This window comes from Corapipo altera, unplaced genomic scaffold (genome assembly GCF_003945725.1).
Source record: "Corapipo altera isolate COAL_440 unplaced genomic scaffold, ASM394572v1 44, whole genome shotgun sequence".
Classification (NCBI taxonomy): domain Eukaryota; kingdom Metazoa; phylum Chordata; class Aves; order Passeriformes; family Pipridae; genus Corapipo; species Corapipo altera.
The window spans coordinates 17188639-17332817 of record NW_020884880.1 but is presented as its reverse complement, the minus strand read 5'-3'; the positions used below and the strand labels follow the sequence as shown (position 1 = coordinate 17332817).

General features: G+C 39.2%; 1 protein-coding gene and 1 long non-coding RNA gene across 4 annotated transcripts; both read left to right on the top strand.

The window, feature by feature from the left end:
• The first annotated feature begins 16698 nt into the window (after nt 1–16698).
• LOC113945223 lies at nt 16699–19008 on the top strand. Its single transcript, XR_003526995.1, has 3 exons — nt 16699–16775; nt 17898–17996; nt 18814–19008. It is a non-coding gene; the product is annotated as an uncharacterized LOC113945223 (long non-coding RNA).
• Nucleotides 19009–47459: 28451 nt separating this feature from the next.
• On the top strand, nt 47460–134682 carry THRB (thyroid hormone receptor beta). Of its 3 annotated transcripts, XM_027639197.1 has the most exons (8): nt 47460–47479; nt 81412–81476; nt 111913–112013; nt 115779–115926; nt 117349–117554; nt 120636–120782; nt 128063–128321; nt 129752–134682. In XM_027639197.1, the coding sequence occupies exons 2-8, from the start codon at nt 81470–81472 to the stop codon at nt 129991–129993; spliced, it is 1110 nt and encodes a 369-aa protein (XP_027494998.1). In that variant the 5' UTR covers nt 47460–47479; nt 81412–81469; the 3' UTR covers nt 129994–134682. The 3 variants fall into 3 exon arrangements, with proteins under 3 accessions (XP_027494998.1, XP_027494996.1, XP_027494997.1); XM_027639195.1 differs by lacking the exons at nt 47460–47479; nt 81412–81476 and adding an exon at nt 101546–101892; XM_027639196.1 differs by lacking the exons at nt 47460–47479; nt 81412–81476; nt 120636–120782 and adding an exon at nt 101546–101892.
• The last annotated feature ends 9497 nt before the right edge of the window (nt 134683–144179 follow it).

Below are 144179 nucleotides of genomic sequence, written 5' to 3'. Positions count from 1 at the left end.
AGAAATTACTCTTCTCTTTAAGCTTGCTTCCACTGACTTTCAAATGTCAGATTTCCATTTTATTTATTCTTTGGGTATTTATCATATCTTTCAAAATGTATGCAAGCTTAAGGAGATATTTCTTGCTCAAATCATGCAGTCTATGCCACAGTTCTCAGCTGCTTTGGGACAATTTACTGGGACACGTGCTATACTTAGGACTTAAATGAAGGCACGTGCCATACAGGTAGGAAAAAAGTAGGAGAAAGAAATGTAACAAAAAAAGATCCTAAAATCAAAGACAAACCAGTTTCCGACGGATTAGTGGGAATGGGGGAGACCTCCAGGCTTTAGGCTGCTAGCCCATTACCTGCGAGGTGAATGCCCTTCCCCCCGCCCCAGCACGTGGCCCTGCGACCCCGCAAGGAGCACACAGACCACCAGGGAGGGACGGACGAAAGAAAGAGGAAGTTTATTGTGGGGTAGGGGTTTATAAGGCTTTCAGGAGGGTCAAAAGGGGACCAATCACAAGTTCAGGGTCACATAGAAAAAACCATCAGGTGAAGGGTCAACAGCCAATAGAAAGGGGTTAACAAAGGCCAATGGGAAACATCTCAGGACACCTTCCCAGGACACCTTGTGTGGGAGCACAGGGGATGTTGGGAAGAAGATCAGTGACTCTGCAAAAAGGTAAAAGCCATTTTAAAACCTGTTTAAACCACCTTAAAAACTTCAGTTTCTGTAACATTTGAACTGCTCTCATTTTCTTCACTAATCCATCTCTGACAGGACTTCTTCCATCCTGCATATGGCAAATCCATTGCCACATCAGTTAATACTCTACAAACCAGTTCACCATATTTTTCCATCGTTAGAAGCATGTATTAAACCTCTGCTTTTATAGAATTTGCTTTAAGTTTGGGTGGAATTACCATGACAGCTGCACTCCTGTGTGCAGGTATGATGGTTGTCATCCACCATCCCAAGGACAACAGAGCACCACCAACTTAGTTATTAGAAGAAGCAGTGGGGGAAAAAAAATACATATTCTGAATGTGTCATGAGTTGGTGACAGCCTGCCTTTATTATGTTCTGGGATATGTTGGATTGGTACTGACACCCTGAAAAAGATAACATAACAAAGTGTGTCATGTTTTATTCCGAGAATCAATAATGAACTTCACTGGCTGGGGATATTATGCAGCAATACTTACTGCACATTTGTCCTTGAAGATACTAGTTTTTTTTTACTTCAACCATCCCATAGAAGAAAACTAGGGACAATTAAGACAACAGTAATCATTCTCATGTCAGTGGGGTAATTATAAGCAGAAAAATACGTGCTTTCCGATAAAAGGTTTGAAGGTCCAAAGTCTGATCTCTGCTGTAGTTTATGCTTACTCAGACATACAGACAATGATTAAAATCAGGTATCTGGTGTAAAACAATCTAAATCTAAGGATGATTGAATGGATGATGAAACCTTGTTTGGCTGTCTCAGCTTGTTTGCTCCCTGGGTTCCTGTTCAGTAAGCTGGAGGAAGAGACGAGAAAATTCCAGGGTGCTGTTTGTACCATCAATCTCAGAAGTAGTGACTTCCACTGATAACTGCAGTATATGGATAAACACATGTGGGTTGTATACTTCTGAGTTCGCAATACGTTGCATGTAAAGCCTGAAGATTCCCCTCAGATTTGACTATTAGTTAGGGGTTTTTTAAGTTTTGGGCAATAGTCAGAAAAGTGATGAACATCAGTAGTTCAAAAATACATATGAAGGCCTGTTTTCAACATCCTGATGCTTTTTGCAATTGAGTTTTTGGTCCTAGGCAAGGTTTTGAAGTCTAAGGTGAATGCAAGGTTTCTTGGTGGCTACAATGTGCATCGTTTTACTTTCAGTGGCACTGGGCCAGGCCCTACAGAGACGAAATCCTTAAATATGTTTCAGAGGAAGAAAATAATTGGGGTTAGGGCATATGATTATGTTATACACAGAGAGAATAGCTGCCCTTTTCTGGAATCTGCTTTAGTTTTCTTGAATTCAATAAACTCTTTCATTGCAACAATAAGCTTTTCCTTTTACTGGCATAAATAATGTATTTTTTAATAAAAAATAGAGAAATAAGTTTGAAGATTTTAAACAATTATGTTTGGTACAGTTTTTATTTTAAAAGTAAATTAATTTATCTTTGTCCTTTTTTAAGTCAGGGAGAATTGTGGCATTAACATTGATAATGTTAATACAATGTACTGTAATAGAACTTGAAGGTGTACTTGCCAAAGTGTATTTTAATCTTGTTAATTCTTCATTAAAACAGAGAATTGTAATGGAAATGCTGGCAAAACAGGACTGCAGACATTACTGTCTGTGGATTCATCATTTACTGGAGAAGATAATAGCTTCTGGACAGCTTATTTGTAGCATTTTCGGTAAAGCAGCTGTGAGTTTTTATTCTCTGGAGTGGTCTCAACAAGCATACAGCGGTAGCAGTGGTGATTTTTGTTTCCTCATTATTTCACCTCTGCACAGTTGGGCCAAGCTACCTGGCTAAAATTTAAGACTTCTTAGACCCAGAAGGAGGACTAGCTTCCAAAAAAATCATTGAAGTTCCTGATTTCTAGGGCAGCCAGTCATTAAGAGCAATAATAAATGGTGATGCTTTTTTGGGCATTTTCTTGAGGAGCAGGACAGATGTGAGATGGTGGCTCTGTGACTGGTCATGGTGATGGGGCAGCAGAGCACAGAGCACATTGCATTTGGCAGTCATACATAGGCATGTATGGCTGTGGGTGGGGCTATGTGTGTTTTTTTGGCAACAGTGGTTAATTTTTAATCTGTATGTATGCTTTATCTGGAACTATTTTATGAGTTTTCTGCCTTCTGGCTATGATCTTGTCTTTGCTGTCCAATCTAAACATTGGCTTTCTTCTACTCTTTTATCCTGCAGAGAGCATATACCCGCATCACGATTGTAATTAGCATTGTACTGGTAGTAAACATTCTCAGGATGCATCCCTAGGTCTCAGAGTTTAGGCTATGCACACAGGCCTGTCTGCTGCCTTGCAGCACTGCCCAATCCAAGGCATGCTTTACAGAGCTCCAGAAATGAGAATGCCTGTCACAGATTAGACTTTCGCTTGCTGCAGTCATGGCTTTTCACTCTACAGAGTGCATGGCACAACTTGCTAACTACTGCAAGTACTGGAACTGTGAAATCAAATGGCCTTGAGTCAAGACTGGTGTGGCAGGAAGAATTAAGTTACCTTTCTGTGCCAGCAGAGTTCATTGCATCTTGAGGAAGGGCTTTGCTGAGGGAGGTCAGTGAGATTTTCTCTGATTTTTTTTTCTTTCCCCCCCTCACATGCATTTTAATTCTTACTGGGAGCTGCTAAACAGCAGAACTGAAAGCCAAACTTACTGGTGTGTCTTTAAGAATGAATTTATGTCCTGGTCAGGATTGTTGGTCCCCCACCCCTTTCTTTTTCCTTCCTTGGCTCCAGGGGAATGAGAACTCTGTGGCTTTTTCAGGTCTGGGTGGCTTTTTGTCATCTTTTGTGAAAAAGGAAATTGTTGTTACTTTGCTCAGTCAGTCTCTTTGTGGACTGCTGAACATCAGAGGATTCTGCAGGGACTACAAAAGTAAACTGAAACAAATTCTGGGATGGTTGTGAATCTGTCTAGAGAACTGAATAGATTTTCGTCTTTTGGTAACTTTAAGTTCATTTTTTCTAAATGAAGATGTCTATGATGGGTGTCAGGAGCCTGAAAATAAGTCTTAATAGGATGAATAAGATTTTGTTGGATAAGAAGAAAATATTAAGAAGAAAAGTAGTGCTCTCGTCCCTGATCTGATATCTGCTCAAAAACGTAGGCAGAATATGTAGTTTAAATTTTCTCAAGTGCACCTGGATGTCTTTTCTCCTACTGCATACTGGATAAGTGCTGGATCATTTGGAAATAACTTGTTTTAGCTAATTGGGTGTATTCATTATAGGAATCAACCATGTATTTTAGTTAATGGCAAGATGTGTTTCTGTATCTTCAGTTTTGCAGTTTCCACATCTTCAGTTTTGCAGTTTCCACTAAACAGAAGAGGTGAAATAATGATGACTGAAACAAAAAGGAACATTTTTATGTGTAGAACTCCATGCAGTCAGGAATTTTCTAAATGTGGCAAAGGAGGAAATTTATTCTGCTGCCCGATCATTTTGGCAATATTGATTTTCTGTGGTCCGATGAGTCCGTGGTGAATCTTCTTTGAGAAAAATCATGAATAGCATCAATAGCAAAGTACATTGTAAAAACAATCTCTGTCAGTAGATTTTTTTAGTGTTAATTTTAGTATTTACAAGATTGGTTCATGAGAAGTTGTTCTGGAAAAGATGGAGCTTTCAGAAAGATTTGATTTTTTTTTTTTTACCTGAATTCAAAGGACAGTGGTAAATACCTTGTTGAATTTACACAGCCTGTTGTCACTGAGTGTGGACAGTTGTCTGCTTGGTTTAACTTAATGGTACTGATGTGCCTTTGAGGCAGTCTGCTAGAATCCTTCCAGAGTCTGTCCAGAGTTAACACATTTGGTGACTGGCAGCAAGTATAGATTTTACTGTAAAGAGGCATATGCTTAGAAAAATGACACATCTGAATATTGCAACAAAAATGTCCTTTTTTTTTTTTTTTTGGTAACGCTCTCCCCCTCCATCTAAGCAAGGAGGCATTAAGCATGAAGTACAAGCAATAAACAGGAAGTATCATATTTTTATTTGAAAGTGTAGAGCCTACACTTTCGAAAGAGTGAAACTCTTTGCGAAGGTGTCAGAGGCGGATAAACAGGAAACTGGACAAGTCTTCTGCAGGGACCATTGAACTCTTGGAACCTCACTTACCCACTGTGGTTTTGGGCACACTGGGGTGGGAGTTATCTCCACTTGGATAGAAGCCAGATCATCTGAAGACAGAAGCTTCCTGCTACCTGATGGAGAACAGTAGTGGGTCCTCAGGAGCAAATGTCTGCTGAGACCATCAAGCTAGAGAGGCAGCAGGGGCCCGTGAGAACCTATGATGGGAGGTGCTGATGGCCCTCATTATAGCTTGTCCTGTTATCAACAGCTAGATCAGATAAGGAAAACTTATGCAAATCATTTCTTGAAGCATGCTAGGGGTTTTTTCTTTATGGGAGTCACAAACCCTGCCAAAATAAGCTTTCATTCTTCTTTAAAAGTATGTAGGATACACTAAATATGCTTCAAAGCAGCTTGTGCTGTGTTTGTAGCATGGAAATACTGTACTTTAAAACCTGTGGATCTTGTCACAAGTCCAGGATGACTTTTAGTCTTCTTCAGACTTGCCTCTGTACCTGCTTTATGATTAAAACAGACTCTCCTGTAAGATACTCCTTTCCCTTCCCAGAAAGAACCATTCTGGTCCCATAAATTTTGTGCTGTGGACCACTGTAGTATTGTGACAGGTGAGTAATAAAGAATCAGAGATGTAATATGTCCTCAGTTGCACTCTGTCTCGCTTCAATGGGTGTTTTGCATGAGAAAAGTAAGAAGGATTTAGCCCGTGCTGTAATAAATCCCACTCAATCCTATTGAAACCCTGCGTAGCATCCAGTGATAAAATACCTACTGATTCTGCCCCTTGATTACAGCAAAATCTTTCTTAAATTACCTCTTGTGGGTTACCCACACCTGAAGCCTCATAGGTAAATGTGAATGAATCTGGTGCTGATGAACGTTTTTAATAGCTGATTATTAGAAGGAACTGTAGAAAATTAAACCCATGAGGGTTTTATATATTTTACTAAGTAATTAAATGACCTTATAGTTATTCTTTTCCCTTAAAGGTGCACATGTGCAGATACTCTGTTGTGGGAAATCAGACACTGTAAATGTCAGTCAGCTCTCATGAGCTGACTCATAAAAATGGGATCTCATGCCTTTTCTCAAAACGAGTCATTTATCTCATGATTTTCTGCACTCCAGGAATGTCTCTCTTTCAGCTTACCTGTTACATTTCTGTAATAGTCTCACTTGTTAGGTCTCTCATAAAATATCAGGTGACCATACTGTAAATTGAGGGAAGAGACACTTCTGGTATTCACTTAAGCTTCGCTTCCCTCAGATTGACAGATTCATTTCTAGAAGAATATTATTAACCCCTCTGTCCCCCATATCACAGTATTTTCATTGCAGAGCAAAGAATTCATCTCTTCAACCATTGTGTTGATCACATGCTTTGAGGGCAAGCTTCGAATTCGTCCTTGGCAAAGATGAACAAGGTCTCTCCTTGTTTTTCCTTCATCTGTAAATCTCTAACCATACTGACTGATGGCTAATGAAGTGTACAGAAAGTGCTAGAGGTTGAGATGCTTTGCCTGTGACTCAGCATGATTTTCTCTGCTTTACAACAAATACTGCTAATAATTGTCAGATTTTATTAGACTTGTCTTTTTGTTTTCTATTTCATGCTGTGTATTATGCTAATTTAGAAAATGAAATAAGAAAAGCTGTGATTTTGTTCTTGCATACATTAGTGGCAAAAATACCCATTTGCTTCAGAATTATCAGAATCCAATTCCCAATTATAACACTGATGCCTGCAAATAGTTCTCCCCAGTTGTAAAGGGCTGAACAAAACTCACGAGAAAATGAAAGGTTAATTAATATTTGGCAGGCCTCAACATTCATTGATTGTTCTGAGTCATGCCTGAACTTTTTCAGAATAGTCTTAAAGCTTTTTTTTGGTTTTTTTGATTTTGGTAAGTTGTTGACAAATGTGTCATACAGAGTGGCTTAGCTGAAGCAGGTGTTTAATGAAATGGCTTGATGCTTTCATTCTTCTAAACCACCACTGACCTTACGTGTTTGGGGGTTAGGCAAAAAATAGCTACTTCTAAAAAAACTTTCCAGACTGGGAAACTGTGAATGGGCATACTGCTATGTAAACCCATCTTATAATAGAAAATATGAAATGTCCAATAAAAATAATGGCAATACAAATGCTGGTCGTAAAATACATCTTGCAGTGAAAATAAACCTATCGAGTGTGCCTAATCAGCCTGCAGTTTGGGTGATGAATTGGTGAGATCAGTTGTTTGTATTGATATTCTCAAAGCATTTTAAATGTTTTTTTCAGCATAGTAAGATGACAAGTAAATAAAGGCCTCCACCCCAGAGTAGCTCTCCAAAATAATGGAGACTTATTCCAGTTACGTAAAAAGAACCCCATAGTTTTGGTGTTAATTGAAGTGAAACTAAAATAATAACTTAATAAAGTACTTCTTATCAAATGGATCTTTAATACAGATTTCTTTACTCTTTTCAGTGACTGAACAGAAAATGAAGCTCTAATAAGGTAAGATTTTTTTTTTTTTAATTTGACTTTAGTAAGATATTCGAGTTAATTTGAGGTAATTTTAACAAATATGCTCGGCATTTCAGAGTAGACCCTAGACATAGTGTGGGTCAGTATGTCAAAGCACAAATAGGAAAGGATGCAGTATTGAAGAATGAGTCTAACACTGAATTTTTTTTTGTTGTTGTTACTAAGCTACTCTTTGGTCTTTTAAACAAAATAAGATACTTGCATAGATTTGAAGACTTCTTTTTGCCTATAAGGAATTTACAGGTAATTATTTTTCAGCAGATGTTATAGTTTTCACTACTCAGTCGGTGAAAATCTTCACTTTTTTCGCAGTTTGAAAATGAAATTTTAGAGTATATGCTGTTAAAATAGATTTTTAGGTCATAGATTTTTGGGTTTTGAGATGTGATGGTAGGAGTTTATGAGTTACATAGTTAAATAAATAAAGGAGGGGTGAATTCTTCTAGCAGTGAATGTTTCCTGTTATATCTAATATAATTCAGGCTGCATGCTGGAAATGGATTCTGTATGCATCTAGTAGATGGCCAAAAGGCAGAAAAAGGTCTTTCAAAACATTACCAACTGCAAGGGATGTTAAAAAAATTGTGTTTATCTTTTCCTTTTGTCCACTGCTAGTGAAGATGCAAGTGAGGACATTCATGTAGTGTGTTTTCTAGAAAATGAAGCATCTATGTCAAATAACATAACTAGGCATACAATAGCAAGTTGTTCTGATAGGCAGCTGCAGAATGAACCTGTTTAGGGCATTACAGAAATATATAATTGCTTTTCAGTCACGGGTAATAGTTTCCATTTTAATAGCCATTCAGAGGTTACCAAGGAAGGGGAGTGTTGTTGCTTAGTGTTGTCCTTTCCTCCTGTATTTGCCTGTTTGGTTTTTTCATCGATGGTTAAAGTAAAAGTTTGCAGAGTTTTTAGCTGGATTTCGTGCATCTATTTTAAGTTAAATGCCTTCCAAATGGAAGTGTGTTTAAAAGGAATGTTTCTAAAACCTTGACATCTTAAACCAGTAGAAGTTGATACATCTACATAAACTGTGTTCCTGATTTGCAAAGGGATATCCTTGAAATAGGGAAGAGGGAAACTAAAAAAAAAGCAGTTAAGCTATGCAAAATGTAAACTGTTAGAAACCACAAGTGAGTAGAAATGTGAAATATTAATGGAGAAAACAGTAGTGTTGTGAAAAAGTAATGAGGTGTCATGACAAATGATGTTGTAAATAGCAGACTATCTAGCTTTGCAGTTCTTACTTTGTATTAGTACATGGAGAGTTTGCAAAGATGTGTGCATATATGATATATGTCCTAGACGGCCAGATGCTGCTCTTTGTACCAAATCAGTGTGAAAGACTGAAAACCTTTCTGGAATAAGGCTAAGGAAGCTAAGGAACTTTATAACGTGTTGAGAACCACATGGGTAGTACAGGGATTTAGCAAATGCCAGAAGAAATTCTAGTTCTAAGCAGTCTTTGTATACTGAGCTCATCAGCATCTGTGCTCCAGGGAGGACACAAGTCCTCCTTCTGTCTCCTTACCAGGATTCAGTCATACAAGAACTGGGCAAACATTGCAAAAATGAATTAAACTTGCTGTGTTTGTAGTTGATCGCCTAACACAAGAGTGTCTTATGTGGAGCCTCTGAATGCTGCAGTAATATAAATATCTAAGTAATATGCCCAAGTAATATGGCGTGATGGCAATAGTGGAAATTTACTTATTTTGTTTACTAGAATCACAACTGGAAGTATTTGAGGGTATACATTGGTCACTCCTGGATTTCTGCCTTGGCAGTGCCTAGAGAAGTACCAGGTAATTCTGTTAGCATAATTTTTGTGTGATTTGACATATGGGTAGTAGAAAACCACCCTCCATCAGCCAACTTTTTATTTATGAGTTAACTATAGTATTTAGTAACTACTGACCCTGTTTGAGCTAGAATTTATCAGTTAGGTTAAAAATGAAGCTATGCAGATCGCGGTGCTATTTATCTCAAATTTCCAGGTCTTAAAAGTGGGTGAGTGCTGTGAAAGCTGGAAAAGCGTGTTAAAGAAGATGCTTGGTGCCTTTCCTTTGCACTTGAATTGAATTTTCTCTTTCAGTCTCTGTAGTCAAACACTACATATACTACTCCTCTGCAGCTGCTGTATGTTGGATTCAGGAATCCCTGTTTTGATTTGCCAAGCAGGCAAACTATTTATCTCAGGTAAGAGAATTTTGAGATGTAATGTGGTTAGTATCTAAAAATATCAGTGTAGGGTGATAGAATAGGGCTCCAACAGACAAAAACATGGCAAGATAAGGAAGAAGAGTTCACACTGGAATTATGATACTGTGGGTGTAATTAACCACTGGAAAAGCTTAGAAAGGAATGCGGTAGATCACTTGGAGTAATTAAATCAAGATTATATCTCCTTCTGAAATATCTTCTAGTAGAGTTACAAGTTCTTGTGCTTTGTAAAGAAATTGCTGCGTGAGGTATTATGGGCAGTGCCAGGCAGGAAGTCAGACCAGATTATCATAAGAATTCCTTCAGGCCTTTTAAATCCACATCTCCACCAACAAAGACTCTTATGTGGTACAGGCAGCCACAGAATTTCTAAAATCAGAGCTGGAGCAGGTCACTCTTGTTTTGGCAGTGAAAGGTTGAAAAGTCTTTGAGCAGATTGTTGCAGAGACGCGGTGGTGGATACTCAGTGCTGCTGACCTTGCAGATTTTGTGTGCTCCAGTCATACAGACCAGTCCTGAGCCAGTTTCTGTTCTTATCTGGTCAGTCCACAGACACATCCTTCTGCATAATCTTCTGATATTTCACCTGATTTACTTAGTAGCTTGCTTTGTGTTGAGTTCAATGAAAAGTAATAATTTTTCTGTGATGCATATTGAATCCCTTCTGTGATACAAGTGTCCTGAATGAATTCGGATTTTTACTCAGTTATTCAGTGAGCATAATGCTGTCATCTTTAACATAGGATCTTCTGTAGCCAGTCTTAATATCCATATGAGTAGGAAGGGCAGGGTACATTTTTAACAGATTTTGTAGAATTCCTAATATAAAATAATCTGCTTTCCCCAAAACTGAAAAAGTAGTAACTTATATGTTTGCTCTGGGACCTGCATGGACTACTGAGAGAGAGTGGAGGATAGTAATTTTTCAGTTCTCTTCAGCTACAGCTTCAGCTGCATCCTTGTCTTACTGGGTAAGAGACAAAATCTTTTTAACAGAAAATAGATTAAAATGGTTGGTCAAAAAGTAATTTTATACCAGAAGAAACACAAAACACTGTGGTGAACCAAGGATAGCAGTTGGTCTTTCTTGCTACTTAGATAAGCTCATTAATTTCAGTGTTCAAAATTAATTAGGAGTTACTGTGCAAAATCTTGCAATGGAAAAATCCATCGACTTGAGCTCAGAATTATGTCACCCTACTGCACTTAGGTTGCATAGCTTCTCTTACAGGAATGTTCAGTGTAACTCCACAGCAGCATGACAGGGAGAACAGCTAAGAGTTGTGCTGGCTAAATGTGTGCATAAAAAATTATTCAGGAGAGTTTTGTGTAATTCTGGCTATGTAGAAAGACCTGCATAAAAGCTCTTCTGTAAAATTATCCAGGGTAATTCAAGGGTGAGCCCAGGCATATCAGAGGATTTTTTGTTCCAGAATACCTGATACCCAACCTGACAGCAGGTGGTGGGCACTTGGTACCGGACCATCCCTACTGCTCTCCCTCTTCGGACTGATGTGTACATATGGTTTACACAGGATGGTCTAACCCTGAATCGGAAAAATTATTAGACTAAAGCAATAGGAAAACTAAAGTAGAGAAAAGAAATACCCTTGTGTTTGATAACCCAAAGTAAGATAGTTAAGTAAGAGTGTGTCTCTCCACGTGAAGGTTCCATCTGCTTTCGCGGACATCTAAGAAAGAGTGAAAGGACAGGAAGGGCAAGATGTTGGAGAAAGAAAAAAGAGATTAATTATCCTTGCTAGTAGGTTAGGGTTTTGTGGCTGTGGTGAAGTAGAAAGGAGAGAAGACTTTGGTTAGTTAGGAATCAAACATGTTTGGCTGGTTACTAGGCACTAGTTGTGATATTTTAGTATGAAGTTTCTTATGCACCATGTCTCATGAAAATATATTACATACCCATGGTTTTCACAAATTCCTGATAGCCATAATACTGACTGTGGAGAGTATTTAAAAACAAACTTCAGTATGTCCTTTTTTCATATGTTTTTGCTACCACTGAGTCACTATCCATGGGTACTTCAGTTCTGAAAAGGAGTGGAGGAGGCTGTGCCACTAAAGAAAATTGCTGTCTCCATTAGTGTATTTACATAAGTGTATTTGAGACATCACATTGCTGCTATTTTCTTCTGTGTGAAAGTTCATGGCTAAGTCATTAATGTAAAGGAAAATAGTCTTTCCTACCGCAGAAGAAATGCCTCTACTGGACAGTGGTACACAAGCCTGCAGAATTGACTTTGGTTACGGCTGAGGGTTTCCTTGGCCTTTCCTTCTGTTCAGGCAATGCTGTAAAGGCATTCCAGATTACAGAAAGGAGGAGTTATGTTGAGGTCTGGGGAGTTCCTTTGGTGCATTTCCAGCACACTGGTAGTCCCAAATTCACTGTTTGTATTGAAGAACTGCACTTGCTTTAAAACCTCAGTTTGACTGCATTTGAAAGCTTTTCAATCTTGTTTCCTGCACTTCGTTTACTTATTAACTCCTCTGCAAGAATCCATGATTTTGCCTGGGTAACTTGCTGCTCTCTTCCAAGAAATAAATACACCATTTTTCAAATTTTTTAAATCCACATGCTGGCTTGGAGCCCAGTTTGGTGTAAAGAAGTACCCTGGTGCTTCTACTGTGCTCGCAATGTCTGCTTAGATGAGAGTCAAGCGTGCTGTGCTCACTGTTACATAACTCTGCAAAAAGTGTTGATTCAGGGAAATTCTGCTGCCGTGAGAGAATGGGAGCATCCGGAATGTTCTCTCCCGCTTAATGGAAATGTGGCTTTTGGTGACTAGTACATTTAAAAAATTGTGTGTATGGTCTTGTTGACAGAATCCAACTTGAACATCATAATGATGCTCAGGACAGCAGATCCTGCTGGTTTTTGCAGCCCTGGGAGGGCGGATGAGGCTCCGGTAGCAGCAAGCTGGTACAGCATATGTCTGGCTGCTACCAGAGGAGATTTACAGCCAGACGGTTTTTGGTTTTGAGTAACCTTTAGAAGAGTAAATTGGAAAAATTGCCAGGTTGGTCAAACAGATCAATTCCCATCAGCAGGAGAGGCAGCTGTTCATTTGACTACATCTCCTTCATTTGGCTATGTGGATTGTCCCACTGGATGAAGTGGGCTCCAGAGACTTGCCTGTGGAGAAGAGAGGCAGGTAGGACAACATGCGCTGAGTCAGAAATTCTGTTTGTCTTTTGGCATTACAGAAATAGCCTTGTCTTATGGATGTGGTGGAGGGGAGGTTGCTAGTCTAATTTTTCGACCTTTTCCATTTTTCACATATTTCAACCTCTATTTCAGCCCTGAAAGAATATTTCAGATCACTGTACCCTGCTACTGGCATTAGTCAAAGCCTCTCCCTGCCTCCACCCCACCCCCACTAATATATTACTGTGAAAATGTGGATAAGAAGGTAAATTAAAGGTTGGGAAAGTCAATGTTGGCTCAATATTATAAGTACTAATCTCTCTAAGCAATATGTATCCATTTTCTGTTTTCTTGCTCATTGTAAGGGATAAAAGCCTGTCTAGAAACTGTTAGAGATCTAGATGGTGTTAGCTAGATTTGCTTCTAGGTTGTTCTCTCAGAGCAAGCTTTGGTTCTGTTGTTTCAGTTTCCCCATCTATGCCTTTAATCCTGTTCTCTTTCTTTAATCACATCCTATATACACTTGTCCTTTGAGTCCTGTAGCTCTTCTTCACTCCAGGTTTAGGGTCTCAGTTTGCAGTGTTGTGCAGGAAACTCTGTAAGTGATTTAATTTTGTCAGCTGAGGTAAACAAACAGTAAAAACATACACCACGGCACAAAATGTTCTCTAATCAGTTATTTGACAAGCACAGTTTAATTATTTATCATAGCTTGTAAAAGTAATGAAGTCCTTGTAATATGAGATTTAACACTGTCCTATTAATTTTTCCCTGAGAGTTGGAAAAAGACTGCTGTATTTTTGTGTGCAAACTGAGAGCATGCAGGCTAATGAGATTTGACTGAGAATACGTAAAAGGGGCTGGAACCTTTCAGTGCTTCTTAATAGTTTCGCTAATAGGTAGTAAATCCAAGCATATCCCACAGTTAGATAAGATTCTGCCTATGTTGGCAAACCAGAAGGTGCCGTCTGATGCTTTGCCAAAGCAAAACAGAGTTTTCTTGGCCCAGCTTTCTTTTTTTTTTAATGTTTAGCTTAGTAAAAAGAAAAGCTGTAAGTAGCAGCCTTTCTCAAGACATATAATTCAAAATAGTTTTCTGTAGCATGATAGATTTCATGTTGCTACAAAATAAATATTTAATCAGTGCTAATATTTTTGGTTCCCTTAGGCAGGGAGAGAAGTTCTAACTTTTTACTCAAGTAAGTGCAATGCAATCTAGCAGAATGTTCAAAGTAAAATGCATGTATATCCTAGAGATTTTTTTAATGGACTATAGGTGCAGCCAGCCAGGACTGATGGCTGATTTTGTTTCTGACAGAAAACACTTCATTGCAAAGTTAAAAAGTCCCTCTCGCTGAAAAAGGAAAAGAACCCAAAAAGATAAATGTAAAACTAACTTCAAGCTAGCATCTGTGTTTGATCGACTTGAGCTGTATGGTGAACTAGATCAGTTACAATTACATTAAAAAAAAAAAAAAAGAAGAAGAAGAAGAAGAATTGCAGCCTGAAATGCTTTACTTTTCAGTCACAAAGCTGCCTCGACCATGCCAGCCCAACTCAATGACTGAAAGGAACAGTCTAGTGGCTCTAGAGTAGAGTCACACTTACTGGTTAGTTTCTAATTCGTTGATATTATGTGATCTACTGGGCTCTTCATTCAGGGGCTCACTTTGTAGTACAAAAGAACATTGTGAGCAGGGAATATTTCTTATCTGAGCTGCTCTGTCAAGCACAGTGGCAGAGTTTGGCCCTTAGAGGACAGAAACTCTCTTGTGGGCTTCCTATGAAAGCTGCAGCTCCCATGATCCTAATCAGACAGAAGGATGGGAGACAAGCACTTAAATTTTGTGCTCCTCCTGTGTTTGCAGAGGGAGCAAGGACTGAATGGAGTCCACCTTATTTTTCTTTCCGATGTGAACCGCTGACTGAGGCTTCTGCTGTTTTCCCTTTCTGCTCAAGAGACAGTAAGAGCTCTTCCCTGGTACTATGGTGGGCAGACCTGTATTTGTAATGGATCAGTCTTGAGACAATCATCATGCCTGCATTTAAGAAAACCTTTCAGGACACATCTGTTCATTAATGCTCTCTCTTTTGATCCATTAGAAACTTGTTCCCATCCTTCTAGCCACCAGCATCTTTCATTGTCCTTTCACAAATTAATTTATAAATCAGTCATCCCTTCTGTGATATAATTATCACAGAAAAGGCCCAGAAGTAAAGGTAAAATAATACAATTTCAGGAGGGAAATTGTATGTTCTGAAGTGAGACTTGAAGTGCATATGCACCTCACAGAAAGGCAGCAGGTTTCTATAAAGGTCATCCAGAAAACAAGGAAAATGTTCCCTGCCATGTCTGACTGTAACCAAGGAAAAGTAGTACTGAATTTTTGCTGGTACAGAAGGAGAATACTATTGAGCAATTATGACAAGTTTTGACATTTCTGACTTTCTTTATGTTAAGATGGTAACCATAGACACCATTAGTCTCACCTCCTGATTGGGGCTGATTCAGAGAGCTTTACTTTTCAGTTACAGGGTGGGTTTAATACGGGGTAGTAAAAAATTTAGTGTACAACCTCTTTAAAATACAATGACAGTATTAGCCCATCCACATGTTCACCAGCTCTGATTTTCTTGAGATATAGGGGGTTGTGCTTTTTCCAGTCCAAAATTCCATTTCTGAGAACTAACTGATTGGAAAATACTTAGATTTATAGGAAGAGCTCCAGCTTTGCTGGCAGCAAAAGCTAAGTGAAAATGACAGGGAGTGCTCACTTCTTTCAGCAAGTTCTGTCCTCAGTGGGAAAATGGCAGGCTGACCCTGGTGTATTCCTGTTCTGCATGGGTGGATTTGATGTTCTGTGTTTCCAAAAGTTGGTTATGGTTGCAGCTTTCACGTATGGGAAGAGACTGAGGTTAAACACAAGACTGCTGTAAAAATGTACTAGCATTCATATAATTATGTTTAAATTTTATTATTCTTTGCTTCCTTGAAATAAAATAATTAACAGAACATAAAATAATAACAGAAGAGAAAAAAGTCACTTCTTGTTCTTATAGGATCATAGAATCATAGAATGGCTTGTGTTGGAAGGGATCTTAAAGATCATCTAGTTCCAACCCCTTCCCCCATGGGCAAGGACATCTTTCACTAGACTAGGTTGCTCAAAACTCCATCCAACCTGGCCTTTAACACTCCCAGAGATGGGGCATCTCTGGGCAACCTGTTCCAGTGCCTCATCACCTTCACAACAAAGAATCTAAACCGGTTCCTAAGTCCTGGTTCTGACTGACACAGTATTGCAGCCATTGTATAAAACCATTTAGATCCTCTTAACTTTTTCTGCCTTCCTTAGATTGCCAGTGCAGTTTGCTCCAACTAATTCTTAAATGAAGTGGAAATTATACAAATAGGAGTTATTTGAAGCTGCAGAACGATTTTACACTCATGCTTATGCAATGAGCTAGAACTGCACAGCTGACCAAAAAACAGTCCTTAATTCACAATTCCAGCCTGTTTTTTTCACTTCAGTGGCTTTTTAAACTTCCCTCTAGTCTTTATGCATTTTATGTGGTTTAACTGAAATTCTGAGAAAATAAAGGAAAATGAACCATGGACATAGAGAAATGTACAAGGACAGATGAAGAGAGAGTTTTCCTGTAGGAATGGGGCATGGAGAAAGCAGTTCTGTAAAAATTGTTTGATCCAAATGCTTGGGATGGTAAAGTGACAGAGAGAAAAATTTGATTAATTGAGAAAGAATGCATGGCAGGAAAGATGCAATTTATTGGACTGAAAGAGTCTTCCTCGACAACAGCAAGTGGCATAATTTTCCAAAGAAAGTGTCTCTATTACTTAGGAATTGAAAACTTGATTGAATAAACACTAGAAAACACCACTATAGAATCTGTGCTTCTTTAGGTGAGCAATCTTCAAGCAGAAAGCCTTTTCTGCCTCCATATTCTGACTTGCTTGAGACAGCTCCATGAATCTGGTACAGGCTTGGGATAAAACCATAAGGTATGTTTTCTCTGCTCACTCTCTTTTTCCCCTCAATGTTATTATACTGCAGTTTGGCTCTGTCCACATAGTCTGGAGCAGACTGTGTTGTAACTTGCTTTAGTCGCCACTGAATTTAACAGCTTTTGGCTTTGTAAGTAATGCCTTAGGAGAACTCTTGCTCATCTGTTCCCTGAGCCAAAGGAAAACTCCTCCAGTAGCTTTCCCAGTGTTTTCTCTGGCTGGAACACATAGTTACCAATTGCTAGGTGAAGATACACTATCTTTAATCATATTTTATTTTTGTATTTTCAGTTTGTCCAGCTGATATATTCTAAGACATCCACTTTGACTAAAACAGTGAAAGAGCCCTTTCACAATGGATTTTTTTTTCTTTTTCCTGTACACCATGTAATTAAATTCTTCCACTGGTGGGAAAAATGCTTTTCCTTGATGTAAATGTGTGGCAAGTAGCTGAATACTAAACCAGTCAGTCACATTTCCCTGTTAACCATACTTCTTCCATATTTTTCATAACAAAAGGATTTATCTTAGGGATCTTGTTCAGAAATTTCTTTACGTGAGTTTCCTAGTCCTTTACGATTGGCTTTCAGGAAATTTGATCATATTCGCATTTAATCCATTGCTAGAAATGTGTCCACTGGGAAATTGTTAAATAGGATCTCAATAAACCTTTGGGTTATATTTTGCAAGTACAAATCACTAGGAGATATTTGCATATTTATTTGTTGAATTTCAACTTCCAGTTCAGGTTAGATGAGACATAAACAATTATACAGCACCTCTGGCAAAGGATTAGTCTTCAAAGCAAGTCAAAGCAACACTGGGAATTCAGAGGAAGATTTCTAAAGTTTTAGAAGGAACTGTGAAAGACTTGTTCTTTCTTTTAGCTCCATACAATTTATGTCAAATATGGATTTAATGTTGTAGACTTTTACTCTGATACCTCCTCTTGTTTGTTTTACTCTAAGTCATGTTTCTAAAAAATATTTATGGCAGCACTGGTCAGAGACAGGGACTGCACTTTTGCCTTTTTTTGTTAATGGAAAAAATTACTCTAATTTAAAGCCAGCTAAAATATTTTTGTTTTGTTTTGGTTTGTTTGTTTGTTTGTTTTGACAGGGTCTATGGGTCAGACTCTGTACCTTGTAACAGAGGCCACAGATAAATGTGATCTGCCAGAAAGATGTTAATAGGTTTTTTCCAAGATCGAGAGGCCAGGTATGTTCAGTGCCTTGGCAGAGGAAATGTTTCTTTGGATGTATTCTTGGCTTGCTTCATTTTAGGAGAATCTCTGTGGAAATTATAAGTGAAAATTAATGTAATTAATTATAATTAGTATAGTGTTTATAGTGGATAGATGTTCCAAAATCTTTAACAACAGTGAAGGAGATGTCATAGCTTTCAGGAATTGCAGATTTACAGCAGCAAGTAGATCACTTAGGCCAACCCTGAATACCTTTTGAACTCTGCATTTACTGTCTGTTTGCATCTTAGAAAATCCTCCCAGTTATTGACAATTAAAGTTGATGCCTTGTTGCTTGTTTACACGAAAGCAATTGCATGCTCTTTCTGTTTATGTCTCAGTGTGCCTTATTCATTTATCAGCATTGCTGGATTTTGAGTTCTGGAGATAAACCAAAGTATTGGGGGCACAAGGCTTTCCTGCTGTTCATTGCTTGTCCTTTCTTGCATGCCTGGGTATGCAGGAAAGCCTTGCACTGAAGGTGAGACCGATAAGCTCCCAAATCTCAAACAAAGTGCTATTTTTATTATATACTAAAAGACTTGAGATGACACTCTGCTTTGTACTCTGTACCTACATATCCACATGCACTTTGAAGCTCTGTCCTTATTATTTGTCCTATAAAATCGGTGTTGTTTAAAGGGAAAAAAAGAATAAAGTGCATTTTAGTTTGTGTGATTCAAGTCCTTAATATGATATCATGATTTGATGGGAATAATCAAGGGTTGGAGTCTGTACTTTGGTTTACAAAAAAAATCTCTGTTAAATCCTTGAACTGTATTTTCTTTTTAGTCACATGCTTCTGCAATCATCTCCAATTTTGAAGAAAACTCCAGTAATTATGTTCTGTATCTGAGATTCATGTAAACTTATATTTCCTATATCACAAGCATGAGGAGTCATCTGTTAGTACCTAGCCTCTTCTCAGAAAATTAAGATTACTCAAACTGGATTTATGATCTCTGACATGAAATTCCTCCCACTACTTCTTTCATTTTCTTCTACTTAGGTAGGCATCCACTTTTCTTTATATTGTAGTAAAGCTTCATGCTCAAGAATTCCTGCTCTACATTGTAATTACTCTTTCTCTTTTTCTTTTTTTCTTTTTTTTTTTTTTTTTTTGTTTGTTTGGTTTTTGGTTTTTTTTTCTGATGTTTGCAAGAACAATTTGCTATTTTCAGTGGATTAAACTTGCAGCTGAAGGAGATGAAGGAGTTCTTCTGTCTTTGATAATAACTAAAACTTTTCACCTAGGAGAGCTTAATTTAGGCTGGGCAGATAACATACCTTTCAAATGTGGCCAAAAATTTCAGAAGTCAGTGGCCAGAGGAAGCCAGCATTTAATGAAAATTTAGAGTCTGGATGCATTTTGTCTGGGCTGTTTATTTTTCCTTGAAGGCAGAGATGAGGAAGGATGTGCAGTGATGCAGCACTGAATGAAGGATAGCAGAGAAGACACCGAGACTGGATGTAGGAACAGAAGGAGATTTACTTTCTTCGATGTTACCTGATAGGATCTATTTTTATATAGAAATGTCACCTGACAGAAGTCAGGAGAGAGAATATTCAAGTAGTTTGGTTGCAGCTAAAGGCAGGGAGCTAAAGACACGAGGGAATAGAAGAGGCAGTTGAGGTGATCTGAATGCACAGCTGTATATAAAAATAGTAGTTGGAAGGGAGAGGTCTTTGAGGGAGCTGACCACAGATGCATGTGGTTATAATCATAGTGTAGAGGCTGGCACTAATTGGTAGTGGAGAAATCAAGTGAAAGACTGATCTCTTATGATGGAGAACTTGAGATGAAAAAGTGAGAAACAGATGACACCAGAGTGGCACCAGAAAAGAAGGAGGATAAGATGGAGATAAGTAAAGATTTTTGGCTGAGGAAGAAGAAGGATGTGATTACAGAACTAGAGACAGAAGGTATAAGATAGTTGGGCAGCATCAGGGGAAAAAGGAAAATAAGAAACCCAGAAACCATGAAGATCTGGGTTTCCTGGTGGTTTGAGGAAGATGCAGATGTGTGTGTTTGAAGACTCGTTTTCTTTAGGTGAAAAGACACATCTGTCAGCAGAGTTCATCTGGGGGGAGAGCAGTGTTTTATTTTCCATGACCAAAGAAACATTATGCAAACATAAAGCTAAAAGCAGTCCAGAAGAAGAAACTTGAGACAAAGATCTCAGCGTCCCTTTTGGAACAAAATGAAGATTATCATGTCCAGCCAGAGAAAAGTCTCCTAAAAGCTGTGGCTGGTGTGGTCTCTGAGAAGGAAGGTGAGAGAGTGACAAGCTAGTGAAGATGTACAAAGACTCAAGAAGAACTCAGGGTCACGCAGGCATGAAAAGGTCTTCATGCAATGGGCATATCTGAAATGGTGCCTAGAAGCACTCCCAGGCCCTAGAAATCAAATGTATCTACTGTTGACTGTCACTGGCCTAGTTTTGGTTTATACTTACAGGAACTCACCTGAACTATTCCCAGGTAGAGTTTGAAAGTTATCTTGGGATTGTTCCCAGTATGCAATTTGAAAGCAACCACCCTGTTTTGAAGGGGATAGACTTTACTAACATGGCACCTTTCTGTGCCAGTTGGCCTCAACATTCTTGGACGTGTTTATTTTGCTTGTAGAAATACAGCTGTAAATGGCTCAGTAGATGCAATCCCATGGAAACTTAGGGCATTGACAGTCTTTGGTGCAAGCTGTGACAGGCAGCGAATATGATTTCTTCTTAAAAATGTTGCTGAATTAAGATGTTGATGTACTCTCAAATATTGTTTTTATGTAGCATGTTGACATTATAGAAGAGTTGGTTATACAAAGTAAGTTTGTATGAAGCATGCATTTAGATAGTTCCATTTAAACGTAATACAAGCATAAGCAAACATAGGTCCGTAAATAACACTCCTTCCAACAGAAGACCAGGCTGTGAAATTAAGGAAATAAGGTTGTGAGGTTGGTAGGTAGTTAAGTTGGCTGGACTAAAAAGCCCAAACATTTAAAAGTACAGAAAATATTTTAAAAACTTCTTGAAACTTGTATCAAAATGAGGCAAATATCTAGACCTAAATGGATAAGATAAAGGTGGATCTCGAATGGAATAGATGTAACTTGAAGGTGATGGAGACATGGAAATTTTATGGCCAGTGTAGAAAGATGCACAAAATCAAATTTCATGTGTTGTTCTGAATTTTGAATTCAGGAACGATTTCCAACTGGAACAGGTACAGCAAGAAAAGCGTTTCTGAGAGCCTTTATCTTAGCAGAGCAGGCTAGTAAAGTAAAACCTGAGGCACAATAAGATAGTTCCTTAATAAATCCATAAGGGAAGGGACTGGTAGAGAGGAAAGCTAGGTAATTAAGCTAAACAGTGTTGACACTTGAGCAAAGTTAATAACGGATTTTAATTTTAGCCGAAAGCAGTCAGTTGACTCTGAAACTAAAGTTAGATCATCCAGGTTACTAGAAGCAGCATGCATCTTAGCTCACATTTTCTAAATGAGTTCATGAATGTGACCTGTTCATAACCAGATGCACTGTCGGTATTTTGTGAAGAACTTTAGAGATGAGCAAGAGGAGTTGCACTTTCCTTTTAGACGCCTTATATTCTGAAAAGCCAAATGCAACATTTTTGGAGAGGACTGTGCAGGGTATTTTGGCAGTTCTCCTCCAGCATATGATCAGTCTTTCAGCACTCATCGCACACTCATGGATCCTTTCCTCTTCAGTTATGGAATCATAGAATGGTTTGGAAGGGACCTTAAAGATCATCCAGTTCCAACCCCTCTGCCTTGGGCAGGGGCACCTTCCGCTGGACCAGGTTGCTCAGAGCCCCATCCAAGCTGACCTTGAACACTTCCAGGGGATGGGGCATTCACAGTCTCTCTGTGCAACCTGTTCCATTGTGTCACCACCCTCACAATAAAGAACTTCTTCCCAATCTAAACCTACCCTCTTACAGTTTGAAGACATCATCTCTTGTCCTGTCACTGCATGTTCTTGTAAAAAGTCCTTCTCCAACTCTCTTAGGCCCCCTTTAAGTACTGAAAGATGCTCTGAGGGGTCTCCGGAGTTCTCTCCAGTTCTGTCGTTTAGATTTGTTCTGTTGTGAGTTGATGTTGTATAGGTTCTCCATGGCCCTACCATCACAGATGCTGTGCTGGTTTCCTGATTCAGCTGTTAGGGAAATCAAGCCCACACAGGAAGTTCACCTGAAAGAGCTTATCTCCAGGCAACATTAAGTTGTGTCAGACTATGTCAAACTGTTGCATTAGTTTTTTCACGATGTGCCCTGTTGCTGGAGCGGGATTTCAGGAGAGCATTCAAAATGCATATCAGTGTAATATTGGGAAATGTTTTGTTTATGTGTGGCTGAACTTGAATATGAAGTGATAATTGTAACCCCAAATTGTGACAGAACTTAATTTTAATGTCTTTTTTATTTCTGTTGACCTTTACATGTTTCTATAAATACTGTGTCTTTGAATGAATTCCAGACTGATGAATGTGGAAGCCCGCCTGTCTGTGTATCAAAAGGAAAACTTTCAAATATAAATAGCCTTAAAAGTATAAATAGAAAAATCTTTTTACTGTATTTATCACTGACCACTTTCTCTTTTTTCCTTTCATTGCATCTCCTATTTTATTTTTAGTGATGCTTACTTAAAATAGTTTCCCTGCTTTCCTGTTGGCCATTAGATGGCCACTTTGGAATCCAAGTGATTTCTAAGCCAGATAGTAAAGAAAGTGTTCCTTATTTGAGCAGTGTGAGCCTGAAGTCTTGTCCGTCGAGACCTTCTTAACTGATACATCAGCTTTGTTTTTTTGGTTGATTTCAAATACATAGGCCTAAGTTGGTTTCAAAATCTGATTCCAGCATTGTTGAGGACCTCCTGTTCTTCCTACGTTGATGTTATTCTGTCCCCCTCCTAAATTTGTAGCTCTGTTTTAGCTAACTTACTAAAGTCAATGCTCTTCACAAATTGTCACTATGTTGGCAGACATAAGAATTTTTAATTGTGTTTTTTTTTAATTCCGCAATTTTTAGAATGTTCATGTGCTGGTGGTCACCTAAGCTGCACACAAAGTAATTGGGAACAGATATAAGTTTTGATGGCACTCAGGCCTTAGCTTGAATTCACTATTGAAACTGCAGCCTCCTATTCACTTTTAATTTGTGTTACATCCTTTTCCTCTTTTGTGTGTGTGTTAATAAGGATGTAATTTTAAAGTAGGGTTGAATGTAATGTAAGACACACTACTGTTTGTTAAGGTTTGCAGGCCACAGCTGTTTTCCAACACTACTTGTTTGAAGAGACTGCAAGTGCATCACATAGTTCTATTCTGAATTATCTCAAGAAAGGAAAATAAATCTCCACAAGGGCCAGCTGATTATCTGTATATTGCTTTAACCACTTCTGCCTCAAAATGGCAGGGCAAGATGAAGTAGTTACATGGGAACTTTACACACGAGTGATGCTTTCCAGACAGCAGCATGATCAGCCCAGTAGCTACGAATGAGGAGCTGCACAGAAGGATTCCAATAAAAGGGTTATATGGAGGGCATGGGGGATTGGAGCACAGTGGGATTGTGCCTGCTGCTTGTAGCTTTGCTGCTCGGTCTCATGACATAGGTACTGACAGCCAGCAGCAGCTCCTGATGACCTTGAGACCTTGAGACCAAGTGCAGGGTCATCCATATTCCTTTCTGGGGTGCTTTGAAGGTGCCATTGAGATGTAAGGTTCCTGTGGGAGCATCTGCTGTGCCCCATGGCTGCTTGAGCACTGGAACTGGCCAGTGTAGAAATGCAGTTGTTTTAAGGCAAATAAGATTACCAGTTGGTTCCTTTGTAACTCTGACTGCATGCTTTGGTCTCAGCCTTGCCTGCCGTGGGAAAGACAAGGAAGGAAGCAAGATAGGAAGTCTTATGGCAGAGCAGGGGGAAACAGGTGGACCGTTTTGTGTCCATGTGACAGGCTTCCTGGCACTTCTGTGACAACAGCAGTTCCCTCTTGTACTAAGGGAAACACTTTCTCCCATGTGATTTGCCCTAGTGGCCAGGAGGTGTGCCTGTGTGGGTGGGTGAGCCAGACCCAGGGTGCACCTCAGCCATGTCAAGGTCTTTGCTATCATTTCCTGTGGCATTAGTGGGGTCCCAGGAGCAGTGGATCTGGGAGCTTAAGTCAGTAGGGTGACACGTGACATTGCTGTCTCTGCCCAAGCTTGTGCTGCTGTAGTCCACTTGTACCTTGGACTTCTCGCAACTGTGGAGGAGCAAAGACAGGAGCAGAAGTGTGTTCTGCAGCCACCTTTGAGAGGTGCAGGAGGACTTGCTGTTCATCAGATAGGAAATCCCTGAAATGGCCAGCTACTACTCATGGACTAGAACTGTTTTCCTGTCCTTGTCAGGTGTGAATATTTTTCCTGCCAGTAGGCCATCATGAAAATTCTTTAGCTTTACATCCAAGGAGATCACTAATGCACCCAGGCAATGACAGGGGAAATGGTCTGTGTTTGTGTGGCTCTGAGACTTTGGGGAATCATAAATTCATTTAACCATCAGTCTTTATGCTTCAAGGCATGCCCCTATCTGCAAGCTTTTTGTCAGTTTTAAATGTGATTGGTGTAGTTTTATTTTTATGCAGTGCCTTGGGGTGCTTACAGAGAAGGGTTCTTACAATAGGTGTAACTTAATGTGCTGTTCAGACTTCTCATTAATCTGCGTGTCTTCACTCTTACCCAGAGGTAAAATACAAAAGATACAGAGGGAGGAGTTTGGAATAAAATGATAGAAAATGTGACTCTGAAATAAAGACATTTAGTACTGACAACTAAGACTAGCGGTGGAGGAAACAGAACAGGATGTTCAGAAAGTCCAGGCCCTTTGGCATGAGTTAAGGAGCTTGGAAAATAAGCAGGGCTACAGTGAATTTGTGAACAATGTTTGTCTTCCTAAACTGAATGCTGGAAAGCATCCATTTCACACTTTGCCTTTGCCAGCGCCCTGATATCTATTGTAGCGCTCATCTTCTGGCCTCTTTATTTCCAGAGAAAAGTTTGACTTTGTGTTTAGAACTTCTTTGTGCTTCCTGCTTTCTTGTGGCACTAGCTGGGTCGTGTTGTGGCTACAGGGCTAAACTTTGGAATCATAGTGTTTGGTCCTGCTGTACCGCCCTGTTTCTGATGTTTGTATTTTAACCACAGCGATGGGCTTTAAAGACTCCACTTCCACTTTGCTCCACCACTGCTTTGTCTGCAGGAGTAAATTAATCAGGGCCAGGACTTGTATCTTATGGTTGTCCGTATTGTTTAATTTCTAGCACATTCTATGACATGATTTTGGTCCGTGCCAACTAGTGCATTCCCAGATGACACCTGTGGCAGGATGGCGTGGGAGAGGGACTGTTCTCAGCAGGCATTATTGAAGAGGTAACAATGTTTTGTGGGGGAAGACAGTGTAGAGATGCGGATTTGAACTGGCTCTGCCTTTCCCCCCCGAGCCTCTGGATTCTGATGCATTTTATAGACTAGACTAGCCTCTCTCAGGCTTAACATTTGCAGAGGATACTGAAATACAAATGTTTACGTCCTCACTGCATCACTAGGTGCTGTTATGCACAACAATATCAAACCACCTCTTCCTCTTCCCTGTGGGCCATCTGCTCAAGTTTACAGCACCCCATAGTGCTAAGATGTTTTCTCTTTGAATAAGAGTCAGGTTAGGAGCACAACTCAAGTTTTATGTCAAGCTAGCATCACGACAAAACCAGTCCCTCTAAGCTTAAATGAGCTTTCCCAAGAGTGGTCTTCCATCATGCAGCTCATTTGCAAGCAGAGATACAGCAGTAGCTCACAAAGCCAGTGTCATCACAGGCCCACAAAAGCAAGTTAGATAAGTAATTACTGTTCTGGTATTTATATATTTACTTATCACACAGGGTCATGGTAATTGCACATACAGTTTTACATTTGCTTGCACACATAGATTTTTTTTTTTTTAACTTCAGTCTTCAGGCTTGCTTTGGAGCACTTTATGTGAAAATAGGTAGTGTTTACTTTCCTCCGTGGGACTTCTAGTTTGTGAAGCCATCTGCAGTTCTCTGTTGGAAAGGAACATTGAATTCCTGAGCACTGATGGTGCTTTGACTGAATATGTTCCAAAAATTGTTTGTACAAGGTGCACCTGTATATGCAATATTCTTTATAATCCTTGATTGCTGTCTTTCTGACATTTTTTCTCTTGTCTGAATTTTTAATTACAAATGGAGACATTACTAAAACCATAGTCTTCCTCACTCACTGTTGAAAGCATTTTTCATTTAGGTAGTACGTGGTGTACTGTTTGTAGGATGTACATCAATGGTAGCTGTGGGCTGCACAGACTTGTTCTGAAAATAATAGGATTGACTACTCAGTGAGCATGCATTTAGCATGCATTAGAATTCCTGAGCCCATTCTTGGTGCTGCTGGAGCAGCAAAGGAAGAAACCACTGCTGAGTCATATTCAAACCAGTATTGTTTTCTTCATCATGACACTCTGTGTCCAGCACTGTTATCATGGGGATTAGAAACACTGAGCAAAAAGGATTTTGTTATGGCAATGCTAGGTGAAATGATGTTTTTACAAGCTGGTGTGGTAGGCAGTTTTCTTTTGAGGCTAGTGAGGGACATGATGATAACAGTCACACAGAAATTGTTATGAAAAAGAAAGACCGAGAGAGGTGTAGAGTCTCCCATGTAAACTATGTTTACAGTTGTTGCCAGTCTATGCACTGCTCTCAGTATTTATTAGCTGAAGAGACTGAAAAGTCTGGAAGGGATTGTGCTGACTACAAGTTTTCGTAGCCTTTGGTGGTGCCAACTGCAAAAATAGGCAAATCCGGCTGCAGTGGAAGGGCGTGATGGGGCAGCTCCAGCCCAACTGCTACCCTGGAGGCGTTTTGGAGGCTTTGGCTGGAAGCCGTGAAATGCATCTCCCAAGGGAGGACTGCATTGCAAACAGACCTAGCCCTTCCCTATCGGTGAATTCCTTTGGCAGTAGGCTGGCATCAGAACACCTAAACACACTTATGGTAAAGCTGCAATGATATTTCCCCGCTGTGAGATGGGGGTGAGGTGTGCATTGTGTTTGTTAATTCATCTCACATATGACTCTTGCAAAAGGTCTCGTTATAGCAGCCACTCATTAGTGGTGGCATTGTGCATGGCTGAAGGCCAGGTGAAAACATGTTTCTCAATTTCTCACTGTTACATGGCTTAACCCAAACATTAACAGCTCCCCATTGACTTGAGTGGCTCTTGGTTGGATCAAGCCACTCTGATGTAGGAAACAGGACTGGAGAAGTAGCTCCTATTTTTCGTTGGAGTTTAGCTTCCTTAAAGAGCAGAAGTGGAACTGAAAGGTCCTCTGCACCCCAACCCAAAGAAAAACCTTTGAAATAGGATACTTGTTTACATGTATGAAGAGATTAGCATTAGAAGTAACTTAGAGGTAATAAAATAAGCCTTTATGAGTACTTCAGAGCGCTTTCTCTCTTCCCACAGAATTATGGTCTTTGGTCAACTTTGTGTAGGAAAAGTCTTCTGGGGAAGGTGTTAAAGCACAGGGAGAGAGCCTGCTGAATAAAGCGAGCTTTCTGCTGAAAATTAGGAGTTTAAAAAAAAAAATATTGATTTATATGTCATAGTTTTATACTTTCTTAAATTGAGTTCATCTTTTGCAGGGAATAATTAATCTTTCTTTTTCACTTTATTTACTTAATTTGCATAGGAAAGGGGAAAATGTTGGGATCACTCAGTAAATAAGTCTCAATTGCTTCAGGCAGAAATTGGACGTTAGCAAATGTAGGTAGACTGACACTAGCTCCCATGAACTGTAATGACACTTAGATTGTTGCTGAACTAAGTATGCAGGTCAATGAGTAGGTCTCTGCGTCCCATACTGGAGCTCTTACTGCTGTATGATTCACTGCTTTTAGGACCTGCATTAGTAAGATTAAAGTCAGTGCTGCTTTGCCTACCTAGATCCTTCCTACAGGGAATACAGGGGGAAAATACTTGTAAAATCCTGAGTGCACAGAAAACAGTGAGAGATCCACAGTTATTGCAGTGATTCTGAGGCTTTTCCATGTTTTCCTGTGGGACAAATTGCTGTGTTGTCTCATTTTCGTTACTGTTGTTCAGACATCAGTTACTCAGTTCCTACCCTTGCACAAGTGCCAAAAATCACAGATGTGGAAATCTTGGACAGTGATTTTTCACAGCATTCATGACAAAAAGGCAGTTGGCTTCAGAGATCAGAGGCATCTTTGAATATGAAAAAAGCTCTTTTAAGTCTATGCTTTTTTTGTAAAGGCAGTTGCTCATTCAGACCACAGTCTCAAGTGTGAGTACCCTCAGCTGGAACCCTCATCCGTCTGCTGCAGTGTGGTCTTGCTCCTGTTTAGAGTCAATGGGGTTGTTTGCGCCACTGCAGCTCATTACCCAGGCTTTTCATCAGCTGCTGAACATTATTTGTTTTCTGGAGTTTACTCCCTTAACAATATGGTAGCCATCAGTAGAAAAACAACTAAAATAAGAAATGTTGGACTTGTTTTCTCTTTTAGGTATTATATGATTCTATAACAAAAAAAGGTATAGATAATTTATATTTATTCAAACAAGTAATTTGCAACAGCTGGTAAGGAAGGGGAACAGCCATGAGCAGAAAATAAAATTTACAGCACAATTCCGTGTATGTCGGGGAATCATTCCCATGCAACCCAGTAATGGCGCAGAGATTTCAGGGATTATGTTCAGATTAAATGTCAACAAGAGCTGAGCCTTGGCAGTATGCCAGGAAGGTCATATGAGGAAAGTCCCAAACTTTTGCACTCACATAAAAATGTGTTCTGCTTAATAACCATAATATGCTGCAAATTTTAAGACAACTAATGACTTAGGTTAAGAAATCTCATCACAACTTGATTTTTTAAAATTTATTTTTTAATTCAGATTCAGGACTTTTCACTACTTCTTGGTATTTAAGACTATGTCAGCAATTTTATTTGGAGTTCTGCTTCTACTGTATGTATTTTTTTCTTGGTAGAATGACATTAAGAAACTTTAGTCTAAAGCTTCTACAAGTTTTAAAATTTCAAAATTTTCAAGTTACACATAAACGGAACAATAGCCTGCTAATACTTCCAAAAGTATTATTATTTCCCAGAAACATCTCTGTTATTTCTAAGATGAAGTCTAAGATGCTGTAATTCCATGACATTTACGGGAGAATACTTTATTATTGTGATGGAATGAGAAAATAGTTACAAATACATAGTTGGGAATTGCTCTTTCTTTTATTTATCTGTGGTTGATCTGTGCCATTCCAAATTACCTGTGGAACTACAAGGGAATATGCTGACAGTTTTGAATATGAAAAAAGCTCTTTTAAGTCTATGCTTTTTTTGTAAAGGCAGTTGCTCATTCAGACCACAGTCTCAAGTGTGAGTACCCTCAGCTGGAACCCTCATCCCTGTGAGTACCCTCAGCTGGAACCCTCATCCCTCTGCTGCAGTGTGTCAGCATTTTGGTTTAATTAAGTGTGTCTCATTTTGGTTTAATCTGATCTGTTTACAGTAGAATTGGTTTCACCTATGGAAGGGAATTCTTTCTCTAAGGGATATTTACACATGGAGTTGTAGGGCCTTAGCTATACTACTTGAAATAAACACTCTTTTAATCTACTTGCTGTCTCTGAAAAAAAGCTGAAACTATTTTAAAATTGATTTCTTAAATCCCTTAAGTACTTTCAAATGTGATCCTACTGCTGCGTGCGATTAAGGGTATATGATGATTTTTTTACATCTCATTTCATTTGCTGCCTAGCACTAACCCCTGCAGTGGTGTGAGCACACACCTTCCAGGTGCCCTTCATGGGTATCAGGTGTAACAGAGAGAATTTTCAGAAGAATTTTTTTGGTGCAACCAACCTGTTGAATCAAACACCAGCTGTTGGATTTGGTTTGCCAGTGAGCTACAATATAAAACAGGAGCAAAACCTGGAGTCATTAGCTAAAGCAGCTGCTGAGTATGTGAATTCAGGGCTCCACCTTTAATTTCTAATTATATATACATCCCATATTTGTATGTGTACTGTATGCATGTAAATATGTATTTGTACATACATGTATGCATGTGTTGTGTAAACATATGTGTGTATGTGCAAGCTCAAGTTTATTTTACCCTTCCTCCTTCTCTCTTTCTTCACCTTGCCTGCTGCAGTGAGGCAAAGGGAGGGGAGAAAACTCTTTTAGCTGACTGAGGCTAGCATTGCAAATGGAGGGGTCTACAAACTCATCTGCAGTTTATTAAGTGTAGAGATTGGGAGGTAACAATTAAAATTATCAGATTCTGGAAATGGTCACAGTGACAATGGTGGCATGAAAAATGGAACTGAAAAGTACCAGGAGATGTGTCTGACTGCAGCACCAGGATCCCAGGCTGGGGACCCAGACTCCAGAGGCAGAGGTGATGCCAAGTTTTGCGGAACAGATTCAGTGGGTTTGTTATTTTTGAAGGGTATGGCATGCAACCCTCAACATGTCAACGCTTCTTTAAAGTGCAGATGTAAGAAATTGCAGTTTACTATGAATAAACAAGGTAAATTCATTAATTGTTTTAATAAAGTTAAACACCTCACATTGTACCGATTTGTCCTCAATTATGAGCTTGATAGGATTTTTTCCATTACTTTTCTAGACCTTTATTTAAACTACAGTCAGTGGAATTTTACCATCCTACAGCCCCAAGACACATAGTAATAAATCAACACTTGTTTTCTTATTTGTTTGAAGCTAATGTGACAACAAATAGTCTGTTAGCATTCATTATTTCTTTGTACTAAAAATATGCAAATATTTCAGTTATTATCCTTTTATCTCTATAATATTCTAACAACATGATACAACATGTTTCTCTGATAAATTGAGTTACATAAAAGCAGCTTCACATCTACATAATGCTTTAACAAAACAGTACCTCTATTTCAAGTTAAAATGTGTGTTCAGCTTGGGAATATGCTCATAAAAAAGCTTAATTTGCCTTACTAAGAAACACTTATGTATTCTCTTAAGTTTCAATTCTTTATTTTTTTTTAATAATCATTTTATCACATTATGGACTCCTGCCTGCTTGGGCTGCCAAAAGTTTGGTAAGTTGAGTTTTGCAGTTAAATTGAGTTGGTTTCTTGTTTATAAAGAATGTAGATTGATTTACTTGCACCTTTCTTTTTGTCTTCTGTGAATATTTTCTGTAATGTTTATTTTCTAGTATTAATCCTTAGTGGCTTGACAATGACAGTTTTCCCACTAAAGGTGGAAGAACCATCAAAAGTGGCCTAACCCCCGCAGGTTTCATTCGGCTTTGTACCTGTGCTGTGCTGTGTCACCAGCATTTTCTTTAAGCAGGGTTGTTCTAAGGGACTGCAAGATCTTTTGGCTGGGTGTCCTTGAAGCACGGTGCAGCCTCACCTCGCGTGTGTCACTGCATCCCGGTGCCGTGCACACACAGGTGGGTGTTGCGGAGCCCGAGGTGGTGACAAGGATGGCGAAGGCAGGTGCGCTGCTGGGTACCTGTGTGCTGGGGTGGGTGGGTGCAGCTGACCTGTGTGTGTGCTGGCCACCCTGGCTGGTTTCCTCAGGGCATAGATCCGTGCGAGTTGATTATGGGGTACTTAGAGCTGCCTAAGGCTTCTTTGGTTGTATCTTGAATGATTTGAAGTGTTTTATCTTAATGTGAAAAGCAGAATATGCTAGGTAGGAGTAGGCGTTCTTCCCCTTTCCTAAAGAAGGGAAAGATAAATACGTAATGATAGGAGAATTAATTTCCTCAACTCCTGCTGTACTGTCTCCAGGCTTTTTATAAAACCACATAGCATTACTAAGCATCTATTTGCTGGGGGAGTGTGAAATAGCCAGGTGTGCTTTGTGTATAAGCGAGCGATTGTAGCCTGAAACATGGCTGCAGACACTTCATGAGTCAGATCATTCATGATTGCAATAACGAGATTATTCATAGTAGGCTCCTCGTTGTGACAATGGTCCTTTGTTTGAAGTCTGCCTTGTATATGGGCTATACTTCCGATTTGCAGATTCCTTCTCTGCCAGAAAACAGCATTGCAGCAGGGAACCAAGAGTGAGGGTCAGTGCTGCTAACTTCAGGATGTTACTCAGTGCTGGAAATAATTGGGAAGGTTCATAGTTGAGTTAAAAGCTTTAATCATGACTTTCATTGAGATGGTACTGCTTCCTATGGTTCCTGAGGTAGGTTATTTATTTGATTTTTAGTCTGTTGTCTTTTGGTTTTGTGGGTTGTTTTTTTTTAAACTCTGTCTGCTGATTAAAACTGGGTAAATACTGCCAAGAGTGTTCTGTTGCTCATGGTCACGTAAGAGATGTTCTGTCTTTGCATATGCAGTCATTTTGTTTAAGAAAAGTAAGAAAAACACAGCATTTCTTTAGTGTTTGGAATCAAAATAATTTTAAAATGTATGAGTTTGGTTTTTTTTATTAAAACGATGCTTATTTCCATACAATAACTGTTTTGAAATCCCTATGGTACAAGGTGATCATCTCCTACAGCAAGGTGATTACACTCTGTAGTGGACCCATGACCAGTGTTTTAGGCTTCCTGCTATAATATGGATGGGATTTGTCTCCTTTACAACTGGGTGGTCCAGGCTGAAACCAAGGCATGTTGTGCTTCAGACCTTTCCCCCCAGGGGAGCATCCTTGTGTGATCTCCTTACTTGGTGCACAGAACAGTTGGGGTGCTTGTCCCTGATGAGGCAGGATGGGGAGCAGGTGTGGTACCAAGTCCTCCTCCTTTTGTGGAATTCCTCAAAACTTGCATGCGGGTCTGCTGGCTGTGCTGAGAGGAGGCAACCTCTGACACCACTGGAAAGATTGTGTCTGTACACCAGATGATGACTGTACACAATATTCATGCTTCCTTTTGAGAAAAGGGAGAGGCCATCCCAGTGCAGGGACAGCACCTCAGAGGGAACCACCAGAGCTGTTTCCTGCAGGAGTAGTTGAAAATAATTGTGTTTCCTATGCAGGGTGTCAGCCACTTTTAACAAAAAAAAGAGCAAACTCAGTTCTTGCAAAGCACATCTGAAACTAAAATACTGCTTTTGCATTTAATTCCTTGATGCCAACCTTTATTCTTGAAGCTCAGAGGTTTCCTGATGTTACCATTTGAAGCTGTACTGTTTCATAAAAGGTGAACAAGGCTAAAATAAGTCCAATGCAAGGAATATAAAGACTCTGTCCTCTACTTGGGCATGTGATTTTTAGCTTTTTCCCTCAATTAATTACTTACTATGTATTCTACAGGAGAAGATTGTTTAAGTTATGTATGTTAACTGTGAATCCAAATTTGAATTCCAGGTCATTTTGTTGCAAGTTAGCATAATATTTATATGCTCACTTTCAGATCTAAAAAAGCAGCAGTTAATTGTTTGACAGGAAGAATAAAGCATTTGACTATTCTGTATTGTGTGGGGTGTTATGACAGATTTCTTTTGGTTGCATAGCATTCAAATTATGCATCAGTAGGGTAAGGTTACACTGTTATCTGTTGGCACTTCTACAAGCAATGTCATTAGTTTAATAAAAATTTTCAGTGATCTGAAAGCCACTTTGTGATATATATGGTAATAATTATACACATGATTTTTTTATAGTGTTATACAGATCTAAATTTTCTGCATCCTATAGCAAGAAATAGACTACTATTACTCTTGAGATAGTTGCCAGGTAATTGAATATAAAAATTGAGTTTTTTACTGAAGTTTTTAGTGATCTCTGAAGGTATTTCGATTTTAGCCATTTCAGTTGCAGCTGACAAAAATGCTTTTGCTGTCATCTTGGATGTAATTGAATTGATTTTGCTGAAATGGAGATCAATTTTTTGAGACTGATCTATGTAAAAATGAGATTAAATGGGAACACAACTTAATAATATTTTTTCCCCTAAATGGTTAAAGAATCAGTGTTTAGTGATTTCCTTTTCTGTACACGTAGATCAGGGCTGTTTAAATTGCTGGTTTGGACAATGAGCGTATTTGAACTTGCTATGACTACATAAAGTTTCCCAGATGCTGTTGGAAATGTGGCACATCTTGCTGGTTTCTTCCAGTATATTGGAGAGTGGATTCACCATTCCTAGGTGTCAAGATTGTGCATGACTCTTGGATAGCCATGAAGATGTAGATCGAATGCACAACAAATAGCTGAACAGCCCTTAGTAAATTAACTGAGTAATGCAGATTACTGTAGTATTATCTTGTTATTTAATGCAAAACATTATTTTTTGAATGAAAAGAAAAAAAATAACTGTAGGAGTCTATTGTCAGTGAACTTTTGACAGTTTGATTAAAAAAAATCTGGTTTCTATGAAATTGTATAAATTTCTATGAAAATGTATAAAACCTTTGTTGTGATTAGAACTTAGTTACTTAGTTTAATAGGTATTCATGTAGTTTTTGCTATGTGAATAGGCTTGAGGAAGCCCTTAGGATCTTATATAGGTTATAAGCATTATGAATATCAGAAAATATGTTGGGAGTGAGGGATGCTGGGATGCTGACTTCTGACATTCTCCCTTATTTGTAAAAGTGCAAAATGAGCAGTAATTATATTGTAACTATAATGATATGTGTAAGGTGCAATGTTAGGATAGGAAAAGATATCCTTGGAGTATCAAGTTTCAATTTTCTTATTTCTTCTTATGTTTTGAGAAGTTCACAGATTTGCGTTTGAAGTTTAATAGCAAATATCAGATTTGAAACTCTTCAGCAGAACTACTCTAACACCATTACTGCATATACATAACAGAGCAAAAATCTTGACAAGAAAACCCTCCCATTTCCAGTTTCCACAAAAATCTTGAAAGGAACACTCACATGAAAATATTTTCTTAAAATTGTTTGACAGTGCTATTCAAAAATGAGATGTGTTGTACTCCTACTTGTTAGCTCAGTCACAACCAGATAATGATAATTCTTAGACCTGTGAATTCATTGCTAAATTTATTAATAATGGTACTATTTCATTCTTGTATTGTAGCTTTCTGAAGCGATCTATGTATTGCAAGGGCTTTGACTTTTACCTCTGTTATAAATAAAACTTAAGTGTTTATGCAAAAAGGAACTAGGGTGACAGTAAAGATACCAGTCACTTCTCACAAGAAAAGAATTCTTAGTCTTGCTCTTCACCTTGTGTAATAATGGCCAGACAACCAAAATATAGTAAATTTTCTTTAATCTTTTTGACATGGAGATTAGCAAATCATAAAATATTTTCTACTTTGGCTGGTGATCTCTTCACTAACAACTGGAGGCTTCTTAGGGCAGTTCAGTGATGCTTTCAATGCATTTCCTCTTGGATGAGCGCCAGAGGATTCCAATGTGGTCGTTTTGGCACACTTGATATGTTTTATAAAGCAGGTGTCTACATGTATGTAATAAATCCAGTTATGCTGATAAATCTGAGCAGATAATTTAAAAGTATGTGTTACAGTGAACAAGCTGGTAATTTACTGTGTCAATAAAACAAAATATAAGCAGCATTTCTGTAATGTATGTAATGTTCAGTAATTCTGCAATTTAATGGCTCCATTGTATGAGTCATTTTTAAGTTCCTGTTCAAGATATTCTTGATCCAGATGTCTATATATTTTCTTTTATTACTAGCTGTCTTGGACTTAAAATCTGCAAAACTGATTCTCTTCTTGCTTTACAGTGGTACCAGCCAGTCAGGGTAACCAGCAACAGTCCATGACAAAGGATATAAAATTAATGGGGAAATTACTGATGAAAATCATCAGTAGGTTTGCATTACCAAAGAGTCACTTTTCCTGTTGATGTTCCAGTATATTCTTTGAAATTAAGAAAGCTTTTTAATCCTACCTGTATCACTTACATCAGACTGTTGCTAGTTAGGTTGCTAAGATTCAGCAGTGTCTCAGATGTTCTGGAAGTCTTAGAAAAGCGGACTGGCCATTTTACTGTAATGAATTTCATTGTTAGCTTCGCGAGTTTTTGGGCTTTTTTTACACATTTCCTTACAAAGTTTTAAAGTCTCAGTCTTTATTTCAGATTAATGCTTTGTAGTATTGTCCTAATTATCAACATATTCATTTGGAATCCCATGACCTTCAGAGAAAGGTAGAGGATCTTCAGTGTTTTGTAAAGCTTGTAAAGAGCTGAAAAAAAATAAGCTCAAGTGCTATAACCTCTGTGATTACCATTACTGAATTGAAAAAAAGGAGGCATTGCAAGGAGACAGCTATATTGCATTTAGTAGTTAGGAAAAGTTCTTCTAAGACCCAAAAGATATGCTGTAGTTTGGTCTTTGTTCCTCAAGTGCATGAGGCATTTCAAGGCTTATCACCAGCTCTGGGAAGAATTAGCACCTGTGACCAAAGACTTCATGATGCAGACAGAACCACTACAGAAAGTCCTGGATTCTGCATTGATCTGGGATATGTGCTGAAGGTGAAGATCAGTTAGTCAGGGTCAGTAGATGAGTATCTATATTGTGCCTATATCTCTATAGTATATCTATTTTGTATCTGTATATTCAGGATCTATGTATGAGTTGATTATTTAAGAGGTGTAGCCTGCATAACATGTTAAATGATAATCCAATCCCTCATTCTTTTAAATGTTCTCTTTGGAAAAGTCCAACATACCTAAGAGGCAACCTGGATGAGAGTTGATAAATGGGATTTCCGCCTCTGTAGAGGGCATGAGCCCTGAGAATAGGTGTGATCCTGAGCAGACTTACCCTAAATGCCTTTGTTCGAGGAAGTCCATATATTGCTGCTGTTGCCTGTCTTCCTCCTGCTTAGGATACCCAGCTAGAGCTAAGAGTAGCTTTGGTGAATAAGCAACTTCTTCATTTTATTTTGAGACTGTTTTGATCATCAAGAGTATAGGAGCATAAATTCCCCTTGGGATCTGTCTGAGCTGCCAGATGAGACTGAGGGGGCTGTTCAGTGCATCGTCTGAAAAAGCAGATATATGAATCCTCTTAAAACTGGGAATACCATTTCAAGTAAAGCACTTCTTTTATGTGCCCTGATGCAACGATAGGCAGCTGATCTAGTTCTGTATTATATCTTTTCTGTATTATATCTTCTGTATATATATAATCTATTCTGTATTATATTTTAGCTGTGTATTGTGAGGAGTCTGCAGACTGAAATTCAAACTTCTAAGGACTGTTAGGATCTGTAGATAAAAGGCTCGATGCCCATGCAAAACACTATGAGAACATTTTGTGTGTTGTGCTTGGATTCAGCTGTAATGACATTTTGTGACCAAGAGGAGGAAGGAAGCGTGATTTACAGTATTGGGATTTGTGGTACTTTCCATTAGTTTTGACACTGAAACAGTATTAGAGCTATTTTATTGTGTACTGCAAATCTTCCCTACGTGAGAGTAGTAAGGAGAAAGCAAGAAAACTATAATATTGATGATCAGAGTGTTGTGTGATAATACATTCTAAATCAAATGTATAAATATACACCTAGCACAACAAAAAAAGGCATTGGGATATCTAAACTTCAGTGAAAAATAAAACTTTAATACCCTTTTTATGATACTTCATGTCCTTGATTTTCATATGTATAAGTTGAAAATAATTGCACCTAAATTGGTGAAATTACATTACAGCTCTATAAAAGATAGGAATTAACTCATGCTACATGTTTACTGGAGACTTGAAAAGTTCCAATAATGTTGGGGATGATAGTTCTAGAACAGTCCAGTTTAAAGCAAACACCGGCGTAGAGGTAATCTTTGTCTCATGGCTCTGTCCTTTCCACTTTGTAATGGAAAACAGTATATTTAGACAAGTATTTTTTTGTCATAGTTTTTATGTGTGTTTGCATGCACAGAATGTTTGATGCTTTTATATATTAAATATGTGCAAATCATATATTGTACAAGTTTGTATATATATTATTGGTTAGGGGTTTTTTTGTGAAATCTAAGGCACAAAAATATAAAACTACTGAAATATTTTTTCTTGCAGAATTAATGTTAAACTCTATGCTTACTAACAAGTCATCGAGTATAATAAATGAAACACTCATACAAACATTCTGCTTACCATTTCTATGCTCAGAAAGGTTTGATTTTTTATTGCTTCTCTCAGCTCAGCCATTATATAATGACCCAGCATTTCTGCTGCTGAACAAGATTGATTTGTTTTGGAAAACTGATGATACTAATTATTCTACCTAAGCTGTTTTCTTGTATCTCTGCCCAGTCCATGTATTGTTGATACCAGGGTACGGTTCCAAGCCTTAGGTGCCTGTGAACTGATTGCAGTAAATCTCACTGAATCGCAGAATCTGGTGTTGCAAGGGACCCACAAGGATCATTGAGTCCAACTCCTGGCCTTGCACAGGACCATCCCCACGAGTCACACCATGTGCCCGAGAGTATTGTCCAAACTCTTCTTGAACTCTGTCAGGCTTGGTGCTGTGACCACTTCCCTGGGGAGCCTGTTCCAGTGCGCAAACACTCTCTAGGTGAAAAACCTCTTTCTAATATTCAACCTAAAACATCCCCTGACACAACCTCAGGCCATTCCGTCAGATCCTGTCACCAGTCACCACAGAGAAGACATCAGTGTCTGCCCCTTCTCTTCCCCTCATGAGCCTCAGCACATGGGTGCAGTGTGCAGTGGATGTTATACTTGTAGTATCCTGGACCTTATTTGTATAATAATATTGGAAGTTTATGCCCTACAGATTGAATATGAGTGTAATGAATGAAGAATTGGATGGGAATTGAATTAGTTGTTCAAATACTAGCTTTAAACTGAAGCTGGATTGAAATTACCCTGTTTCTCATTTAGAACTTGAAGAGTTTTTAGACACCTAAACTAAACAGAAACAGGATCTAAACAGAAACAGAACAATCCTGTGCTTTTGGCAACATCCACTGCATATATTCTCCGTAGTAATATGACAAATGTAAAAATAGTTTATCACCATATATTAATGTCTTGTTCTTGAATGGATACAACCTCTAGGTTACACGGCATCTATAAAAACAGTGATGTGGACATCAAATATGACAGATTAAGGAACAAACAACACAGGTTTTATTGATGATATCTCCAGTATTTAGAAAGAATTGCACTCGGTTTTGTCAGTGTGAAATACATGCAGTGTTAGCAAGACCGTTCCTGCCAGCCCTGCCTTGTGATTTTTTTCAGTGATGATGCACACCATTTTGTCCCAGAAGGGAAAGAAGTTAATTAAGTCCTTTACAAATACGTGTGAAATACTCAATCAATAAAATCTTGTAAGAGTGCTGCTTAAGGTTATGGTGTTCATATGTCAGCCTCGGAAGAAAATTCCGATTACAATCCCCACGCGATGAGTGGTTTGTGTTATGTGCACAGTACAGGTATCATAATAGTTTTCCTTCTCTTGATATATTGGTAATTTACTGAATAGTGGCATGAGGTAGTGATTTCTTTTATGGCTGTCTAAGATCATGGTATAGTGTTAGTGCTTCATATTCTTCAGACTGAAATGGTTTGGATGCCTTCTGTGTTTTATTGAGATCTGGTGCTATATTTAAATGTATTTTACCTTACTAATTTATCAGCTTTTCATAACCGTACCTGAATTGTCTCAAATACCCTCCTATCCCAAATCATTCTGCCTGTTATAGTCCCTCGGACACCAGGTCCTCACAGCTGCCTGTCCTGTATGATTGTGCTTTTATTCTCTGATGAAAGGGTAATTAGAGAACAATGATTTAGCCTCTGTGTTGACATACACTTAAAACTTACTACAGTACTCTTTCATCTGCTGCCATTGTCTTATCCAAGTATTGTAAGTATCTCTTGTTTCTTTCCAGTTAACTTCCTAGCTCTCTCAGAGGTGAATTGCTGTGTCCATTAGCCATATAAAACATTGTTGTCTGGGGTGGGGGGGAAGAAGAGTTATTTCTTTTAGTCAGCCTAGTGTGGGAATTTGGAGAGACAGAATGTAATTAATTATCAAGCTTGAATTTTGGCCAAGGTTCTGTTAGACTGAGAGTTACAGTTTATGAATTTCTTTCATTCTTGTGATGATAGGAGGAGCAGGAGGAAGACAAGAGAGTCGGATTTTATGCAAACATAGGGAGTTTGGAGTCTTGCTGTGGCCATGTATTTCAGTTGTCACCATGTTAGGCTGAACTGCTTTATGTGGCTGTAGCAGGAGGATGGGGGGTAAAAATGATAGCGCAGCTTCAAATGAAATTGTTTGCAGGGGAAAAAATGGTTAATTATACATAAATCAAGCTCACTAAAACCAACCAGAGCATGAAAGAGCTACAGTGCATGCCCTCTGCCTTTCACATTCTCTTTCCGATTCACTTGGTGCTTTGTGTTGCTTTTCTGAGGCAATTCTTTTCTCTTTATGTGCACCAACACACATTTTGTCATAGTTTGTTGATGGTGACTTTTGGGCCAGATCTAGCGAGTTTCTAATAGGCAGTTTTGCAATTAGATCAAATATAAATCAAGAAGTTGCTGTATAAGTTATATTTTAATTCCTCTACTATGTCTAGAGTTAGTTTTGTAGGGAAGAAATAATCAGAGTTACAAGTGTTAAGACTGAGCTCACCCAAAATTGGAGGGGAGGACAACCTATGTATCCACCAAGGCCACTTTTCTACCACATTATTGGTAGCATAAGCCACATCAGCCAGTACTACTGGAGATAATTTTATACAATGGAGAAATGGGACCTGGAGAGTAGATCATCTGTCTTTGACAAATACATTTCTTGTGAAATTCCACTTGTGTTCCTTTTCATCACCAAAATTCTTCAAATGTTAACTAATAGTTTATACTACAATGATTGAAGAAAATTATTCAAGGTCCTAACTTTTCTGAATCTCTTGTTTTTTGTGTATTTTTCTTCTTAAATGCACAGTATGCAAAGTCCCAATATGTCTGTATTCTTAAATAATAAGAAAATAATAATTCACCAAAAATGAGATTTGTTTTTCTGCTATCTAAGGAAATGTTTGCATTCTGAAACGGTTGCAGCGCTTTGCTGTGTAATGGTTCCATCATCCTTGTAAAACAAAATGTACTTCATCCTGTTAAAATTAGAACTACTTAAGAGATGCTGCACTTATTATGAAATTGCAAATCTTCTTTCTCCTGGGAGAAGGTGATTTTCTTTGCTGAAGGAAAGTTAGCATTAATAAGCACATAATCCATGAAAATAGTGTTGTCATAAATGAGTATTGAAGTTTCTATCTGTGGGAATAAATAGTATTGTAGGGGGTAGGAAGAAAAGCAGTGTTCAAGTGCACAGTTATCATTGCTTTTCATCTTCTGCCTTTAAGACTAATTCATCACATAATCAACTAGTTATGAAAAGTGGAATTCACTGCTGAAATGAGAACAGCTGAACTGCATAGAAAGTGAGCTGATGACTGAAAAAAGAAAGAATCTGTATATTTCTAAGACTAATCTTTGGATACAACCTTGAACCCGCAGTCAAAGAAAATTTCTGCCTTACTTTGTTCCATTTCGACTCTGGACTGTGGTGTAGTTGCACGTGCAATGCCCTCTCTATATTGAGCAACAAACACAAGAAAGGTCAATGATTAACCAACACTTGGCTACTGATCAAAAATCACTGCAAAACATCAGAAATTCTCCTGTGCTGAGGCGGATTTCCCATCCCACTTTCTGCCTGCAGAGGACAGCAGTTCAGGACTGCCCTATCCTTGCCACTGCCTTCTAGCAGGGTGACCCTGAGGACTGGCATGTCACAGCTGTGGTGGAGCAAACACACCGGAGCTCGGTCTGAGCTATAGCTGCTCCAAAGGCAGACACGGGGATTTTGCCCCCACAGGCTCTCTGCTGCTAGTACGACTGGCTAATAGGTGCCTAAGGAGGTGTGCACCAGCCTACACAGTAGCTATAAACACACTGTTTGACCTTCCAGAGGGTTTTGTTTTAATGTTTTGTTCTCAGTCATGATTTGTACCTCCTGTGTCCTTTCCCCAGGACTGATAAAATGAAGTTGGATATAGCTGGATTTATAAGGAAACAGGAAAGATTTTCCAAGGCATGTTTCCTTAAAAGACTCAGTAAGAACTATCCAGCTGATTGCTGTTGGAGGCACTTCAAATCATATTTCTCATTTTTTTATATATGCATTTCTAATCATGGAAACAGGGCTGTATTTTTATATATGCTTTAAAAAGAGGGATCTTCTCCTGATAAAAAGGTTTATTTCTGACTGCAGTTATGGGTATGCTTAGTGTCTCAATAACAGTATACCTGCATGAAGTGGCCTAAATATTTAGGAGCAGCATGTTATAGTCAGTATCTGAGAACATTAGCTTGGCCTTGTACATTTCTGAGGTATCAAGGTATTATATCCTTTTAATTGCATTTTATTCTTACTTAAGTGCTGCACACACATAACACACAGAGTTTGCAAAGTCAGGCACTGTACCCCACCCGTGACCTTGTCTGGCAGGTTTTTTTCATTATAAACTCATTATCCAGGTCACTTCAGTCAGCTAAATCCTCTTCTTTTTAACCTCTTCTTCATGGGATTCTAGTTTCTTCTTCTGCGTAAGTGCTCTATATGGGCCAGATGTACCTCCTTTCTCCTCCTCTTTCCAGCAGGTTTTCCTTGACCTCCATCCTGGGCTGCAGGATGGGCAGCAGCAATGGCAGGGGAATGGCGCTTGTCACTGGTACCCGGCATTAAACCAAATAACCAGCACCTCTCACAAATTTGCAGAGGTTCAGAGTATTATGAGATTTGAACTGGTTTTAACTGGCCTGGCAAGAGCCACTTCCCTGACTAAAATGCACTCTCTGCCTTTTTAAAAGAAGAGAGATATTTGAATTCTTGAAGGAGGAGGTACCAAGTAATATTTTCTCACTTGTCTTTTTTTTTTTTCCTGGCTTTTATCTTGGGAATAATTAAACCATTTTGGCTAATGTAAAAAAAAATAGCCTGAAGCACACATCCAACGTGGAAAGTTTCAGCCCAAAAAATTAGTCTGACAAAATTATAAGCAAGTGAAAATCAGATTTTATGGGAAGTGTCGGATAATCCTTAGTAACAGTCTATGTCACTGTTCCCACCTGTGTGTAATGAATTTGCATGGACACTTTCTTTTCAACATGCATACAACTTGCACACACTCTCATCCAGTGTATTCTGCTGAAATGCATATCACTTAATTAAATAATCCACTTAATGTGCACAAGAATCAGTCTATCTAAATGTGACTGCAGCTAATCGCATGTGTTGTTAAACCTGTTAATTGCTTATCATCTGTTTGCATAGATTGCATTTTATAACAGCAAATGGAGGGCCAACTGCTCAGTTATCCTTTATAACTGTTTCTATTAGACATGTTTGAATAATTAGAAAATTTTTGCCCATGCTCAAAAATGTACAGTGAATTTATCATATAAAAGCTCAGTAATTGAAATGCTATTGTGACATAGAAAGCTGTCTAGCAATTAATGGTTCAGAAAAACAATAAGTTAGTGGAAAGCCTTCAGTCTTCATTCTTCTAATACATCCTTTTGTTTATTTCCATACCACGTTGTTTGCAGTGGGAGTCAAAGGAAGCCTTTGGCTGAATATTCTCTACCCCTAGCTAAGAGATTCTGCTCTGTTTTCAGTACATTTGCCTCACATAATCACTCACTGTTAATTTCAAAAAGCCTTTGATATTTCTGTGTGTGTGTGTCCTAAACAATAAGCTAATCCATTATGCAGCGTGATTTATTGCCTTCTGACTTTACACACAGCTTTTTCTTGTGGAAAACAGCTTATGAATCTGGGTGTTAACTGCAACTTGAGCACAGAGGACTTTCTTCCTGTGTACAGTACCTGCATTCCTAGGCAAGGTCAGTGATCTGGTCAAGTGAGGCTTGTTTGTTTGGATGGCCTCTCTTGCCCATATTCCTTATAATAATTTTTTTCCCTATATTGAGGTATGCTTCCCAAACCAACTCAGTCCCTGTGGAGAAGTCTTGGTATTTACTGTGACTATGGGTTGGCGATGCAGCGCATCCAGCCTTAGTACTCCTAGGACCAGACTGAAAATACCAGTGTGCTATGGAAAAGCAGGAGTAAACATGAACACCTTTCCTTCAGGTTGTTTGTTTTGATGGGTTCACGTTGTGCCATCAGAACAAGTCTGGTGTTGGGTATGCTGGGGCAGGAAGGCAGAACCTTCCCAGGGAGACACAAAAAAGGAAGGTGGTGTGCAGAGAGCATTGCCTTAAAGCTTATAATTTTCAGAGGAGCTGTCTGCAGGAATGCTGTAGGCGTGGAGGAATGGTGATCTGAGGAGGTTGCTCTGGCTGCACCCTGGGATGTATAACCATTTATGGGAAGAGTCTTCTCACAATGCTATAGGTAGAGCTGTATAAATTTGAATGGGCCAGCATTAAAAAGTTGGATTTGGGAATTTGAGTACAGGAATCTCTGCTGCTTAGTTCTCTGGTAGATTCAGTAGATACTTGGTGCTTAAGGGACACAGGAGGGAAAGGATTAAAAGAAAAAGAGTAAGCAAAACATTTTTGAAATTCAATGTATGTACACAGCACATATGATCAAAGCCTTCTAGAAACCTTCTGTGAGAGAAAGGATGTGCAGTTAAAATGGTAATTTGTTGTTCAGGCAAGTTCTTTTGGTAGAAGGAAGGTGGTTGACTGAATATCCAGGTGATCATGGTGAGAATGGCAGTGGTTACTTTTCTGGACCTGCTCACTGTCATAGCTTGGCCACTTTTTCCTCCTCTGTCAGTCTTTTCAAGATGGGCAGAGCCGAGGAGGATTTTGCTGCAGTATGATGGCACCATGCCTTGCAGTCAGTTCTGGTGTAAGGGGAAATAATAGAAAAAACAACAAGAAGGAGGCAATGGTGGGGCAGGGAGACAAGAAAAGAGTACAGTGGTAATGCCCTGTTCTGTGGGAATGAAGGATGATCATACATTAGAGAAAAACTGGCTCTCATATGCATAGGGATCTGTACCACACATGCTGATGTGCTGATCATGACCAGTGACCTCATCCATGTGCAGGCCTGGATATTGCAGTGATTAAGGTTTGCCTGCCAAGGACTGACTCTGGAGGAAAGTGAAGACTGGCTGTTTTTGGCAGAGAATCCCCACTCTTTGTGGAGTCACTTGGAATCTTGTGAAGGCCATGAATCTTACACTCTTTTCTTTGCAGGGCTTTAAAGGTGGATGGCAGATGAAATAAGTTCATCCACTGGTTATTTCATTCCTCAAATAAATCTGCTTTCTGTTTGTGCCAGCATGAGCTCACTGATTTGCATTCTTGTAATGTGCTCTTTCTCTTTTCTTTTATTTTTCCTGGACTATCTTACTGTAGAGTCCCCAAAATCCAATACCCCACTAAGTTTGTTGAGACACAGAGGAATGGTGATACCTGTTCCATTTGCAGGCTGATGGGAATGTCAGCACTCCCTTGGAAAGGGTTGTGACAGTCTGGATGAGTAACAGTCTAGGATGAAGCCTCTGTCGCTGCAGGTGCTCTTAGCTGGATGCAGAGTCATCAAGACATTTTAACTGAACTAGGACTTGGTCTGTAACTCTGTATTTCCAGGCAGGGAAAGGCATGCTAACAGGACCACTGTTTCCCAGCAGTGCTACTCAGCCCTTTCCAGGACATGCCAAGTCCTCGTTAACATCTTATGCCCACTCTTGACATAGTTCTAAGATGGCAGTGGTTGGTATTTCCACTTAGAGTGGCTGATTTTTAGGTTCCTTTCATATTCTGCATCTAGAAGTCCTGGCTACAGCATACTGTAAGTATATATGAAATTTTCCTGTGGTCCCCACAGCTCTGCAGTAAAGGTGGAACTGCAGAATCCCAAGAGGCAGAGCATTTTCCCATAAATTCTTTGCCCTGTCTGTTTTCAAATTAACTGAGGATGGATGAGGGGGAAGATGAAGAGAATGAATAGCATAATAAAGCTCCCCTGTTGCATGATTCCCAATTTTCAAAGGATGTTTGTAAAAATCGCTGTTGCTTCTCTTCAAGCTGCTGGGGGGCACAAGTCTTTAGTCAATTAAATTCTCATTTTTGGATTTTTTTTTTTAAGTAAGGCTTCTTAAATGTCTTTCTGCTGTTACGTGTGTCTGGTGTCATTTTACTAGCTAAAATAATTGGATAAGTTTTTTCTATTTTGGGTATACTAGATAAGCAAATAATAATGGGAAACATGAAAATATGGTTCATATTAGGAATTAAAAGTTGATGTAATCTGAAAGTGAGCCACATGAGTTTGAATTGTTTGACTAGTTTAGTTCATGCAACTGTGAAAGTAGTTGAAAGGAAACGTAAGTACATGTGACTTTCCAGATACAACATTTTGTTATTCTGGATAAAGCAGAATATCATCTAAAATTATGTATTTCTTTTTGTGATAATCCTTTCCAGTCTTAGGAGGGCAATCAAGATAAAATAAGATCTGTGAACTGCCATTTTCCTCATGAGCTGTAAAAAACTTACTCTGGTAATTTGTTCTTGAGTAGGTGAATGTGGCTGTTCTTATTGTAGTCCTAATTTTCATTTTGAATAGAGATATTAATCTGGAAAGCTGTATTTGATTTGTGTTTCAAAAAAACCCAAAAAACAAAAAACCAAAAAACAACCAGCTGGTGTAGTATCTATAGGTCAGGAATAATTTTATCTAAAGTTACTAGCTTCTTCAATAACAAGTCATCCCTTCTTCTCCATGTAGTTTATCCCACTACTTTTTTTATCCATTTCAACTCCACTGAGGGCTGGTATCCCGAGAAGACCTCCATTCATTGTGTTTTGTGTCTGACCTCCCAACAGTAGTACTTGTTTACCTAGAGAGATAATTGTTTTCTGGAGAGCATCCAGCTGATAACTTACTTTTTCATTAGAGCCCTTTTTCCTATTAGTTATCTCCTGTTAGTTGATCTGTGTCATTTGATAAAACTAATTAGGTAATAAAATACTATTTCTGAGCTCCTCCCTTTAATTTTGGCATGGTGAAATGTACTTCTTGGCTCCTTGCTCTTTCCACATAAAGACAGCCTTCAGTTGACAAACAACATTAATCCAAAAGAAAACAATCCAGTTCACGCATTCTCTCTTGATATATCCCTGTGCCAGAATAAAATAGTTCCTAGCAAATTATTTGTACCAAAGATAGTGACATAACCCTGGCTCTGTTTTAGAGTTTTGCAAATGTTTGCAGAGCTTCTCAAGAGGCCAGGCTAAAAATACTCAATGAAACCATTCAGAATTCTACTAAAAGCATTTTGTTTCCTAGGACTTTCCTCCCTTCTGAAAATGCCCCCCCACAGCTGCATGGCATTTATTAGAAGGTGATGCAGGTATAAGGTAGGAAATCACATTTTATATTTTATTTTAAAATGTAGGCTTGTTTTCAGGTTTCCTTTTTAGATTATGTACATTTTAAAAAAAAAAGGGATATCTCAATGGGAGGTAAGTTTATTATTAGCTTCAAGTTGAAGTATACTCATACAGTAAAAAAGAGGCTGATCAGATGTGTCACAGTGTGAAAGTTTGAGGTGTCATGATATACAGCATTTCAAAGACAAATAGCCAAGAATTGCCATTTCTGTATAGACAATGGCATCTGCTGCACCCTAATGAGGTAGAAATTGCCTGAAGACACTGGTGGATTTTTTTTCTTGATTGTTGCACCCCAGAACAAGGAAGGCTTCAAACTTTATGTTGAGAAGAGTATGTAATCTGCTCTGCTCAGATATGAGATCTGTAGAAACCTCTGTAGTCATTTTCTATTCAGACTAGAGAAAATCTATCAGAGCCAGTGAAATTAGACTAACAAAAGGATCTCATCAGTATCTCTCCTGTGTTTTACACTTAGGAAGGTCATCTCTCTTAAAAGAGTGGCTTCTGCCTGTTCATTGTTCAGTGTTAAATGCGACCAACACTTTGGTCAGGTCTGAAGAACTGCTTTGATATTAGTTGCATATTTACTGTGTGTTTTATTTGCTTCCATGTTAGAAATCTGCTATTGGGATGTTAATGTTGTGCTTGCAGAGATTTGGAATATACATCTTCAGCGATGCAAGAGCCCCAAAATAGCAGTGTGTGAAATTTTAAAATCAGTGGTATGATAAACTCGGATAGAACCAGAGTGTGTTTATAAGTGAGTCATGTGATAAATAAATGATGGAAGTGATAGTGAGAGGCAGTTACAGCAGTAAGAAGAGACTGTTTTAAAATGAAAGAAAAATTGAAGTTTGTACTTTCGATTGTCCTAATTAGATTCAGAAAAGGTTTTGACTTTGCTTTCTGCCCCTGAACTTTTTTTATCTTTTCTTGATGCACTTACAGCCAACTGTAAGTTGGGTATTCAGCTTAGATGCCCAAAATGGTTATTATCCTCTGGAGCTGCTGTTTTTTCTAACAGGAACGCTCCTGAGATATTGCAGTTTATAACCTATGATAATGTTAACTAAAATTTTTGGCTATTTTGACTATCATACCTTGTATCTCAGGCAGAGTTAATTCTGGATTTCTAGCATTAAACATAAAAGCTTTCCAAGCAAATGCCAGTTACCACTGCAAGGGAACTGAAAGCATGGACTAGCCTGCCATTGTGTCAAATCTGATAATTGCTTTTCACACATAAGCAGCTCTGGAAGTCCAAACTACCAAGCCTGTTTGTCCTGTGTGCTTTCCTTTAACGCACAGCTCCTTTTCACTTCGTATAGTTTCTTAGCCCTCGTGGCCAAAATTCAGTGCCACGAGAAACCCCTGTCAAAGCCTTGCATGAATTGTTCCAGTGCTGTGCTTAGTGGTGCATCAGTGAATTGTATCCTGCGTGGTATGATTTACAGCTTACTGTGAACAAATTCTCCAGGATTATAGATTTGCTAAGAGATAGTGTCGAGAGTCTCTATATTTATAGGCAGCTCTGTGGTGCCCATCAGCATGACACTCCTTTTCCCACAGGATCTTTTCCCTGTAATGCCTGCCCCTGTTATAAATGAAGATGTGGAGCAGTGCCAGAGGTGCTCTTGCCAGCAGGGTTATGGGCTCATTTTGGCCTAACCCGAGAACAAGAGCAACAGATAAGGAACAGAAGAGACTACAGCCTAGTTCTGAATGGAGTTGCTGTTGGTTTCTCTGTCTTGGCTCAATGTTTAGCTGTGGTCTCTGCACAGCTGTCAAGATCTGGTCCATGGGAAGGGAGAGAGTCTGCTTGGCTCATACTGCTGCAGTCCTGTCCTAGGCACTGCAAAAACAAATGTGGAGGTGCTGTTGAGCAGGAGCACTGCTCTGGGTGTCCTGGAAGGGCATAGCACTTCTACTGTTTTTTCGACTGGACAGGGCGAAAGAACTCCCCTGCCTGCTTCCTGTGTGTGCTGCCAACAAATGCTGCTTGTACAACTGACAAGAGAAGCAAACCTTTCCAACCCCATCCTCACATGTAAAGACAATGCACTTCAATATAACATGTCCTTTTCATTGCTTATTAAAACAAAGCCATTAACATATAGTGGATTAAACCATTAATATTCACATATTCAATCGTAGAGGGTCCACAAACCCTATCTATATATAGGATTAAGAGTACAGAGCTGTAGGTGTTACCAGTGAACAAGGAGCTAACAACCATGCAGCTTCTTCCAAATTCGTGAGAAATCCTTGACAGTTGCAGGATTTTTTCTGTAGTAGGGATTGCTGTTGTCACACCAGATTCTTTTCAGGTTTGACCACATTGTGCTTAGGTGAGACAATTATTGTTTTGTTGGATTTTTCTTTTGAATGAACACATCAGAGAAATGCCTGAACCCATCTGAAGATTTTAAGGGGAAAACTCCACCCTATTTCACTGCCATGCTAGTGTGAGCTTTGCTGACAATTTGGTAGGAGATGACAGTTTGTGCTTTTGTCTGGTGCTAAAAAAAAAATGTTTTCTGATGTATACCAAAGTTACATGGAATACATATAAGAGCTAAAATTGAGTATACCTCTTGCAAAGCAGAATTAAAATTGGAAGGAAAACACACTAAATTGTGGTGCAAGTGGGTTGTGGGACTGACTTTCTTCTGTGCAAAATTTAAGATAAAAGATAAAAAATGCTAAAAGCTAATAGCAGCTAGCACTGGTAAACAGTATTTGTCTTCAAAGAACCATAGGGATTTTCATGAATTTCAAAAGATCCGTAAGTGGAAGAGATGATTTGACTTGACTCGCAGATACTGCAGTCGAAGTTAAGAAGTTAAGTAGCTGTCTGTAGCAGAGCCATAATGAAATCTGACTCAAGAATTCCTGATTTTTCCCCATGTTGTCCAGTTGCTTGACTGTCAAGGCAGACTGACACAAAATTGTCAGGAAGGTCTCCAAGTTGTTCTTGATTTTTTGGGTTTTTTTTAGCAGTTAGATACTTTGGTTCTAACTGATTTGGTTGTAACAGTCAACGTTTGTACTGCAGATGCATAAAAGTGGTTTGGGCATGTCTGCTTCTGAATATATTTTATTTTTAGAAACTGCAGAATTTTCCCCTGTTCTTACCATTTCCTGTGGTTTTACTCTGGAGCATGATGGATGAAGAAGGCTATTTGTGTGATTAAGGTATGAGAATAGAAACTGTAGGTCCTGGGTTTACAGTTGCAAGTCAGATGTGATGGTCAGTCCCTTAAACATAGTAGCAACAAATGAACTTCTTCATCTATAAAAGAATATTTGTATTATTAGAAGTATGTGGGAGAGGTGAGGCTGCATTAAGATTTTAAAATCCCTGTGGGATCCATGTAGGAAAGTGTCCAAAAGTGTCTGTGGAAGTGATATTAAATCAGTGAGAGTGTAGAAACAGTACATTCACCTGTAGTAAGCAGTGAAAGAATTAAGCTAAACAGGAACAAGACGCACTGGAATAAGTGTTAACACATGGAGTTAATTGAGAACAATTAGGTCTGTGTGTAGACAAGATCTACATAGCCCGTTTGAACTGCATGGTATTATGTGAGTAAAGGGTGCAGGATTAGACCTTTTGTTTACAGATTTACCTAATGCTTTAAACTATTTGGATGAATGGTGTTACACAAATGTTAGTCATAATTATTATTTAATTATGACCACATGTTTACTTTGAACATAGTCCTATGCTTAATATGTAGGAAAGCCAGGATAATGTTGCAGCTTCAGCGTGTGAGCTACTGTTTGCCAAGCAGAGTTTTGCTAATGGCTTCTCCTTTCGTGGGATGAAAATGCCACCCTGGACGGTGAAATTGCACCAGTTGTGGTATGTAATGGGCAAATAACTTTCATAAAAATACCTTCAGCTAGAACATTTTGAAACATGCATCTGAGATAGAATGCTAACTTATTAAAATTAATGCTATTAAATGTGCCGCTTGTGTATCATTTCAAAATACCTGAGATGCCAGTATTTCATTTTGGTTCCATTGAGAGAGCAGAAAGCAAATTTCATGGTATGACTCATAAGATCAGGAGTGCTACAGAATTTCTATAATTCATATGTTGCTGCTTTAATTTGCATTTAAATGTTTGAACTGTTATAAAATTTTGGATTCTTTAAACTTTAATTTATTTTTTTCATTCCTAAGCAGAACAAAGTTCCTTCTTTAACTTTGTTTTGAGGTATTCCTTTGATCAGATCTTCCATTTCGTATACTGTAGAAATTTTAAGATAATTTTATGAGTGGCTACAGATAGAAGCAAGGAAGAGCTTTGTGGTTTGGTTTTTTTAATCTTTTAATTTTTGTTCTTTTTTTAAGGAACCTGATCAGAAATATAATTCTGAGGGGTGTATTGTATATCCTAGGTTGCAAAAGATGGGATACTTTCTATCCTATCCTTTTTACTAAGTTAATGGGGTTTTTTAAGTGACTGAAGATAATGGACAATATGAACCTTTTCTTCAGAATGCTTTTAGTGCTTTGAATGTAGATACCTCAGTTCTTCTGTGTGGCATTTTACAATGATTGTCGGTGCTACTGAGAGTGGAAAAAAGACCTCTCTTGAGCACAGGCTGTGCACATGGACTTCTGTGCGGGATCAACCTCATTAATTCAACAAATATTAGTCTTTCCTTTAACTCAATACAGGAATCTTCCGATTCCTGACTGAGTTACTGAATCCCATATAGTTATTGCAGATCATGTTTTTCTCGTTGTTTAAGGCACTTGATCTTCCCTGTGGGCCTCCCCTGACACGCCCCTTGGTCGAGGAGCTTGTGAACTCTGCTCACCAATATGTAGAAGAAAATCTCTGAGTCTTCTGGTGGCGTCAGGCTTAAGGTCACATGACACTTCCCACGTGCACCAAAAAAGCATGTATTTCCATACTTCAGTTTTCCTGAACACCTGTTTGCTTTGCTGAGACATGACTTTTCCAATACATTTAAAAAGAAAATTAAAATATTCAACCGTTCAGAATAAGTGTATGTTTTCTAAACCAAAAAGGGGCGACATGCTGATTCCTGCACAAGAGAAGAAATTTTTTAAAAGCCCTAGGTGTTCAAGATTTACTTAAACTTTCTTTCACGTGAATGCCATTCTGTTCTAAATGACTGCTTCTACTTGAAAAGAAAGTATTTTGGTGGAAGTAACTTAAATTTTATTTGAAATGATTTCTGAAAGGAAGTTTGGTTTTAAGAAACCATTTCATCCCTTCAATTTATTAATTTGGTGTAGAAATAAAGGTAAAAATAATTTGTGAATGCTGTTTCCTTGAGAGGGCTGGAGTTTTTGCATTCCTTTGCCTTCCCCTGTGTTTTTCCAGCCCTGCCATACGATTGAATGTTTGAATATTGTAGTGTCAACAGCTCCTTGTATTTTCACTTGATACGGTTGAGCAAAAGTTTTGACATTCAGCTGAAATGTTTGAGGAGCCATTACCAGCATAATTCTGCTTCTTAAGTAAATCTCATCTCAGTGCTTGAAATCTAAATGGATTAATATTTTTAATGTCTTGTTTACAATGCTGCCTATGAAAGCCTGTATTTGTCTACTTGCCAACCTTCCTTCTTGGCCAGGAACCGTTCTGGCGTGAATCTCAACACTGGGCTCCCATCCATTTTCCTTGAGTCTCTCTGGTTCCCTCCCTTTTCCTCAGGGGCTCTCTGGAAGATTTTCAGAAGGGCTTTAATTTCTTGAGCAAGTCAGCTTTTTTTGACTCCTAAATATTTCTGCCCCAGCCCTGAATTTCAGAGTTTGCCAGCCAACCACAGATGGCTTGCCTCGGTGGTGTTACAAAAAAACACATATTTTCTCAGGTTTTGATGAAAACAAACCTAAAAACAAACCAGTGTTGGCTTTGCAAGTGGGCAGAAAAAGATGGTTAAGAAAAAAGAATCATACTCTGTGTGTGTGTGTGTCTTGACAAGGTGCCCAGCAGTCATGATAGTGAGCTAGTAGGTAACTCCTAATGCAGATTGTAATCATTATAGCATACTATACCATTTATACATTTTACCAGAAGAGCCATACTATCTGGGATTACCCAAAAAATTAATAAAATTTTTAAAAACTCCATATTTGTCCAGTCTGGTGGCACTGGTTTAGGTATGATTGCTGAGGGTCTTCAGGGGTAGGCAGGCTCTTAGAGGAGAGTCTGGGGGCTTCATGAGTGTGACATAAGCCCAAATGTTAAAGCAGCAAGCAAGTTATTAGAAAGTAGAAGCCAGTGATGTATGATATCAAACTACATTACAGTAAAATTGTGCAACTTTAGGTATGGTGAGCCCTCTCTTCTGAGCAGGCCAGCAAATCCTCACTAGTGGTTATTTTGATATGTGATACCCTGATGCTAATCTAAGGAGTTAAATGCAAAACTGAAGAAACCCCAGCAACAGTAAGAGCCCTGAGCTGAGTGAGGAGCACTTGGCAGTGCTTGCTGCTTTCTTAGAAAAAGAGAGAGCACAAGTGACAGGGTGCAGGGTTCACACAGAGGGATGGATGGATCCGTGCATGGTCCACTGAATCGGGCACATGTGGAAGGAAGAGGTGGTGTCTCCGCATTGCAAGGCTGAGACTGGTAACCAAACAGCTCCCCCAAAGCAGCAATTTCTGCTTTGTCTGTCTTGAAATAGGGTGGGGGCTTGCTGCCCAGTCTGCTGTTAGAGAGGAGTGCAGCAGGGTGGCTGCCCTGGAGCGGAGCCTGGCTGGAGACACGTTTAGCCTGCCCACCCCTGCCCTTGGAAAAGCAGGAGCCACTGCAACCCCATCGTGGAGGAGCAGCCACGTTGCCCCCTGCCATCAGTACAGCAGTGGCCTGTCCTCTCCCAGAGGAGCTGGGCTCCAGCCTGCTGGGGAGGGCCCCCTGCCCTGGAGGTGAAGATGAAGCCACAGATGAGAGAAGAGAGCTGAACCCCTATGTACCTGCCCACGAGGGACTTCAGGTGGGGGAGAGCCATACCCCAGGAATGAGTGAGTGAGTGAGTAAATGCATGTTTGTGCATATAAGATTCTGATTTTCAAAGAGATTTTAATTTCTGGTTCTTAACATGCCATTTAGTTTTGAAAACATGGTATTACTCAAAATGAGATAGATTGATGAGACACAATAATCTTGACAATCTTTCATTACGGACATCTCAAGGTATATGAGCATTTTTAGTGTCTTATAGACTAGTGTGTCTGGTGCTAAAAAGTTATGAAGTATAAATAGGAGGGATAAGCAAAAGGGAAATTTGGATTTAATATGTGAAGTAGCCAAGTGTTTGGCTGCCCTTTATTGTTTATTGATCATTTTCTCTGTTATTCAGAAATCATTTGGAGTTGAGGATTCTCAGAGGACACAAATCTCCTTGTCTTTCTCAGACACCAGGATTGCAAGATGAATATACAAACATGAGTGTGTGAGTCAGGAAACATGTCAGCAGAGGTGGCTGTGTGAGCAAGGCTGTAGGTAAACAGAAATAAAGTTAATTGGCAGTTTTCTTGTATAGCATGGGCAGCTGAAGTCCTTTTCGCTGGAAGAAATTTTCTTTTCCCATTATCCTTCAGCATTCTCTTGGAGAGATTGTCTCAAGGGAAGTGAGTGAGTCAGAAAATATGCCAAGTTCATGTCATGGCTGTTTCGGCATTTCTTTCTCTTGCTGGCCTCCAGGAGCTTTATTGGCAAGTGTTTTTAAAGGAAATATTGGCACAGGAAGGCCTTATTGTTTATGTCATGAAAGTCTCTTGGCGTCTTCTGCCTTGTTATTTTCTCCCTTAAATGGGGAAATTAGGAGTGGGGGGGACTGAGAAAGGAAAAGAAGAGAGAAGCAGAGAATTGCTACCAAAACTGTTCCCCTACATCAGGATGTATCTTGGTGAGTTCTCTCTTTTCTTTTTTTCTCCATTGCTGCTTTGCAGGCTTTGTTTCAGCCAGTGGATGTGTTTCTAAATGTATGTTTCCTCCTTATGCTTTTCAAGTTGTGGCACTTAGAGAGCTTTTCAAAAGAGAGAAGCCAGCAGTTTTCTGGTGGGCTCTCCTCTGCCAGAACAAGGCAGGGAGAGGCAAACACAGAGCCTAGCCGGGGTCAGATCACTGCCACCTTCTCATATGCAGAGCAGGGCTCTGTGATGGGCTGTGAAGCACATTTCATTAAGTTGTTTTCAGTTCTGTGTAAGGTTTGCATACAGAATACAATGTGTTTTACAGAAAAAAAAAATAAAATTGGAAAGTTCTGTGGAGCAGATGCAGCGGGTACAGACAGGAACAATAGTGAAACGGTGCATGGTCAGAAATTCTGCTTGTTAAAAACTGAAGCAGAAAGCAAAAGAATTCCTTTAAATGTATACACATTCTTAAAAAAAACCCAAAAAAACAACAAACCAACATACACCCCAACCTCTCCCCTCCCCCCTCGCCTAAACTTACTCATATGCACTTAGGCAATTTTGGCATAACATAAAAGCACAAAAAAAAAGAGAATTATGTCCAGTGCAGCAATAAAAATTGCTGTAATCCATTACCCTCAAATTAGGTGAGAGTTGTGAAGTCTCTGAGGATGCTATTAAAGAATTAAATATTAACATTTCAAAGAGTGTTTCAGTATTTAATTTTTTTTTTATTTGCAAAGTAAAAAGTTACCTCTCCTTGTGGTCCTTCATGGCAGAAAGTCTGTTTCTAAACCAGGTTCATTTTTATCTGTGATATTTGCCTCTCTGATATTTGTGTATGCAGCTCAAAGATACAGAATAAAAAATTCTTTCAGGTTAATGTAGCAAAGGTATGCATTAATGTACAAAAAGAGCATAATCCTATTTCTTGTGAATTTCTTACCAGCAGCAAAAAAGAAAAAAAAATATTTTAAGGAAATGCCTGTTTTTGTGAGCCAAACAGAGAAAATGACATGTAAACCACTTGTCTTTGTACCCAGTTAAACTAAGGATTGCCTGTGGAATTCAATATCTATTTCAAGGCTGTGATGCAGTTTTTGTGATGTCTCTTCAAACACTAAGTATTTGTTGGTACATAATACGTCTTTTTATTGTGGTGTCTTACTTGCATTTTGGTGATGCTTTTTTGGAATGTTCTTTTTCAAAGGAAAGAGAGATGATTAATCTTGGCTCTTTAAGCCTATATTGTTTCTCTTTCTAACTCTTTCATGTTCTTTTGTTTTCTAACCTACCTATTTGCGGGGTCTATGCAAAATTCTGTAGTGCATAATAGTTCAATTTGTGGAAGCTTTTCCCTTCCCCCTCCACTTCCAATTCTGTACTTTGATTCACTCAGACCTTTCCTTCACTTTCTTTAAAAATGTATATACAATTGCAGAAGTTTAGTTAGTAAAAGTTTTCATGGAACATGCATTTCTAGACCTGAATATTCTTAGAGCTTGGTATGTTTTCATATTCGGGATCTTGTTCAGCCTGTTACAGGAAAAGTAACTGGCTGCCAGCATTAGAATCCAGGGAATGGGAACCTGGATTTTGCTTGAAAAACGTCTTTAGGAAAGGTGGATATGGCTCTTATATTCCTGCTTTAAAGTGTTTTTACCAGAATTGATCCCTAAGAATCATACTGTAAAATGATTATTATAAAACTAGGGAAAACACCTGTTCTAGTAGTACTAACATATTTGTTTATAATTTATTTGGATGAATATGAATCTGCAGCAATATAGTCACTTAACAGGATATCGTAGTTTGATATAGTATGTTGCAAGTGAACCATTTTCAGTGTGTTGCAGTTGTTATCGAGTAAGACATAAGCTTTTTCTGATTGTGTGTCTATACATATACCTGTATCTATGAATATATTCAAATAGTTATTTCAAAAGATAAGCACTGTAATACTTATGGGAATATCACCATGAATTTTTCTTCTTATGTTAGGAATCCTGCATTTCTCAGTTCAAGCAGATAGAAACCCTTCTGCTGTGTTCTTTGTGTCTCATGTCATAACATGAGAAAAAACAAACCATAAACCAGGGTGTGAATAACTGTACTTTGGCTTATGTCTGCTATCCATTTTACCAGACAGCCAAAATTCTTTAGACATGAAGCTCAATATTAAATCATCAGCCCATACCTACTGCTCCAGTGTCAGATACGGAGTGACAATATTGCTTTATAGCTGTGCAGGAGTACCATGTGAAAATATATTACAGCTCTGTTAACAGTGTCACAGTTTGAACCGGAAAATTTCAGCTTTCTGAATGAAAAGTTCAATTCAAAACCTCTTGGGTTAGGTAAGCCTGGGCTAGACCCAAGAGACAGTTCCCTGATGACCTTGTTTTCATCCTGGCAGACTGTTCCATAGTAAGGTGCCTGATGTTGCCCAAGCCAGTGGGTAGGACGTGCTCACTGACTACTGGGAGCTGGTGGCTCCGCACCCCTCAGCTGTGCCTGGATATCCCAGGGTCCCTCTTTGAACCTGTGTTTCACCTTCTCTGAGAGGCTGCAGGTCCAGGGCATGCATGACCCCTGTTCCCCAACCTGGGTTTTCTTTAAACTTTGGCTAATGAGATATCAGCAACAAATTTAACATCAGCAGGAAAGATTTTTTGACAGATGTGGAGAGAAACTGTGCACAAAACCACCAAACAGTGCACTGCACGCAGTTCCCTCCTTGCTGTGCTGTGCTTCTCTCCAGGCCGGGTTCCGCCACAGTGTCCTCCTGCTCCTCCTCTGGGTGTCTGGTTGCAGCCAAGGAGTTTTCCAGTCTTTCCAGCTCCCTGTTTGAGGGAGGCACTGCTGGCTTCTCTTCCCTGACATCTGGCTCCCACCTTGCCATGGCGCTTGCCAGAACTTGCATGTTTTCTGACCCTGTTGAGCTGAGTGAAAACCATCCAACAGGTAGAACAGGGCAGAGGGGGGGAAGGTGATGGTGGAGTGGTGAACAGCCACTCCAATAACCTTATTTTCTTAGGGAATTGCATTGGAGATGTCTTTCTTCTCTGTCCCCCAAAGCTTTGAAATGACCTCTGAGCTTTGAAGCCCTCAATTTGGGCTACTCCATTGTTATTAGGCTTGTTAGCTTTCTTTGCAGTGAACTCTAGGAATGCTTTCTCCTTTCTCCCACACCTCCATTCATTTTTATTGCATTGGAGAAAAAAGGAAATTAAAAAATGGATATGGGTAATAACAATCTTGTAAAAAAAATTCCATAATTCATAACTTTTCATTTTCTGACAGCCAAACTCTGACGTGTGCGTAGGGAGCTGATCGGGATGTGTGCTCTCAAACCACAGCTACAGTGTAGTGCTGCAGCATGAAATGAATGGGAACAGGGAGTCAATTATAATTTAGGATTGTGTTGTTCATCATGCAGGCTAAACAGCTTGGCTTAACAAGGAGAGGTCAAAATTTGCAAGTCTACCCAGTTCTCCAGGGCAGGCCGTGATTTGGGAAAAAAATGTGATCCAGCTATAATCTACTTGGATTTCTAATATTTTTTTGATAGGATTCTTTCCTAAAGGCTTATAAAGAATTAAAGCTGCTGTGCAATGAAAGGAAAACTCCTGTCATGAATTAATAGCAGGTTAAAAGTTAGAAAGCAACAAGAAGTAAATGATGAAGTTTTGCAATGGAGGGAAATCACCAAGGGAGTCCTGCAAAACATCAGTCCAAGCATCTGGGTGGTTCGACATATGGAATAAAGGGTTAAATGAGAAATAATAAAGTCTGCTGGAGGTGCTTGAATCAACGGAGAAGAGTTGTAGAAGGATCTGACAGTACTAACTGTGACCAAGTAATAAGACGGCAGAGGGAATTTGGTAACAGTAAATGTTAATATTTCTGAAAGGAGAAGAATTGCTGTCATAGTGGACTTATGGCCACTTAGGACAAAAGTGCTAGTGTTTAACAGATGCTTTTATAAAGATAACAACTGAATGTCCATCATATGTCAAAAACAAACTTTGAGAATTTTTAGGAAGGGAACAGGGAAAATTGCTGTATTCTCCATGTTTCACTCTACATAGGACTGCATCCAAGTAATGCAGTCTTTATTCTGACCTGTCAGATTTTCATGTCTGTATTCTTAAAACATATATAACAGCACAGTGTTTTCCATCCTTACATCCTTCTTTTTCTGACATGATCTAGAAACCCTGTAATAATGAAGAACAAATGAAGATAGGCTCTGAATATTATTCCTTTCTATTTTTCCAATATTAATTACCAGTGTTATAAAACTTTGAAGTTTTACAACATTGCATCCAGCAGTTTCTTAGTGGTGATTAAGAAAGAAAAACATGAAGAGCAAATCTGAAAAATAAAAGGAGTGAAGGCCTATCTATGTGAAATCCGAGGCTGGGAAAAAATTACAAATATAAGCAGCTTTATGCTGAACAGAAGCCCTCCTTAATAAATAAAGATAGTTCAGCTGAGGAAAGTTATGTGTACTTTGCTATAACATGCCTGTCTTCCATTATGTTCTATTCCAGAATGTGTTAGTCTCAAAGGACTTTTTGAATGTGTGTATTCAGATGTATGTGCATACAACTGCTATTCCTATCAAATCCTGTATTTATTCTGGAGAAATTTTGCCTAGCAAAACTTATGCCTGTTAGGTGTTAAGCACCAGTATCATGTCCATAAATATGCAAAATGAACAAGTTTGCTGTAGGTACTTTGTAGGTACAATAACTGTTACAAATTTTATATATATTTTAGTTGTTCTCTTCATTACAAACTTGCATGTGAAGTGTGGGACCCACACTACACATAATGATTTCTGCTTTTCCCTCCCCATCCATCTGAAGATCTCAGATATTTATAGAAGAAAAATATTCTAATCATGCATTCATGAAAGTCATTGGTCTTTGGATCATTTCGCTTATGGCTTTATATGATGTTAAAAGTTCCCAATTTCCAAAAAAAAAAAAAATTGCAAAATTCTTTGTCACCTACAAAAGGATAAGGATCATACTGGAGAGACCGCTCTTCAGCATTATATAGTTGCATTCAAATAGCTTAAAAGATTGCTATCATTGCTTCCCTGATTAAAAAAAAGATAGGTTATGCTTATGTTGTTCTAATGTTCATCTAATACATATATAGAAGTAGTAAATAATTTTAAAATTTACTCAAATTTAAATAGAAAAAGATTGAAGTTGATGAAAAGCAGAATAAACTGTGATTGATAATCAAATGTGTTTTTTCATGGAAACAGTAATGCAAAGATTGCTACTGTATAAATAGATTGTGCATAATGACAGAAAATGTTATTTCTACCTTACTTAGTTTCTCATTTTTCTCTCTGACATTTTGAATCCCGCATTAGTGTGTAGAACAGATTCAAAATATCAGAGGTAAACCAGAAAGCTAAACTTCATCTTCAGGATGTAGTTTCACTAACTTGATTGGGCATTACTCAGAACGTATCCATTTTTAACATATTGTAATTTGCATACTGACCTTTTCTGCACTGTGAATGAAAATTGGTGCTCTGATGTGTTGATTAATCCTGTAAAATACCATTTAAGACTTCATTTAAATATATTGTTTTGTGAAGAGTAATGACATCTAACCCCTTACAATAATAAAAATGTACATTACAACAATAAAAGTAAATCTAGATTGCTTCCAGATAGCTGAAAAAGATGGTCTTACAAAGCTAAGTCTTGTTTTCAGAAATGCTCACTGACATTCTCTGTCTGTCTTTGGTAGCTGTCACTAAAGTGCAGAACTGTTGAAAGTTTAACAATCTTATGCAGGATGGATGTAGACATTAGATCTGAAATGGGGGAATACATTTGCATGTGCGCATATGCTGAAGATATTAATTTGGAAAAATGTCAGCTAAAAACTTGAGACAGAGCAACTACTCCAGGTGAGCTACTGAAAGCAGACTTGGTTCAGAGAAAATAATCTTGAATAGTTAATGTGTAGATTGCCCTAAGTAACAACTGAAAAATAAGTACAGAAATATGTTGACCTTCTGAGGTCCCAGGTGGAGTACACACTCCAGTTTAGTATTGTAGGAGAGAGAGTTAGCAACAAGAGACAGTCTAACAGGAGTATCAAGAAATACCGAAGGTGTGGGAAGCTTGAGTTCTAAGTAAAGGTTTAGCAAAGCACAGCTGCTTAGTTTTGCAATAAGGTGAGTGGGAATACCATGATTATAGTTCTCATGAAATGCATAAGGGTTAGCTGCAAAGAAGCACCAGCATTGTTTGTGGATGTAGCAGGACACTGACAGTTGAATCTACGATAAGAGAACTCTGTATTGGGAAAAACACTCTAATGAAAGGAAGAGATGAGAAATTTAAGAGATTCCCTGGGGTTGGTGTGAAATTTGAAGATAGCACAAATGGGAGTGGGTTTACAAGAGATATACATCAACTGGCAAATCTCCCTTAGTCATAGAACTGGTGAGGTGTTCACTTTGTCTCATGTGAGACATGCTGTAGTAGTCCCAATAGGTAGCCTCTAGTATATCAGAATTTATATAAAACCCTATAATTTGAAACTCCTTTCCATTATTGCTGTCCTTTACTACTTCACCCTGCACTTCTCCAAATCCAGTCACAAATTACAGCAGTACCCACCCTGATAGCATGTCTGTATGGACAGATAAAGTAAATCCACTGCTGGACTGGAGCCAACTCCTACACTGAAAGAATAAACTTTAGACTTGTTGAAATGCTAAAAGCCCACTGTATGCTGCAATTAAGTTCTTAACACAAGGCTTAAGGATGTTTCATTTCTATACAGAAATTGGAAAAATAGATGGAGATTGTACTATTTCAGAGAAGTTTTTCGGTGTTTAACTTTCAGCTATGTGTCGTGGAAAAAGGAAGCAAACTTTCCATCCTTCACACCCCAGTGTTCATTCTGAAAGACATTTAATGCACAGCCTACTGTGGCACCTTCTTTAATTAGCACTTGCTGCTTTTCTTCTGAGGAGGAGAATTGTGATAGTGGCAGACTTCATGTCTTTTATTACCAGCAAGATGAGAAAGGCTCCTGTAACTTTTATAACTGAGACAGTCTGGTTGCCCGTGGTTCCTAATGAGCAGTGCATGACATGGTGCAGAGTATTGGCAAGATTAAGAAACCCAGATTTCCTTACCAGCACACTGACTTGTAATAACAGTATAGAGAAAGAGTGAGAGCATTTGCACATGGTCAGTAATATAGCATTATACTTATATGAAAATCCTTTGCTACCAGCCACAGGAATATGAAAAAACTACAGGTTTCTATTTGCAAATCAGAAGGCATGCAAGTGGTTGGGGATTGACCATTGTTAAAAGACCGAAGCCCTAAAGGGGGAATCTGCTGCTGACCTTATTTTGGGAAAGTATTCCCATGTGGGAAAACAGATCAGAATACACTCCCCTCCAAAAACTGTTCTCAGTTCTCTTGGCAACATCAAAGGATATTTCTTCTTTGTTGAAGTCCCTGACAGTACTTTTGCAACATCTTTAACAACCTCTCTTCATTTTAACAGGAAATTATTATCACATAAACCCTGAATGAAATAATAGTAATTCCAGTGTTTTCTAATCAATGGATTCCTGCTAAGTTTTCCTCTATATTGGTGAAATTGTTTTCTAAATGCTTTAGTTTGGAAAGCTAATGACACTTGCAATAGTTTCTGACTAAGAATTTGAAAAACCTGCTTTTCGTGTGAAGTTTCTGATTTGATGATACAGGCAGCTCTACGGAAGTGTAATCTTTTGGGTAATCTTGAAATGGTGAGGACGTAGAGAGACTCATTTGAGTTGAATCACATATTATAACCATTCAAGTCATACTTTGGCAACTGAAGTGGTTAAAAAACACCCACTGATTTCTTATATTTCTTGACTCTTAAGGAAGACCATAAAGATGGAACGTTAGGAGTCTATATGAAGGGGGATGAAAAAAGACTAACAAACTGAATATGTGCTTTATCCTACCTTTCTTCAAGGAACTGAGCATCTGTACACTAAAGGGACCAGTGACTTTATTTAAGATCAAAAAGCTAAGTGCAGTACAGGAGTCCTTTGTGTGTAAATGCATGAAGGTTTTGCTTTGTGTCACCTATTTCTCAAGAGTCTGAATTTCTGGCTTAATTCTTGGGGTTCCTTATGGCACTTATACACAAACCTGCTTCCACTGCCTGTGACGAGAGATGATTTGGAGAGGAGTGGAAGTGAAGTCTTACCCCTGAGGTAATTTGGGCTGACAGCATTCAGTTCTGGAGCCAGGCAAGTCATATCCATCCCTGTCTCCCGAAAGCAGGAGGAAATGCCTGATGCGCAACAGATCAGGTTTGCAGCACTGAGGCTTTCCTGTTCCAATCTTTCATCTTGTCTGATTTGATCTCTGGCTGTGATCTTCCTTGCTAGGCAGGTAGCATTGGCCGCAGTGGGGGTCTCTTGTCATCCCTGATGAAGCTGTTCCTCTTTTTATATAAAATATTTAAATATTCTCTGAAAACACAGAAAGAAAAATGTCCTTTCTGGGAGCAATCTGTGCAGCATGGAACTGAAATCAGCCTGGAGTTGTTTTACATGGATTTAAAAAAACAAAACAAAACAAAATATCCACCAGCTGTGAAAAAGTACTGAGAGAAACAAACATTTCCCAGCATCAACTGAGGGTTCATTTGGTGAGTATGAAGAAACATAGGTTTCTTCAGGAGATGATTTACATGGTAATACTAATTTTGTAAGACAGAAGAATGTTTCAGAAATCAGATGTCCAGTTCCAGAGCAGCTGAGACTTATAGACAATAGGTGCTCACAGCCTGGTAAAATTTCATCTGAAGGCCTTGATCTCAGTCAGTGCATTTGTGTTGTGAGACAGTGCACTAGTGAGGGCTGTGGAATTGCAAATGAGTACCGCGCTCCTCTTCTTCTGTGTGGTGTAGGCAGCTTTCTGCTCTAGGCTGCTGCCTACCTTGCCTGCTGCCTTGAGCTATCTCTGCTTTTCTGTGAAAGAACATAAGCAGTGGGTAGGAAAAATTCTCTTGATTTAAATAGGAACAGGATCAGGTTATGATTTAGGGTCAGATTGCTTGTTGGTTTTTTTGTTTTGCCAAGTTGAAGTATTTCAGGTGAATGTCATCTTTATTCAACCCACCTGAAACAGGGAACTGACAATCACTGTAAAGAGGAGCTTCACTTGTGATCATTCTTGTGTATGGCTGCCAAATGCTATATCTGGGCCCCAAATAAAATCTGAGTTTTATATCAAAGACCTGGAGAACTGTGATTAATGCTGCCTAAGAATTATGGAAAGGCATTTGCCACGTATATAGTCATCATGATTTTTTTTAAAATGAAATTAATTCAAGTCTTTCCATCTGATTTCATTACTTTAAAATTTGTTGGGAGTTTCAGTAGTTTATAATTAAGGGAAAAAAACATTTTACCTGCTTGTTAGAAGCTTTCCCCATAGAGCAGTAACAACAAAAAAGCATACAGTTTATTTCATTATTTATCTTGTAAATGTGATTTTTGACACTGCATGTAGGTTGATCTACTTCCAAACTATGGACTGTTTCAGTGATGCACAAATCCCAACAAATAGAACTTTTTATTTAGCAGCTTAAAATCATATTCCTATTAAAAAACACACTATGTATAAAATATCCCTCTTCCTGAGAGAACGCTTAAAAAAAAGAATGTATGGTACTGTTAAATATTCTAGTAGCTAAACCAAACAGGAAAAATGCTGGCAATGACTACCATCCCAAATCCCAGTTTTCCTCCTAGGAGACTCTGGATTCTCCAGTGTTATCCTGCTTTGTGCAACTGTTTGCATTTTGTAGCACTGAATGGTGCTTTGCTTAGTTGTAAATGTGCTGTGAATGCAAGAGGTGCTGTTCAGTGGACATTCAGTCACTACCTCTGAAAAAATTGAACAGGTTTTAATAAAAACACCTTGTAATGAGTAAGAGTTTATATGTTTAGTGAGGTTTCTGGGTTTGTATCTACTGTAGTTGTCTTGGTGTGGTACCAGTCAGATTTCTTTCCTCAAGCTGTCTCTAGATTTTATTAAGTCTTCTCCTTAATGATCAAGCCCTTTTTCTTCTTCTTCTTGTCTATCTCTCGTTGAGAGCTGTAGAACTCCCCTTTTATTTTTGAGGATATTGACTCCTGTAGATGATTTCTTTTTGCTCTGTGGTATCTCACTTCATAATTTGAAGCAAACTTCAGAAGCATAGCTGGCACCCGAAGGCAGTGCATCTGTCTGCTGGAAGACTAAGCCTTAGTTATTTCACCCATCAGCATCAGTAGTTTACACCCTGAGTGGGGGTGTTTGGATTTGATATCTGTGAGGATAATACACTGCATACTCTTTTTAAGGATAATTTGTGCAGTATCTAAAGGCAGTAATACTTATAGGAAATTTGTGTCTCTATGAAACGAACTGAAAAAAGATCTAAGGGTTATTTTAGAACAGTAGCAGTGGAAAAAACTATTTGAAAGGAAGAGACTTTTGACTAGTTTTCACCTAGTCCCTATTGTCACAAAAATAATGTTTTCAATGTAAGAATGCAATAATTTCATGTAGCATTTTTGTGAAGAAATATGGGCAATTCAGTTTCGTTACGTGCTCTTCCACTTACTGAATTTGAAGGCTTTAACTCCTTCTTTGGAACTAGACAAGCAGTGAAATGACTTCAGATGATTTTTCCAGCATACATATGTTGTGTAGAGGCATCTAAAAATAATCATCCCCTCCTAGCTAGTGAAATTATCCTGGCAAAGTCCCTAATACATATGAAGCTATGCCAATGGAAAAATGCCACTGCCTTTATCAGTTTAGCTGAAGCCATTTTGGGGAGATGACACCGCGTTGGTGGGAGAGGGTTTCCTTCTGCTGGTGTGCTTGTGAGGAGAAGGTCAGGAAGAGGCTGAGGCTGTCAGGCTTGGTACATGCAGCACGACAGCAACACTGAATGCTTGATCCATACGCTTTGGATGTTACCCTGTGCCCATCCCACTCAAACCTCCAGACCACGCCGGCAGGTCAGCACACATGACATGCTCAGAACAGGCTTGGTTGGTCATTCCAATTTAGGACAACAGGCTGCAGTACTCAAGGGCATGACCACCTGATAGTTACCCAAGCAGATCTGGTTAAAATAATTTGCATTCGCTGTTAACTATTTCTACCATTTCTTGACCCTCCTTTTTGCTGCCCATGTACCTCTTTTCTCCACTGCAGTCTCCTCCCTAATAAACAACCCTCCCTTAATTGCTTCTTTCCTCCTTGATCCCATTTTTTCCACATCCGTCTCAACTCAGGCCTCAGGTGACATGATAGGTCCTGCTGGCCTGTGTGGCTGTACTCCCCAGAAGGTCCTCTGCCCTCCCCTTTCCCCATCTGTGACACTTGGCCATTTCTTGCCAAGCTCTCCTTCAGCCATCAGTGAAATCAGTGACAGTTGTATAAAGGTTGCAGGAATGACAGTCCCAGTAGATTTTACTGAGCCTGATCAATAAAAATGAGTGCAAATGAAGAAGTTAAGTACAGAATTTTGCATGAGAAGCTCTTCTTTGCGTCCTAATCCCTGCTAGAGGAACGTGCTACAAAATAGCTGAAAGAAAGACTCCCTTGGCTTCATGGGCCTTCCAGCAGACTCTTATCTTTTCTCTTACTATCTCAGTGCTGGCAGGATGACTAATACGGACAGATATCCTAAAGCTAACAGTGACATCTTAAATCTGTCCTGGGGGATTGAACAGAATATTTATTTCTCCAGTTGAGCAGGGTTTTCATGAATTGTAGCCCATTATTCTATAAAAAGTGTAAGAATGAATGAAACCAAAATGAAGAAATACATATAAAATTTAGCCAAAGGATATGTGATTTAAAAAAAGATAACTGGAAAAGAGGACAGGTATTTTGGCTATAATTGTTGACCACAATAGCTGAGAAATAAAGCCTAGTGTGGTTACGAAATTCCATCAAATTGATGGATTGTAGTGATGTTAGTTTGTTCTGTGTTACTAAAGCATTTCCAGTGATCCAGTACTGTTAGCTTCCAGCACTCAGGAACTGTGGATCAGGTCATTACTGGCAATTCTGCAATTTCATTCTGAATTTTTAAGACTTTTTTTTTTCATATTATTATCTATGTGTCGTTAACAGCAGCACTTTATAGTCCACTGTATCCTGTAGCTTCTGTGCCAGTTCAGCAGATGCTGATAGTATATCAGTCTCCCTGTTGAGAGATCTTCAAAATGTTTTTACAAAAACAAATGGCTGGTTTAAAAACATACCTCATACTGTTTCACAAATCTTTTTTTTTTCTGAAATTTGGTTAGGATACCTCAAAGAAAATTCTAATTTTAAGTCTTTATAAATATCTTTTTATGTAAGATTCTTCCAACACTTCACAGATACTAAAACATAAGCCCTCTTTAGAAGCTAGTACATTTTGTGCTTCCCATATAAGCAAACTGCTTTGTCATTCAGACCAGTCTCTTAGTGGATGGCAGAACATGAAAGTAAATCTGGGAATCCTATTCTGATAAAGTTTTCACATAAAAAGCACAGTTGGTTGCAGATACCTTCCATAGACAATATGAGGTGTTTTCTCATTCTGTCAGTATCTTTGTTTTTTTTCTAATTAATCTCTATGTTTATCACAGTAAAGATACTCTGTTTTGATTTGCACAAAATAACAACTCAAAAACCTCCATGCTGTATTTTTTTTCCCCAGAAATTTCACTATGAGCTTTTGCAATCTCCACATATTGTATCTTGGCACAAAACACTACCTCTGCTTATGGTTTGCATCATTAAATATCAGATTGGCTTCTCACTGTGTTTATAGGATACAACAAGAAATAGCCTGTTAAATCTGGCTGGTTGGTAAAACTGGTGTTTGTTGAATCATTGGGCTCCTGTGTTCCCACATCGTACAGAGAACAAAATCCCATAAAACTAATGAGGTGTAGGATAGAATTTAAGTCAATGGCAAAGAATATACCCAAATGTCGTAAATAAATTGAGAATAACTTTTATAAAGTCTAAAAAAGTGATTCCCTAAACACCAAGAGTAGACTAGAAATGCAATCTATAAAAGTGTTCTGAAGTAAAAAATGCATGCCAAGCATATATAATATTAATAATAACAGTTCTGATGGCTTATCTGTAGATCTTGCCATGAAAGATCTTACTGGCATACTGTTGGAACTGAAGCAATTATTATCATCTCCACCTTATGGATGAGGAAGCTGGGTAACTGTAAGAACAAATTTTAAACACAGAACATGAGGCAGTGCTGACTCCAATTCCCATTGCAACTCCCAACTTTAATTATTTTTCTGTGAGCTTCATTTGTTTTCCTTCATTATACAGAACTTGTTCTTTCAGCACAAGGTAATTTGGATAACACTGAGCGTAGATTAGATCCATATATTAATACTTACGAAATTTATTAATTCTAAATTGTTCTGATAGATTAGCTCCTTCCCATCACTGTATGGGAAGATGCCCACATCCTTAATTTAGAGTGGTGTGTCTCTTTTGACAATATTTTACTGCTTGAGACACTGTGGAAAGCAACAGGAAAAGACTGTCTCTCATGCTTTATTAGCATGTTTCTGGATAAGCCTGGTGGGAAGTATGTGGAATATCACTTCTAAGATTGTGTATTTCCACTGACCAATATCCATGTGATGCTGCTGAGATAAATCGTGGGAAGCCTCAGTATCAGCAATACAAGGACGACGTCCTGTTCTGCTTCTCCTGATTGATGTGAGTGCCATAAAAACTGTCTTTCAGTGTCTGGCTAAAATCAAACTGTATATTAGTTAAATAGAAATGGTGCTAAATGGAGGACTGAAATCTACTGAAAAAGTAGCAATTTCCGTCTTGTCTTGCATTCAGGAGTCACTTTGCTTGTGGCTTGTCCCTTGACTCTCTTTGGCTTCTTTATTGTCTTCTTTTTCAAGGCAATATTTCCTGAGATAAGCAAGAGAAATTAATCTTGTAACTTGACTTGGATAATCCTCTCGTTTGTGTCTTCCATCCCTTACCAGTGCAGTGCATTTACATAGAGCTTTAGACCAGAAAACTCTCCAGTTCTTCAAAGCTGTTCAAAATGCTGCACCGCTGGAAGCACTCCCCGTTTTATCACTGTCTTGCCCCTGGGACTCCATACCAGGTCTGATTCAGTATCTTCCTGCTAACCTTGAAGTCATCTGTGCTGAGTGTCTTAAAGTTTTCCTTGAATGGTAATTGCCCCTCCTTGCAGCTACGTTCCTCAAGGATCTGTTTGTTCTTTGGATAGTGGACACACAGGACCAGTAGACAGAGGTGAAGTCATCAGGGCCATGGCTTTGGCGTTTGGCAGTGGAGCCCCTGAATCTGAGATCCTCAGGAATGAAATGCAACATCCAGTTCTCCTGTTGCACGGTCACACATAGAAGATTAGAAATTAGAACAGAAAGGGAGATTAATTGGAAAATTGGAAAGGAGGAGAAAGAAGAGAAGAGAGAATAATGTATTAAAAGAAAAGCCTGGCCAGTCCAACTAACTCAGGAGAGCAAAGAAACACGGATTGATACCTTGGTGTTATCTCAGTCACACAGCCATCATGAAACACTATAGTACTTAATAGAGGTAGGTGAGATTTCTCCATGTGATTTTTGATGTGCTTTCTGCTCATACCAGGGTTTTCCTTCAGACATCCTGGGAGGATGGTGCTTCCATACTGACCTCCCTGCTAAGGTAATTTAGCAAAGATATGGACTCGAGTTCTTGCTGGAAATTTATTCTCATGTCTCAATAGTACTAGATTCGTGACTTTACTCAGTACAAAAGGGAAGACCGACCTTACCAAATCATATTGCCATTCTCCAGGACATACAAAAAGCACTTTTTAGTGCCTTTCTTCAGTGTATTAGGATCTAAATACAGGAAAAAGGTATAATGAATTGTGTTGTCCATAGGGTTTTTTCCCCAGTGCAAGACTTATAATCTTCAAAGGTATTTCAGAAAACTTCTGAAATAATTTTAACAGTTAAAAAGTAATTTCAATTCATGGAGTCATAAATACTCTAGTTTATTACGGAAGGCATAAACCTGTACTGCATTCCTCTGGCATGCCATTTCATGAGACGAGGGTGAACCTCATCTCCCTCCCCTTCCCTCCTAGCAGCTGTGGTCTCTTGCCACTTACTTAGTGCCAGCTGTGGTGCTCACCAGCCGCCTTGCAGGGGTAATTCAACTCACTAACCCAGCAAAAAAAGTGGGTATTTTCTGCAGGGTCAGCAAAGCGAGTCCGGTCATGCAAGGGGTAGAAGGGGACTGTGCTACAGAGAACAAAATCTTTTATGTCTGTCCTCATTAATCATTATGTCTTTCCTTAAAACTGTCGTCAGTTTTTATAGTGTTTTACATGAAGATATTCAAGTGAGTTGAGTGTTAGCCTCATACTTAAAACTGTGTCCCACATGTTAGGTTTTCTCTATTCTCTTTATTTGAAGTTGTGTTGCATTTCAAAGAGTTCTACTATACAGCAAAGTAAACGTGGTTATAGGCGTTTCCTAAAACTATTAGCATAATTATTCCGTTGTTAAAAATTATTTCAAGAAACAACGTCTGATGTGATCTATATATTAGGAATAAAAATGCCCTTCCGTATTTGCAGTAAACTTTCATCCATTAGAAATATGCCAGTAGACATTAAAATCAAATCACCTAAGGAAAGCAGCTTAACTCCTCTTTATCTTCAGCAACTTCAGCAGTTTTGCAGAGCCACCTGTAACTCAGAGTGGTTCAACAGCTCCCCACACTCATGACCCCGTACAGCCATACCAGGAACTAAATAAACCCTACTTACTAGCAATTAAAGTGATTTAATTTAAAACACACTGACAGATGCATAATGGGTTAATTAGAAAATAAGTAATTAGTAAATAGGATGGAAAAGGTTAAAAGGTTGTGGACTTTTGTTGTTTGCTTGGGAGAGATAGCGAAATCATCAGCGATTAAACTTTTTCTTTTAATTTCAGGGCTTAATTCTATTATTGTTAGCTGTAAATGAGGCAGCAAACAAGAAGAGAGGTCTAAAAAAAACAAAGAGGAGAAATCACGTTTTATTGGACGTATGAAAGGCCATTGTTAACACTTAGGCTATGTGATTTGTTTCCAGTCTGCTCACAAAAGTAGGTATCCATCTATAATGTTTGTACTTAATATGAGGATATATACATCTTCTGAGAAGAAGTAGTTGTCCTCTCCTCTGTCTGCACTGGAGCCCCAAGGACATCAGGAAAAAGGATATAAAAAGTGATAAGAGGTTAGAACACACCTCTTAGGAAACCCTGCCTGCCTTAAAGAATAAATCAGTGAATTGTTTCGTTGGGAAAATTCCATAATGTGTTTGTTCTCAAAAAAAAAAAAAAAAAAGGAAAAGAAAAAAAAAAGAGGTTAAAAATGAACAGGACTTTGAATAAGGTAACTTCTGAGCTGTGAAAATCCTCAGCTCAAATCCAGTTAACTTCATGTGGTGCTGGTTATATAGACAAAGCCATTACAGAGGATGCAGGCCATTTTCTGTTAAAATAAGCAAAATAAGAGCTTCTACTTCATTTTCACAAGTATTATTCCTTCTCTCCATGACTCTTGTCTGCCCAAAACCAGAAGCAAAGGGCTTTTAGATAGTTTTAATACAGTCATATTTTATGATCACTAGCTTATTGCAAGGTAACCTGAAACTCTTTAATTATTTATAATAATTATAAATATATCTATGTATGTATAAAACTTATGGTTTGTATTTTCAGAGGGGTCATTTGCAGAAAGCTTTCTCCAATTTGAGCCTAATTGTTACTGAAGTCATTGAATTTTTTCTTTTGAAAAATAAGCTTTTGGGTAAACCTCAGAAATAGCAATATGGAGTTCTCCATTTCAAAATATCAATTAAAACCAGGCAGGAATTTTTCTTTTCAAATATAGCTACTCTCTAACGGAATTACATGTCCACCAGTAACCATTAGTGTAATTTAACCAAAATTTCCCTAACAGTCACATTCTCCTATCATTCCTTGCTCTCTTTTGAGCGTGGTTATCCTGTGCTCACTTCCCTGTCACTTCACCATGCCGTAGTTAACTCTCAACAGAGGTATGTCAGTCCAGCCCCTTAATCATTTAACTTTACTTATCTGTCCCTCCCTTTCTATTATTCATACATTTTTGTGTCTCTGGTGTGCCTTCAACATGCCTTCAGGGATATTTTCTGCTTTACTGCTCGACATAAGGCCTGAACCTACACATGCAGAAATGCACTGTCCTCTTCTGGTGCGTCATCAACTGTCATCAACTCTCTGATGCCCATTTCCCTTGAGCTGCTTCTGCAGCAGCAGGCAGAGGCTCCAGGACTGCCAGTTCAACTTGTAGAAAGGTTCTGCACAGATTTTTAGCTAGTCTTTATTCACACACCATAGCTTTTGCTAGCTAGGGATACAGATTTCAGAAAACAGCTAACTTCTTGTTCTGGTCTGTTACTTCAATTTTGTTGAAAATCAGCGTCTTCAAAATTTTCCCCCAGTTATAATTGAATTTAAGCCATACATTTCAGAATTCCGTAGTTTGGCAATTCAGCTATCAGTTTTTAGGAAAAATAGAATCAGGTTTGGAAACTCACCAAGTCACACAATATACAAAACCCATGAGGATAAATCTGTAGCTGTAACAGCATCTCTTGTTTTCTTTTCCAAGGTTTTCTGCAAAGTTCGATGTACTTTCTTTCACACTGTAAATCAAAGCCTGAAATAGAGATAACAATTTTTCAGTATTGAGAATTTATTTTTCAACTAAGTGGTGACTTTCTGAAGCTCTGTTTAAGAATAGCAGAAAGCCTAAAGCTGCGTTAATTCTGCTGTTCATATCTGAATCCCTGAAAATAGCTCGAACAAATGCCAGTACCAATCTTTAGGGTAATATTTATCCCTATTCAGAGTGACATTTGTAGATTAGAACATATTCATTTCTGCTTCACTGATTTTTTAGGCACAGCGTATATAAGATGCAGTGACAAAATGCATTCGTGCTAACAAAATTCATCCAGGTACCTCCTCTCTTGACATTTAGAAAGTATTCTTTTTCTTGATCGATTTCATCATAAGGGGGGGGGAAATCAGTTTCAAGGAAAGTTTTTGAAATTTATTATCTCTGAGATTATCAGATGTTAGTTAGTTGCAGAGACTTACTGGGTAGGTAATTCAAGACAGCCTTTGTCTAATGCACACTTGAAAGTAGTTAATAAGAGAAATTAGCACTGAAGATAAACTGCCCCTTGTTGAAATATCAAGGAGAGCTAATGTTTCCTGAGACTATGGAACAAAACAGATAAACAAGAAAAGTTTTATGTCAAAGCTGTTGTCTGAATACGCAGATGCTGGGGAACGAACACATAAGCTATGAAGTGTCTCAAAAAACCACTGGAATAATGACTCAAATTAGAGATCTTTTATATTATCTCCTTTACTTTTCTATCATTCTCGGCCCTCCAGGATCCTTGCTCAACTGGATATTTATTCAAGTCTGTAGAGGTCTTTGTGAATTAAGGCTTAAATCTTTAATGATATAAACATCACTTAATTCACAGTTACCGATCAACTACTCTTTGGCAAATCTGACTAGTTTGCACCATAATGCTTTATGTTAAGGAAGTCTCTCACAGGGAATAAACCCCTGACTATCAAAATAGTGGCTAAACAGGCCTGCCTCCAGTTCTGTGCTCCTCTCATGCCCTCCTGTGTACACATGTAGTAGGCCAAAGCAAAGTGCTAGAAGAGTTGACATTTCTGCAAGGGGATGAAGTAAAGGAAGAGAAGGCTGAAGCCCATTATGCTGACTGAATTTTAAGCTTCATATAAGTAGATTTCTTAGAGCCTTTACATCTTAGGGCCAGTCAGCAGCTCCAGGTCATGATAGTAAGTGATTTGAGATACTCTGAGATAACATTATTCATTTCTGTAAGTACAAGGAGAGAGAAGAATTACATGTTCTGTTTTCTACTGGATGACCAGGTGGTTTAAAGGTAATGTTACAGTCTTCCTTTCTAATCTGTTCAGGCTACTGGGAAACAGACAGAAATGCTAAAACTCCTTTTCTTTTTGGCTATGAAGAAATGTATTATTATATTTTCCATTATCTTATAAAAAGATATATTTTCCCCAATACAGTAAGCCAGTAAGTTCTGATGAAATCATAAAAACAACTTTTATCTTGTTTTTGTCTTGCATTACTTCATTTTGTGGTGCTGGGTCTATTTTTTTGTAGCTAGGTTGAAATCAACAGCTTTATCATTCAGCCTGTCCTGCAAACCATATGCCAGATCCAAAGCCTCACAATGGGACTATGGAAAGAATTCGTTTGTCCATCTAAATTAGCAATGTTCATCCTGCAGATCTGCTTATTGAACACAAGAGCTTTCAAAAACCTGTAAAGCAGTGAAGTTACTGTTATCTTTTGTGAGACTTCTTGTCTGCATATAAAAATTTTCCGGCTTTCATGCTGTAAAAAATCTGCTGATGCCTGCACAGAGCTAAGCACGTGTTCAGTCTGTGTGAGGAGGATATTACACAGAACTACTGGACGTTGCTATTAGAAAGCTCTTTGCCTTTTTGTTCTTGCGTTTCAGAATAGACTGCAAATGCCTATACAAATAGTGCACTGTGGTTTTTATTTTTTGCTTTATTGCATGTTTTTGTGTCCTCATGAATTGAGCTAGACTAGCAGTAAAAAGCATGAGTCAAAGTCCACTTCTGAGCTTGTGCCTACAAGCCAGTTCTGATGGGGGCTTTTCATTAAATGTATCTGGAAAACTAGAGAGATTTTTATTTCTCATACAGTGCAAGTTATTCATTATGTTTTGCAATGGAGCGAATACCACTGGCTCATTATATAGATATTGTGTACCATAAGCCATAGTCTCGTACATTTTTTCACTGAATATATATTAGTACAAAATCTTCTCTATAACTTGCTCTAAAATAGTAATTTTGCTTTCCCATTAAATATTGAAATAAACTTTAAAGTTCAGTTAGGCATCAATACAACCTATATATGGGTACCTTCTAATTTTTTCTGATGCAAAGTTGCTACTCTGGATTTTTCACTAAAGATGAAGTTCAAAGTGAGAGCAGCTTTCACGGAGGGAGTTTGCAGAACACAATATTCAAATGATTCATCCCATAATTCATCACCCCCAAGCCAAGACAGCCCTCAAGAAAAATAGAAGTGCCATAATTTGTGGAAGGAAGGGCATAAGGGGCTGGAGTCCTGGGGTGCTTGCTCTGACTGTGATGGAGCTTTCCCTCTGCACCCTGTTACAAAAGCTACATGCTTTGCTATCCTGCTCTGTGCCCTCGTCAGCTCCCTCCCGCATCCCAGGACCTGGGCAGGCTCCCACCCATCCCCGGGTCTGCCAGCAGCACTCCCCTCTTCTCGGCACAAGGCTCCCCTCCCTGGAGGCAGCCCAGCTCCTGGTGAGCCAGAAGCAAAGCAGCAAATGTTGTGTAAGAGTGTTGTATAAGAGTGCCAGGGATAAGCCAGAGGCATTGGCTGTTGCAGGTAGGGTTACAGGAGAGACTTGAGTGAATGAGCCAGGTTGCCCCATGGCCCTCCCTTTGTCAAGGGGCAGTCCAGCAAAGAGGCAGGTGGTTTGTCAGTGCTTCTGAAAGGTGCAAAATCCCTTTTCCCACCTGTTCCTGCCTTGAGAAGAGACAGGAGGCAGCAGTGCTTGTCCTTTCTGTGCAGCCGCTTCGTGAGTGGGAAGGGAAGCCTGAGGCTTGTGAAGAAGTGTGCGGTTCATGGTATGGACAGGAACCAGGATTCAAACCACAAAATTACCATGCCCCTGGCTTAGAGGAGACTGGCAGCCACCATCTAAACCTGAAGCATCAGAATAAGGTCAAAAACACCTTCATCCCTTGAGCAGCGAACTCCTTTTATACAGCCATTGGTTAATCCAGTGCAGTTGTGTGAAGGAGGAGGCACTTGGTGAGCATGGGAGAACACTTAACCACATTTATTAATGCTAATTGGTTAATCACCTCTCATTATGGAAAAAGTAAGTAGGTGCAGTAACTGGCACTGTGGCTGGACAGTTTTTCTAGACTGGAGACCAAAGCCTGAGAATTAATTTCAAATATCACCTTTTCAGGCCAGAGGATCTGAAGATCCCAAAGATATCTTTTTTTTTTTTTTTTTTGAGGCAGTATAAAATATTCTTTTCCTAGTGTGGGGCTGTAGATCTAAGACACAACTCAGTATCAAAGCAGAGTAAACATTTTGCTACCTTTATTAGTGGTATCCAATATTAAGGTAAAGACTACCTTGTTAAAAAGAAAAAAAAAAAAGAAGTAGAGTTGAACTCCAGCGATGGAGAAGGAGCACACTGTCCACTCTGCTGCCTCAACTCTCTAGAAGGGAGATCACGTGGGATGTGAGATAGCAGCCTCTGAATTAGTGCTGCGTGCATAGGGCTTGTGACTCAGAGCCATGAGACCTTGCGTATCTCTTTTTGGGCAAATAAGTGCTCAACACACAACAGATAATCTAACAAAGCCTGTTCCCTCTTCCCTGTGACGTTAGCAAAGCTTAGCCATGAAAATTGTGTCACTTCTGGCAAGAAAAAAACTTACTCTGCAATGTCCGGGAAGACTACCAGACATTATTGGCCTGATGTAGTGGAGTATCGTCTGTGACTCATGCACATCTTTCCCGCTTGTGCCTGTTCACGTGCTTTTTAGCTGTAGACTCTGAAAAAGAATCTGATTTCCTCCAACATCTTCCACAACTATGCCTTCAAGAGGAACTGGCTATAATTAACATAGACACCACTTAATCTCGCTCATTTGAAGTAGCAAGCACCTTCAGAAGACTGTCAAGGTTTTGAGTGCTGGAACGGATAAATACTACTGTACTTCCACAGTGTTTCCATCTGTGTGCCACATTCCTTGGAATGAAAAATGGGAATTACTTCCGGCATATAAAGTGCGGTATAAAAGCATCTTTCTGAAAACATCCCAGTACACTTGGGAAGATTATTAAAATCACCGTCAGGTACAAAGCAGGTATTAAGCAGGTATTACAAATGGGCTCAGTTACTGTGTATCCTTTGGCAGTTGCTAAATTTACCTAGTGGAGATGCTAGATGGGGGAGATGATGTACATTCACATAGCGGCATCCAAGAAACTTAAATTCTAGACAGTTATGAGGGGAAAAAGAGGATGCAAACTCTCCATTTTAAACTGTGGCGCACAAGAAGACTGCCAAAGCTAGATACGTTAGTGTAATGCTTTAAACAAAAGACAGTCATTTTGTAATTAGTTTTTTTTATACAAATGACAGCTGCCTTTATGCCAAGTTCTAGTCTCATCAGGGAAAATGGCAAAACTCCCAGGATAGCTAGAATTTTTATGCAGAATTCATTGAAGAACATTGTATTTCTCAATTTTTTTAATCCTCCTTTCTAACAGATTGGTGCAAATCCAATAATTTTAGGTTTAGTAACTAATTATTTACAGGAGGGACAGAATTTTTGTTAAAAACATTCAATTGTTTACTTCAAGAGCACTTATATGTCACTGAGTCACCAAACCACAATTAAATTCTGGGAAATGGCTTATTGTTGAGGTTCACAACATCCCATGGCATGGCGGGATGGGTCTGATTTTAATTGGAGGCCTGATCTAAATTTGTATCCTTGTATCTCTTGATTGACAGACTGTGAAGAATTCTGAAGTTCCACGAGATGTTGGTAGGAAAAACAAAGACTTTGTATCATCCCCTCTGGTTCTGTTGTTTATACTGAACAACAGTTCTTGAAAATAGAGTGAACATTATGTCCTGAAATCAGTAATTTCCATTAAGTATAACATACTGCAGAGAGAAATAATTTCAGATGATTAGGAAATAGAGAAAGGAAAAAAGAAATCAGTGCGTATTTTTTTCTTTTTCCTCTCTGGTGACCAGTGACAGGACCTGAGGGAATGGCATGAAGCTGTATTGGGAGTTTTAGGTTGGGTATCAGGAAAAGGTTCTTCACCCAGCGGGTGGTCAGGCACTGGAACAGGCTCCCTAGGGAAGTGGTCATAGCCCTGAAGCTGCCAGAGCTCAAGGAGCCTGAGGCAATGCTCTCAGGCAAATGCTGTGATTCACTGAATCACAGAACATGCTGAGTTGGAAGGAACCCATCAGGATCACATTCCTGGGGTTGTCCTGTGCAGGGCCAGGAGATCAACTTCAGTGGTCCTTGTGGGTCTATTCCAACCCAAGATATTCTATGATTATGGGTTTGGGGTGTTTTTTCCCCCCTTTCTTCTTTTTTTTATTTACAGGGCAGGAGGGATGTGTTTGGGTTTTACTGGAGGAGAGCGGAGGCCGTGTGTGTGTGTGTGTGTGTGTGTGTGTGTGTGTGTGTGTGTGTGTGTTGTGCTTGGTTTTCTTTAATCATGAACAATTCCGACTTTCGGAGTAGCAATTAATTTCGTGTAAAGATCTATCCAGACGCGTCCAGTTAAGGTAACGAGGTATCGAGCGGTGGAGCAGACAGGCAGCAGCGCTCCCGGCTGTGCCGCGGCCGCCAGAGCGCGCTGCCGCTCCGCGCCGCGGGGCCCGGCGGGGCGTGTTCCTGCCTCCGGGAGGGCGGGGAAGCTGCGGCGCTTCCCGGCGCTTCCCTGCGTCTCCCTGTGCCTCCCGGGCAGGCAGCTGGGGTGTTGCGGGCGCGGGCTATGGCGCTGTCTTCCGCTCCGTCTCGAGTAGCGGGGAGCGATGCAGCGCCTAGGGCGAGCGAGGGACAACACCTTGTATAGCCTGTGCGGAGCCCCGGGTGTGGGAGCGCCCGAGAGGACTCTCGGTGCCGGGGGGTTGGTGATGGGCTTAGGTGGAAAGGCGGGGCTGCGTCCCAGATACATTAATTACCCAGGACTGCAGCTCACCTGCTTTCCCATTCTGGTGGTGATGTAGTCTCTGCCTAAGTAGAGCAGATGCACTCGATGTTCTTTCAGCCTGCTGTTGGGGGAGGATATTTATTTTAAGGACGAGGCAGGGAAAGGCTCCTCGTGTGAGGAGGCAGTGACCAAGAGGAAATAGAGGCAGGAATTTTGTCTGAATGGACAGAGAAAAATAAAACCCATAAGCTCATTAACAAGACCAAAGGACAGTTTCTTACCATAAGATGGTGATTGGGACAATCTAGGAGAGGTTCTGTTTCCACAGTAAAATGTGGAAATACGCTAACATTAAAAGGCAGGTCTTTCCTGATCGTAGAATCATCAAGGTTGGAAGAGACCTTTAAAATCATCCAGTCCAACCGTCCACCCTGCACTCCCCCTGTAACCCGTAAACCACATCACTCAGTGCTAGATTCACACACCTCGTAAACGCCTCCAGAGATGGTGACTCCACCACCTCCCTGGGCAACCCATTCCAATGCCTGACCACCCTAACAGGAACAAAATTTTTCTAATATCTAATCTGAATCTCCCCTGTCTTAGCTTAAAGTCATTTCCTCTGGTCCTCTCACTGCAGGCAGGGTAGAAGAGAGGCCAACCCCCACCTCACTACAGCCTCCTTTCAGGCAGTTGTAGTGAGCAGTAAGGCCCATTGGAGGCCCCCCATCTCGAGGATAAACAAACACAGCTCCCTCAGCCATTCCTCACAGGACATGTTTTGTAGACCTTTCATGAGCCTTGTTGCCCTTCTCTGGACACACCCCGGCACCTCAATGTCTTTTTTAAAGTGAAGGGGCCAAAACTGAACACAGAACTCAAAGTGCAGCCTCACAAGCTCCGAATACAAGGGGATGATATTCCAGAGAACGTGACTGTTCCCAGGCTAATTTTCCACAGGCATTAGTGGGGTCACTTGTAGGCCCAGGATTTCTTACTTAAAAATTCTAATGAGATCTTGTCTCTATTCTGGAGTAATACCTTCAGGATTGTCTCCGCTTGGATTGGATTGCTGGTGCTTAAACTAGGGAGCGAGCCGGGATCATCCAGCTGGGCACTCTGTTTTGGGCAGAACAAGGGCATCTGCCTGCTATGCCTCTGTGTGAAAAACGTGATGTCTGGTATAAATACCAATACTGCTGAAGGATGATGTTGTAACTTATATCCATGACTTTCTCTCCTGACACTAAATGAACTTGCAGGGCTTCAATCTTTGCTACCAAACAGACAAAAAGTTAATGCCAGTGTGTGTGTGTATGGTCATATGAATGGGGGACATAATCTAAATATTAAACCCAAGACTTTAAAATGCCAAATTCAGTTCTTCACAGCTGTAGTTGTCTTCTTAATAAAAGAGATGATGATGCTGTGCAAAAGTAGTAAGTAAATATAAATTAGTTTTCTACCAAATGAGTAAAATTACTATTTAAGTCTCAGAACTTTGTAAAAGTTGATAGATTTTTGGATTTCAAATGATTGAAGAAGAATCAGTGTAACTGTAGACACAGGATTTCTAATTCCTTTTAATTCTCTGTTCTTACTGAACCTGAGAGTAATGGGCATGTATCATTAGCAACTGTAAAGTAAAAACCAGTTAGCTCCTAAGGTGACATATAATACTTACAGGAGATTCTGAAAAAAAGCCTAACAGATAGTGTTCCATGAAGTGGGCAGAAGCATTTTTTTTCTGTATCAGTAGCCACCAGCTTTTAAACCTTGCTTCCAAATCCCTGTTATCCACAGCTCCTCCAGTCTACCGTGTTTTGGACTTGATTTGCATTCATTGCCTCATGCAGCTAAGCAAGGTGCTTTGAATTGAATGTGTTAAGCCATTAAACATGGAACATGGTATTCAAGATCCAAAATATTCCGTCCTGTTTAAATGCTAATGGTATTCTGCAGATGTGCATTTATGGACATATTACATGGGGTTTTTTCTTTTTTTTTTGGCAGCTGACATTGGTGACAGAAGAAGGACAAGAATGATTACATATCCATAATTCCCAGCAGTATGTCAGGTAATCATATTTCATAAGAGCATCTATGCAATATTTCTTGCTTTGCCAGAGTGATTATTGTTAAATACATCCTGCAAAATACTTCTTTAACAAATTCTGAATGCATTGGTACTGGGAATAGAAATCCTTCCTCTACCCAGAGTATAGAGATGTGGGACACACCTTTCCCAACATTTTTATGTTGAAACTCTCTTCCTCCTTCATTTTCCTTCAGGAACATAGTTATGTTTTGTTCTAAACGCGCATTCCAACTTCAGCATTCTGGCTGAAACTGCCAGGACAGCAACGGTTTCTGCTGACTACATTGACCTAAGTTATTTTGTAACATGGACATATCCCCTGAGCTTCACAGTGAGACAGTCAAACTCATGTTACATAGATTACCAAGTACTCTTCAGAGAATTATTGACTAGGTCTGCAGGTGGGCTAAAGATCCAGAGTTGAAATGACCATTAACCATTTTAATCCTGCTTAGCCATCTTATGCCTGCCAGTTGCAAAGCATTTGAAGGCTACGCATAAATTAACTGTGTCAAAACCCCCATGTATCTAATCCCAGAACAGGGTGTCTAGAAAGATGTACTTATAATGTGGAGATCATCTAGAAAGCCAAAGAATTTCAGACTTCCAGAATTCTTTTTAGCATTCATGAAATTGTCTAAGAAAATATTCTGCTGCTACTGTTTGTCAACGTGTATTTCAAGAGCCAAATCCATAAATGGGACCTTTTAAAAGCTTGTTTGTAAAATGCAGCATGTGCTACATAGGAAAAGTCATAACTAACAAGACTGAATTCCTGGTGTTATGTTCAAGGGACAGTTTATTTTTACTGACTGTGCATATCAAATATCCTTTCCTTTCCCTTAGAAGGCTCTCATCCTTTTGCATTGGCCAGCAAGTGGTAATGGCTTCATTCATCAAAAAAACTGGTCTTCTAACTTTAGGGTTCTAGATATGAGATAGAGGGTAAAATTCATGGGGAGATGCAGAGTATTATTTAAATGTATGCTTTTATAGTAAAATGTGTTATTTGATAATTTGCAAAGGTGTGGGGTTTTTATGGTTTCTTTGCTGCCCATTGAAGAGGAGGTGAATATAAGAAGGAGGCAGAGGGCATTGAGGCAGTTTATGCAATGAAGTGGAGTAACCTGACCCTCAGTTGATGTGTCAGGCTCTGAATTAGCATCACCACTGCATGAGGATCAGGAAGGAGTTAGTATCCTTAGGCTACATTGGCAGGGCCTGGTGGAGTGTTTTTGCATTGTTCTGCGGCATTCTAGGCATGATGATTTCAATTGGCAAATACCTGTTTTGGAAGAATTTAAAGCATTGACACATAACTTGGTGTCTTCCAGCTCTAAATGCCATGTGTTTTATGGCATTTTATGTCAGGTCTTAATGTTGCTGTGGTTTTGGAGAGAGCAGTTAGTAGTTTGTGTTATGTGATGGCAAGAGATGAGGAAGGAAATGCAGTGTGCCCCCCTTGTCTGTTGGGTCTGTGGCTTCCTGTGGAGGGCGGTTTTATGGAGATTTTCCACTAGCACTGTGACCAGCCCTGTCTCACTGGACTTGCCCCTGGCAGGGCAGCTCAGCTAAGCTCAGTGAAACACAAAGCCTAATTGGAAGGACCTACATTTTCTACATTTCTTTTGAAAGAAATGGGCAGAGCAAATAATGTGCAAAGAAAATAATCATAAGATGACTATTGGTACAGCTGTAGATGTCCATCACTTTTCTTTATGAGCAGTTCATATTTTCTGTTTCTGATTATAGGAATGACATTCCCTACATGAGTCTGAATGTGAAAAGAAGCATGGATGAAATGAAAATCTTTCAAACTCTATAAAAACTTCATAAATGCCACCATCCAGAGCCAGACAGGTGTCCTTTCCTAATGAATGAAAATGGAATTTTAGATTCTGTTACTGAGTCACTGGAATAACAACAGAATCTAATCCAAAACCAAACCATTTGACTAAAATAATGGGCTGTATTCTTCTGAATTTTTGATAGCTAATTTCTCTGCCCATATGTTATATTTTTACTGCGGAATGTATTTTCCTGTTGTAGGCACTGCCCAAAAGCCTTCAGGTTTTAGTGCAATCTAGAGAAGTTTTTCTGACAGAAGGTTGTAGAATTTGGCCTTGAGAGTAAAGCTAGGCTGTACTACATTTGCAGTTTCCATAAGAAAAATATTTCAAATGTTTTGGCATCTCAGCTTTAAAAACACATACTAGTGTGATTATTTTATGTAGTTATTGCTTTTAATAGAGAGAGTTCAAGTTTGTCAAAATTATTTGGGAACTTCAAAGTTATTGGTATCATCTAAGGATTTCAGAAGTGTAGAAGCCCTTACTTAAGAGTGAATAAAATTAAAAATAAAAAGCAAAATTAATGTACCAGGTAAAATATTTGCATGCAAAAAGATAAACTGAAAAGCTGATGTTCAAAGTGAAGTCCAAACTACTCTTCCTTTTCCTTAGAATGCAGAGTTTACCCAGCAATACAGATGGAGTTAATTAACACCTAATATTGGGTACTTGATGCCATTAGAAGCTGACAAGTGAAAAGCTGGATCTACAGGTTTTGTAAACAGCGTTTGTTAGCATACTTTTGCCACTCTAGGTGCCAAAACTTGCCTAACCAGGTTTATTTACACATAACTCAGATGATGACCAAACATTGAGATAAAGGGATTCTTCAGGAGATGGAGAGCTGGACATAGCATATCTTTGGGTACTATGTCTGAGATAGAGGCGTTCTGTTCCCATTAACTAAAGCTTGGTAAAATAAATAGTTTTCAGATGAGGAATCACACACAAAAATGTTACATAGCAAACCTGAAAGTTTAACTTAACTGTTTTGAAACACAATGTTTTTAAGTGTGCGTTGTCTTTTATAGAATCACAGAATCACAGAATGGTTTGGGTTGGAAGGGACCTTTAAAGGTCATCTTGTCCAACCTCCCTGCAATGAGCAGGGACATCTTCAACTAGATTAGGTTTCTCGGAGCCCCATCCAACCTCATTGTTAATGCTTCCAGGGATGGGGCATCCACAACTTCTCTGGACAAGCTGTTCCAGTGTTTTAACACCCTCATTGTAAAAACCTTCTTCCTTACATCTAATCTAATTCGACCCTCTTTCAGTTTAAAACCATTACCCCTTGTCCTATTGCAACAGGCTAAAAAGTTTGTCCCCATCTTTCTTATAGGCCCCCTTTAGGTACTGAAAGGCCACAATAAAGTCTCCACAGAGCTTTCCCTTCTCCAGGCTGAACAATCTCAATTCTCAAACTTTCCTCATAGGAGAGGTGTTTGATCCCTGTGATCATCTTGGTGGTCCTCCTCTGGACTCACTCCAACAGGTCCGGGTCTTTCCTGTGCTGAGGACCCCAGAGCTAGATGCAGCACTCCAAGTGGGGTCTCATGAGAGCAGAGTAGAGGGGCAGAATCATCTCCCTTAACCTGCTGGTGACACTGCTTTTGGTGCAGCCCAGGGTATGATTGGCTTTCTGGGCTGTAACAACAGCTGTTCATCCGCAGCTTTATGGTTGGCACCAACAATTACTACCCACAGAGTAATATATGGGAAAAAAATTATATAAGCATTTTAAAAATCAGTACTGTCTTAGCAATAACTACAAGTCTTTCTGTCATACATTTGCACAATAGAATAGAAAAATTAAAAAGTTGGAAAGTATTATTTTCTCATTGAGAAGATAGTACTTTCAAATAAATATGTAACATAGTAAATTAAAAACATTCTTTCTGTGTTAATACTGCAGTGAAGCTTCTGGCTTTAGCATCACTATTCACTGGCAATAATCTATTGTTGAAGGCTTCCTTGTGTACATTTTCTCCCAAAATGCAGGACAACCTCTGAGGCGTGTCTTCATCTTACTTTATTTACTGGAGTGAGAACTGAAGAAGAAATTAAAAAGTGGCTTTTAAAACCTAGAAAATATCTGTAGAATACAGTAAATCTCATTATTTTCACCTTCATGGCAGATGAAGAGTGAATGTAAAGAATGTAACAGTAGTGCCAGTGAAATCTACAGCAGCTGTTTCGCTGACTTCAGCAAGGCCAGTGTTTTGCTCTGCTTTTACTCAAGGGTTTCATAATCAACTCAGTCATTGTGCTTCTATGCTCAACACTGTTCTATTCGGTAATGACTGTAAAGTTAGATCAAGATAGGAATTATAATGAAATTAAGTGCTTACATTGGGGAATATAATTTAAATGTCATAAATGCATATTTTCAGTAAGTAGAATTTAATATGCAACATTTCTTGTAACAGGTCTCTCATTTGGAGAAGAAATTTAATCAGCTTTCGTGCAACAAATCCATTTGAAAACCAGTGTGTCCAAGGGTGTTGCATGTAGTTTCCAGGAACTGGGAAAAGTAATAGGATAGGAAAGGTACCACATTTTCTTCGTGAGTCTTTTCACTGTAATGCTCATTACCCTGTAAACTTGATATTAATTCAGATGGAGAATAGTTTATTAACATCAACTGAGAAATTATTTATCCTGAATTTCTATTATGGTTTTTCTAGGATAATTTAATTTGACATACTGTCTGACACTTCTTTGCCTGCCAGACCACGATAAAATCCGACAACTCAAGTGTATTATTTCTTTTAAGTAATGGACTTTTTAGAAGGACAGTAAATACTTTAATATAAGGTTTTGTTACACTAGGATTCAGCAGCTTTGTAATGAGCTTTTGGGGATTTTCAAAAGGTTAACAAGATTTATATTGTGGGATGTTTTTGCATGAAGCTATGAATCACTCCGTGATGGCTCTTATTACTTAGAAGCATATTTTTGAATATGCAGTTAAAAATATCACACTTCATAAGTTCTAGGTTACAGACACTCTGGTGTAATTTTACCTTCTTTGTTTAAATTTTAATGTTTTTAAAAGTGCTATATCAATACAAAAGCCAAGTAGTCTGTAAAACATTTTGCAATGTTTCAATTTTTTATGCATTTCTATATGTTGGTGTTTTCTTTTTCATCATGGGGCAAGAAAAGATTCTCTAAATAGTGGGTTTTTTCTTTGGAGAAACATGAAGATCTTATGTCTCTGTGTTTCTAAACGTGTTTAAATTTGGTATTTACAACTTAGGAATACCTGCTGTTTTTTCCAGATAAGATGTTTTCAAGAGGGGGAAAAAAAAAAAGATTGGTTTAGATTTCATGAGGAACAGAGGAAACAAACGTGTTATTTTTTTAGTTTTGCAGCATTTGCTAGTCATTTTCTGAAATACATTTCATTATGTTAATGCTGCTATTTTTTTCCTTTTCTATTTTGTTTTTTAGTAATCGATCAGTATGGTCAGTCCCTTTCTATAGTAACTTTGTTTAAACCAGAGCTGTTTCTTTTGCTAACTCATCTTTCTGGAACTTATTTCTGGTGGAAGCAGACTGCTGTGTTTGAAATTTTGAGTATAATTCTTAGAATGTGTTACTCTGTTTCACAACTACCATCAGTTTAGAAGGAGTGCGTAGTGTCAATATAAAACATAATTGTTAATTTTGCAGGCAAAAACCTTTTAAAGTAGTTAATAAAAGGACACAAAATGTCCTTCTATGTTTTTTAAGTCTTCTTCACTCCCTGCCATAGGAGTTGCAGCCTGCCATTTTATGATCTTCAAAAGTCTGACCACAGACTGCTGTTTAGTTCTTCGGATAACAGTATGTCAGAGCAATGAACTTACACTGCTTCTCCTTTATATTGAGTTCTAGAGAGAGAGAGGACTGTAATTTTTTGTGCCAATTGTAAAACTGTTGGTAAACTACAGGATCAATGCAATCAGGCACTGTTCAGTTATTTCCATATAAACAAAATACCTTTGACATTCCCTTACTGCACTTCTGATTGTGTTCTTTAAAAGCATCAGAATTGCTACAGTGCTTACCATAAAAGAAAATTAATGTTCAGGGAAGTGTGTAAATGTTGCAACATATGAAGGCCAGACTTTCACTTCTGCTTTGTTCTATGTCTGAAAATGGTTTAGACTTGTACTAAGCTTGAGTTTATTTCAAGTTTTGAAGAATTCTCTCCTCACATCCCAGTTTGTCTTTCTTACTGAAGAAACCTTTGACTCCATTGCTTGGGCAAACTTGATTTGTTTTGTTTTTTTTTTTCCTTGACAAATTACATATTTGTCAAGACTGCTAGTTTTAGTACTTCTGTTCTTTTTACCTAGCTGTTGCTCAAACCTCAGTCCTTCAACAGGAGATGTTATTTCAAGATACCTGGTATCTCTTTAAGGAATTCTAGAACTAAAATAACTTGAACTGTTTTATCATCTTGAAAAAAGAAAGAGCTTCAATTATGTGCACATATCCACAGGCTTTGCTGTTAGTAAGCAATCGCCAAATCTACTGCCCATTCTCCGGTGGGAAGGAATGGAAGATCTGATGGGGATTGGGGAAAGTCCATGTGAACTGATTTGAAAGCTCAAGAAAAAAAGCTCAAGGAAAGCAGTACTCTGGATTTTAGAAAAAGGTGATCGTGATCTGAAGTGATCTGTGGAAGTGATATAAGTGATTTTCTAAACGGCTTCACTGTAACTTATATGTTTTTAAAGATCTATTTTATGTATTTTGATCCGTAATCCGAAAATGATGTTTTGGCTTCTCACTTTTACTTTAGTAGATTCCCAGGCATTAAAAGAATTATCTAACACAATATCAAGAGAGTAAACATCCATTAACATCCCCATATTCACACAAACAGTAGTCTGCAAAATGAGTCCAGGTGAGGTGGATCGCTGCCTGTTGGGCATTAAATCAGTCTTGCTTTAAAACGAACAGAGAGAGGTGGTTGTGCACATTAGAGACAGATACTGGGACTCCTTGCCAGAGTGTGTTTTGAATGCAAGAAGTGTACTCAAGGGGAGACTGGGCTGCACTTCAAAGAGAGATCCATTGGGTATTGCTACATTTTAGAAAGGCTCAGGCAATCCTTTGGACTGACAAGTAGTAGGTGGGGATTGTGAGACTCTTGGTGGAAATTCTCAGATATACTTCCTTTGTTCTTACTCTCCCCTGGGTATCTACTTATGGCTCCTGCTGGAGAACAGCAGCCAGGTGAGCCCTGTGGTTTGAACAGAACTGTTGTACTCAGGTATACCATCTTCTCAGAAAAACTTCCATGTACAGAACTATGAGAGGGGAAAATGCATGTAGCATCTATGTGGCTGTATCGGTTAGCAACACCTTTCTAGTTCCATTGCATATCCTGATATCTTACTGCTTTTTCCCTTATAGCTTTGGTCATTCATTTCTTTCTGTATGTTTGTTTTATCCGTAGCTGTTACAAGATTCCATATTGGTGTACACAATTCCTGTTCATTTCTCAAAGGGCAGGATTTCAGACAGCTCTTTATTACATACCAAAACCCCAAACCCTGAACCATTTGCTTCTCTGTGCTCAGAATCTGCCTCTTACAGATTAACTTACAGATGAACTGTCATGTTCTTCTGGATATTCTTTTTCTCTGATTAATTTTTTCTCATGTTTAGAAATTTGAGCATAATGTCAAGCCCAGATTCTTGATGAGATAAATATATGTGTAATATTACTTTAATAGTTAATAGAAATTCGGTGTGTTTTTAAAAAGTGATTGCATTGATTCACAGAGGAGCTCGTTAAGATACATGAAGAACAAGGATAAAGATATTACACTGTATATTATGAGTTTCTTAATGTTGCTTTTTCTTACACATTAGAGACTTTTATAACTTTATTGTAATTATCTGTGCACTCTTCTTTCATGGTGATGTAATCTTTGTCCAAAAGATTGAAAATATTGAAATTTAATGTGTCTTGAAATTCATATTTTTAAATTTAATACTTAAATATTTTATAATATTGCCACTGTTAAAGCAAGTAACAGTACAACAGTCCTGGATTAAATAATACTGGCTCTTCCACAAACATACATACACATGTTTCTGAAATACTGAAAACCACATGATGGTTTCAGTAGACATCATTACTTCTATCTGTTAGTCCCTTTCTCTCACTCTACAAATTTTTTCTTATAGGCATTGTCATTTTTATATTTTAAAATTTAGGAAAGAAATCACATGTTCTCAAGGTTTTATTTAGCACATAGGCAGGATTTACATGTTTATGAAAAAGAGTCTGGCTAGTCTATGTTAGCTGTGCTCCATCCTTCTGCTTATTCAACGATCACATGAACCTAGTTTAAAAGTTGAGAAACTCAATTGTGAAGTGTTTCCCTATTTTATAAGGAAGCATAAGAAGAAAATGCCATGGTATTATTTGGAAGAAGAGGGAAGGACAAGAAAAGAAAGGGAAAGAGGAGAGGAGAAGCATAATACGGGAGTGAAAATAAAATACTGTGAACTGACAGCAAGATTAATGAGAAAAAATGAAACCTAAGCCTTGTGTGGCACAGATAGTTTAATCTTTCCTGGCACAAACATGCATGAAAACTTTACATGCTTTTACTTATAGTTACTTTGTGTGGTTTAAAATGGTTGAACAAAATATGAATTTGGTATTAATTTTGTCAGGGAAGTATCCTTTAATTGTAGCTTGGTTGCTTTTTTTTTTTATCTCAAGTCATCAAGTAAAAATCGTCTAGCGTTATCAGACTGAGTCCATACAAAGCTAGGCTACTTCATCAACCTACTGTGCACCTCTCAGTCCTAATCCTGATGCATTTGCCTTAGTTGATCTCTCTGAAGCCAACCCACTTCAGTGTCCTTAGATGCTTGCATACTTCAATGTCAAAAAAAACCCCAAACCAGTGAAGTGCTGTTGCCCTCGCTGCTCTGTTTTCAATAAACCTGAAGTATGAGAAAAGGCAAGACATACAAAATTTTTGCAACCAAGTAAGTTAATGACAATTCAGAGATTGCTAAGATGTTCTCCTACTGCTACTATTTTGATTAGCCGCACGGTGAAATACTGTGTAGAGAAAATTTTCTGAGAGATTCTGTTCTGAGCAGTTTCGGAATGTAAAATAACTTTTTGTCGTGAGAGGAAGTGTCTTTGTAACTGTAAAAACAGCAATCCTCTGACATCCTAGAACTGCTGATTTACCTTTTGCCTTGCAACTAAGCGACAGCCTGTTACTGAGGGTGAAAAATAAATGTTTACACTCCCCAAAAGAGTGTGAGCAATGTAATCAGCCTCTGAGGAGCAAGGACGGATTGCCTGTGTGGTCATAGCAGCTTTCATCACCAATGGATCTAGCCATCAGCCGGAGCTACTGTGGTATAAAGCACTAATAGTAATAACAGGAATGCAAATGCCAGCCTTGAGTGTAACAGGGAAGATCCCAAGCTAGGAAAAATAGAGTAATTCTCAGGGCACAGCTGGGGGAATTTAATGCAGTGCCTCTAAGGTTGTTGTGAGTACAGAGAACAGGCACTCTTTCAGTGTGTTTTGTGGTCCTATGCTGTCACTCTTGAGATTCTGTCAGGATTCGTATACAGCTCGTTGCAGCAGGAAACACTATCCTCCTGCCTGGCTGGCTGGCTACCATCTCCAGTCTTTCTGGAAGAAACAACTTATGACTCTCTTCAGTTGTACTAAAAAAAGGAGAGGTTTTTTGTATCCCTTCCTTGACTACTGTTGGTGGATGCTAGTAGAGAAGTAGGAAAAAAACCATAGAACTGAGATGAAAACAAATGAATTGTCCCATTGTTTTTATAGTTCTTTATATAATGACATTCAGATAACACTGCATATCTGAGAGCAGGCCTACCTTTACAATCACCCATTAGCAGTCTTTGTCTGGGCCCATAATAAAAAAATTTGGAGGGATTCTCCTTGCCTATGCTTATAGTTTAGCTCAGTGGGCAGTTCATTTGCTAAAACCTTTTCTGCTTCTATAAAACAAACCTTTAAAGAGCCTCTGAGGAAGTCTTTTGACTTGTTGACTGCTCAAATGCCAGTTATTGCTACAATGTGCTTTATGAAATTCTTGATGATTCCTTTACTTATGTTGACAAGAAGAGCTCTAGGCCCTGCTTATTAGTCCCTCTTTACTCTGAAATAGGGCCTGTGTTTTCAGTCGTGGTTCATCCCAGTAGGCTGTACTGCTTCCTGCCTTAATTATAGCCATTTTAGCAGTAGCTAGAGGGAGAGAGAGGTGCTTCTCTTACAAGTAGGGAGCTCAGACAAAATTAAATTATCATCCTTTATCAAAGATTTTGGTTTGACAAGACCAAGAGTAGATGTAGGAGATTTCAACTGTGTTCTTTGTTGGGGGGAGAAAAAGAGAAAAAAAAGCTTTTGAGAAATCCAGGCAAGATATGTTAGAAAAAATGGAGTCAAATAAATTTAACATAAAAAGGTGAATGGTAATTTAAGACATATCTGCTGTGCCACAGTGTAGAAAGTACAAGAAAAGGAGACAAAATATGAGACCGCTCAGTGGTAGTTCCTTACAACTTAATCCTTGTCTAGAAAAATTCGAATGTGAAATGTCCCTGGTGACTGAAGAGAATTTGTGAAATAAAGTGCAAACTTGTTAAATTAAATAAACTGTAGCTAACATGAGAGTCAGAATAGTGAGACAAATTTCAGAGGGAACTGAAAGGGAAAGAGAGGATGCTGGGTTAGCCTTTGTGAACTCTGCCTGGCAAATTCCAAATGATGGAAGCGGTAATAGAATCAGTTTCTTCTCATAGTTTACATGTGCCTAGAATCATATTTTAAAATCCCACAGATGATTTGCAAACACAGAAATTGGAAAATATGTTTTATTTTTTTTTATTTTTTTTTTAAGTTATGAAGGGGTTTAGAGTTCCTTGTTAAAGTTAAAAATCTGTAAGCCCTGTGCGACACCCTGTCTGAATCCTTGGGAAACAAGTTTTACCATTGTAGTGAATGTATGGTTTTTGATAAAAGGTTAAAAGACAGCAAAGATGACCTTTAATATCAAAGATAAATTTAGGTGAAAAAGCATAGAAATTTTTTCCTAATGAAATTGAACAACCTGGATTATGAATTACTGATCTCAAGGACTAATAGCAAGACCTGAGTAACTGAGGATATAACTGACTTTTTTAAATGAGGTCAAGAATTGTGTTGTGTCTGCTCAAGAAACCAACAAAGGAAGGATCTATTTATGAGTGAATTATAGAAATGTCTGTATTTTTAACACATATATTGCACATGCTTGACTTTTGCATTTATGTAAAGATGCAATATTATCCATGAAGGGAGATAACTGACGTGTGAAGGAAGACAAGGGAGAGTAGCCTTGTACTGAATCAGGTACATTGTCTGAGATTATACAAAGTATAGAGGAAGGGTGGGTTTATAGTGCACAGTTCCTCTTTGTGCATGAAGAGTGAAGTGGGTAAGTTCAGTTCAGATCTTACAGAGAAGTTCTGTGCAGCTCCCAGTGAGTCTTGTCAGAACAATCCAGTCTCTTCCTCTGGGCTTAAATTTATGAAGTCAAGAGAATATGAAAGTGTTTGATTTATTAAAAAAAAATCATATTCTGTTCTTTTTTTTTAATTGCCTAGTGTTCTCTGGGTTACTTTCACTATTCTATTTTAAACCTGATTATCCTCCTACAAGTGATATTCTCTTGCCGTATTACCTGCATTTAGAGTTAGTTTTTAATTTTACCAAGAAAATCAAGTCTGAACTAGAGTAGATCTATAAAGCCAGAAGTAAGTAGGGGCAAATTCTGTAGGTAACTTACCTGCCCTGTGCATTGATTCCATGATGCTAGGTAGTTTCTCACACAAATTCATGTCACTGATGTCCAGCTGAATACAGTGAGTAGAAGGAATGGACTTGTAACTGCAAATATCAGGTGAGCTTGTATTCCCAGCAGAAAAAAAGGTATGCATTTACATTTAAAATTAAATAACATCTTGAGAAAAGCTATAAATGCTATCAGGGACTAACATAGGATAACAGTATTTAATACTAACTGTAATTAAGTTTCCTGAATGTGTCCTTGATTGGAAATGTTCCACTTAATGGAAGTCTTAGGACAAAACTTTGAGAAACAGCAATATTATGATAGATCTGGAGACTGAAATCCAAAGTTATCTTGAATCATTTTTATCTAGAAATTACTGACTTAGTATGCACTTATTTACTAATATGTTACTTTACTGAGTGAAATGTATGTAAAATTAACTCTTAGGTTGATTAAAACAGCAGAATCTTACTATGATTAAAACCACCGTGGATATCAGTTATCAAATGTCTGGAATTTGCTGTTTTCTATATACAAGTTAGACAGCTATTTTGTATTTGAATTTTGCTACAAATAATATAAATTCTTTAAATATGGAACATGATCTGTGATGTATCATTTCTACAGCATTTAGTTTTGCTGCCAAGAAAGAGAAAGTGGGCTATATTTAGTTTTGCAAATTTATCAACTGGTGGTATCTCCATTTCTTCTATACCAAGGAATAAATAAATTATGACCACTTAGAACAAATCATGCAGCTTTAGTATTGTTCATTATCTACACCAGACCCAAGTGTCCATGCTCCTGTGATAAAATTAGCATCTCTGATACTCTGCTGCAACGACAAGTAGAGAAAGGCAGTAGGTAGCAAAAGCGGAACTGCTAAGCATGCCCACATAAGAATGTCACACTTAGGTAACAGAGTGTCCCTCAGGTCAGCCTACGATAAGAGCAAAGTCAAACAAGGCTGAATCCTTGATGTTTTGTGTTTTAAGTATCTGAAAATTGTTCACGACCAGCCTCGACCTACAAGACCTCAAATGATCATATGAGCAAGGCAATAAATCGGTGGTAACTTGCCCAGGGGCCCATGTTGTAGTTGTGACGTTGTGAAAGTTGCATCTAGTGTTAGCCTGTCCACATAGATCTGCCTACTTGTTCAGGCTTCTCAGACGGAAAAATTTATATTTACTTGTACCGAAGGGGAACAATGGTGGCTGAATGGGCATGGCTGAAAGGTTCTGCATCGTATCAGTGCAGTCCAGTGGAGATGCACGGGAATACCACAGCATCAGGAGAGCTGGGGAACCACTTGCTTTCCAAAACTCCACACCTGAGCAAGATTTTGGCAAAGCCAACACTTTGTAGCCCTGCAGTATTTGCCAAACATCCAGGACGTGGCCTCCTGTTGTGGGACAGACTGATTCACCTTCCTGACAGAAATCAAAAATGGAATTTAGTGGGCATAGCAGAAAACCGTTTCTGTAGGAAAAGACACTTCAAAAATTATGATATCCAGAGGAATGGACAGCAGCTTTCGCAATGTCTACATGCTTCAACCTGGACTAGCACAATTTTACAACCAGGCCATACAAAAGCAAACTTTCAAGTCATGTCAAGTGCCCAGGAATACCAAAAAGAAGAAAAAAAGTGTAAAGGTAACTGGCATTATCATGCAGAGCACAGCATTAAAAAAATCCAAAAACCTCAAGCAAAACCAAGTTGTTATGTCATTGCTTATTATCAGGGATTTGGCCATTGGTAAAAGCATTATTATGGAGGGGGGGCTGTTTCTTGTTACCAACTTTTTTCTTTTCGTTGGGATAATTGTGATTTTTAGTTTTCCTTTCTATTTAATTTAGTAGCTTAGTGAAGAGCTCTGATGACAATGTGATGAGTACTTACTGGGAGTTTCTGTGTGATACCTAGTACAAAATAATACCTGTTCTTTTAGAGTTTTTAAAAAGTATTCATCTTTCTCTTTAGATCTTGTTAAGCTGATCAAAAATCTTTTTTGAACCTGGCCTTTTTTAATGAAGCATATCTTTGATACGTGAAAAATGCAAAGGCAAAAGAAAGCATTATTTTACTACTTTCAGTGTATTCATCTCTCACCTGTGACTGTTGTTTGCCGTCTTTCTTATTATTAGCCATCCCCAAAGCCTCAGTAAGTGCATGTACAGAACTTAAATGGAACTTGTTGTTAGGATTATTCTTTGCCTCACTAGTCAGGAGAATAAACCATTTTCTTTCATGTAGGTTGTTTTGTTCGCATCAGCGCAGCATTGAAGGAATTCCTTTTCAGAATCACAGTTGCTTAGGTATTAGCACAAATTTAGTGCTTAAGTTATTTTTATTCCTTTTTAAACTTGGATAAATAGTTCTTCATTGTTCTTTGCCTAAAAAATAATTACTGCATATTGGGAGGGGGGGATTACAAGTTGTTTTCTTTTACTTAAGTCTTGCGTCACTCCAGGAAGAAAGATTACAGTGTCAGGCAGGATATCACCTCATGAAAAAGTTAAACTGGTCTAAGTACCTGATTTCTTTAGATTTAGTTGTGCTTTACCTCAGAATGCCTCTTTGCTAACAGATGTCAGGTGTTGATCGCTTTAACGTCTTACTAAGGACTGTCAGGAGGCTTCCAAACCCAGACAGTCCCATCCAGGAGTCTGTTAATTATGTTGTGTCAAGCTAAATTAGCCTGCTTTCTGCTTAGTTTTATTTTTGAACAAATAAAACTTTTCACCTTGAAGTTTTCACAAGGAGTTGGGGTAGGGAATGACTCAGAAAAGGTACATGTTATAAGTATTGGTGGTTACTTTCTCAAGAGATAAGCTCTGTAATTAACTGATGTCTGCTAACAGGGTCTTCCAATTATGATATATGGGGAGGCTTAACAAATTGGGTTGTCTGGGTCACAGGTCTATAATTACTCTTAGTAATATTTGCTCAGAGACCATCTCAAAAGTTGTCAAACGCTATTCAAGAATTTCATTAGCCTGCGTGTTGGCAGACCTCTCAAGGAGCAAACAATTTCTGAAAGACCATGTACTACCTACATGTTGTGAATACTGCAAGAAAAAGCAAACACAAACTCTCGAGGAGTCCTTTCTGTTTTAAACAAATTTATTCAAGATGTCGAAAATATTTTGAGGGATAACTGGAACTGTAGTGAATATGAACATTTAAATATAAACTATGACATTCTTTGTTATCCAAACAGACTATTGAAGTGTTTCATTAAAAGGTGCATCACACTGGCACATTATGAGTCACATACAAATTTATTGGCATGTCATAACCGAAGTACAGTGAGTTTTGTGAGAGGAGCAGTTTTAGAGAAATAAGTAACTTAGTACATGTGGAGAAGAGAGGTGTGCTGCTGTCTAAGTAAGGTTTTCCTTGGTTTATACCAGGGGCAGCTAGTTTGAAGCTTGCCACATCTGTTGCAAACCCAAAGAAATTATTTTATGCTGGAAGGATTTGGCTCCTTTTCCTTCGGTTGTATCACTTGCTATAATAAATGTAGCATAGACAAAATGGCGATTTATAATATCTTCAGTTCCACTGAGACATACTCCAGGAACTGTCGATTGCTGTTGTAACTTTTCAACGCTGGAATTCCGTAATTCTACATGCTTTGTGATTTAGACACAAATAGCATTTTCAAACTAAGATAAACACTATAAAGACTTAATTTTCTGGTTTTGTAAATGCTTGTTATTACTTTTGATTCTGATGTTTGAAATTTTCTTAGTTTAATGTCTAACAGTAAGTTTGCACAATCACATTTTTGAGGGACCATTTTGAGTCTTTGATCATAGTATGTAAAGTGAATGAATAAGGTGATGCAAATACATATGTTAAAAAGAGATGGTAACTCATTGTGTGGGTATGGAGATAGCTGTATGTGACAAATTATGTGTGTTGCAAAGGCTACATTAGTATTTCTGCTCAAAAGCTGTTACAGTTTTCAGTATATTTTCCTTACAATGTGAAAAGACCTGTCTGGGATGCGGCCCATGTTATGAAAGCACAGATTTGTGTTCTCTGGGAAAAGCAGAGAATCTAATTTTTTTTTTCCCAAAACCATCATCAGAGGTGGCTGAGAGAATACAGGCAACAAGAAAATCTTTAAATAGGAAATATAACAGTTATTTTGTAATGTGTAAAAATTTGTATTACAAAACCAGAAGCTGATAATACGAGTGTACAAAACTGTGAAGAGTTCAGAAAGGTATGTTTAATCCTTGCAACTACATGTTCAAATGTGCAAAATTTTTTTACCAAATACTGGATTTTTATTTATCGCTATTCATGCGTGAAGTGTGAACACAACCAACATAAGAGCCTTCCTTTTGGTCCTTTAGAAGTGGCACTCTGCCCTGAATTTGAATGCTCTGCAATGCTTCCCACGTACTGACATTGCCAAGTCTTTTAGAAGTAGCGTGTAGGGGCCCTAAGTGCTGCACTGAGATACTCAGGACTTTGGCCCAGGGATGCACAGTTTGGAAGAGGTCAGGAGAATAGGACTCCTGTGGGTAATATGCCACCTGCGCATCACACAGGTAGCTGAGGTACACAGCGGAGTGGATTTCACTGAACAGTTCTTCTTTTCTGTGTCAGGCAGTTGGTTGGGCTGTAGCGTCCAGAGGATCGTCCCCAGGATTGCTGTCTTTCCTTAACATATCTATGGGTTCATTTTGATGGGTTTTGTAACCAAGTTAAGAAGAGAACTGCAGCTTAGTGGGGTGTTTAATTGTTTGTAGTTAAAAGTCTTAGTCATAACTGTAAAACAGGAGTTGATGAAGAGCTGAATGGTCTAGTGTAAAGTAGTCTCTTCTGCAGACACCTCTTTTCAGGCATTCTCAGCCTGATTTCTGCCCACCCAGTGTAACATCACTGACTGCGCTACACTTACTTCTGATTTACACCAGGGTGAGTATATAAAAACCTTTGGGGCATTCAAGGTCCATGTTTAACAAGTAATTTCTGCCTTTTTTAGAACAATGAACTGACATCTCAGACTGTGAGAAGTTTGAGCTCTGGATCCTTTGCTGTCACAGTATCAAAGTTTCTGTTTTATCACTGGCCTGTTTGCTTGAATTGAAGATTTTATTCTGATGGTGATTAATTTCCATGTGTTCACATAATCAGATACTTGTGAACTAATAAAATTCCAAGTGCAATACTGTATTGCTGAAGGCAATGAAAGCTCAACATGACATGAAGGCTCTAATATTCAAATTGTAATACAAGACAAAGAAAAACTGTTAATATTATTCTATTTCACTTTCAGACTTTTGATAAAAACCCTGTCTGACTCTCTTTTATCAGACAATTCAAAGGAATACATGATAGGGACCTGCAGGATTGGACCCTAAGAAATTAAAATATTTTAGGATTATTTCAGTTTTAATAAGGATGTTAAGACTTTGCAAAGTTCTTGCAAGAATGATCAGTGAACTGACTTGTTTCCAAGAGAACAACAATCTGCAGTGCTATAAACCTCTATAATGTTAGCACCTTACAGGTAAGGAACCCACATTCCCTGGCAGTGTTATCATTCTTTTTTTTGTTGTTGGAAAAGGCTTCCATCCATTTTTCTTTTTCTCCTCGTCCTTCACAGTTTCGTATAATTTAATTTCTTTGCAGTATTGCAGTAACTCTTGACAAAAATAGGACATATGACACATTTCTAAGCATTATTGACATAGCAATAGAAAATAAGAAATGTTTGAGGGATTTATTTTGGAACAGAGAGTAAGTCACAGGCTGTGCCATGTTGATATACTATTTCCTCCGGTGCCATCCTGGCTGGAACAGCTCTGCCAACACACGGTCTCAGTCCTGTTTAGTTTTTCAGTAACAAACCTAAATCAAATCAGGGGTAAAAAACCAAGAGAAGAGAAAATTTGTGGGAATTTTGACTCTGCTGGCAAAGCAAGTCACATGGGGGAAAAATTCCCAATAAAAATTTAAAGCCTAGTTCCCCAAGGCTTTTCTGGGTGGTGTAGAAGTATTCAGGTATTCTGCTCTGCTAACCTGTGAAACACAGCCTCACCTCTGTGCAAACTCTAACATAAATTCCTGTTAGCTGCACAGGAGATAGTTTTGTGGTAAAGGAACAACCCATGTACTTGCACTTGCAGAATGTTTTCTCTCTGAGGAGTGTGGAGAAGTAAGGTCAGCAAGCTGTGTGCATTACATTTGTATGTGCTACACTATTACCAACTGATCGCCTAAATGGGCATGGTTTGGGGGTTTCTGTGCAAACAACTATTGCAGAATTTCTTACGAAACACAGACATTTTTTTATGAAGTGTTGAACATCCATTCGTGAAAAATCACGTCCCGCCTGAGACATGCTTTTTATCACAAAGTCACTGTTTGTAAAATCTAGATGATGGGCCTGAGCTAAAATGAAAAATTAACTTTTTCATTACTTTTTCACATTGTATTTCACGGCGGTATTTGTCGAGTTAGATAATGGTAAATAAGTGAGGGTTCATTTGGGTTTTACTTCTGGAATTTCAGTAACTATTAGTGCTCTTAATGAAGTAAGATGTTAGTTTAAATTGTTAGAGTCTTAGCAGAATAAGTTTGTTTGGAAGCAACTTTATTGCCTTAAATAGGATTGATCTTGGTAGAGTTCATTTTGACTTACCAAATATATTATTATTTTCTGAGCAAGTTAATAAGAAATGTGTGTTAAAGATGCTTCTTTTATAGTTAGAGGGGGAAAAAAAAATCCAATCATCAATTTAAACTTCTCTGATCGAAAGCACTTGTCCTGAATTTGGTAATAATTAGGCACTGATTGGCAACCTTCTTATTCAGATAGGTTAATTACAGTTGTATGTTGGAAGGGAAAATGTTTCTCTGTTGGCTCTTTGCATTAGTCTCAAATATTAACGATATCGGATAGGGAGAGGTATGTACATGTCATGCCCAGTTCTTACCTATTGCTCTGAACTTTTTAGGACCATTTAGGTGTATGTTCATCAAAGTTGTTTGATGTATACTTAAGATCGTAGAAGAAAAAGGGCCAAGTTACATGGTAATTTTGGCAGTCCTTTAGTTTACAATGAGTGAAATAAAAAACTAAGATCTCATTATGAAATCAGTAATAATTCTGCTTCCCAGTAATGAGAAGAGATATTAAAAGGGATACTGTCTTGTTACTGACTTCAGAAGTTTTACCGTATTTTAACTGTGCTGTAAAGAAAAAGCACATTTTGCCTGGAAAAAAATAGCAGTTAATATAAGTTAAAAATAAAATAATTTATTTTAGATCAAAAAAGAATGGCTTATTAAAGAAGGTATATTGACCATATTGAGGTTTGGGGTGCATTAAGCAATTAAAAGATCATACAGTTTTTGTTGTAGTGGCATTGACATGTTCATAGGTGAGCCAAATTGAGCAGAAACCCTCCTTCTTCTGCTGCGTCTGTTGTCAAAAAAGATACTCTTCTAAAAGTACTCTGTTACTGTAACAGAAAAGATAACAAAGCAAAATAGCAAAGCAATTAGCTTATTGATAATATATAAGCAGTGTTCTTTTTACTGATTATATTATTTTGAATTTTCCCACCTGTTGAACTCAATAGAAATTACTTCTTGAAATGACTGAAGTTCAACAAAGCTGCTTTCTCATAAATGCATTACCAGGCAGTGGGGTGGATTGTGTACGTGTGGAAGGCTGGGGAGATTCATGCGTGTAATTCTGTAAAACAAAATCAATAAAGCTGATGACAGATTAAGTTGCTAAATTTTGTAAAACTAGACTACTGTTCGGGTCATCAGCACAGCACTATTGGATTTTCTATGGTTTAATGCTGAAAAACAGGATTATTGATTTTAGGATTTTCAGCGTATCCCCTCTGGGAGTTCTTAAGCAGTCTTTATAATTCTTCACACTTAAGTTGACAACTACAGTGACATAACTGTGTCCTCGCCTTAGTAATCATTTTCTAATCATATTGGAAAAGACTGGAAATGGTTTATAAAATGATTATTCCGGACAAACAGGGGAACAGGAGGGTTGTCGGGATGTCGCTTCTTTGTCTGGTGGCCATTGCTACCTGCCTGCCATCTTCCCTTGGAATTAACTTACAGTCACAGATTAAGACCTTTGACTGTCATAAATCTGCTTCCCAATATGTTTGACTGGCAGGGGAGTTCACAAGCCGTCCCAATATAAATAGGATTTTAGCACATCAGGTGCCGCTCCGAAGTAAAACGGGCTGTTTTGCAGTCGACTTTGTTGGTGTATATTCATCGCTCCTCTCCCGACCCATGTGTATGCATGCCTGCGTGTGTATGCATGTGTGTGTGTACGTAAAGTAGAAGCTGAGATAGGCTAACAAAATGAACTACTGTATGCAAGAAATATACGAAGTGCACCCAGCTGCTGGTAGCAATTGCTACATGCAGTCCACTGATTATTGCACATATATTGAAGATAATCAGGGTTACAGCAGTTGTGATGCTCAGGTCCTGCACAGTAACAACATATATATGGAACAGGCCTGGGCGGTGAATCAGCCTTATACCTGTAGTTACCCTGGAAACGTGTTTAAAAGCGAGTACTCTGACATGGACATGGCCCTGAATCAGTACAACCAACCTGAATATTTCACAGAAGAAAAACCTACTTTTTCTCAAGTGCAGTCGCCATCGTACTCTCAGAAGAAAGGTAGGGGCATTTTATTTAAATAACAAAAAAAAAATAATCTCTGCTTTTGTTTTTGTTTTGCTTTAAACTTACAGTTGCATCAGTTGGCTCAGATGCATCTTTGAATGTGAAGGCTGCCTGTTCAAAATTGAAAGCAGCAGTAATGTAGGTTGCTAGGTGATCGTAAGGTTTTCGGTGAGCGATGAGGATTTCCAAGCACTTTTTCTTAATCTATAAGAGACATTTGCAAATACGTTGCTTATTTTCTTCTTTCTGGGGCTATTAAGTTTGTTTGCTATTCACCAGTGAGCTAGATAAGAAAGTTTCTCTTCTGAAATGTCGTCATTATATATTCTATGTCTTAAAGCTGTGTTTCTGATTACATACAAGCAGTTTAAGTCCTCATTTTCAGTAAATGTGAACTCTGTTTACTCAACAACTCGGGCAAAAGATTTTGAAAATAGAACTGTAAATATGTAGGGGGAAATGAGTTACTGTCTTCTAAGTGAAAACCATGTAGTTTCTGATTATGCAAAGCAAAAAAGACTGAGAATTCAAGAATATACCTGTGTAAGAAAGACTACTCTGCATCCAGAAAGTTGATATAATTAATATGTTTGTGAAGGGCAATTAGAGTGCAATGTCTATTCCCTCTCAGGGTTAAATCATTGCCTTGTTTTAGAATTTACTCTTTTGCCTTCAAGTAAGTAAAGGAGATTTAAAAAGAGCTCCAAAATACCAACAAACACTTAGAAATGTTTTCAGTGTGTTTTTTTCTGAACTCAGCCAAACTGACGCATACAGAGTATATGTCCTCCGTGTTTCTTTAAAATCACATTATTAAAGAATAAAAATAAACAATCTATTGTACCACAATAGTGTGTTTTTTCTGTTAAGACCAGATCTTCTGTATACAGTTACCCAAAAACCAGATGAATCTGATGTAATTAGGTGGATAGGGAAAACACCATTTACTACTTTTAAGGTAGCTTTGTAGTGAAAAGTAGACTGTGTAATTTTATTAACTACATGGAAAACTGAAATATTTTCCTTTGGGCAGACAATATTCATTAGTACTTGGTGCAATAAATCTGTGTTTGGTAGAAAAATGTCTTAATTTTATACTTCAAACAGCATTATATTTCATAATAAAGGAAATGGTTTTTAAAATCGTTTTCTGGGAAGCTGTAACAACAACATCAAATTGTAGACTAAATGTAGTTGTGGATAATGCATGTTTTTGTGTTTTGCAACATTTTAGGTGCTTTTTAAGTCTATCTGCTGTTGTGTTTTGTATAAATGAATTCATGGCTCTTTGTAGACTTTTCCCATGTCTTATTTTCAGTTAAAGAAAAAGTTTATCTCAGGATTAACTTAGGAAAAAATAAAGATTTGTTAATGCAAAGTCAGTGAAGGAATACATTTTTTTAAGTTTAAAGGTTATAAATAATAATCGATAGACCTAGGTCAGAGCTTTAAGTTTTTTCGGTACTCAGACATCTGACATCTGCTCTGTTTAAAGTTTTCGTACTTGTTTGGTTGAAAGAGTACAGAGTTGTTCTTAAAAACTGCGTGTCTGCCTTTGTTTTCTGCCACCTCTGTTTCACTAAGAAATGGTGGTGAATTTTGGAGGAAGCTGAATCTCAAGCAGGCTTTTAATTGATCATTCACAGAGGCAGAGCAATGTGCTTTGGGATTTTTTAGATCCTTATTACTGTGATAATCAATAAAAAGTTGCCTCCCTTCTGTCAAACCTTTGCAAATGCTGAATTTATTAAGCAGAAGAGATCTAAACTGCGTGGAACATGTGCTTTTTTTTTTTTTTTTAATTTCCATCTTTTAACCAAGCTATCGTAAAACTAACGAATCTTTTAATCCTGTCCTAAGAACAGAAGGCTTTTCACAGGGCATGTGTGTCTGTATTGATCCAGAATTGATTGGGGGGGCAAGAGAGTTTGTTAGAGAAGCCTTGGTAATAGCCCATTAAAACAAAATTAAGTCCCTAAGCAGGTGTTCATGAGGAGTCTTGATTGTTGCAGTTGGTATTTTTGTTAGTCCCTTGAAATTTGTCGTAATCTCAATAATATGCTGTTCAAATCATATTGTACTTTACAGCAGCACATGGACTCTTCTCCTATCAAAACTTTTGCAAGTTACTATATGGTTGAAGTCTTGTTTCCCCTCTGAAAAGAAAAAAAAAATCAACATTTTATGTGCTGAAAAGCTTTTCATTTATGAAGGAGTATTTAATTACTTCTCTATCTTTATGTCACTTCAAAAGAAATCAGAAAATAACTTGAAAAACAAGAAACCACGACCCCCATAATGTGTCACTAAAGGAAAAAAAAGTATTTAGAAAGTAAAGCTAGTTATTGTAAAATATAAGAAAGCTACTTCAGTTATTACAGTATGTTAAAAACTATTATTTCCTGACTGTCTGTCAGAAGTTCTGATGAAAGAATTGACTTTGAAAGAAAAGAATTGTAGTCCAGAAAATCAAGAGGTGGAGGTGTAGTTTTAGCTTTGCATCTGCTTGTTGCTCCATTACCTTTTGTGCTCTAGTGCATGCTGTTAAAAGGTGGTAGCACAACATTTGTGCAAGAGCTTACTGCTTTATTGAGGAAACTCTTTTGGACCTGATCCTACCCTAGGAAACAGGCAGCCAGAAACACTTTGTTTTCTTCTGTTTTCTGCATAATGCTGTGAAATCTGATAAGCAGAACAGGGCTGATCATTGTGAGAACAAGATGCTATTCTCAGTTTTGTCCCAGAGAGCTTAAACTGGAATATTTTTCGTCTCTTACGGTACTTCCAGCCACGGTGAGCTTGCAGTGCTGCATGCTGGGTGGGGTGATGCTCTGGGTGAGCCTGTGCCACCCCACCCTTGTGCAGAGGCTGAACAGATACGCAAAAATGTCCCTGGATCTCCTCACACCACCCGTACTGTGAGCAGAAGTGTCCAGTGACAGGGTAGAGATAATGCAGTTAGGAAAGTGCAAAAGAAATATGTACAGGAGTCCGGAAACCTCAGTCTTGCCACATTTGATGTGCGCACAGTGTTTCGGACATTTGGACAACATGGGAAACAGGTCTGCAAAGTTAAAACGGGATGAGAGCTGGCTTTCACTTTCCTTTGAATGGTCATTTCCCAGACAAAGTTAATGAACGATACCTGCAGGTGTCTATGAAGTCAGGTTTTAACTTCAGGTTCTGTGGGTCTTTGAAGATTATTTTTTGTTGTTGTTGTTGTTATAATTGTAATTGTCGTAATTATTTCTCCTTGTATTTTTTCAGGCAATTTATGTGCAGCTCAGAATACGTACTGTGTGAGTGCTAGAGTGCCTGAATTCAGTCCAAACTGCATTCTCAGCGGTGTGAAAATATTAGGGTACTTTCTGAATAGCTAAGAAAATGGAACATGGAGGTTATGTCAAAATGTCACTTCATCAGTGCAGGGAGTATGTGTACATATAATCAACTTACAGAAACACTGAGCATTTGTCATCTTGGCCTTTGTGGCAGAGCAGCTCCAAGTATGTTGACAATTATTTAAAGCTTAAAAATGTTAATTTTGCTCTGGACCACCACTCTAAGGAGATAGCACTGGTAAGAAAAATTTAATAATTCAGCAAATCATTATGCGTTTAGAATTATATGTTTCTTTTGTAATAAAGTCAATGGGGACATGTTTTCTTCTACTTTACAGTACCTTTCCATAACCAGATGAAGGATGGGAAAGTGAACTGTCATACTTCTCTTTGTTCAGTGAGACTTAGATTTCTAAATAAATCACTTTCTTGCAATACAAAACTTTGTTGATAAAACATTTAAATTTGGGTGGGGCAGAGGAAAAAGGCATGGTCTGACTTACAGTGGTGTATTTTTTACCTGTAGTTGGTAATGGCTGCAAGTACAGTACTGATTGCAGCAGTTAAGTAATAACACAGTTTGAGCAAAAATGTTTTCATCACATCTATGCAAAAAGCACTGTTGCTGATAAGGTTTCTGAATCAGCCCAAAGAACAGGGTTAGTACATTGAAAAGTCATTAAGGGAAAAGGGGCTATAAAAATGTTTCAGATTCGATCTTTGCAGATCTCTTGCCAAATTTTAGTAATTCCATAAATCAAAGAATGCCAACAAAGATCAAAATGGAGGAAAAGAAAGCCAGCTAGCTAACAGGAAATATGTGAATCTGTTCAACAATATTCTCAGAGAAATAAGCCATTTTTCTCAGTGGGAGTAATTTAAAGAAAGTGGGAAACAAGGATCAGTGTATCAGCCCAGCCTTTCAGATCAATATTGATAACAGCACAAACAAGAATGGAGTATGCTTTTTCTCTCTCAGCTCTATGCTTTCACCAACACTCTACTTAAGCTTTTTGTACACAAGCGTTGTAATTTTTTATAATTTGCAAAGAGTTCAAGGTGACTATGGAAGCAGTTAAACAGCAATATGAATTTTCATTTCAGTTTTAATACAACTTGGGATTCTCAAGGTAGTAATTACTTTCATCTTTTTAATTTTTGTACTGCAGTGTCTAGTAAGTGAATACCAGCTTTCTGATAAGTCCTAAACTCCTCATTTTAGTGTGTGGTCTGTGGGCATGCAAACCATAACAGATGGGGGAAAGAAAGATTTCAGGGAATATATTTTAATTAATAACTCTAGTAGTATACAGGGGAAATTAAAATTCTGAATAATGGTCTTAAAACAGAAGTGTCTTTGTGCAATAGCTGCAAATGGCGTTTTCTGCCTACAGTGTATAAGTCTGTGGTGGATCAGGAACAAGCTAGTAAGGAACATCTGGTATACAGGCATAATTTGTTTGCATCAGTGTTACTCACATCCCTGTTTGACAGTCAAGTACGGTTTGGTTCTAAAATTTTTTTAAGGTGTGAGTTAATTCCCTAAGCCAGTATCATGTTATCTGTACAGACAGAGACCTGGCAATATAAAGTCTGTGCAATGATGCTTTAACAAAACTGAAATTGGTTCTTTACTTTTCTCAAAACATGCTGCGTTTGTTGGGGTTTTTTGGTTTTTTTTTTTCTGGTAATATGTGCCAAGTACAGAGGAAAAAGAAAACCAACCACTATAATTTTTCATGGTTTGTTTTAGTTTAAATAGATTTCTTTGCCCTGTTACATGGATGAATAGCCACCAAGTGTCTCATTTGTGTCTCTCCAACCTCTTACGCTGTGCAGGGTCACATATACTGCTTTAAGGTGTCATTCCTGCAAATGGTGATTCAAGAGTGTATGCATACAGTATTAATGAAGAGTACCTCAGATGACTGCGTAGGTTAGCAGATCTCCTTCTGTCCTTATGTCTGCCTGGGGCAAACTCATTTCATGTTTTCCTATCGAAGGGAATTGTTCCTTGCCGTACCTCTAGAAAGCTACAGTTACAATTTTAAAAGGTATTGTTAATCGCCGTCATGATTGACTGTAATGGATTATATGACATACTCATCTAGATAGGTTCAACTGGTCCTGCTGAGTACTTAGCTTTGCCAAGACAGTAAGATTAGGCAGAGTGGCAGGTGGGAGTCTGGGGAGCAAAGACGTTACTTTAGGCTACAAGGGAAACACCAGGCACGGCAGATCAAGATCATTCATTGTTATTCTCCACTCAAAGCAAAGATCCAAGATGGGCATTGGGATAAACATTGTCGAGTATGACTTGACAGATAGTTAACTTTCAGGATCACCAAATGATAGTCCATGAGGATGCTGAAATGCAGCAGATAGAGGCTTGAAAGAGCAAGGAATGATGTTGGTTGTTATTGTACAGTTCAGTGAGGTTGGTGTTGCTCTTGAATGGTTCCTCATAGCTATTTACTTAGCAGGTTTTGACCAAGAAATAAAGGATGAAATATGAACACCAGAAATAGGAACCTACCCAATGTTCCCATGAGATTTCTTATCAGACATTCTCCTTTCGCAAGAGAACACCTGAGTTACTCTGTCCAGCATCTGCTTTCCCATGTAGGGTTTTTTATTTTTGGTTCAGTTATGCACACACGAAGCAAAAGTACTTGCCAGTGTGAGAGTCAAGTTCCTATTAGTGGTGCAAGGAGTGAGACAAGCCTGTTGCTCTGCTTCTTCCTCAAACCATTTAACAGACAACTCTGCTGCCATCCACAGCTTCCTCAAGAATCTCCATTTGCACTATTCATTTCTTTCATGCTGGTACCATGTTTAGAAAAACAGTGTTGAATTTCTTCCTGCTGATACTGTTTCTAACTCTGAGAAGCAGCAAAAATGCAGAGGCTGCTTATCTGCACATCTTTCAAATGAAATTGCATTGAATTTATACAGAGGTTATACAGAATATTTACCACTACTAGAAATTATTTGCAGTGGACATTCCAGTTTGTAAGAACTGAATATAAATCCCCTTATTCCTTTTAGAGTGATATCTGTTTGTCTGAATTATATCTTTTAAAAATTGAACCTACTGAAGGTTCAATTTTCCTGCTTTCTACCTGTTTCTGACCCCATTAGCTGTTGGAAGGAGTGTTAAAAATATACAAAAGTGTAGATCTGTAATAGAAAGAAAAGATATGTGTATTGCACACTTTTATTGTCAGTGATTTCTTGGGATAAGGTTTTTCTATTCATGTTTCCTGTTGAATCGGTAGAAGAGTTCCAAATGTGTGCTTCCCTTGTGACAGGGGCGCAGTCCTGCAAAAGTACTGAACATAATATTTAAGTAGCTTAAGTAGGTGGCACTTAGCACTTCTGATGCAGGAAAACAGGGAGTGGTTTCATGTGAGGATACCATTTTTAATCTCTGACTAGGAGTGCTTATAGGAGATTGTCTTTTCTGCCAGACTGGAAACTGTTTCCTGGGTTGGATAAAGTCCTGAAACTCCAAGAAGGAGGTGGACAGCAGTGATCATGTGCATGAGCTACTGTATATATTTAAGGAAGTGGTTTAGACCAGTGGTCTTCTGCTCCTCCAGCAGAACAAAGTTGCCGTTACATGAGCAGTACTAACCAGATTATATACTTAATGGAATATCAAGACATTTAATTCAGAAGCAATTCTTAAGGAAGCAAACCGGGGATACTGAATTTTGGATGACATAGTTTATGCTACATAAAGTCTGCATTTCATGAATAGCAGTAACCAGCAATAACAAGAAGCCATTGTTCTTTGTGAGAAATTTAGGGGAAAATTCTGCATCCCTTTGCTGCCTCTTCTGCCTCCTCTATCAGCTCTATGATGTGTATGTGTTGCATGAGCAGAGGCAGGTGTGAGCAAAGTGGGGACAGGATGAAGATAATAGCCTCTGCTAATCCCCCACTGGCATAATGTCCATTAGGAGTCAGTGATGTAAATTGGAGGCGAAACCCTGCTGTCTCTCAACCCTCAAGGTCACAGAACCAGCTCCACATGGCCACCAGTCTATCCAGGCATAACCTGTTCATTCTGGAGAAATGCAACCTGAATGTAAATCTGATCTCTTGCTGTATTGTAGACTGGTATGGTACATCAGTAAGATCTAAGCTCATTTCCCCACTCCCCTTTCAGATGCCAGTATCGGCAGATCTGAGAAACCCATACCTAGGCATGGCTTCAGAGTGCTACTGCTTCCTGGCTTTACAAAAGAGGGATATATGTTCCTCTATAATTTGAGGTTCTCATAATTCTGCTCAAACTAGGCCATACAAATGTTTTCTGCCTTCTTTACCTTTGCCTAATCTACTCACCAGCCTCCATAATGTTTGAGTGTTTTAAGCTCAGTTAATTTCAACTGTTTTCTCTTGGATTTGGGCTTTCCTTTCTGGAGAACCTCTGGAAGTATAGTCTTAGGAAGGCACTTTAATTTAAGCTGTCTGTTACTGATCTGATGCTCTGGCATGTTAGTTTCAGAAAGATGATGGCCACCCCTCTTGCAACATCCTCCAAAAGCTTTCTGCTGCCCTGAGTCTTGTTGCTGGTTGCCCTCCTTGTGACCGGTGTCGCAAGGCCCCGAGCTGTATGGAACTGTACTGGTGTGGGGGCTGCATAAAGACAGCAGGCTTGAAGTCTGGCCTAACATGTGGTGCTACAGATGGGTTCAGCAAACCAGTGGCAATGGATAGTGTTACAACCAGCCACATCCAAAGGGGTCTCCCTCATTGCACTCATAAATTGCACTCAGACAGTTGGCAGATGACGCAAAACTGGGAGGAGTGGCTGGGACACCAGATGGATGTGCTGCCATTCAGAGCAACCTAGGCGGGCTGGAGAAATGGAATGAGACAAATCTTTTGAAGTTCCATCAAAGGGAAATGCCAAATTCTGCACTGGGGGAGGAATAATAAATGCAGCAGTACAGGATGGGTCCTGACTGGCAGGAAAGTGCTTTTGGTTGAAGTACTTGGCGGCTCCGGGTGGGCAGCAAGTTGAACGTGGGCCAGCAGTGTGCCCTGGAGGCAAGGAGTGTCAATGGCATCCTGGTCTGCATTAGGAAAATCATCACCAGCAGATTGAGGGATGTGATTCTTCCCTTCTGTTCAGCTCTAGTGGAATACATTGCAGTGCTGAGTCCAGTTCTGGGCTCCCCAGTACAAGACAGACATGGACATATTGGAACAAGTCCAGCAAAGGGCCGCAGAGATGGTGAACTGGAGCATGTGTTCTAGGAGGAGAGACTAAGAGAGCTGGGACTGTTCAGCCTGGAGCAGAGAAGGCTCAGCAGGGGATATCAATTTGTGTAAATACCTGATCTCCCATACAGTAGAAGACAGAGACAGATTCTTCTCAGTGGTACCCAGTGACAGGACAAGGGGCAATGAGCGCAAATAGAAATACAAGGAATTCCTTCTGAGAACAATAAAATAATATTTTCTTTTAACTGTGAGGGTGACAGAGCACTGCACGGATTACTCAGAAAGTTTGTGGAGTCTCCATCCTTAGAGGTACTCAAAAGCCATCTGGGCATGGCTCTGGACAACTGGCTCTAGGTGGTGCTGCTTGAGTGGGCGTGTCGGACTAGATGACCTCCAGAGGTGACTTCCAACCTCAGCCATTCTGGGATTCTGTGAAAAGTTTACTACACTTCAGTGATCTTATGCAGTTACATAAATAGCTGCACTTTGCTTTCTCCCCTCAAAGGGAATCTGAGATCTGTGTTACATCTTCACAGGGAGATTTTTCAGAAGAAAAAGTTACGTACCATAACTCCATTAGTTATGAGTCATATGAACACTGATTTTGAAAGGTTTGTATTTTTCCCTGTTTAAAAGTTGTGTTTAGTTTAAAATTACTTTTTGGTTGCCATCAGAATTGCTTTGGTTTTTTGCTCAAATTGAAAATATCTTTATGTTATCAAAGCAAATGCCATTGTGGGAAAAGAACCAAGCATTGCCAATGTTTTTCACAGTAGTAATATTTGATTTCACTTGTTGGATCTGGTAAACCACTTCAGAAGAGATTTCATTCTAACACATGGATATACACACATACATATGTTTGAATGCCCACATATTTTGCCCTAAATTCAGACTATATTAAATGTTCCTGTGGAACACGTCCAGGTCAGGCATGATCAATACAGCTTGGGCTATCTGTTGCTAGTACTCCTCTGTTTTAAAACAAACAATCTGTCAGTAAATATTTCTTGCTACCAAGTCCCTGAGTCATGCTGAAACCTGGGATCTCTTCTGCAGTGTAAAAGTGTATCAGGTTTTTTCTGAAATATAGAAGAGAAATATGTTGTATGTCTCCCTGCTACCTTATTATCTCACACCAAACCTTTTGAGGTAACAATAAATATTTTTTTGAGGTAGTATTTCACTCAGGAGAGAGCAATCGTTCTGACTTCTCCCTCTTGACCAGTAGATACTGAAACAGTCTGAAGAGTAGAAGATACTAAAGACTGTGTTTAAATAAGTCTGTAACATAGTATGAACTTTTATTCAGGAAATTCAGTGAGTTCAGAAGTATGGGACCGGTAGACAAGATCTACAGTGGATTTTAATATAATCTTTTTATATCAAATGTATCATATCGAGTTTACATGCCACATCCTCTTTTTCTTTACAGGGTATATACCCAGTTACTTAGACAAGGATGAGCTATGTGTAGTATGTGGGGACAAAGCCACCGGATATCATTATCGCTGCATCACTTGCGAAGGTTGCAAGGTAAATGGCACAGTGGGAAAGTGGGAATCAGAAATAGCTCTCCAGCTCCTCCATTATACAGACTTCCTGGACTGTGCTGTCAAATCAAAGACAGATTAGAAGCGAATAAGAACATCCAGTACCGTATCCGATAAGCCATATCTGGCTATGCTGCTGCTCTTCATATGCATAAGGAATATAGTTGATTTTTGCTGTGTTTGCTTCTGAAAACAAGAAATTTAGATTGTTTCTGTTGCTGTTTTAACAGTTAGCTTTTGAATTTCCATTTTTTAATGTTCCTTTAGCCATGTTCTCAGCCAGAGTACATCAGCATGCTCCCAGCAACTCCACTGAAGCTGTTTATGCAATAGCTGAGGTTCTGCCTATGGCCATGAAGAGACTGTAGCAATTAACAGTGTTCCAATGCCTCTCACCATCACTGTGAAAAGGCAAAAATCAAAATCCCTTCCACATGCTCATACAACAGTAACATCCATCAAAGCATTGACACCCAACTAAAATAGTTTCAAAAAGATTTTGACTTCTTTAACATAAGCATACTGAAATGTGCTTTCAACCCTAAATTGCATCTCCAAAACTACATGCAAAATTAAATTAAAAAGGAGATTGCTTTGGGCAAGTAAATAAAAAAAATGAGTAACAGAATCAGGCACATCTCACATGATTTCACTGCCATCAATTTGCATGAATAGCTTGAGATCCTGTAAGAAAGCTATTCTTTCCTGCAGAAAATAAAAAATTATTGTTTTTCTAAACAAATAGGACCACACATGCCTTGGACTAGTGTAATGAGACTAAGCCACAAAAGTCTCGTTCTGTTCATCCCCAACGTCTGGAACATTTTGATCTGAGATTTTGGGCTTGGATTGATTTTAGAGCCCCTCATTGCAGTAACCCTTGTGGTGAAGTAGTTGCTCTGTTTGTATAGCATTGCCCTAAGTTACATTTATGAAATGCATGGAGACCTATATATCCTATGTATAGCAGATAGGTGGTAATATTCATAATGGTTTTATACATACACACTAGGTATGAAAAAATATTTATATCTGAAAAGAACTGTGGAGCTTAACAAGTGATTCCTACATATTTGCATTCCATATAACAGATGATAACATGGATATGATTTAATTCAGATATAATGGGAAGTAAACAGCACTGTGGCATAATGACATATCTTTTGCTCCCAGCTGAACAGCTGTATTTCTTGCCAGCTTTCCTACTACGGTTTTGGTTACTCCAACTGAAGTACTTCTTTTTATGCCTACCAACTACTTTAGAGACATAGCATACAACTCTGCTTTTATCTTCAGATACAGTACTTCTGTCTGACGCATAATTTAAAATAATGCTTGTGTGCACAAGGAACTAAGCTAACAATTTGCCAAAAGTACTTAAATTCTGTGAGGAGCTGCATACGCATTTCAAGTTGTGTGATTTATCAGCAAAGTTATATATATCAATATACTATATATATAATCAACTTCCAATTAATTTTACATTTACTAGTTGCTTCCACTCAAAGTCACCTTAGTTTTGTAACAAGCTTAATCAGGGCTGACAGCCAAAGATTTGCTTTGGCAAGTGCTTTCATGAAAAAACATCCTCACCCGTGATTTCTGAAGAGTAAAGTGTAAGGAGTTTAAACCCAAATAAACAAACAGCAAGTTCTGACATCACTGAAATGTTTTTTTCAGATTTTACCCATTGCATCTACTGCTATATAGGTGCATAGTAAAGAAATTTAGAAGGAGTTGTTGCCTACCAATAAAATGTGATTTCTTTTATTGATGAAAAAACACTCTGTGATGAACTGTTTGGGCAAATGTAGAGAGCAGCTTCTTTAATACATTGTTTCTAAGGATGGACAAAGAAGTTTTTTTCCCAAAAGTTTCTGATAAATGCAATGAAACAAGAAGGTGAAATGAGCTGGTCCCAACAGATGATGAAGAGCCTTGCCATTGTGAAGCTAGAGCTACATTAAGTCTTGTGCAAGGTTTGGAAAACAGAAGTTCAGTACCACTTGCTGAGATTCATCAGAGGTTTTTCTGTCTCCAGCAGGAGACAGAGATAACCCTGGGACTCTGGTTGTCCACAGCCATCTTTGGACTTCAGGGAGGAGAGTGGCAGATCCTAGGAATTCATCACAGGGTTGAGAATGGAACTAAAACCAGTTGTTGTGTAGATGAGAGTTTGAGACTTGTTCCAAACCCCACATAAGGATATCTTGCCTGTGATTTCCTGGATTTTGTCTCAACACAACTGGTCCTGGTCTTGCAAAGGCTCACACACAAGCTTTATGCCGTTCAGCTTAATTAACATTTCAAATCTTAACGTAATAATGGAATAAAGAGTTGTACTCTTAGCTCAACCTGAATCTTGTAAGATAAAACTCTAATGAGGACAAGGTTCTTTATTGTCTTCACAGGAGTTAGGAGCTGAAGCTGAAATACAGACTTATCTGTACATATTAATTCAACATTCCATGTTAAAAGATATTGCGTACTGCTGTAAGATTTTACTGGGTGTTATTTAACATGATTAAAAACAGACCTTTCACCTACTGAAGTGAAGAGACTATTCATTAGATAAAATCCCAGCTGAAGAGACTATTCATTAGGTAAAATCTCACTTGAATTTTGCCATTGTTTTGACTGAAACCAAAGCCATTCTCAGCAGCCTCAGTCAAACGGGATCAGGGTATCCGCGTGTTCTCTATGTCAAGGTCATCCCAAGCTGCGTTGCTGAATGAGAGAGTCTCAAATAATGGTGAAACTTGAAATTAAAGTGAAGTCTGAATTTCTTGCTTTACAGGCTATCTTGTCAATATCTTGCAGTCTTGGGGAGTTTATCCAGCTCTTTTGGAAGTCAATGAGAAAAGTCATATTGAAATTAATACCAGGATTATATACATAATGTTCAGAGATAAATTTTATCTGATTTCTTTACCTAGGGCCAGGCTTTATGAAATGTGTAAATCAGTGAATTCAGCAGAACTGCATTAGTTCATGTGAACTTAGGATCTGTTGCAATTGGCAGTATAGGTCTATATTATGATAGATAGATAGATAGATAGATAGATAGATAGATAGAATGGATTTATATAGAGAGGAATCTTTAGTGGTGATGGGGATTTTATTTTAGTTGTGTGGTAAATACAAATTAAATGTATAAATTATGGATCCACTATTTAGAGCCAAACACGGAGATTGTTTAGTTTGTATTTGCAAAATTCTTAGTCTTGCCCAGATTTGGCTGGTTGGTTGGTTATTTGGCTTTTGTGGAAAGAAAGGAGTAGAACTCTTTGTTCTTCATCCTTTGTTAGCACATACACACCACCATTCTTACCATTTGCAGAAGCTGCTCTTCAATTAAAACTATGTGTATGCCTCCTAATATCCTTCAAAACTATTACAGAATTTGGAAACGGGATCAAAAATAAACCTCCTACTTTATATACAAAAAAAATTTAAAACACTAAAACATAAGACTACAAGAAGAAGGTAGACAGTATTTGTGCCTCAAGACAGCATTATTTACACCTTTATTTACCTAAGATGTCTATATGTTTTTAATTTTTAAGGAAACTCAAAGAAATGCCATACGCTATAAAACTGATTTGTTCTTTTCCCCTTTGAGAACTTCATGGAATGAAATATGTTATCTTGCATACTTAGTTACATTCCTAACAAAGCAAAGTGACTCCCAGTTTGATAAAATTGCTCAATGCTAATACTTTCTAATATATTAATTTTTTGCACTTAGGGTTTTTTTAGAAGAACCATTCAGAAGAACCTCCATCCAACCTATTCCTGTAAATATGAAGGAAAATGTGTGATAGACAAAGTAACAAGAAATCAGTGCCAGGAATGTCGCTTCAAAAAATGTATCTTTGTTGGCATGGCAACAGATTGTAAGTATATTTTTCTGGTTTTCTTTCTTGTACCTTTTTTTCAATGTCTGTGTTTGCTTAAAGTATGTTGATTGATGAAGGTCGTTAAAGTAGAACAGAACTGCCAGCACTTTTCTGTTTTTAATAACTTGTAGCAGTGAATTGCACTCATTGCATCAAGCCACTTTCATAAGGCTGTAATTTTTTGTTTATCCTTCATCAGGCTCCACCTTCTCCTGGCCTTACCAAGCTGAGTAACAGTAGGAATGTTCACTCTTTGGAGGAGAGGAGGGAGAAATGCATCTGGATGGACACTTTGCTTGAGATAAAAACATCTTGTTTAGAAAATTCTGGAGGATGTGAAATTGAATGTCATTGTATGAGTCATCCTGCAGTTGTTTGTTTTATTTTTAGCCCCGAAGAAGTTATCTGCTGCAAAGAATTCGAATCTCATTCTAAAGAACTAGAAAATATGGCTGTAAGATTAACCCTTAGGGGTCTTCTTTTGCTGCCATTGCACAGGAATTTAGACCAATAACTTCAATTAGTGCAAATGGGAAGAAGTCACATAAAACCCCCAGAAGTCACATAAATTCCCCTGTACCTTCATGGTTGTCACCAGTGTAATCCTTTGCAGAAGAACTGACAGGAAAACAGGCCCAGTAAACAACAGAAAAATAGTCTAACTTAGTATTTTCATTGTTAATGTAGTGTATAACAGTGCCTTCTGTCTAAAGGGAAATAGAATAAAAGAGACAATTTTGTTGTAGCCAGGTAGACCTTCAGGAGAGGGGCTGGATCTCCCTGGGTCACGAGGGAGATGGTGATCAGAGATGTGCAGCCTCAGGGCCTGCGTATCTGGCATCACTGGAAGTCATGAGACTCTACAGGAACATTGCATAATAACACCATTTGTAGGGATTAAGGAAAGACAAAACAATAGGCAGGTTTTTTCTGCTTGTGTCGTGCAACAGGCAGTTGAGCCTCCTGTGAATAAATACTCCCACTTTTTTCAACCCATGTTACCTTCTACTGGCTCCCGAGAACACATTCTACACTTCAGAGCAGTGAGCATGCTGATACTACTTCAAAGAAAACAGAAGTGCATATTTCCCAACATTGATTACTCCAAGTCCATTATAGGAACACTTTGACACCTCACAAAGCTTTTACATGTTAATTTTGTTGGTGGAATAACCCCCTGAAGGCAATGGCAGTATACAAAACATTGCCAGGAGGGCAAGTCATTCTTTGCCATCTAGACTTCTGAGAAAATGAAGTTGGAAGGGAGAAATAAGAGAACTGTCTCAACTATGGGTCTTCCCAGGGTACTTCTTTACTGATTAGTTACAGTGTTTGTAATCAATTAGTACCTCAGGCAGAGAAAAGTTCAAACAGCCTTAAGAGCTTCCTGCCGTTTTTTTATGTTTTTTCCCCTGCTAGTGGTGCTGGATGACAGCAAGCGGTTGGCAAAGAGGAAGCTGATAGAAGAAAATCGAGAGAAGAGACGTCGGGAAGAGCTGCAGAAAACCATTGGGCACAAACCAGAGCCAACAGATGAGGAATGGGAGTTGATCAAAATTGTTACTGAAGCACATGTGGCCACCAATGCACAAGGAAGCCACTGGAAGCAGAAAAGGAAATTTCTGGTAAGGGCTGTAGCCTTGTACACTCTTCTTGGAACCAGGTTCCATTCTTTCTTCTGAAGTGCCTTCCCAGCATTGCAACCCCAGAGAGATTTTATCTGCTGGTGTGTTCATGTTTATGAAAAAGGGATGATTTTGTGTAGTTACTACTTGCTTTTTCTTGCCTGAACCTCAGGTTTGATCAGATCACGTATTTCAAAAGATAAACAGCATGTTGCTAAGTTATGTTTACTCAACTGGATACTTTTATTGTGCTATGATAAGAAAAAGTAGAAAAATTGTTTCACTCCTGATTAAGAACAGTAGCAGTCTATAATGCATACCGTATTTTATTTAATATATTATATCTAGGAATAGTTGTCTTTATTAGGGACTAGCATACAACATATTGTAAGTGTTAAAACAATGTAAAGTTTTAGGTGAAAGCTGGTAATTTTTGTTAATGACTTGTGGGCTTTCCTTCTTTTTGTTAATGGTGAATACATTATTAAAATAAATTAGGCAAAGAAAAATTAATGAGAACAGGATGATACATACACTATAGCATTGGGATTGCAGGCTACAGAACAACTTTCATTTTCATCCTGTAACTAAGGATTAGAAAATAAAGAGTGATTTGTGATGCTCAACCTTAAAAAAGGATTTATTTGATTTTTCTAAATGGATTTTTAAGGGAAATAAATGCAGAATGCAGAATGCTTATACAGCACAAAAGAGAGATTATCGACTGCATTTCAGGAATACACAGGGGTCTTTAACAGTCTGTGTATAGCAAAGCAGATAGAGAATACTCATCTTTTTGCAAGCCTGGGCTCCTGCTGCATAATTCACCATGGGAATTTCAATTCATGGTTGAATTGGTAAGAGAAATTATGTATTCAAAGCAGCTGATCTCTTTTATAATGCCTTTTTTTAAAGATTCCAGTGACACCATCTAACTTTCTATATGAATGGCTTGTGTTCATACTGGCATGTGGTCGGAAAAACCACAGCCAGTGGTCACTGGCAAGAAGCAAGAAGGTACTTTCTAGGGGTGCTGCAGAGCAAAGTTTGAGGTACTGGTTTTAACAGACCAAGAAGCAGCTGCAGTAGTGCTTTTTGTTGCTTAGACAGGAGTGCTGTTCTTTGGGTATCACCAGGTTTGGGATAAAGCATAGAGAGCTTGAGGCTGGGGCTGGGAATGAACAGGCTGGACCATGTAAAATGTGGTCATTGCAGGACTTCAGGCTCTGGAAACTGTCACAGTGGAGGGGGAACCTCCAGCAAAAGGTGCCCAGAGACAGGGCATGAGGTGATATAATGACAGGGCTGCTGTGAGAGGGGAGGGATGGGGCAGAGATAGGGGTGGCAACTGTAAGGTGCAGTTCATGAACCAGCTGTGACTTTCACTCCTGATGCTGAAGTCTGGTGGTTTCAAGGCAAGCATAGGAAGCTCACTGACACTTTGCAGTGAGCACAGAAGGGAAGGTCTGGGATGGCTTGCCAACCCCAGGTGGAGGACTTTGAAAGCCCCTGCCACAAGCTATTGAAGAGCAAGAGAAGCTGATTGCATGCCCCAGTAGCTGTGGGTCTGTCCTTATGTAGCTAAGGCTGGTTCTTTGACAACAGGAGCTCCTTTGAGGTCTGGACCTCTTCTCCTGTTGCATGAGGTGGCAAGGGCTCTCCAGTGTGTTAGCTTTAGCTAGTGATCCTGGCTTCTTTTGCCTTTTCCGAGAAAATGCTGTGTTCTTTCTCTTTCTCCCTGACAAAGTTATGTGTGGTTTTAAGTATTTGGTCTTCTTGTTTGGAAGTGATGAAGGTTGTTTATCATGAGGACACAGACAATGTGGTTTAGTTACCCAAGATTTAGGGAGGGAGGGAGCCTAGAACTGGGTTTGAGTTTTTTAGTAGAAACCATCAGATAATTGAGTCCAGTCCTCTTCATTGTTTCTTGACAATTGGTGCTTGCTTTATTAACACATTGCTGAGATTTTTCTTGTAAGAAGTTAGATTTGGATTCAGATTGGTGACAGAGCTGTGGAAGGATCTTTTATTATGAGTTACTTTAAAAAAATGGCTGAGCACAAGTTTTTATTAGAGACAGCACTTTCAGCACCTCCCCTGTTTAAGTGTCTTATGTAAATGTCATGGAGCCTGTCAGTCTTAAAAGTTTTCTTCACTGAGTTTTATTTAGTTTTTGACTGTAATATGAACAACATGAAACCTTGACAGGTCTTTTACCATTGCAAAGCCACACTTAGCAACCAAAAAAGCTTTGATATGCCTGTTTTTAAAATACATGGTGATGTTGACCAGCTGTCATAAAAATCAGGTAAACAAGTTCAAGTGCTGTTGGAATGCAAAAACACTCATTGCAGATTTTGCTTGAAACTATTTCATTGCATATTCCTATTGAAATGCTGAAAATGTGATTCTTTTTTTCTCATTTGGAGAAGCCTTGGGCTGAAGCCATGCAACAGGTGATCTTCAACCAAAATTTTGCCCAGATGAATTCAAGTTCTGGTCACATTATCCAGACCAGCTTTGTGTTATCCCATTCCTGCTCATCAGTTGTTTTAGCCCAGTTTTGGAAACTGGCCTTGGCAGTTGCCTGGGGCTCTGTGATACCTGGCCACCTGTTCTGTGGAGACTTTGAATAGGTGAAAGTGCCCAATTCTGCAAAGCCCGCAGGATCTTCTCAGGGGTAACGTCATCTCAACTCTCTTTGCTTTTAGAGAAACTTGAGAGTTTTCAGCAGCTCTAAGAAACAACACACCTATGTTTTTAAGAAAAAGTAACATGTGCTGCACCCATAAAATACTCAGATACAAGCACAAGGAAGAAACTGCATGTGCACAACAATGCAGCTGCCCACAAAGGATGTGTAGCAGCATATCAGTCACCCATTTCTCTGTGCAGTCACATCTTTCACAAATGCCTTACAAATAAATTACATTTTGTGATATAATGGACATTACTTATAAATCCAGTAGTGTTACTCTTTATTTTAGCATATCTTCCACCACCAAGCAGGACTTTTTTAGAGTATAAAGTAATTGCTCTAAGATAGATTGTTCTTTTAAATATCTTTATTTATATTCTTAGCCAGAAGATATTGGGCAGGCACCAATAGTTAATGCCCCAGAAGGTGGGAAAGTGGATTTAGAAGCCTTCAGCCAGTTTACAAAAATTATCACACCAGCGATTACAAGAGTGGTGGATTTTGCCAAAAAGTTGCCTATGTTTTGTGAGGTAAGAAGACTTCCTTGCACTCCTCATTTATACACCTGTTGTTAAAAACTATTCAAAATACTCTGGCATGAAATTAAAAAATTCAGTATGTTTAAAATTAAAGAGACTCAAAATAGATGGGACTAGAATCATTTGGAATTTTATGAATTTTCTTTTTCTTATGATTACTGAAACCCTTATTTCATTAGGGTTTTTTCTAGAGGTTATTGTGGTTCATTAGGGACTCAAATGTGTCTTTAGAGGTGGCCTTGAACAAAGCAAGCGAACAAAAAATGACTATCTAGAAGCACTGTTGATATGTGTAATAAAATCTTACAGCACACAGTTTCTTATGTCCTTCTGGCTCCTTGGCAGGTACAGTATTGTAGAGTTGGGTCTCCACAGTAAAAAATTCTTCAAATTCAGGAAAGCACCCCTATCCAGGAGTGACACTTGCCTCATTGGGTTCTTTAGACATGCTTTTCCTGAACAGGGAGGTTGTTCATAAAAGAGTCTACAAAAGTAATGGATTATCATTTTAGGTAGATACTCACATGCAAAAATATACAGTAAATAGACTTGGTTGCACATTAGGAATGCAGAGGTCCTAAGCTGATCTCATTTACACCGAGGTATCATTTTTATTGAAGGACTAGATGCAATGCCTAATTATATTTTTTTCCTAATTTAAAAAAATGTTATCAGAGCTGCATCCTGAATAATATTTCAGTCTTAATCATCTAAATAATTTTCATAGAATCATAGAATGGTTTGGGTTGAAAGGGACCTTAAAGATCATCTAATTCCAACCCTTCTGCCATTGGCAGGGACACCTTCCACTACATGGAGTTTGCTCAGAGCCCCATCCAGGCTGGCCTTGAACACTTCCAGGGATGGGGCATCTACAAATTCTGTGGGCAACCTATTCCAGTGCCTTACCACCCTCACAGGAAATAATTTCTTCCTAATATCTAATCTAAACTTACTGTCTTTCAGATTGAAGCCATCACCCCTTGTCCTGTCACCACATACCCTTTTAAATATTGTCTCTCTCCATCTTTCTTGTAGGCTCGCTTGAGGTACTGAAAGGCCTCAATTAGGTCATCCTGAAGCCTTCTCTTTTCCAGAGTGAACAATCCCATTTGTCTCAGCCTTTCCTGATAGCAGAGGTGTTCCATCTCTTTAATCATCTTGGTGGCCCTCCTCTGGACTCACTCCAACAGATCCGTGTCTTTCCTGTGCTGGGGACCCCAGAACTGGGTTCAGCACTGCAGGTGGATGTCACTAGAGTGGAGTAGAGGGGCAGAATCACTTTCCTCGACCTGCTGGCCACGCTGCTTTGAATGCAACCCAGGATAGGGTTGGCTTTCTGGGCTGCAAGCCCATGTTGCCAGCTCATGTCCAGCCTCTCACGCACCAGCACCCTCAAGTCCTTCTCAGTAGGGCTGCTCTCGATCTTCATCGCCCAGCCTGTATTGATACTGGGGGTTGCCTCGACTCAGGTGCAGCACTTCAGCACTTGGTCTTGTTAAACTTCATGAGATTCCCACACACCTACTTCTAAAGGTTGCCCTGATCCATCTGGGTGGCACCCTGTTGTTCAGGTGGGTCAACCACAGCACTCAAATTGGTGTCATCTGCAAATTTGCTGAGAGTACACTCAATCCCCAATTTGCCATTAATGTATATATTAAATAGCACTGGTCCTGCGCAGACCCCTGAGGGACACCACTTGTCACTGGTGTCCATGGAGCTGTTGACCACTTCCATCTGGACCTAACGGTCCACCCATCAAATCCATCTCTCTCCAATTTAAAGAAAAGGGTGTTGTGGGGAATTGTGTCAAAGGCTTTAAAGAAGTCCAGATAGATGACATCTGTAGCCCTTCCCTCATCTACTGATGTAGTCACTCCATCATAGAGGGCCACTAAGTTGGTCAGGCAGGACTTGCCCTTGGTGAAGCTGTACTGGCTGTCTGAAATCACAGTCCCTGGCCTCCATCTGCCTTAGCATAGCTTCTAGGAGTATCTGTTCCATGATCTTCCCAGGCCCAGAAGTGAGGCTGACAGGCCAGTAGTTCCCAGAGTCCTCCCTTCTACCCTTTTTAAAGGTGGGTGCAATGTTTTCCTTCTTCCGGTCACGTGGTACTTTGCCATGACTTTTCAAATATCATGAGAGTGGCTTGGACTCTGACAGTCCCATAGGCTTATGTGTGTTCAGATTCCTCAGGTGGTCTTTACTTACAGTGGGAGGACTTTGATCCCTCAGTCCCCATCCTTCTGTCCATTCAAGAGAGGTTGCCATTGAAGACAGGCAAAAAAGTTGTTGAGCACCTCAGCCTTCTCCTCATTCGTTGTTATGAGTTTACCAGTATTGTTTATGAGGGGGGTACACCTTCTTTGACCTTCCTTTTTTGCCTTTTTTGGTTAACAGACCTGTAGAAGCCCTTCTTGTTACTCTTTGCATGTCTTACCAGGTTCAGTTCCAGCTTCACCTTGGCCTTCCTCACCCCATCCCTAGACAACTGAACTTCCTCTCTATATTCTTCCCAGTTTACCTGTCCTTGTTTCCAGTACCTTTCCCTTTAGTTTTACCACCAGTTCCCTACTCAGCCATGCTGTCCACTTGCCTTCCTTGTCCAGTTTCTTGCTCCGGGAGATTTGCTAGCTCTTTTGCTCTGTGGAACACTTTCTTAAAGATCTACCAACTCTGTTCCACTCCCTTGTCCCTGAGGGAAGTCTCCTGGGGGATCCTATTGACCATCTCCTTGGAGAGCTGGAATTTCACTTTCCTGAAGTTCAGTGGCCTAACTTTACTGACCCATATACCTCAGGACTCCAAATTCCACCAATGCGTGACCACTGCAGCCCAGACTGCTTCCAATTTTGACATCCCCAATTAGGTCGCTACATTGGTGACCATCAGATCCAGTATCACATCCCCTCTGGCAGAGCTGTCTATTAGCTGGCTCAAGAATTTATCCTCCGTTCCAGGAGTCTTCTGGATTGCCTACAGTTTGCTGTGCTATTTTTCCAGCAGATATCAGGATGACTGAAGTCCCCCAGTAGTACAAGAACCTGCCAGCATGATACCTCCCGTAGCTGGAGAAAGAAGGCTTTGTCAGCGGGCTCCCCTTGATCAGGTGGCCTGTCGTAGACACCAGCCATAAGGTTCCCTTTGTTGCCTTGGTCTCTGATTCCTACCCAGAAGGCTTTTGACCAGCTCATGGATGTTCTTCAGAGACAGCACTTCACACTCAGTCCACCTCTTGATGTAGAAAGCAATCACTCTGCTTCTGCTTCCTCCCCTGCCACTTCTGAAGAGCCTGTAGCCATCAGTAGTCACACTCCAATCTGAGATTCATCCCACCAAGTTTCTGTAATGGCAACAAGGTCATAGTTTTCTAGCAGCATGGTGATCACATCTGACGCAGATGCTGTCTCTGCTACAGTCCAGTGAAAGGCTTAGGCACTCCCTACAGCCTGAAACGTGGCCAGCCATGTGATTTTTTTTGGGGGAGCTCTGTCTAGGTCACTACGTTCTTTTTGGCAAGGTAGGCAACTTGGCTCCTTGCTGAGTGGGTACCATACCCGAGCTCCCCCCAAGAGGGCAATGACACCAGTTGAGCTCTGGAACTGGTAGTGTATCCTCACCCTGCCTGCACGAAGTGCCATGCCACGCCCCGGCTGACATGCCACACGCTGTTCACCCACACTGATCGCTGCACTCCTGGTCGCTTGCACTCACTGGAGGTGGCTTTTCTACAGGTGGGGGTTGGCATGGCCCTGCAGGGATGATAATAATATAATATAATGTAATCATAAATAACAGTATAAAGTAATGTATAATTAATTAGAATATGGTTAAGAGTAATATATTATTATTTGAATAATTTTAAGTCTTGTGAGCCCCTTAGGATTTCCAGTCATGGGAGTTTTAACATGGGAATGTCCCCAATCCAGCCATGGAAGGATGCCTGCCCGTTCACCCACACTTCAAAGCAACACTTTACTCTGCTGCTGAAATGCCAAGTGAATGGCGTTCAAAATGGGAGTGACTATGGTCAGTGAGTTCATGGGGCTCCCTGACTCAGGAACAGTGTTTTGTCCTAATAGCATCGGTCAGGAAGGAAATGCAAGGCAGCCACAGCATTTTACTCTTCTGAGGCTGGCAACTTTTCCTTAAGGTCAGTCAGGGAGAGCTATGTATGTCGTCTAGCACCTACGGAACAAGAAGAGGTAAATATCAATAGTTGTCATAGTGTAAATAGGTTATCCTGGCTAGCCTCAGCATTGGCTCCATCAGTCAAGAAAGAATGAAATGGTGGCCAAGTGTGAAGATCCTAAAATATGAGGAATGTGTCCATAGATCAAGAGGCCCCTGCAGCATTTAGTGTCTGAGGAAATCTGTCTCCTCTGATTTGACATTTGTTGATGGGAAGTTGCAGTGACATACCAAGGTAGTCTTTTTAATTTAGAAAACTTTGCCAGTCACACACAGACGTCAGTGCCCATCTGACATCTCCTACCCCTCCTGGCTACCATGGGCCCACTTGTGTCAGAGCTAGGCAGGAAGCATGGATGAAGAAGTCAAGGCATCATTGGGAATGATCTTTGTACATTACATGGCTCAGCTGGACAAGCTTTGTTTACAACTGAGCCCCTATGTAAACCTAACACCCACAGATGGCAAGGTCTGCTGGCAGGGTGAGGGACAACTCCTCATGAACACAAAGGAACGGGATAGCTGTCCTCTGAGTTGTTGTATAGCTCTTGCTGCAGCATGAAGAAAATGACAAATATTCACTTCTTTTTGAAGGGGCACCATCATGATAACTTTATTTCAGTTATGGTTTTTAATCCATATCTTTTTCATAGAAGAAACACTGTGTGGGCTATGGATTTGTTTATGAGAAAAAAAACGTCCTTTCTCCCATAGGAGACCATTTATACATTATGTCAGTTCTTAATTCTACAGAGGCTAAGGCTGAGAATGTAGTAAATCTCTACGAAAGAGGGACATGACAGGGAACATCCATAGCCACTTATATATTCGTGGCTGCTTTTCCTTCTTTATTTCATCTTTGGACACATGCAGAAGCACTGTGAGTGCCCAGCTTAGTTTGTGTACATCCATTGACCCCTGCCTCAAAACAAGAATCCCATCCCAGAGTAATTGAAGTCTAAGGAAAACTTCATTTACTTCTCAGCATTTCTGCTGTTGTTTCCTTCTTGCATTTCCTTCTGCTTAGAAGATGAAGATTGAGGAGAATTCAGTGATATGAGTTTTAAGTGTCTCAGGCATCACTGGTTCCACAGTGGGTGAACCTATGTCAATACCCTTCAAGGTAGCTCAGCTCAGTTCCATGGGGCTGCATTGCACATCCTGCCTCTAGAGGTGAGCACCTCAGGTTCCTGCCTTTTGTTTTTTCTCCCTGCCTGTCTCTGCAGAGAGAGGAGGAAAGGTCAACATGTGACAGAGATTCAGTCATATTTGTTGACCCCACTTCTGAAAGATGCTCTGGTAGCAACACTCAAGTGATGAGTGTAGGTAGCATTAAAATCTGCATAGTTGAGAGTAGAGCTGACGTTCCAGCCTCCTGTCTTTGGTAACTTCTGCTACTGGCAGATAAGACCTGAGGCTTTTCATCTGTGAAATGGATGTCCCATGTATCCTTCAGAATTAGGAAGCAGGTGAAGGGCTGGCATAGTCAAATCATGTCTACCAAAAAAAAGTTTTTAAAAAGTTCAAGTAAGAAGAGAACTTCTCATTAGTTTAATGGCTCATAATAAAATAGCCAAAGCATCATACAGTATCTCCTCTACTGTTATCTCTTTCTTTTCCACTATTCTTCCTTCTCCTTAGAGGTTTGGGGTTTTTTAATTTCTCTTTTTTTCTCTCTTCCTTTCTTTCATGTCCCTTTTTTCACTGTAGTTGTTTATTCTGATATCTCTGCACGATTCCTCTCACAGATCTATTCTTTTAATTTTTTTTACTCTGGTTCTTTCCCTTCTTCAATCTCAGCAGCCAAACAGTGGCACTGTCATTGGGTAGGGAGACTGCCACTGTGCCTGTGCAGTCTTCCCCACACTGCTGCTGAGCTGAGGGTGCCGCTGAGCCGAGCAGGGAAAGTGATTTGCCCGGAACAGGATGAGTCAATTTTCTTCTGTAGCAAACACTTCACACCTGAAGTTGATATTGCTGGGAAAGTGATTGCATGATTCAACTCATTTTCCTGACCATGGCTGGCTTGTGCTTAAAACTCTAAGAGGGAACTGCTTTCCACTTGCATTAGGTAACTGTCTGGCATCCACTCTGCATCATTTTGCACCAAATCAATGTACTTTGTGAGTACGCAGTTGCCTTGTAGACCTGTAGTTCATGGCAGTTTCATTTTGAATCGCAAAACAGGTAAATGTAGTAATTTTATATGAATCAGATACGGGTAACTGTTTGCCTCCTTTAAAGCCAAGTAGAAGTGAGTTGCTTTTTCTTATGTGTGACCCTTGCTGCTCACATATGTGAACAGTCTCAAAATAGTCCCGGTGGTTTTTGCTATCATTGAATTACCTATGAAAACATAAAGACATGATTTACAGAAACACATTCTGTTCATGTGTCAGCATTCTGGTTATACTCTGTAAATACAGAACCTGCCTCCAACAATCTGGACAGCTTGCCTTTGTTAATGTCATGGAAAAGACATGTTTATCCCCATACCTTGAAGATCACAGCTTAGACACCATTGTAAAAGCTATTATCTATACCATAGATAATATAGGGAGTCTAGGAAGAACAGCTTTACTAGGCTAAGTATAGATTAATAAGTTCTCTGTTGTTTAAATGGGCAGTGAGAATTACTACCTCACCTATTCAGATATCTCCTCTACATATAAACATTTATTTCATTCCTTTTACTTAAAACACAGTCCACTCTCACAGACCCTCCCAAATGTCTTTCTTTATCTCTGTTCAGGTAAGAAATTAGCATGGCTGGCATGAACTTAACAGGATGGCCAAGGTCTGTACCACCCCCAATTATAGTTTATTCTGTTATAAGTTGTAAGCTGAGGGAGCTCAGGAGGGGATGTTAACTTGCTGGCAGTTCCTGAAGGCAGGAATGCAAATCTCTGAGGTTTTTGTGGTGCAGTCAGTCAGCACTGTGTTTGGAGCATAGTTGTACCATGAGAGGTAGTGTCCTGGGGTGTGAATTGCAACTTCATGCTCATGGATTTATTGTAGTTGTAAAAGCAACTCAGTCTGACATATATATTTTTCTTTACCATTTATAATTTCTGCAGCTGCCATGTGAAGACCAGATCATCCTTCTGAAAGGCTGCTGTATGGAGATAATGTCCCTCCGAGCAGCAGTTCGCTATGACCCCGAGAGTGAGACTTTAACACTAAATGGGGAGATGGCGGTGACAAGGGGCCAGCTGAAAAATGGGGGTCTTGGCGTAGTGTCTGATGCCATTTTTGACCTGGGCATGTCTCTTTCTTCATTTAACTTGGATGACACCGAGGTTGCCCTTCTTCAGGCTGTTCTGCTCATGTCATCAGGTGAGAATAGAAATATATTGGGATCCTAATTATTTTTAAACTCTTTGGTCTTTGTCATAAGCCTCTTTTTAAAAGAAATAAGATATGTTAGATCTTGTAGTGCTACCTAAAGTGGGAGAAATTTTCTCTCAGAATCCCAATGCAGCTTAGACTTAGTTTGGTAAGCACTAGGAAAAAAATTCAGGGTATTCAAAAACATGGACATAAAGTGGCTTTGGTAACACACCTTGCTCGGTTTGGTACTTACAGATGAGGCAGGTATGATCATCAGAAAGAACTCAGTTCTGGTTCAGAGCCAGTGTGTCTTGAATGAAAAACAGATGATTTAGCAACACTGGTCCTTACAATAAGTTAGTTCCCTTTTCCCCTGGATACTGTCATGCACTGGGCGGTTATACGTATTTCCATCAGTCTCATGTGTTTAGTTTGACCTGCCCTAGTTTCCCTAATTAGCAGCACCACTGTTTCCTAATGGGCATTTGAGAGTTGTGCTATTTTCCTACACTGGGACCATTTGCAAATGGTCACTTGCTGGCATAATACAGAAGCAGCATCATATGATTTCTAAAGAGTTTCTAACCTTCTCAATTTATTTTCAAATATGCTTTCACTGATTGTGCCAGCCCAAAGAGGAAATTCCATTCTTGGGCAGTGGCAGATTTGGCAAGATTTTAAAACCGCTTTGAAGATTGGGCACTGAAAACAATATACAGTCAGTGATTTGCAAGCATAACTGCATCTGAGACAGAAAAAGTTTCCACATAAATTACAACGCAGCACTTGATCTTGCCAATCAAAACATTTTGATCTCTTTTTAGTTCCATATACAGTGATACATGAGTAGTGGTTTCAGAAGGCAGTTCAAAGGACCTGCTTTTCGAGAACTGTCTCCTGAGAAGTGACTTGGGAAGGGGCTGGGTGCCAGCTGAGATAGTTAGGCAAATATTTGGCCTTTGTTGTACCTTGGTGCTCCATAACAGTTTCCTTTGCAGCTCACCTGGGATCAAAGCATGATCAAAGTATTGGTCAGACTGTAGAGAAACAGATAGAAGGGAACCGTAGTTTACATAACTGATAAGTAATTTTTTGTGTCTTTATTTACTGAAATATATAGGTAGAAGCCTTAGCTGAAATCAGGGATCTGTTGCTCTGGTCACTGTTAAGGAGACACATCCCAAACATCTATACTCTAAAAGGGCAAAACAGGCAAAGGATGAAGAAAAGAAGGATTATTTCCGTGTTTTAATGGGGACAGTACTGATAAGTGAGGTGTCCAGGGTGAAAGAAGTTGTTTGTGGCAGAGCCAAATGTCCATGGTCTCTCTTCTTTCTTTCCTAGCAATGGAATCATCCTATTTTTCCTGATTTATAATCAGGACCTTGTTAAAGCAGATAAGTAGTAATGATAATTCTGCTGCTTTGTATCCACAGATCGCCCAGGCCTTGTTTGCGTCGAGAGAATAGAAAAGTGTCAAGAGGGATTCCTCCTGGCATTTGAACACTACATCAATTACAGAAAACACCATGTTGCACACTTTTGGCCAAAACTGCTGATGAAAGTGACAGACCTGCGAATGATTGGAGCCTGCCATGCCAGCCGCTTCCTGCACATGAAGGTGGAGTGCCCCACAGAACTGTTCCCTCCATTGTTCCTGGAAGTGTTTGAGGATTAGAGAGACTGGAGCGGTTCTCCACACCCCCGTCGCACTACTGGCTGTCATTTCATCATGTTGCCCAGCTCTTCTCACCTCTGTTCTTCTTTCATACTCTTCTGTTTCTTGAGACGGGGTTGGGTTTTTGTTTGGGTTTTCTTTTGGGGTTGCTAGGGGGCAGTTGTATACACATGGATGAAAACATCCCTTTAATGCGGGTACTTGTGACTATTGCAATTTGTTCTTCAGTCCTTTGGTGTGAGTGCTTTGACAGCTTAACAGTGAAAATACGAACAGACCAATCTCATTCACCAGCACTTGTGTGGTCACCAGCTCACACACATCATTGCTTGAAAAATATGGGAGAGAAATTGAAGTGGCAGAAAATAAATTGGCCTTCAAATTAAAACAGCTATTGTTAATTTGACCCTGGCAATTCTGTCTAGTATTACCTCCTTTTGCAGGGTACAGGTGACCAATTCGTGATATGAAATTTCTAGTTTTCATGATTATTGCTATTGTAACAATTAACATTATGATCTAGGGTCTTCATCATCATCATGATCCCATAATTCTTTGAGGGTTGTTCCAGCAGATACAGTTTAACTGTGCCCCAAGTACTTAAAATAATGCAGAGTGTTTAGAAGGGACTGACTCTATTTTTTTTCCATGTGTATAAGATATTAAGATCTTCAATTACTAAAGTTGAACTCCAGGTAATTTCTCTGAAAGGTCTGTTGGAGTAAGAAGGGGAATTTGATCCTCTGAGGTGCTTTTTCTGAGAGTGGAGAGGTCTGCTTTTTCTGAGATGCATGGAAAATCCGTCACTCTGAGGGAGAAGACTCTCTGTCAGGATAGCAGGCAGTTCCTCAGAGTTATTCAGGGATATGAGGGTTCACGAAATGAGGAAAAGGAGAATGAAACATATAGGGTGATGTTCAGATGGGACAGAAGCCAACTGTGTTATTAACGACACTCAAGACTGTACAGCTTTATCCCAGTAATCCAAATAGTGTTGCTCAGCAGTAATGCTTTGTTTTATATATATATATAAAGTTTATATGCACATATATATATAATTTTATATATATATAATTACAAATCTTCAGCAGGTGTCTTAAACATATTTCCATGTTTTTATCTTCTCTCTTCCCTTCTCTCACTCTCTACGTGCGTGTGCGTGTGGATGCGTGTGGATCAGCTAGGTTCTTCCTCCTTGGTGTCTGTTCATGTTTTGTTCGGCTAGATGCTCTCTTGATTCTTTTAATTTATTTCCACTAACTGCACTAGCAGGAACCAAACTGAGCAATGACAAAATGTCCTGCTGCCGAAATTCACAAGCCAGTACTCACAGTCCTGGAATGTTTGGAGGCCAGTGGTGAGGACATTATAGGTAGAGGTTCCTCTCTGTCATCCATCTCCATTCAGGGTTGTTATCCCTGTGTTTTATAAACTTGGTATTAAACCATTCTCTGAATTTGTATGATACATCAAAACCCTCCTTCTGTTCTTCCTGGGAACCAGAGACTTAGCTCACGTATTTTGCACTTCCTCATACCCTACGTTCTTTCATGTTGTGCATTCATTTGTACCAGTTTCTTTCTCTGCTATTTATTGACCTATTTGCCTGGCAAGTCAGTGGGCATTGTTAGGGTGGATGTGTTGACTTTCAAAGCTCATGGCCCAAATCTCAACCCATATGTTTTGTGTTTATCCCCTCACAAAAACATGATACTCAGGAAAACTTATAGGTGGAACACAGTATATGTGTGTCAGGGGTTAAATTCTTTCCACCCCCCTTTCCCTACATCATTGAGAAGGCATTGGAGTGCTGTTGGCCATATTTGCAGGGATGTCGAATCTTGTTCTCCCTGTTCTTTGATACTATATGCACCTGTGATGAGCTGTGAGCACTGATGTTATCACAATGGGGTGTTTAGGGTTTTTTTGCAGATAGCGGGGAAGACAGACCAGTGGGGATTAATTCTTACGTATTTGCTGAGGTTGAAGAACCTCTTGCTCCATTTTGAAGTATGCATCTAAGCAACATCAGTCTCTATCCAAATTCCTTGTAGAGCAGTGTCTTGGGGACAGAGTCAGAAACTAGCTTTTTGGGTAGCTGATTTGGGGTGATTTGATAGGGAACTGATAGCATATATGAAATGTAGAAAAGAAGCTGATCCCTTACTTGCGTCTGTGCTTGTAAAGGAAAGAGAAACGTGCATGTCTTTTGGAGTTCTCTTCTGCCACGGATCTGAGCTTGTTGTTCCTCCTGGAGCCAGTGCAATTACCTCACCTGTTTGCTCAATGTGAGCTTGATTTACTGTTCCCACTTTTGACTGTGCCACGGATGAGACCCAGGAGAAAAAACGTCATGTTTCTCTTAGTTCCGAAAAAGCTGATGCAGTTTGGAGCTGTGCTTAATCAGGCTTCAGAAAAATCAGGCCTCCTTCCTTAGGTGAGTGCAGATGGACTGAAGTGCCTAAAATCAGGCAACCAACTTTGACAGGTTCGGCAGTGCTCTTAGCAGAAGGGACATACATCAACATCCTTTTCTAGCTTTTTAGATTAAGTTGGAGTCTGACACTGATTAACAGCGAGATAGTAGTATTCCTTAATTGAAAACTAAGACAAAGCTCTTAGTTGGACAGATTTGATGTACTGACATCTAATGGCCTCTAATCTCCTACCAGTCTTACTTTGTGTGACTTCATTTACTTCCTCAGTACAACTGCTGATTTGTGCGATCATGAGAGCGAAACTAGACCACATGAGGATGCTCTTGCAGACTCTTGCCAGTGGATACTGACCTTAGTTCTGCAAAGACATACATGCTTTTAAATATCAGTGGTCTCAAGCCATCACAGCATTGAGCCACTGCGACTGACCACCTCAGTGGCAGACATCAGTACTGTAGTCAGCACCCTTTGTAGTAACTGGCCTTCTGAGTGAAATAACAAGCACACGCATTCTAGTGCAGTCCAGAGTCTCGTTTCTGATGTTACCACGTAGCTCTTATGTTTGCTTTGTGGTCTATGTGTGAGTCTTACACAGAAGATTTTTCCTGTCAAACCTGATTGTCACCGTTCATGGTTTCACCCTGAGTAACATGTGCATTTAGACACTCATTTCATGTGTAATCTCAGTTAAGTTATGATATTTATAATGACATATATAGCGTGTGATAATGATTTTTGTTTACATTCTGCCAAAATGTAGACGTTAGAGTTACACCTCCAAGGTTGAAAATCATCCTTGAGCAGACTGCTTGCATCTTCAGAGGCAGGCATCAGAAAGAGATAAAAACTATCCAGAAAGACCATTTATATCAGAAATCTGCCAAGAGAGGGCTGTTGATCACAAGCGGAGCATGTCATTGCTAGTGATGTATTTTTATGCTATGGAACTCTAATCTGTATGTGTCATATTGACTTCTTGCTGCATGAATCATAAATTATAAAAATCAATCTTATGGTTTTGAGATGTAGCCAGCATTCCTAAGGCTAAACCTTTTTCATTGACAGAATCAAAATCCACAACCAAGGAACGTTTTCCTCTCACTGTGAGAGCAATTGAAAGTGTTCAACATTTATCTTTTCACAAAGGAAGAGGCAACAGAACCTCTTAATGTGTCTTGTTATTGTGATCATCTGGAAATGATTGCCAGACGTTTCCTTTTGATATAGTAATGAAGTGATCTGTATTTAAATTTTATAGAGAGAATTTTATTCTAGTGTGATAGAGATTTATTTTCCACTTACAAACTCAAAACGGTGTGAGCACGTTTTTGGTTTTGTTTTTTTTTTACTATGGTATATTTTTGCTTTAAAATTAAAAACAACAAAAAAAAAAAGGTTTGGCCTTATCACAAAGTTTTAGTATAGATGTTAGCAAATGCAAAGAGTATGCATTATTTGTGTGTATCCACATTGACTGATGTCGCCTTCAAAAAGCAATATTGTGCAGGTAATAAGTTGTTTGTGACTGTCCATTGCACAGTTTACCTTCTTTAAAAGCTAACCTTGTTTATGCACAAGACAATCAAATGTAAATCTACATCAGCACCCAGGTGTGGATTAAATTTATGTAAATTACTGAGCACAATGTAAAACATTAAAAGACACTTTATTTAATTACACTTTTAATGTCGGTAAAGATAGTATCAGGGCATGAACTAGCTGACATACTGTAATTTCTTTTTTCCTACTTCCTTAGCACTCTTCAGTTTTAGTTTGCTCATAAATACATCAAATTAGTCATTCATAATTTTTTTTGAAGAGAAGGGTGGTTTGGGTTGTTTATTTGTTTTTATTAAGTTGGTTGGGAGGACTTATTATTTTGTCTATGAGGTTTGTGGGTTTTGCTTATTTGGTTTATTTTTTTAATATCAATTTCATGCCCTGAGGGTAAGGCAAACATTACACCGTACAGTAAAAAAACAAAGTACCTTGGATGATGTATTTTTTTGCAAACAGTGTTAAGAGTTATGCTAGATTGGTAATATTTTTTCAGCCTAAAATATATTAAAAAAAATCTGTGATCACAAATGTTTTAAACTATCTAAAGAGAAAATTTGTATATTTGGGGGAAGAAAATAATTTTTACATAGCTTTTGTATGCAGATATTAAAATGTAATTATGAATATAGTGGGCATAGATAACTGTGTAAGCTTGAATTCTAAAAAAGAAAAAGCTTATAATTGAAAAGTGGTCCTGGTGTCTCTGTCTCTTTGTTGCGGGCTGTTTCGTCAACTCTGTCGCACACTTCCAAGCCACCAGAATGGGAAAATTAGGACCTAGAGCACAATGTTTTATCAACTCTAACCTGCTCACATTTCTATCCTTCTGCATCCCTTTCATCACCTACCTCATATCTTATCTCCTCTCCTCCCCTCCCTTGGGCACCCAACCAGAGTTTTTCACTTCCTCACTCTTCACAGCAGCCAAAATTAATTCACTCCTGTGAAACGACTCATGATTTATGTCTCGCTCAATTACATTTTTTAAGGGAACGCCCTTTTTTTCCTTCTCTACTACCAGCCTAAACAGGAATGGTTGACAGGAGCTTTTTGCTTCCCATCTTTTTATATGTTGTATGCCTGAGTCTCTTACCTATTGGAGGAGATATTCTCTTCAAATATCTTCTCTAGTCTCCTATTCCACTGAAGTTTTGATTTCTGCTCTAGTCTGTTCATTCCCATCAGAAAGAAAAGCAAGACCTAGTGCCTGGATCCAAAGTTGTTCCTTGGCCTGTCTCAGATGGAAACCTATTTCAGGCTGTTGTTTCATGGTGATTTCCACAGGCGCTTGCTGGCTGATTGCCAGCTCCTGATCCCGATCCCCTTCCACATGAGGTGCTGGGAGCCTTCAAAAGGATGCTGAGCTCCCTTGCTCTGCCTGGCATTGGTGGGACTTCCTGACACCAGACTTGGTGTCCTTAGGGAGTGCTGTGCTGGCCCCTCAAGGGTTTGTTCCCACTGGCCCCTGGGAATAGGGGCTGCCTTCAAAGGCAGGATCCCCATCTGAAGAGCTGGAGGGAAAGCATGAAATCCTTGCTCTGCCTTAAATGGAATCCCTTTGAGCACTCCAGGCACCTTAGTGGGGAAGTCTTGCCAAAGCCTCTGCTGGGGTTGCACCGAGTGAGCAGCAATGTGGGCTGCTCAGGCCCCACAGGACCAGCTCTGGAGTGAGGAACTGATTTGATGCATAACTTGTTTACTTGATGTGAAGAAATAATTCTGCTCCACAGATGCCAGCGCTCTGGCTGTCACATTTTCAGACTTAATTTGTAGTGGTGAAGTCTGTGTTTTTGAAAAAGTAGAATGAGGTGTGTTGAGAGGAGCAGTGTTTTGACAGCTGCATGACTTTGCTTCAGTGTCTATTTGTCACTGCAGAGAAGGATGTAGGAGACGGTCAGTTCTCCCCTCAGAGCTCTGCACTGCAAGAGGAGTGTGTTCTCAACCCGTTGTGGGCCACCTCATGCATCGTGAGCCTACTGGTGAACAAAGCTGAAGTTTGTTCATCCTCTTGGTGACAGTGGGTGAAGGTTTTCTCTACTTGAAAACTGACCCATGTCTTAAGGATTTTCTCTGTGGATTTAGGAATAAACAGACAGATATATGTCTTATAGTCATGTGTGCTGTATGGTATTCCCCATAGCATCAATAGTTTCAAAACAAAGCTCCCTTGGTACACACAAAGATGTGCCTGAAGATTCTTAGAATTATAAAAATGGAGGAAGACCCTTTGAATCATTTAGGAGAGCTTTGACACCCTAACATCAAGGAATACTGAAAGACTGGTGGGATCCCTAAATCAGAAGTCCCAAAGGGAGAAGTAGGAAGGTTCCTAGGTCATCCTGTCCCTGTGGTGCCTTGGAAACTTGGAAAAACTTGGAGAAGTGTTCCAAGTTTTGGTACCCTAGTGTGCAGAACCGGGGTGGCCTCCTGCAGGGAAAACAAGACAATTCTTACCGGACTGTATTTAGAAAACACTGTAAAATATTAGAGAAGGACATCAGCAAATCAAAAGCAAAACCCCAAATAAGTCATTTCCCAAAAGCCATTGGAATTTGAATTTGCAAGAGACTACCTGAGTTGGTATGGGGGTAGCTTTAAGCAGTATCTCTCTGAACAGAAATGCTCTAGTTACCAGAAATAAAAGCAGTTTTGCAAAATCCAGATGAAAGTGGTATTTAAAGGGGAAAAAAGGATATATTATATTAGCTGCAAGGTCTTTATATCCCTGATCAGAGGTAGGAGCAAAAAGGGGAAGAAGTTGTCTTTGCTGGGATAACTATAGAGACAGAAAGCTTCACTGCCGGATGTAATGTTTAAAATGGAAATGAAAGCTTAACATGCCTTAGTCTGTATATAAAGTTGCAGTAGGAGTTGGCTAGGGCTGGAAAAGAAAGAAAAAAAGAAAGAAAAAAAAGTGAGAAAAAGAAAGAAAGGGAAAGAAAGAAGGAAAGAAAAAAGAAAGAAAGAAAAGAAAGAGAGAAAGAGAAAGAAAGAAAGAAGGAAAGAAAAAAGAAAGAAAAGAAAGAGAAAGAAAGAAAGAAAAAAGAAAAAAAGAAAGAGAAAGAAAGAAAGAAAGAAAGAAAGAAAAAGAAAGAAAAAAGAAAGAAAGAAAAAGAAAGAAAAGAAAGAAAAAAGAAAGAAAGAGAAAGAAAGAAAAGAAAGAGAAAGAAAGAAAGAAAGAAAAAAGAAATGAAAGAAAGAAAGAAAGAAAAAGAAAAAAGAAAGAAAGGAAGAAAGAAAGAAAAAGAAAACAGCAGTATTGGAGGAAGAGAAAGATCAGGAAAAAATGTGTACCCATGAGCAATACAACGTGCACAGAGACTCTCATGGTCCAGACAATCCTAGATTTGTTTTCTCATGGTGAAAAAAATGCATGCTGGCTTTAGATTAGAATTCTTTCTCCAGAATTAACCTTCTTGGAAAAGGGCAAAGGGTAAGCTAACCTTGCACTTTGGATCAGTGCTTGCTAAAGGTACAAGACAGCAGCTGTGAGAGCTGCAGGTAATGGGCTTTGCAGCTTTGCTGAAGATCATGGTTCTGACCACCTACTGCATGCTTAGGCAGCGTGCTCTGAGGAGCAATGCTGTCATGTAAGGAACATAGAGAGACTGAAAGGCCAGGTACCAACTGCTGCTTTTGCACTACTAAATTAGACTCTAGCGTCCTTCAAGCTGGGACCATTATTTGATGAAAAGTGAATAATTAATGGGTCCAGGAGGCCAAAACTTGTGCCCCTTGAAGTCAGAGCTATAGATAATGGCAAAAGGTGAGATCCAGGCTATGATCTCGGTGAAGTGTAGGAGAGATCACAGGTACTGTTGGTTGCTTTCACAAAAGGCACAAGAAAGTGTTTGGCAATTATGACACAGAAACATAATCCACACTTTAAAAACAGCACATCTTGGTGAAACAGGTCGGAATCAATGAATGTGAGCAGCGAAGAGCCTGCAAGATGCATAACCATGAACATCTCTCTTTTCCTGTACCCCAGCCCTTGCAGTGCAGGAGGACAAACAGGCCCTCAGCTCCTGTTAATGCTCTGTGCAGGCAGGTCCTGACATTAGTCCTACATTCCCGTGTAGCATGCATGGAGAAGGAATATAATCCAGAGGCCTGAGCCTTCCCTGGAAGTTCTGCTGACACGAGAGATGGGACGAAGGGCACTGGAACAGATTTCTACTCACCAGATCAGGAACTACAGAGATGGTATGATGGTCACAAAGGTCTGCTTGAATGAAATGGGCAGTAGCAACAGGTCTGCCGCCTCTGAAGCCTATGTACAAAGCTCAGGAGCAAGGTGTTCTTTGTCAGGAGTCTGTAGTATTAAAATGAGCATCTGATGGTCCTAAAATCACATTCACTTATCTCCTATTACCAGAATTTGTAAGCTGTGAATATTGCTGTCAAGACCCATAGAAGAAATGAGAGATTATGGGGGAAGGAAGCTGTTTTGGCCAGAAGTAGAGGGGTTTGAGCTTCCTGCAGACTCTGCATATGCACAACTTTGCACTCAACACAGGGCTAAAAAAACAAACTAGGCTGATCCATTTCCAGGCTATATCCTTAAAGCCCTGAAAATGAAGCACTGATTGCCCTTTGAATCAAAGATCTTTTGGGGCTGACAGTTCATTTTGGGAGCCAAGGACAACTTCAAGTCCTGGGCTGCCCTGCACTGAGGACATGGGAACACATTGGGCTGGGAGTATCTGTGGTGAAATAACTACGTGCTTCATGCAGCCAACGGGCATGCAGCTCCATGAGCCTGCAGCTGCTAGAGATGCACTCTGTCTCCAACTCTGGCACCACGGTATTGCTGCAGGTCTGAACTCAGGGCAGAAAGGACACACGGAGACCATTCAGGGTGTGAGGTGCGGGATTCTTCCTAATTTCATTTTTATTTCAAGTTCTATTAATAAAATCAGTAGTGATATTAAGTAATCATCTAATGTTAATTACACCTTGTCACATTTCTAGCTGAGCTGATCTGATTTGCCTCTAGCCTTGGCTTCAGACAGTTGAATGCACCTACACTCCATTATTCCCACACATGTTTTTTCCCGAACTGGGCATGATGACAGTGTTTCAACTTCAAAATAAACCTCACAATATCCATTTCTTTTTTTATGGTGAAAAATAAGGTGGTAATAAGGATTTTAACAAGGAGATGTCAAGACAACAGAGGTGTCTTGGCCAGGACAAGAGGCTGGACTAATAAGCCAGGTTTCAGAATTGTTTTCATGAGCTGTGATGCCGCACTTTTATCCACCCACAGCACCAGGAGACTGATCCCAGCAATATTTTCGTTTTCATAAAAGAAGTAAGTAGGATATTTTTTTCCCTTTATCTGGGCTTCAGAAGAGTCTTAGGAGATGTTTGCCTTCCTCAAAGTCAAGATGTTTGACTTCTGCTAAGTGAAGTGAGCCCCTCTCAACTGTTGACGTTTGTGTCCATTGCAGATGAAGCTCTCCTCCTTCCTGAAGTATATTTTAAGCAGAGAGTTTGATCAGTAAGACGGAACACTTGTCTGCACTAGCCACTTGATTTTCACTCCCATACATCACCCATATGCACACGCTGACTCCTGGGTATTTTCTTTTTCAGGTAGTGGTGGTAGCTGCTGCCCTTGGATTGGAGGTCAGGTGCCGAGATCTTGTAAGAAGGAGGATTGTTCTGGGTGGATGCCAGGGCTCTTTATAGACTGGAAACTGCTGTCACTATAAAAGTACTGCAAAAACTTATATTCTTTGTGAGAGGGTACAGATTTTTCCTATTGCATGAGTTAAGGGTCAGTTATGAAAACCTTGGTGTTCTTTGCTTTTGCAAGCTGTGGGATAGCTCAGGACTGCAGTATTCTTGGACCAGATTTGAAGTAGTCTATCACTGAACATAAGAGCATGTTCTGAGCTTTGATTGACTTGACACTAACTTTAGAAGTTGATGTAATATTGTTGTATTAGGAAATCTGCTTCTTGTCTTCCCTCTAAGCATCCATCATGTGCCTGAAATGGGTGCTGAGTGATTTGTACTGAATTTCCCTGTTTTTTTGACTCTGTCACTTCAGGCCCACTTGTGGGAAACCAAACAGGTGGGCAGGCTAGAGAGCCAGAGGCAGCTACCCAGTGAGAGGCCTCAGAGATAAAACTGTGTCAGAATAGACTTTAGGCGTCAGCACCCACTGGGTGAAATAACTTTTGCATAATTCAAACTAACTGATGACTAATAATAAGACCCAAGACTTGAAGCTCTTTATGTAATTCCACTTCTTGAAAGGAGAGGTTGAAAAAAAGAATCTCTCTTTCCTTTCTCTGTGAATATCCCCGTGTAACATGCTTTCTCTAATACAGAAGTGTTTCCTTCTGCTTCTGCATTGGAGCATCAGTATTTTAATGATTTTTAAGTGCAAATATGGTAACCAATAAATGACACTACAACCTGCTACAACTAAGCAGAGAGATAAGGTATAGCTTAAGGTTTGTCTAGTTTAAAGAGATGATCTAACTGATGATGATGTGTTTGGGTTCAGGCCTTAAAGCGGTTCAAAAATCAAGTGGATGTAGAAAAAGTCTTACTTGCATCGGCCAGCCATCCCCAAAATATATTTCAGTGGAGAACTTTCTGAGTGAAACATCTATTTTTTTTCCTAAAGTGAGATTAACAGCATTGAGAAGTGATATGTTTGTCTAACAAAAAGTGAGAGAACTTTGGCCTTTTTCACCAGTTTTACTCTGCACAGAGCCAGTGTAAGGGGGCAAAACCTTAAAGGAACTGGCTTTTTCCAAACATCCTAATTTTTTTGGAAAGCCAGCTTTCTAGCTAACCCAGTTTGAAACATCATGTTCCAACCAGCCCAAATCACAAACACAAATGAAGATACAAAATAAAGTTGTTTTTACTGAGCCCCGATTTTGTGACAGCAGCCTATATTGCATGCCTAGCACACTGGGTACTTGGTCAAACCCTGCCAGCTGTAAAGCAGGGCAGAGTGTTGTCAACTCTGTTGTTTAAAATGTCAGGACTCTTTCCACATGGAAAAGATGGTGTATTATGCTGTGAATGTTGATTTTGCACCTAGGCAATAAGTGGTAGCTCGTGTGACAGACACACTGATGAATAGATGCAGGGAGCCTTTTGTTGTCTAAAATTTCTCTGCTGAGAAATACTGCCTGGCTGTGAATCTGGATGCACCAGGATTGCTTGTAAGGGGCAGGGTGGGTTTAGCCTGGTTCTGCACGGTCTATCTTGAACTACACTGCCTGGTGAACTGCACCCAGCTGGTGAGGACATGGGTGAGGGAGGTAGGAATTTTTGCTGCCTGAAAACCATATCATATTCACAACACAAGCGTCAGTTACAAGCTCTGTAACTGGGCCATGCAGACAGGCTGAGCTTGTCCCTTTGAGGAGTCTGGGCAGAGAAGTACATTGAGAGCTCAGGTAGTTGTTTCCTTTAGCTCTTCACTTGCAAATGCACATTGGGCCATTTGGAAGATTGCATTTCAAACTGGTTTAGAGACAAAGATGGTTTTCCAACTAAATTAGATATTTTGTAAGAACATTCTTACATTCTTCTTTCCAGCAACTTTTCTGATTCTACGACTCAGGCATTATTCCTCAGATATAGTGTTGCAGTTTATCCTGGGACCACAGCACAGGCATGAGAACTTAGAAACTAACACCTTCAGCTGGAACAAAGTGAAAACTGGTTTTGGAAATACGACCGTAGGATCTTATGAAGCTTATCTCCCTAGCAAGGCTGCCTCTCTCCTTCCTTATCACCTGGCCTCTGTGCCAGAAACTGTCAAACAAGCTCCAAACTCCAATGACCCCACCTCTGCAGCAGAATGGGGACACATAGCATCATCTCTGCCATTCCTGATAAAATAACTACAGGAGAGCAACTGAAAGCTTCTCTTTCAACTACTTTCTTTCCCAAAGTACTTTGTCAAAACTGCAGAAGCCACAGAAAGAAGAAAAATCCAGCTAATCTAAACAACAGCAAACCTCAAATCAAGGAGCTTGCCAGACTGATGAACAGACTTTACAAATTGCCTACTTATATTTATCCTTCTGCCTCCTCAGTCATTTGATTTCACAAGTTTTGCTAGGGAGATTGTAGATTAATGAGAGCAGCTTTGCCCAAACCAGTAGCAAAAAGTACCGGAGAGCCTAAAGTGAAAAACAGGAAACTTCTACACCACAGGAATCCTGAATGTTCAGTTTAAAGAGGATTCACTGATTGGAAAATGCAAAATACTGGCTTGAGGGCAATAACAATGATAAATGTTTAGAAAAGAGGGTGTGAGAGCCATCGGGGGGGAGGATAGTCCAGCTAAAAATCTTGTTTTGCACTTCTTTGAGAGAGGAAGTCTAAAATTTTGTAACTATGCAAAAACCCTGGGAAAACTGTCTAGACTTCACAAGCTAAGGAACTCCACTGAATACTAGGTTTAATGCGGACTTTAAATCTTGTAAAAGGATGCTGAAGTCATGCCATAAAGATCATAAAATGTCCATTTACTATCTTCTAAATACCAGACAGACCCTTTGGACACAGGAATAGACTTCAAATACCTGTCACAGCCCCAGAATTTGCTGCCTCCTCTCTGGTCGTCCATCAGAGCCAAGATGAGGGTTGATGTTTGTGGTGGGCACCAGTGAGCTCTTCTCTCAGCCTCAGGCCAGTGCCCACCTGGCTGCTCGGTAGGAGGCTGGCCCTGGGTCAGAATGCAGGCTCTGGTTTCCAGGAGCTGAGGCTCCTACTAAGTTCCTGAACAGCCTGGAGGCAGGGATCTGGCAGCATATTGACTAGGAGAAACACCCTTGTGCCCTTCCTGGGGCCAACAAGGTTTGCACTTGGCCTACTTGGTCAAGATGACTAGTATGGGCAGGTGTATCAGGAGAGTTAGGGAAAGGAGTGGATACCACATTTCATTATTTCACGGGTTTTAGAAAACTTCCAAAGTCAGGTTGAAGTCTGAGGCACACAGCCATTCTGAGCTCTCCTGCCCTTTGATCTTAGAATTACTAAGGTTGCAAAATACCTCTAAGATCATTGAGTCCAACTGTTAACCCAGCACTGCCAAGTCCATCACTAAACTATATCCCAAAGTACTACATATACATGGTTTTTGCCTCCTCCAGGCATGGTGATTCCACTTCCCCAGGCAGCTTGTTCCAATGCCTAACCACCCTTTCAGTGAAGAAATTTTACCTATTGTCCAATCTAATCCTCCCCTAGTGCAACTTGAAGCCATCTCCTGTTGAGCTGTTGTTTGTTACCTGGGAGAAGAAAGTGACACAGAGTCATAGGATCACTGAGGCTGGAAAAGGCCTCTAAGATCATCAAGTCCAACAGATGAGCCCATCTGAACCCCAAACTCAATATGACCTGACACCACTGACCCCATCCGATTACTGCACCTAAGACACACAGAGACAGTCTGGAGTTCCTGAACCAGATCCTGATGTGTTCAGCTCCATGGGACCACATGGGAACATAGCTCACCACTCCCCCTTCAACAAACTTAATTCTGAAATTGCCACCAAGACACAAATACCTTCCCCAGAAATGTGGAAGAGCCTAAACTGACCTAGGACAAATAGGAGACTTCTCCAGCCTGAACAGCAACTCTATGGGCTTCCTGCCCTTCATGGCCAACTGTGGGGCTGTTCCTTCTGTCCTGGGCAGAGATCCCAACCCTGTTCTCTGCTCCAGCCAGACATGACAGGAGAGTAAAGGCATCAGCTTGCTGGTTGAAAATACTAATTCCTACCTAGCCTGGGCCATCACAAGCTATCTTTCCAGCTATTCCAGGCATGCAGAAGCAATGATCTGTTTTCATCTTGCCCCAACTCCGTCTTCTAGCATTAAGAGAGACAATGCTGTCCTTCAATGCATGGGGAAGTCACTCCTTTTCACATAGTCCCATTTTTCCTGTTTGATATTTGCTGATTTTTATCTGTAACTTAATTCTGCTTTTCTATAAAATGTGGTGTGTTGTTTACGTATGGATATAATTTTCACTTGTTATATTTACTTTCCTTGACAGAGATAATGCTGTCATTTATAATTCTCCATAAAAGTCCTGTTGCTCCCCACACTAAAAAACTAAATTGCTCATCACATATAATTTGTTTTTATGATCATGTGCTCATCTGCCTTAAAAGAGAAGGATTTATGCAGAAATAA

Excerpts from the sequence above, each read along its gene's own strand:
- THRB (XM_027639195.1), top strand. The coding sequence starts at position 101,565 with ATGAACTACTGTATGCAAGAAATATACGAAGTGCACCCAGCTGCTGGT. Across the intron at positions 101,893-111,912 it reads ATCGTACTCTCAGAAGAAAG|GGTATATACCCAGTTACTTA; the intron begins GTAGGGGCATTT and ends TTTTCTTTACAG. Across the intron at positions 120,783-128,062 it reads AGTTGCCTATGTTTTGTGAG|CTGCCATGTGAAGACCAGAT; the intron begins GTAAGAAGACTT and ends TAATTTCTGCAG.